This window comes from Gobius niger (genome assembly GCF_951799975.1).
Source record: "Gobius niger genome assembly, chromosome: 12".
Lineage (NCBI taxonomy): Eukaryota > Metazoa > Chordata > Actinopteri > Gobiiformes > Gobiidae > Gobius > Gobius niger.
The window spans coordinates 7825163-7944692 of NC_136863.1; the positions used below are offsets into that span (position 1 = coordinate 7825163).

At 41.6% G+C, this 119530-nt stretch overlaps 3 protein-coding genes and 1 long non-coding RNA gene across 4 annotated transcripts; 1 reads left to right on the forward strand and 3 right to left on the reverse strand.

Moving 5' to 3' along the window:
• Nucleotides 1-2641: 2641 nt before the first annotated feature.
• avpr1aa (arginine vasopressin receptor 1Aa) lies at nucleotides 2642-5723 on the reverse strand. Its single transcript, XM_079567737.1, has 2 exons — nucleotides 4733-5723; nucleotides 2642-3818 (listed from the first exon to the last, which is right to left on the reverse strand). Exons 1-2 carry the CDS (start codon nucleotides 5664-5666, stop codon nucleotides 3535-3537), a joined length of 1218 nt encoding a protein of 405 aa, XP_079423863.1. The 5' UTR covers nucleotides 5667-5723; the 3' UTR covers nucleotides 2642-3534.
• Nucleotides 5724-33222: 27499 nt separating this feature from the next.
• LOC306971768 (toll-like receptor 2) lies at nucleotides 33223-35151 on the reverse strand. Its single transcript, XM_079568144.1, has 3 exons — nucleotides 35023-35151; nucleotides 34422-34769; nucleotides 33223-34352 (listed from the first exon to the last, which is right to left on the reverse strand). Exons 1-3 carry the CDS (start codon nucleotides 35148-35150, stop codon nucleotides 34193-34195), a joined length of 636 nt encoding a protein of 211 aa, XP_079424270.1. The 5' UTR covers nucleotide 35151; the 3' UTR covers nucleotides 33223-34192.
• A 4972-nt stretch (nucleotides 35152-40123) lies between these two features.
• Nucleotides 40124-43673, reverse strand: LOC306971160 (uncharacterized protein). The gene is made up of 4 exons (XM_079567333.1): nucleotides 43624-43673; nucleotides 42171-42301; nucleotides 41029-41376; nucleotides 40124-40959 (listed from the first exon to the last, which is right to left on the reverse strand). Exons 2-4 carry the CDS (start codon nucleotides 42299-42301, stop codon nucleotides 40167-40169), a joined length of 1272 nt encoding a protein of 423 aa, XP_079423459.1. The 5' UTR covers nucleotides 43624-43673; the 3' UTR covers nucleotides 40124-40166.
• Nucleotides 43674-109422: 65749 nt separating this feature from the next.
• LOC306971039 lies at nucleotides 109423-110170 on the forward strand. Its single transcript, XR_013793428.1, has 2 exons — nucleotides 109423-109749; nucleotides 109998-110170. It is a non-coding gene; the product is annotated as an uncharacterized lncRNA (long non-coding RNA).
• Nucleotides 110171-119530: the final 9360 nt, after the last annotated feature.

Genomic DNA, 119530 nt, shown 5'->3' on the forward strand with positions numbered 1-119530 from the left:
AAAAACACACACACACACACATTTCACAAAGGCTTTTCCAGCTCACGTGGGAATCAGTAAACAACGCAGAGAGGGTTGTTTTGCTTTTTTTGTGCGCTAATGGGAGTAACGTCAAAGGAAACACTATTCATTAAAATGGTCAATGATCAAAAGCTGCGGGTAATTGAATCTACACATGCTCCTCCGGCAGCATTGTGAAAACATGGGGGCCTCGTGACTTGAATTATGAAAAGCAGCAAGCTCTTAAATATGTACTGACGTTTTCTGAGAAGCCTCTTTCGCCGTTTGTGAAATTAGCTGGCAGACTGGAAAGGCCGTCACCACTCTGCCGCTGTGACTCCTTAACTCAATTATATGCATTCTTTTTAATTCATTATTTAGGTTTGATCATGTGCATGGTTTATTCAGGCTTTTACAACCGCTTTACACCTCTTTGCCTGTATTTGTGTGGCACAGATTGAAATAATGCATGTGCCCCACAAACACCTCTAGGTTTGACGATGTTATAAAACGCAGGTTCACAAAACGCCAGCAGAGGGCAGACTTCCTTCTTTCGTTCAGGGCAGCAGTGTAAAAAAAATGCATATGTACTGTTTACAAGATCAGAGTCTGGACTGCAGGGATTTGTCCGTGTGACGTGTATCAGAGCGTGGGCTGGCGTTTTGAATGCCACACACTCTGATACACAGAAGGAAAATATCAAACACTTAAAGATACAGAAAAATCTACATTATTACTGAAACATTCACAAATCAAACACAGCCCCACTTCTGTGTTGACGATACAACATCATAGCATTGTTAAAAGAAGGGAACACTTTATTTTACACTACCCTTGATACATTGTACCTGCCACATTTAGCACAATGCAGTGTTCTATCTATTACACACACAATGGAACAATTATGTATTAGTTGTTTGGAGGTACATAATGTATTAACATATAAGACCCTACCCCTAAGAGTCTTATTACATTATGTACCGCCAAAGTACATATGCAACACATAGGTACATGTTATTACTCATTGTAACAGAGCAGATTACATTGTGCTAAATTAAGGTTTGGCGCAATGTATCAGGGTACTGTAAAATAAAGTGTTGCCGCTCATAAAAGCACATTTGCCTCATAGAAGCTAAAATATTACAACAGTTTTTAGGCATAAGCAATGTAATCGTTTCTCTCTCTTATTATTATCCCTTTTTCTTGTAATGAAAAATCCCTGTAAAAATGTGCTTTTCCTGAAACTATTTGATGAATCAACCTTGTTTGAAGTAGGAAATTGTGTAAACCAGACTCAGTTTAAGCAGAAATTGGAGTTCAACAGTCCACCTCCGATCTAAGGCTGGTTCAGGAAGTGAAAAAAATCCAATTAAAAATCCCCATAGAGCTTTAGGAAAATCCTATTATCAGGAATTTAAATGCACGGCAAAGTCTTATCACTATCGAGGGGAGATGTACAAGAAAGAAAAGATCAAATACTTAAAGATACAGAAAAGTGCTTTTATAACTTTTGGGTTTGCAAAGTTTCGGATGAATCTTATGAGTCTTGATGTTCAGTTGTAAACACATAGCTTTACTCCTGGCGGGACGTTAGAGCTCATTACATGACGACCCTTGACTCCCCCTGCTGACCGCGAAGTGTCATAACAAGCCACCTCTGACGACTTCATCAAGCAAAATGCATTTGAGCTAAATATACATCCAAGCTTTGATTTCAGATCCATATTTCCACGATTGTAAACCGTGACCCAGATGCCCGAGAGCATTTCCAAAGGCCAGTATCGACAGCTCCACAAAGCAAACCCATGATATCTCTGGCACCGCGTCAAAACTGCCATTAGCCAGGTTCGCGCTTCCATTACGAGCTGTGGGGATTGTTTACAAGGACATTTTACATAGAGGCCCTTTAATGTTCGCCGCAATTGTTTTCATCTGGCGCGCACATGAGCTCGAACGCAACCAAACCCCCCACCCACCACCACCACCACCACGGTCCAGGATGTCAGGAATATTTAGGAAGTGTGTTGACGTCGCGAGGGAGGAATGCGCTAGCCACTTCAGGACGGGATAAAGGCCGAGCGGGCGAGGGGAGGGGGGTGGCGGGTGGTGGTGCTCCTCTCACCAAATGTGGTCAATCTCCCTTCATCACAAATCTCTGCTCGCTTGGACGCATATAAAGGCAAGGTGAAATCAAAACCATTCCGATGGCAACCACATGAATCCTCTCAGAATATTTGTCTTGTCAGTAGAGTGAAGCAATTCCTTGAACAAATGATTACAGTAAAAAGACGTGGAAAGGCCGAGGTATTAGAATAACCCAGAGCTATTACTTGTGTTTTTTCTCCATGTAATGTCAAAGTCAAAACCCAAATGTTGAGAAATACAGTACTGTGGAAAAGTCAAGCGGGATGTGGCCATAACAAATATTTACGTAATCGAAAATAATATGTCATATTGTGCAACAAAGGGTAAAAGTCTGATTTGAAGGAAATTGGAGAGAAATGACCTCTGCGAAGGCACTGACCCAGCTCCCAATAGTAATAATATAGCGCCAAAATCTAAAATGAAAATTTTAACAATTGATGTCCTTTCTATTAAATGACAGTTCATTCTAGTGCCAAAAACAGGGAACAAAACGTTTGCACGTTTTAAGTTACCATATGTGTTTTTTTAAGGCTGCATTGGTCAAAAGTGTAAATCCCAGTCAGATGGAGGACCTCAGTGATAGTGTGATATATCTTGGCTTCTTGTAATATGGATATTGCGTAACCTTATACTGACATAACAATAATTTGGCAATATTTTGTGCAGCCCTTGTCAGGACTTCAACTGGATATGGATTGGTGTTGGAGTCCTCTATCACTGAGCCACAAGGCAGGGAGGTTCAGAACTTCCAACCGAGCCACAAACCCCTTTCACTCGACTACTACAACTTCTACTGCTGCTAAAACTACCCATTTCTTCCTTTATTGAGTAAAGTGGAAACACATTTGAGTGCTCCATTATGTAAACATTGATCTAATCCACTCCAAAAAAGATTATTACATGCCTTTGGCCCATAACTTAACATTTTCTTAACCAAGAATACATGTTTACCAAAGCAATCATGGCCACATTGACAGATCCTTCAAACCTTTGCACAGTACTGTTTTTCTATACCCAAAAAGGCAGAGAGAGAGAGAGCGTCTGCTTGTGCTACTTGGGGACGTCTTGTCCATGGTCTGGAAGAGTAATTTTGAGCGCTGCACACCTTCTGGCAGCTATGTAAGTTTTATCTTTGTAAACAGTGTGAAAGGATGTGGTGTTCAGTGGCACTGCAAGGGAAGAAAACAGTCAGTCGGGGGCAAGGGTTATTCCTGGGAAAGCTCTTTCACATAATCAAAAGTACTTAGCAATCCCCGGAGGCTCCAAAATAGCTATACATGTGGTTTGGAATGAGACATATCAACATCGAAAAACAGCTTTAAGACACAGAATTGCTGAAATCTATCATAAGTCCCTTTTCTTATTCGATGAGTACCTTTGTAAACACTTTCAGTCTGCTTGAACAGACACTTTAGGTGAATTGTCCAGCTCTCGCCAGTTTGAGGAGCTGACAGTGGGGCTCCTATTGGTCATTTTGGTCAGCAGCGTGGTCCGTCGAAAGCTGCTGTCCGAGTCCTCTTTCTTGAGGTCCGTGCGGAACCGGTGGCAGCAGGAAAAACAGTGCAAAAAGTCCTGGAGGAGGTGCCCGCTGAAGATCATGTAAATCCACGGGTTGCAGCAGCTGTTGAGGCTGGCCAGCAGAGCGGACAGAGTGACTGCCGGGTTCTCGGAATCTGATTGAGACGCAAAGAAAACAGGAAAACAGTCGTTAGACAACCATGTTTCTACACTATTCATCGTTTTTGCGCTATACCACACCTCACAAAATGTTTAGCTTTACACTGACCGAACAATACTGAGTATGTGTGAGTCTAAACTGGGTCAGGACATGGGACAATTATTATCATGGTCAGCTACATGATCAGCTCTTGAATCAACACAACGGTAATTTTCATTCTTAACTTTTGTTATGTTAACAACGGCATTTGGTTATGGGTCGCCATGTAATGTTAAATTACACCAAAGAGAGCTGAGTATTTCCAGAATAAGTATATGCTTTCAAAATGTTACAAGTACCCACTGTAAAGGTGAAGTACATCAGGCCTAAATCTGTGCATTTTAAGGCACACGCAGGTCCCTTTGACTACAATAAACCCTGCACCACAAGATGAGCCCCAGGGACCAAAGGCCCTGCAGCACTGTTCCAAACATGTACTGTATCAATAAAAAGTGGCAGGCTACAGAATAGGTTAAATAAAGTACTATGTGATTATATATGTGAGGTCATCCTGTGTGTGGGGCATGTCAGCTCAGCAGGAGACACTGACATTCCCATAAAGAAAAGCAACAGGAGCCGCTGTAACTTCATCTTCCAGCCAGGCTCCTTTTTGACATAAGAAAACATAATAAACCTGCCCCCACATTACGTTGATTAAAAAGTTTCAGGCAAATGTCAAACTATGTCCCTTTTCATCTACTTTGTTTTGGTAATGTGTATGCACTGCAATTACGCACGCCGCTCCTGTGCTTTGTTCGAAACACTCATGCGTAAAGATGTGCGCACTTGGATCGTTACGCATGGCGCTTTCCCTTATTGTGCAATTGAAAAGCTAATGATTATGTTCAGAAGAATCATGAATAAACTCACCATCCCATTGGAAATTCTTGTCCCACACGGACCACATCTGCACGGTGAAAAAAGGCGCCCAGCAGATGATATAAGCCAGTACAATCACAAATGTCATCTTCACGGTGCGCAGCTTGGCTCTGGAGATAGTCGTGACGCTACTCACGGAGTTTTTCCCAATGAGCCCCTTCTTGGCGGCGGCTCCAGATGAGCCTTTGCGCTTCTTGTACTTGATGTTGTTCCAGATGCTGTGGCAGATGAAGCCGTAGCAGATCATGAGGATGGCCACTGGCACGAGGAAAATGCCCACGGTGATCCACGTGATGTAAGCCTTGGCTCCCCATGGCTGAATGAAGTGCGCCCAGCAGTCGTTCACCTGCGTGCCGTTCTGGATCTCACTCAAAGAGAAAATAAAGTACTGTGGCGTGCTGAGCACAAAACTGCACACCCACGTGGACACAATCATGATGTATGCGCGCTGAGTGGGCTGCTGCAGCGTCTTGAGTGGGTGGCAGATGGCGATGTACCGGTCCAGAGTCATCATGACCATCATATAAGTGGAGGCGAACATGCCCATGACCTGCAGGTGCTTCACGATGCGGCACAGCGCGTCCGGACCAGAGAAGCGGTATGTGACCTCCCAGCACAGCTGCGGCAGCACCTGGAAGACGGCCACCACGAGATCCGCGAGGCTCAGGTGGCGGATGAACAGGTGCATGCGCGACATCTTCTTCTTGGTGTGGCGCATGGCAAAGAGCACGCTCAGATTCCCAGCCACTGCCACCACAAACGTGACGCTCAAGACAAGGATCTCAATCTTGGCCACCTCCTCATTACGCGCGAACGGGTCCGAGCCGTTGGTGCTCGCGCTGCTGTTGTCCATGATCAGGTCTGGAGTGAGCGCGTGAGAGGTGTTCCCCGCTGCCAGCAGCAGCGCGCGCTCCGCTGCGTGCATGGCACAGCCTGTGCGCGCGGGATTGTGAGTGGTCAAGACTTGGAGCTCGTGCAGACAGTGTCGTTATGCTCCGCGCGACCACAGTCAGAGCCTTTTAAAGCAGAGTCAGATTTCACGCGCCCCTGCGTAAAACAACGCACTGCAAAAACCCACCCACCGCAAGAGACAGAGGAGAGCAAACTCTTAGACCTTTAAGTCATCTCAATTATTAAGATAGCCTGTACTTTCAGGCCATAGACTTTTTCTGATTTTTTTTTCCTAAACTGAATTAAATTAATGCTCCTCTGCGCTCAGCCACACCAGTCAAGGCAAACATGACTCCAGTCTCATGATCAACTGAACCAAATCACGGTGCGCGGCCCCAATAAAATGTACTTTCAACAGACAACATGCGCTTATATATAGTGCTCTTTTAGGAATAAACACGCCTCTATTTGCTTTAAATAATAATGACATCAAGCGTGAGGAGGTATTTTTTGCAGTGCTTAGTCCTGCCCCGTGGATCCAGCACTATCCCTGACCTGTGTCCAGACTGATAGTTTCTGTATCTTATGCTTCAACCACATCGCACTCTCGTATTGTAATGTTGAAGTTTGTAAGTAAACTTAAGTGACCAAATCTAATTTATAGTTGGATTGATTGATTGATTTTTTTCGTTTTACAATTTAACAAGTTGACATAAAACACATAACCGATGATGTTATGTGTTTTATTTCAAGTATGGGCTGCGCTGTTTTGTTTTTGCCGCCTATATGGGTCTCAAAACGCGCACAACCCCAATTCCTCAAACCTGGCAGAAGTCAACATGTTTGCGAGCTCAGTTTAAATCTGTACAATGTTTTGCTTCATATTCCCCCTTTCCACTTTACTTATACAACGATCTCGCATCACCTGCGCGCGCCGAACTGTGTTTATCCATATTTGATGATTGCCTCGTTACAGATCTCTTCTCCGTCCTGCCTGTTCCTCCGTGAGCCATAACAAAACGCGCCGTTGCTTATTGACTTTCCATTGCGCACCACGCGAGCGCGGCGCCCGGCCGGGACACACTGAGCTCCGTCCGCGATCCATGTGTCGATAAACGGAGAGCGCGATCCTTATCTTTATTGTGCCGCTCTCAATTTGCGCGTCTGCTCCCTTTCATTTCCGACATGTGCTCTGCGTGGAGACTGGAGCGCTGCGCCGGAGCTGATCCCGGTCCCGTCCACGACCGGCGCTTCAACCTTAACATTTCCTGTTGCCTTCTTGAACTGGTTTTGTAATTACTCCCGTGTATAAGCCTGTGCGTCAATCTCTACATCGGACCTCCACTAAAGGGAAGTCAGCAGTGATGTAGCCTAAATATTGTCAAATCAACTAACAGCTCACCACCTCCTAAAACACTTGACCTTCCAAATACCACCTCGTAAAATATTTGGCATTTGTAGGACTATTGGGCGTAGATCAAGATCCAGTCAGGACTTAATGGGGTCTAAAGGGTTGAAGGTGAGACACTACAGGTGAATAAGGAAACGTTTTAATTTAGAGACTTCAAAGAGGTGAGAAACTTTTTGAGAGGAAAAAAAATGTGTTGCAAGTCATTTTATGTTTTCATATAAATTTGAGCCTTTTATGCCTAAAACGGCCTCAAATTTCAAATCTGAATAATGGATCGAGCCTGGTTTAAGTGTATGGTTGTATTTTATTGACATATTAGTTACAAATACTTTTTCAGAGGGGATTTTGGTGAAGCAAAAAGGATAAGGATTAGAAATGAAAAAATCCCTCTAAAAAAAACCTTCAAAATATGGTGGAAAATGTAAAGTCTGTGGGTGCTGCGTACCTGGAGATATTGCCACCAAATTGGAAGAAAAATGCATTTGGAGAAAATGTTCTTGAAATTATATAAATATACATCTATGGAGAAACATTTAATCAGTGCAACAATTAAATGTTATCGTGAGGATTTTGTTTGTTTCCAGGTGACAGTTTAATAGGAAAAATTGGCCCAAAACCTGAAAAAAGAGACGAGTTGCTGCGTACCTGTCTGGTCTTTGTACTTGCGCTAAGTCATGCACAACAACCAAAGGTGTTGTTAGCATTTGGCCTCTCCCAGTATATTCCTATAGCTCCAAACGGGGGTGAAGTTGGAAGCGACCAAGCTCCTCCACGGGCACGTATAAGACCAGACAGGTACGTATCAACTCGTCTAAGCTCAGGTATAAGAGCATGTCTCAGTATGGAAAAACGGTGGCCTGTTCCTTTAAAATAGACCTAAGTAGGTGTACAACCAAGTCTAAATGAGAAAAACACCCAAATTAAAGGGAGAAAGAAAGAAAGAAAGAAAGAAAGACAGAAAGAAAGAAAGAAAGAAAGAAAGAAAGAAAGAAAGAAAGAAAGAAAGAAAGAAAGAAAGAAAGAAAGAAAGAAAGAAAGAAAGAAAGAAAGAAAGAAAGAAAGAAAGGTAACATGTTATGTAACCGAGGTGCAGATGTTCAAAGTTCAAAAAAGTTCAAAAAAACATTTCGGTGGAGCCTTCCTCAGATCATTTTTTCTTTTCACTGAACAGTGCACTCACTGTGAACTTCTCATATTTATATAAAAAAAAAAGCAACAGCATTTTCCGTGATTTTATATGGTGAACTAAACCAAAATGTTTGATTTTTCACAACCAACATTTTCCGTATCAGTACGTGGTAATTGACAATAAAGCCATATTATTGTCAATAACCACGTACATGCAGGAGATGGAAAACGTGCTGGTGCACCTGTTGGATCCTTTGTCAAATCATGAGGCATGTCAGAAGCACTGACAAAAGGGGAAGACTCATTCTCTTATCGCCTGTGCAGAGCTGAGAATAAGCATCTGAAACCAATGCACACTAAGCGCTCCAATGCATAGCTCAGACGTTTTGTAAAGCTCACTGTCCAGATGTCCATTTCATGCCATGTAATAAGATCTTTGTCCATCTACTGGATTATTTTTTCCTTCAAGATCTGGCATTGATGATGGAAGAATTGACAATGGTCCCCCTCTATCCATCCAGTTTTTGATAATGCATTGGATTGGTCTCAACTCAAGTTTGTAATAGTTTCTCCAATGTAATCTCCATGAAATTTTCAAATGTTTTTCTTTTCTGCTTGATACCAATGATTTGACCCTTTTCAAGCAGACGTAACATTTCCACAACCATAGGACTTTGCCCCCAACTTTTCCTCTTGCCTTCTTGCTTTAGCCGGACAACATGCTTTCTCTGTGCTTATCTCTGCATCGGACCTCCACAATGGGGAAGTAAATGGCTACCATGGGCTTGACCCGACCCAGCCTCTTCCCATGGGTGCTCTTTTATGAATTATGTCCCCCTCCCCACCCTTAATGTCCCGTTCGCTACTGTCCCGCGGGGGTCAAGGATGGCTTTAAGAAGAGGATGTGTTCTTTTTCCAGAGACAATATTTTTAACCTCATCTCCTGTTTTTTTTTTTTGAAGATGTTCCCTCAACGAAACACTATTATTGTTAGCGTTACCGCCCTGGGCACCTATTGTTGTAATGGGAGTTTCCAGCAGCTTCAGAGCGGCTTGTAAACCAGCCGTGGGGGGAATAGCGACCGGCATCGTATCCGGGACGTTGTGGTTTTACTCACTTAAAGTTAATAGATGAGGGAAGTCCTGATACTTTAAAGTGATTAAATACATTGTACAAGACCAGACTAGATCAGAGACAGGCAGTTCATGCAGTGAATTGTGTTTTTGTGCGTCATAACATAAATACTTTAGAAGAAAGGAATAGTTCACAGTTTTTCCATACTGAGATGTTCTGACCTGAGCTTAGACGAGTTGATACGTACCTGTCTGGTGCCCGTGGAAGAGCTTGGTCGCTTCCAACGTCAACCCGTTTGGAGCTATAGGAATACAGTGGGAGAGGCCAATGCTAAAAACATCTTTGGTCTTTTTGTGTGACTGAGGGCATGCACAATGACCAGACAGGTACACACCAACTCGTATAAGATCAGGCAAGAACATATCTCAGAATGGAAAAAGGTTAAGGTTCTAACCATTTGTTTGGGGATCAAAGGGACACTAGTTTTATAGACTGCCCGCCCCCCCCAAAAAGAATAAAAAAGTCACACGCTCTAAAACGTTTTTGGACCCTCTTTAGCTTTGATTACAATGCACATTTGCTGTAGTATTGTTTCAAGATGTTTCTTCAATGTCAGTTTTTCACCAAGGTCTTATATTGAAGTCCTCCAAATCCATACGACACAAGTGGTCGTTTGTTTTATCCCTCAATTATGACCATATAAGATGTTTGCTAAAACAGCGCCGCCAAGCTCCCATTGAGGGTATGTACATTATATTCAACCCAATTCAGAAACTACTTTATTGTACGTAGTGTGACTGACCAACTGCGATGACGATTCCAAAACTCAAACTCAAACCCAAAATTTGCCCCACATGCAACATGGAGGACTAAAAGCAGTCCCAGATCTTCAGCCCTGCCACACCTGTGGAGGAACTGAAAAGACTAGCTGTGCCAAAGGCTCTCCAAGCGCGCTCTGCGCGATTACGCAGCAGCGGGCACAATTCACCACTCTCATGTTATATTATATGTGTAGGCTAGGCTATCGCCATTTTACTCACAACAACAGCGACACCAAAGCATTACTTACCATTGATGTATTCGTGAGTCCTTCTACTCCGCCTGCTCCTTAGCTCTCCTGTCCGCTTCCATCACTGTCCTCAATCATCCTAGTGTTGTCTGACTCCGTGTCACCTGTACGTCCGGTCGTCCGGTGACCACTGCGAGCCTCGGAACCCAGCACCGGGTTCCAGTGCATCTGGTAGGGGGAAACATCTCTCGTCATCCCCGCTGCTGTTCTCCACAAAGTCCTGCATCTCTTTCAGAGTTCCTCTGGAGAACGTGGTGCCAAATGTTTGTGATGAAACTGATGTGGTTAATTTCTTCGCAGTTTCGTCATTTAAGGGTAAAAAATATATAAAACATTACAGCTGTGTTTAGCTTGCGGGTTTTTGAACGAGATTTGACGGAAACTCGCTCCATCCAATGAAAACACGTGAATCAGACAGAGGGCGTTGGGCCAGTTGAGCCTGCGCCCCTGATTGGCTAAAGGGTCTGCTACATCACACTGCGTGTCATAGTCAGTAGTATTAATCACAGTCATCAGAAGAAATACTTTACAGCAGTTTATTTCAGATTATTTATAATATAATGATGACATTTTTTAAAGAGAGACCACTGGATATGACAAGTATTATGACGTCGTTGACCCTTCATTTTTTACCCTTAAATGACGAAACTGCGAAAAAATTAACCACATCAGTTTCATCACGAACATTTGGCACCACGTTCTCCAGAGGAACTCTGAAAGAGATGCAGGACTGTGTGGAGAACAGCAGCGGGGATGACGAGAGAAGTTTCCCCGCATCAGACGCCCTGGAAGCCGGCGCGGGATCCGAGGCTCGCAGTGGTCACCGGACAGGAGAGCTTGTCCTGTCCGCTTGGTAATGACGCGTATGGAGGAGAAGAAGGACCCACGAAGGCATGAAGGGTGAGTTGTGCTTTGGTGTCGCTGTTGTTGTGAGTAAAATTTTGACAACCTGGCCTACCCATATAATATAACATGAGAGTGGTGAATTGTGATCGTAGCTGTGGTTGGGTGGTGTGATGCGTAATGGAACAGAGTGTGCGCTTGGAGAGCCTTTCACAGCTGGTGTGTCAGGGCTGAAGATCTGGAACTGCTTTTGTCCTCATATATTGCATGTGGGGCTAATTTTGCAAGTTTGTGATTGATTTCTTTGACTTTTGGATCGCAGTTAGTCAGATACAGTACACTACGTACAATAAAGTAGTTTCTGAATTGGGTTAAATATAATGTACATACCCTCAATGGGTGCATGGGGGCGCTGTTTTAGTAGACGTCTTATATGGTCGTAATTCAGGGATAAAACAAAACGTCCACTTGAGTCGTTTTCTCTATATTGACGATGGAAGAATGTGACCCTGGCATTGTCATCTTGGAATATGCCAGTGCCATCAGGAAAGAAGAAGTCAGGAAGTCGGCTGAACTCATTCTTAAGGGAACGTAGTGTTGCTAAACTTTGACTTGACCAACTACAGCAACTCCAGATCCTTATAGTTTATAATCACTGTAAAGAAATCAAATTAAAATGTTGTCGATGTTATGGCCATACCATCCCTGAGGCACCGTATGCTGTGACTTGCTTATCAGTATGACGTACAATCAAAGTTACTTATCCTTCTTCACGTGAAAGCCTCGCCAGACTTGAATGGTCAGACAGACGGGCACAATGTCTCACTACTGATGGTAATAAACTTCTTCATCTACATCTACAGGCCAAATAAATCTCCTTAAACTACTTCCTCCTCAACATTTATTAAGATCAATACCTTGTTTTACCCCATAGAAACCCCCTTTTCTACCTGACACAGGGAGAACATAAAACGTAGGGGAAGGGAATTAGATTTTTCTTGCTCTTTTACTGGACAGAAATCACCCAAAGCGTTTCACCAGAGACAATTATTCATTCACTCCACACTCGGTGGCTCGCTAAGTATGTAGCCGGTGTGGCCGCAGGGGGTAGACTAATGGAAGCACCACAAACCACTCACTCACTCACACCACTCACCAGCACTGGTTTTAAATTAACAATACCTGAACAGCAGTGCCACCATTGTTATGAAAGAAAAAGGAGAAAACACAAACACAGGCTGGTTGGACATGAAAAAGGGTCTCCCTCGGGTGTCACTGCCCCGAATGTGCACTTTTTCCAGGTGTCCGTTTATTAATGCACCTCTGCCCATTATGAAACCACAAGGAGGAAGAAGGGGAAGGGAAATGATGATAATAATAATGAACTCACTCCGACTAGAGCCACAAACGGTACAATAAGTTAATTACTGGTACAATCAATGACAAGTAATTCGAAATTATGAACATGTAATATATATGAGTAAACAATATATATAATCTGGTTTAGGGAAATGTATTTGCTTATAGGACAGAAGAGAGACTGTGCGTGTCAAAAGCAGTCAAAAAAGGTATGGAGGGACTCCGGAGTAGCAAAAATTTAAAATCCTTTATTAGTGCATGGAGAAGTAGGTCAACGTGTTTCGACAGCTATGTCTTCATCAGGGCGATCTTTGTGAATGAAATTGCTTACAGGTGTGTTAAAATACCCGAGAGGGCTCACGTGAGGTGTCACGTGACCCAGTGTGACAAAACAATACAACATGAGATCATTGAAACATGGAACAAGCCAAAGAGCTTATTGTTACATATGTTAACAGGACATATTAAAAAACATTCACATGCGGGAGAACACATGTGAAAAATTCAAAAATGACGGAGCTTAGTAAGACCACTCATATAGATACTGACATAAGCACTGGTGAGAGGACGACAGGGAGAATGTCAATGTTTACATAGGACACCATAGTGGATCAGGAGATGGAGACAACGAGAACGAAACCGGAAAACCACACTTCCGAAACCAGAAGTTTTTGCTGTGGAGAAAAATGTCATAGGAAGGGGGAGAAATCTATCTCCTCATTGAGGCCCGGGGGGCTGGTGGCTCGCAGAGCCTCGATCCAAAAATTTTCTCTCTGTAGGAGCCTTTTGAGTCTATCACCCCCCCTCCGGTCATTGGGGACCTCCTCCAGGACCATTACTTTGAGATTGTTGAGACTTGAATGGCCACTATTTTTGAAGTGTTTTGCCATCGGATAGTCCAAATTGTGTGTTCTGATGGCATATTTGTGTTCGGCGAATCTCTCTTTTAGTTTGCGTTTGGTTCGTCCAACATAGAAGCTTCCACATATACAGTCGAGTCTGTAGACAACATAAGTGGAGTTGCAGTTGGCGAATGAGCGACAGTGGTATGTTTTAGAGAGGTCAGAGTTAGTGAAGGTGGTAGTTCTGTTGATGTGTGAACAATGAGTACATGAGCCGCACCTGAAGGTACCTATGGGCTTTTTTAGAAAGGTTGTGGGCTTGTTTGCAGGTGTGTAGTTCCGTACTAGTTTGTCCCTTAAAGTTGGAGGCCGTTAATAAGTGCTTATAATTTGAACACAAGGCTCGCAACATCCTAGGGTGTCCCAACCCGTATACTTAGAGAGACACGGATTTAGCAAATAGAATAAAATGTTCCTTTTTTTTTTTTAAACTGTGGTTATTTATACCTTTCTTGCTGTGAGTTAAAGTAGAGTACGAAGACGGAGCATTCCTCTTTTTATGAAGATTGTATCTTCGTAAGCACTGATATTTTATGAAGACTTTAAAGCTGATTTAGGTCAGAACATTAGAATCCTGTCTCCTGTAGTTATGTACACAAATAGCTTTAGGCATTTCATAAATTTGATAAATAGTTTGATACCAGGGTGCATCACAAGTGTCCTGCCCAAAGGCACAGAAACAGTGCACACCGGGTCAGAGCGGGATTTCAAACAGGGGGGACTTGACGACCTGGACAAATACGTCAGGGGAAGACTTGTTTATTGAATAGATAAACTGTCTTAGACCTCAGAGAGGAGAGACGTCAACAAAGTGGTTCAACCGGAGTGTGATAGACTTGTTTGTGAAATTAACTCCTCTGGGGCTCAGACACTGTTGACGGTGAAGAGGATGAACTTTGTGGACTGAAAAGGAACATGTGCAAATGGAACAAAACATTAAACTCAACATGTGCTTTCGATGAGATTATAACATTAAAAAAAGGTTACGATATCAAAAGTCAAACCCTTTAGTTTTACTGTATTGTCCATGTGACTCATTCTTTAATGCCTCTGGTGAAACCTGTCAGGTGCAGTGGGCGACCTCAGTGCACTGGTCAGCTACCTGGCTGTTTTGACCATTTATGTTTAAGTATCCCCAACATCACCAAGTTCTGTTTGTCTCTAGTTGTTCACCTTTCACAACAGAACAAAACTGAATTTGTCACCTTCATCCACAAATGTATTTTATTGTATACTGCTAACATCACGACAAACGGCCTGTGTTTGGCTGACAGGGAACGTTCAGAAAAGTCTGATTTTGTGTCAGATATTATATATTTTCAAAACATATTTGATTTTTTTCTCTCTTTCAAATCCTCAAAACAGCCTAAAAATAACTCGGCTAAACCAGGTTTTCTCCGTGTTTCCCCGAGTTAAAAAAACATGGTCAGGTTGGTCCACAGTGGCTCAGGACTGACCCGACACCTGAATGTAATTTTGTTGTACAAATGTACAATGACAAATAAAGCACTAAACTTAACTTGCCCTGCCCTAGCCGAGACTGTTTGCTGATTGGTCAGAGCCAACCGTGTGCTGGTGGGATTTATGGCAATTGGTTGGAGCCAAGATCCATTAATTTAAAAAAGACTTAAAAACACCAGCCAGATTGTATTTTCCGAGATCTAATCCCTATGAGGCTTTTTGATTCAAACTGGACAAACTTACAGTGGGACTGATAACATAAAACTACAATAATTAATGAAAAGACATGCTTTCCCAAAGGATGTTTGTTGTGTTATTATGTTTCATGAGTTTGTACCTGGTCAATCTGTGAAATACTTATTATAATCAAATACCTGTAAAAAGCATCGTGCCCCTCTTTAAAGGGGCTAGATGCAAGTTCGTCATTTTATACTCACTACTGCCACTTCAGGTCATATGTGTAGCTGCAGATTCTATATTAAGCTCGTGCATGACAGCACTTCAGACCGATTTAACTACTTTTTGAGTGACAGTGCAGGATTTTAGAGGCAGTTGTGGTGAACAGGTCTGGGCTCATTCTACACATTAGGACGTGGCTGGAACATGTAGGGGGATGAAAATACATCATTTTAACATTGTTAAACTCTGCATAGTCCCTTTAAAGAGCTGGCCAAAAGTGTCAGTACGTCCATGAACGTCACTGTGCATGCTTTAACATTAAGATTAAGGCTTCTGTAAGGAAGTAATGTGCCATGCACCATCAAGAACGGGAACAAAAATGCCATCTACATGGGGTTTGCTTGAACGTGATGATTACCTTTGCCATGTTCTGAGCCAGTGCCTTTGCCATTAGCAGGTTGTATATGAAGGACATCAGCGTCTGGCCTAATCTCTCCATTAGAGCCCGGTCTGAACGCCAGAGCCCACACATGCCTTTGTCTGCCCCTGGTTCCTTTCCATCACACTTACAACGTTCAACTATGTGTTCAGTGCAGCCCCCTTCTCTGTGACATAACACGCTTTCCCCTCTCAGGACTCTGTCATTATTAACAAGGAACACCACAAATGGATAGAGTCAGATCTCGGGAGAAGCCACATCCATATACGCGGCTGTACGTGTAATGATACGGTGGTGCTGTGGCTGAAGCTGAGGTGGAAATTAACGAGAAACTTTAAACTCAAACAATAAACACATTCGGGAGAAACGGCTACTGCAAAATTAGGGTGTTTTTTTGTACTTTTTGACAGAACTGAATGTCCAGAATTCGTGATAGAGGTGCTTGTAGATTTTGGGTTGGGAATTGTGGCTCCTGATCATTATATTCAAAAGAAAAGGTAAAACAGGCACTTTTCTGGCCTGTGGACTTCGCTTCAGATTCCAAACTATAATCCATTAAACATCATTGTAATCTGCAGTGATTCCCATGTGTATCCATGACAACCTCCTCCCCCCTTTCACCTCGATGGATGCCATACATTTTATTTCACCTAGTGATGCCTGTAATCTACAGCAAAAGTTTCAAATTGATATCTATATCAATGTAGGATTTATTCCCCAATTCATCTGCAGTGCCTCACCTTAAAGTGAGAGACATATTTCAGAAGTGAACAGTCAGGCTCCCTCCCCTTCCCCGGTGATTGTGAATCCCAGAATCTGATTTGTTGCTGAAATCATGTCTGTGTCTCCTACAGGTACTCCGGTTTCCCCACTAAAAACATGTACAATAGGTCAATCCTCCAGCCGAATGATTCTGACCATTAGCCTGGCTGGAGATTGCCTGGCCTGCCAAACTACATACAAAGACATGTAGCCTAGTCTGGGAGTGTGCGTGATCTCAGCGATTTTCCCGGTGGGGTGATTGACAGACAGGATCAACCAATTAGGAAACGATTGCAAGCAGCCGCCCGGACGGTTCTTCTTTTCAATGGAAGGGAGGAGCGTCTGGCTGGCCAGGCACATCTGGAGATGCTCCTACTGGTTGCCCCAGCGGCATTGAACAATGGGTTAAAGGGATATTTCAGGATTTTTGACGCAGGGCCTCATTTCCTAGTTATCCAGAGTGTTGTTGATTTCTGGAGATTTTGATTTTTGACATTTTTTTTATTCATGCAGTCCTTCTATTTGAAGAGTTTAGTGGTGCTAGGCTAGCGCATGTCTATGGTAACTAGTAGCCTGTATTAAAAACAAGCACAGTGCACCTGAGGCAAATCACTTCTAACACCAGACTACCGATATAAATATCTGTGTCGACTTTGCATTTAAAATAACCTATATTTGAGCAGCATCAGCTTCATGGTTGGAAGCTACGCAGCGGCGGAGTGATCTGCTGGGTTACCGGATCTAGTTTGTTTACCTGTGGCCGGCATTACTACACGTGGAATTTACAAAGGAGCTATAAATCAGATATGGCAACGTTTGGAGAACTACCCAATGATTTTGAAGAGATTTTTGAATGCAGGCTACTAGTTACCATAGACATGCACTAGCCTAGCACTAGCTTAGCACCACTAAACTCTTCGAATATATGGACTGCATGAATTAAAAAAAAAAGAAAAAATCTCCAAAAATCAGCAACACTGGATAACGAGGCACTGATGTATATCTGAAAAATCCTGAAATATCCCTTTAAATGCAGTGAACAAATTTCTGTACGGGGATCAATAAAGTATACCTTAAACGTATCCTTATTCTATACAATTTGCAAAACATGTCTCACACACTATAACTTTAAGAAGCAAGCTGATCTAAAATCTTTAAAAACATTCCACGCTTGGTGTTAATTATCGTGCAGCAGATAGCAAAACAGCCTTGAAGTTTTTGCTCCCTAAACACCAAAGAGCAAATTATTTGTCAAAACCGTTGGAGGTTATTCAGCTTCTTCGGCCTCTGTTGTGTATGTTTAAGAACAACGGCTGAAACTCTTGATGATAGGATAAAGCAACGCTGCTTTTAAAAGAATGTAAATATACATCATCTAAAAATCAGCAAATCATACCTCAGACGTACAGAAAGGCCACGTCCTGTTGTATATAGGGAGTATGGTTAATTACATGTTTACCCTGAAGAGAGGGGCTGACAGTGAGCAGCAGCCCCCGGCCTCAGCACGGTTATATAAAGCTAATATAGGTCTGTGTGTTCTGCCCTCGCTCTAAACTCACCTCTCACCTTTATAATGGAGCAAATTAGACACTTATGTAACGCGGGTTTGAAATTAAAGTTGCTCAGCCTCCTGTGGTCCTGATGGCCTTAGATAGTGCGCAGTATGGGAAGAAAAGAGGCAAGAAAAGGCCAAGTTGTTTCAGATAAATGACGGTTTAGGAACAATGTGATACTTAGATGTCAAGTTCACTGTGTAGCCAGACTCATCCAAGTAATTAGTCAAGTACAAGTTTTATAAAGTAGTACTGAAAATGAAAAGGTATGAGTTGTGTTGAGCAAAACGAATGTGGAAAACGGTCATCTTTCTAAAGCAGTAAAGACAAAGGTAATGGAAGTAATTTTCAAGATAAAGTACAATAACTACTTTTTTATTTCATATTTTTTGAAAGCAACATAAAGCTTTGGTCACTTGCATATGTGGTCACGATTTTCTCCATTTTGGCATTTAAAAGAGTCAAAACAGTTACAAGAAAGTCGATGAAAATTGTGGTGAAAAAGCAACAAAAGAGAAACAAAAAAGTGATACAAAAGTGACAAAAAAGCATTAAAAAATATGACGACAGAGCAACAAAAAAATAGTCAAAACTCAATCAAAATAGGTGTAAAAAAAAAGTGACAAAAAAACCAAAACAATAAAAATTACGGCTACACGGCCATAGCACAAAGAAAAAAATCCATAAAGCCCAACTGGAGAAAATGCGCTCAGTTAAGGCAGGGGTTAAGAGATTAAGGGCCAGATCTTGTGGCGGCGCACGGGGCGGCGCAGGCTCTTGGCGAAATATTTTCCGAGTGGCGGCGCTATATGTGCCATTCGCCTCCGCCACCTGTGAGGGGGCGTCACAAGAGGAGGTGACTGCACTGATGGAAACACGGCTGACATTCACTTCCTCGTTTACATTGCGCTGTCTTGCGTTCTTTCTTAAGCCTTAGGCTCTCACAGGTCAAACTAAAAACTTTATTTACCCCATCGTGAGCTAAACGATGTTCATGTCTCGAGAGAAAAAGAGCTACAGCGTCCGCTGTGGCGCGGATCGGCCCGCGCTTGGCGTGAACGCGAAGCAAAACAAAAGCACATGTTCACCCCACACAACCACTCAACCACATAACCACTCTCCTGGACACGGAGTCGATCTGGTTGGAGGAAAATGTGTTTGTCTCCACCCACTTAAATATGCTAAGTCTGGAGTGGCAAGATCACAAAGTGCTCCTACTGAGCGCAAAATGTCACGCTATCGTCTCCGTCTTGATGCACAAGATCGGGCCCTAAAGGTCTTATATCATGCAAAATTTGTGAGCCTTTAGCCAGGTTGTTTTGCTATTTCCTTATCAAAAACACCCCCAGAGTGTTTTTTGGCTTCATTCACGCAGTTCTGAGCATTTCTCCTGAATCCTGCTCTCACAGCAGCTGCTCCGCCCTCTCCTGGAAAAAAAATGGTTTGTGATACTCTGACGTCTGTAATGTAATGCCTTAAGGCCTGATTTTAATTTTATCTTTTCATTATTTCTGTTGTAAGATGTCATGTTTGCACCGAAAGCTGTGAAGAAGGAGCTCTTTCTAACCTACTCTGGACACACCTGTTCTTTTTTCTTACCTAACCCTAATGTCATGGCGAAAATGCACGTTTGGGTATGGGAGGACAGGACTTTATTCAACCTTCCTAAAGAAGAGGACATTTCTTTCTGGGATTCGGCGACTAAATAGTGATTTTCTGTGACTGTCTCTTGATGGATGCTTGGTGAACCTTTGCCAGAATCAAAGTGAATTAACTTTTATAACCAGTGATGATGGAGCAGCCAGAGCGGTGGTGGCCATTTACAAAGCTGTGTTGCAAGTGTCAACTCCTTATAACTGCATTGTGAAGTAACTTCCTCTTCTGCATCAACTAGGAGAGAGGGGGCGGACTTTACTGAATCCAAGCGTCTTGTAAAATACCTCCAGAAAACACTTATATTTATCACAAAAAAAGGAGTTTACTTTGGAATGGCTAAAGTAGCATGATACAGATCCTTTAAAGTCTGTGTTTCGACTCGCAAATAACACAAAGCAACAATTCTAAACCCTGCTTGTGTATGTGCCAGTGCAAACTTGGACAAAAGCCCGAAGGAAGCAACAGAGCGTGAACATATATATTAGTGATATACTGTGGCACCTCATGAATGTGCCCTCTATACCTTTTCAACCATTATTCAGACATTTCAGACATTTTTAGAAGTGACCTCGAGTTCCAGATAAGAACAAAGAGGAAACTGAACCTTTCACATCATTGAGATATGGTGAGGACCTATTGACATGAGCGATGGCATTTCCGCGCAGCAGTAGATCACCAGGTTAAGGAGAGATTTATAATGTCTGCAATCTTTTCTGACAGTGTTAGTGACTTGATATCATCATTGGACAAATATCAGTAACAGGAGCGAGTACTTGATGTGAAACTGATCAGAAACCATAATTCATGTGTATCTTTAAGAAGACTCTTGATCCGGATTGGCCTCTCAGAAAGCATGGAGGTCGCAAGAGGCACGTTTTCGCAGAGTACTGATAATCCCATACAAGGATGATGGGGACACTTGACCGGGTTTAGATCAGCGCACTGCAAGTCAAGTGTTTTTTCCACAGATGCATGCAGTTGTATACACAGACGGTCGTCATTGTGGAAGAGATATGCACTAGACATGTATTATGTTCATGGGTTTCAAGCATAAGGGTTTTTAATGCTATGGATGCCATTGTGAGAACCACAATGTTTAGAATGGTTTTCTGTTTGGACATGGTTTACAGTCAGTTTCTATTATATTGAGGCTGTACAGTTAGTGTTTATTTAACTAGTAGTAGCCGTCTTTTCTAATAACCGCTACTGAACAGCTCGAGCGTCTGCAACCAAACCAAGTGAAGCAGCCCTGTCACTCTCCTGCGATGCCCTTTTCATTAGCCCCATCTGGAGAGGGGCCCCATGCAGCGACTCGCGAACATACGAGCATCTAAACCCTGATTTAAAACATACAGTAAATGTCAGAACATGCCCAAAGACAAATGGTATGCCATGTTTACAGCTAACAACAATACAAAGCTTAAACAGTTGAGACCATCTTTGGATCTCAAGCAGAAACTTCTCCATAATGGACGAAGACAAAAGGCCCGATTGCAATTAAAGCGGTATTTAAAAACTCAAATATGACCCCTGGGTTACTCATTTGGTCACAAATACACATATTGAAATATCGCCACCGAAAGGAACATTAATTTGTGTTCTGCGCATGTTCTATCCGCAAGGAATCTTGATCTTTTGAGTACAGGAAGTACTGGTATGCACCTTCTCGTGCGCAGCCTTCCGGTTCTCTCCTTCTATTAAAGCAGTACTAAGTTACTCATGCCCCTAGAGGCCACAAGCGCCACTGCAGGTGTCGTAGCATGTTGCGTTTTTTAGCTCATTAATTGTTCGTGAGAGTAAATACTACGCTGACAGAAAAGATAGAGAGAGAGAGGGACATTGTACATCCAACTACATAATGGAGAACATTTTTTTCACTCAAACTTGGCTGTAAAGTGGCGCTAGCCCGCAGTTAGCTTTGCCCGCTAGCCTGATAGCTTCTTCTTTGTGATTCCATTAATGTATTGGTGACTCCGACCTGGTGGCAGTAAAGTGGCAATTGTGGTTTTCTGGCCAGAGATGAAAGACCCCCAATTTATTTATTATTTATTATTAGGGACAGTGCATATTAATGAACATCTGTAATTACAGTGTAAATAAACCAGGTTATATCAAACATGCTAATTTCCATCTGTAATCATCCCATTAAAACTTGTATTACACCCAGGGGGACTACGAAAAGGATTTATTAAGGTAAACAAGTTACCTAGTACTGCTTTAATAAAGACCACAAGGCACAGTGTCAAATCATGACACTGGAATATTGACCTTAATCCGAATAGTGACTGCATGTAAACGTAGCAACGTAGTCAATGTTTCACTCAATAACAATCATCTGGACGGGTCTATCAAACCAGCTTATTGGTGGCAGAGTGGACGGGGTTATCTCTTCAGTCCTGCCAGTAGAAAGAGTCTCGATCCGTGCCTGATCTAACTGACTGGACAGCTTCATCCACCAGACAGCAGCTCTCCCCTGCTGCCCCCTGCTGTGTACGTGCATAGGTTTTGACTGCACTGTATGTTTTAGCCATTGTTTGTCTTTTTGCACAAAGGGGTTGAGAGTAACACTTACATGTGATAAAACTGACAACCTATTTGAACTTAACTAAATTCTAATAAATCAGAGTTAGTTTTAAATAAATGGCAGTGCCCTCGAGGTAGTGGTGCATCAAAGGCTCAAAGAGTTCAGAACCAATGGCATATAGAGAATGTCACTGGCTGTTATCTCCAGCCGTATCACGTTTAATGGCCCTCGCAGACACTTTTCAACACATACATTCACCAGGCTGCTCCCAGTGGGACTGCAGTTGCTCTTAACGCAGTGATGAGTTGGATCATTTGTGATGCTCAGCTGTGTACAATAGCAACAAGCTTTAAATAGAGACCACGCGATTTAGTACCTCAGACGTTTCCATCTTCATCAGGCCGGCTCATTAAATCATACCACCACAACATGTTACAGAACAAGACTAATGGAAGTTGGCTGCGGTCATAAAGGGCCTTTGAGAACGGATCAGGAGACAGCTAAATATAAAGCAGACCTATAGAGTTAGCGTGAAATTAGTATAAATATGTTGTCCACGAGAGACTGGACAGATAAAAACGAAAAGACACATGGCGTTAAACATACACATTCGACAGGCCTTAAGTGGAGTGGACATAGTTTTGATTTGATAAACGAGCTGACTCGTCACTCTCACATTTATTCTGAAAAGGCAAACTTTTTTTCCAATCCAAGCAAGTCTTTAGATGAAGGAAGACAATATTATTCACACCCCTTACAGCCTGTGGCTTCTCTGTAATAGATGATGTAGTAATGACAGTCTCCACTTCCATTGGCAGAATATTGTTCAGTTTTCAGTTAGTAAAATTGAAAATGGACTAAAATCAATCATAAAAATCACTGTTTCTGTTATGCGCCGCGACATAGTTATGCTGCGTGTGATTAAGTGCTCATTAGACGACTCAAAGAAAGACTCTTTGATCTTTCGGTCTTAACATGGCACTGAGACAGCCAACATCTCTGAGAATAATACGAGGAATGCATGAACTAATCTTCGCTAAATGCATTTAAAATGATTGGATATGCAAGTTTAGCTGGTGTTTGTCCATCAAAGCGACTAAATCAATGCTAATCCACTCTGACTTTACGTATAACACTTTCTGAAGACAGAAATCACAATTCGCGCTGACACAAAGTCGGTCAAATTGATGTGTCATAAGAAAAGAATGTAAAAGTACTGCATGCCACTTCAATTATAAAAGTACTACTACAATATGAACTTCCACACAAGTTTAGTCAAGAAATTGACAGAAGTGCAACAAAAAAGTATCAAAAGAAGTTGGCAACAATGCGAGGAAAGACATCAGTTTTGTGGGTCTTAGCTTTCAAATGAGGCGTTACTCTGGCCTTTAGGCAAAGAGGAGAGAATGCATTCAGTTTAGGCGGCTGGTAAGAGGTTAAAAATGTGCTTCAACCTCCATGCTCTTCCTTTCAGCTTTACATGCTTTAACTTTATTTCGCCTATTTTTCCCATCGCCGCAGCTGCAATGTTCAGAGCGTGGAACCAGCACTCGTGACTTTCAACACATTCTCATTTCCACGCATTGGTGTTTCTGCAGCATAAGTCCTCAGTGTGGAGCGTATCCTTCATACTATGAGCCTTCTCAACACTGCCCAAGTGTGTCAGCGCAGATTCAAAATATATCTTTTACTATTTTACTGTTTTGAGTCTCGCCAAAGCCACTGCAGCCTTTTCCAAAAAACGCTAATGAAAATCTGCAACAAACCGTGCCAGGAGGTAGACTGTTCTTTTGGACCCGACGAAGAGATTTTATGGTTGATCTCAAATGAAAGACGTGATTAGATTTGATGTTTAATGCTTTTTAAATTATAATATGAAACCCAATGTAATTATAGTGGCCTGTTCCTTTTTTCCTGGATTCAAAAGAGTTCGATTAGATGCAAGCCTCTAGTCCCTGAAAGGAAAGTGTGTTGTCATATAGGCTAGTTTGACGAGTGATCATGTCAAATAGCCTATCTTGTATTTTCATGAACCTTATATAATTATTACGACATTACATTTGGTGGTTATATTCTCCCTTGGACGGTCAGTGTTGATGATTCAGAAAGCTTTTCCCATTATGTTTGTGAAGGCTCTCAATCGCTCACTAAGTAATCATTGTAATGAAGCTTAAATCGTCGTCTGGACCGTGTTTGTTTGAATTAAAACCCAATCCAGTGGACGGTTTGAGCTTCACTACGACCTTTTCCCATTAGGTTTAGCTGTGATAGAAAAGGGCATTTGACAGATCCACAAGATGGGGGGTTAGGGGGTTACAGCACTGTTACTCACCGCAGCAGATGCGCCGTAATGCCTGACTCCAGCAAACTTAATTCCTCCATCTGTATTATAGTCACTCATCTTGTTCTTCAGTTTATTCCAGAGACCGGCTGGTGTTTGAGTTTTAGAATGCTAGCTTGTTGATGATATTTGCATGGCAGCTTAAAGAAGGTGCCGCTGTCTTGCTCTCCTTCCTCTTCTTTCTCCTTATTTTCTTTCGTTTTTGCTGCCAGAGGTATAACTTCTCTTCATTTAGCTATGTGTTTACTCCCAACGTGTGGGCTTGTGCAGTCTCTCTCTCCTTCTCCTTTGAGAAGCAGGTGAGGGAGGGGCGAGTTTGGCTCATGGGGCCCTTACAGGGAATCTGCGATTGTGGTTTGTTGCACCTTTTCACTGCAGCTGTGCTGTGACTTTATTCTCTTGGCTGTTTCTGTCAAATCTGTTGGCCCTCTGGGGGCCCCAAGCAGGTCATGCCTTGCCTAATGGCAAGCTACACCTCTGAGTACAGGCACATGACATCGAAAAGTTCTCTATCTGCGTGATCTGTCTTTTTTCATTTAATTCCACAATAATTATTTCTGTTTCATGGATGTTATTTGCTTTCTTGTGATTGTCTTTCTCTAAAACATTCCAATTGCATCAAGTACACATTGCCTGCCTACTGGCTGATTGATACAAAATGGCCGGTGTCATCATTGATTAAGTAAAAATTATAGTTGACTTCAACTTAAAAATTCAGACACTAAAAATAGTATTTACTTCTAACTATACTTCTATAATACTATACTAGTATTATACTTCTAACCCCTTGACGCCTGAATTTCTTTCCAATTATATAAACAAATATATTATCAGTGTTTTGAGGTTTAGGTTTATTAAACATTGACAGAATGAAAAGAAGAAGAAGAAGAAGAAGAAGAAGAAGAAGAAGAAGAAGAAGAAGAAGAAGAAGAAGAAGAAGAAGAAGAAGAAGAAGAAGGAGAAGAAGTGTCCTGTCCTTCAGGATATTCTGGAGGGTCTGCAGTGTGGCCGTGTCCTGCCTCTCACTCAGAGACTGGATGTGTTTTTGCTTTCAAGCTGATACTAAATTCTTGCAGAAAGAGGTATGTCGTGACACACAACGTTAAGGGGTTAAAAACGATCCTATTCATATGCCTTTAGTGTGACTCATTCTTCATAACAAATTAAATTGATTTTGATTTCTTTCTATATGTCTGTGTCTCAGCTCAAGGCTATGGACAGCGATTCTTGTAAATGTCCATAAAGCCTTTCTAAACACTGTGTCAAGTAATTGTACGTAATGGGAGTAGGCAATAAATCTGTCGACAGCCCATACACGAGCGTTTTTACAAGTCTTTAAACCAAAATCCAAATGGAAGGATCGGAATTTTAAAGGGAAGGAGCAGAGAAGGCAAGTGCCAGGACTTATCCGAACGATCTGCAGGATGTTTTGACTGTACATTTGAGTGATAAGCGATAAAAGCGTTCATAAATGTCCACAAAACATCATAATATAGATACGCAGGGAACTCCTGAGGCATTAAGGGATCGAAAGGAAGTATGTGGAATGAACAGAATGCAGGGTCACGAGTATATGTCCTGAGACAAAACGGAGAGGGCTGTGACAGGAAGAAGGTTTGGTTTGGAAATAAATGTATGCACCTTTTCACCCCAAATGCCTCTAGAATCCTGCACTGTCACTCAAAAAGTTGTTAATTCGGGTCCGAAGTGCCGTCATGCACGAGCTTAATATAGAACCTGCAGTTACGCACAAGACCTGAGGTGGCAGTAGTGAGTATAAAATGATCAACTTGCATCGAGCCCCTTTAACTCCAGTTCCAAATGACAAATTCACTTCATGAGGGCAGCACATAAACAGTTCAGGCAAATTAACATGAAAATCTTAAAGGGGCTAGATGCAAGTTGGCCATGTTATGCTCACTACTGCCACCTCAGGTCATACGTGTAACTGCACCTTCTATATTAAGCTTGTGCATGACGGCAACAACTTTTTGAGTGACAGTGCAGGATTTTAGAGGCAGGTGTGGTGTCTGTCTGGGCTCATTCTACACCTTAGGACATGGCTGGAACATGTAGGGAAGGAAAATACAGAATTTTAACATTTTTAAACTCTGTATAGTCCCTTTTAATATGAACAAAAAGTGTCCTTGTGCCACTCCTCCAGGTTCTGGTTTCCCCATGAACCCAAAACATATACAACATAGACAGCAAAGCTCAAGACTTGGAGATGTGTCTGCTCCTGGGGACAAGAAAGTACACATTATACTCGCAACCTTAAATTAGAGAGATAATGTGTATCATGTATGGTTTTCCAGGGTAAAAGCAACATAATAATTAGATTTTAAACGAGCATGAATCCTCGACTAACCTTCTCACTTCCAGGACGCCCTCTTTTATTCAATGAAGATCAAACCTGTATTTTTTAAGATCATTTTCCACTGTCCCCCTAATTGAAATCATGAGCCGGTGGCTATGATCTGGCACGTGTTGATTTGATTAAACCAGGCCTGGTTCTATCGGACAGTAGAGTTGTTGGCATGAGGTAAAAGGCGCCGCTCTGGTTACATTACACATTACAGTGTGTTATAAAAGAAGGATCACTGGGAGGAGTGGGCACACAGGCACTGCCAACCTTCATCTGCAATGCCAGCTGTCCCCCTGGCCAGGACAGAAGCGCAAAAATATCAAGCAAATATAGAAAACGTGTGCTTTTAACCGTATTACACTGCTGGGGAACTGATGCAGTTTTATAGCAAGGGTTTTCAATGATGTGCTTTGGCAGAACTTTATCGTCCTCATTGGGAAACTTGATCCATTCTTCAATGTTGAGGAAATCTGTCAGGAGAACCGTTGCCTTAAGTTGGAAACTGGATACACCCACCAGTTTGAGTGATATTGATCTTAAAATGTATGCCAACACAAATTCTGACCCAATATGTTCTCTCTTCAAAATGATGTCTTGATTAGACTTCATCATGGTGTTACTAATTTGAACCCATTTGGAGAAAAAATGAAGTTAAATATGCTGTAAATGGGGACTGTATAGGTCATTCACAGTGCCTTATGACCGTAAATTCTCTAATACTGGCCTGTATTCCATTAGCGGCCGGGTCTCTAACAGTGGCCGGGTTCGTGGCTGGCGGAGGCAAATAAAAGCCGGTCTCTAAAACAGGCCGGGGCGATTATTAGAAACTATAGCGGTAGAAATATTTCCAATGTTAGGAATTTGTCTCATACTGGTGTAAATGATAACTCATGTGCAGGAAGTAACAAACAGGAAACCCGGGCCGATGGGGACACTGCGGAGGAGCTGATCCAAGCGTAACTTTGACACAGATTTAGCCACTTTTCAAACCTCCTGTGACTATTTGTGGAAACAGGGCAAACAAAAAATGTTGTGTGACCCTCCAGGGTTTAAATAAAGTCACCATTGCGTCTTCAAAGCACGTCCAGCTGCTCCGTGTGCAGGTAAGTCCCACGCCTCAAAATAACAGCGCGAGCGTCTCGTCTTCTCTCGGGTCAGTCTCATGATCGATCACAAACACAAACGCTTCGTCTAAACTCGCCTTTTACACAAGATAACAACAAGTAATCCGGTCCGCGGTAAAAACGAAACAGAAACCTGCAGTGACATTGTTCCGCTACCTGTTGCTTCCTGTTGTCCCTACAAAAAAAAAGGCGTCAATGTTCCAGCTGCTGGGAGAGTGTTTGAAATGTTAATTAATAAATTAAACCAATATTTTAGGTGCAAATGAACACAAATCTCGTTCTTCTTCATTTTCCTGGTCGTCCGTTTTGCTCAAATAGAAATATAGGCCTGTCTGTCTGATTCCAATAAAGGCTTGGTCCTAGATGTCTTGAGTAAATAAAGGCCCCGGCCTATATTAGAGCATTTAGGTATGCTGCATTTGGACAGGATTTTGATTAGGATAAAACCCCTTTGAGATGTTACAAAATGTACCAATGCATTGCTTAATCTCAATTTGATCATGGAAATTCTTTGATTTTGTTATTGTTAAAGAATTCTTTCTTGTATTTACCTAATAGTTTGCCGTCTGTGTTCAACATGTTCAGAACAAAAGAGATGAATTATTTAAAAGCCTTTGTCGAGCTACTGGCTGGAGATCACTGCTGTAAGGATGAATGAATTCACTTTGGAAGGTGCCACAAAATACTCATTGGATGATCATGCCTGATTATGTTCATTATGTGCTTACCTACTCTGAACCAATGTCACTGTGGTTTGTAAATGGTCTCAATTTATCCAGCGCTTTTCCTTAATTTCCCCAAAGCGCTTTACAGCAAAGAACCCATTCATTCACACACTAATGAACGCAAACACTGGAATACTGTGTAATACTGAAACTATTACACCTGTAAATCTACACAGTCCAGCGCAGTCCCGAGCCCCCGTGCCCCCTGTTTCCTGCAGTCCCCCTGTAGCTCACGTCATCGCGTTCACTGATAAGGCCTGTATTTGGGCACATGTTTGGTCAGTCAGCGGGTGTGCTCCGTGTCTGCGCAGTGTCACTGTGATAGATGGGGCTTATTTGACCCTCGGATGTTGATCCAAGCGACACAATGAGCGGCAATTCAGATAATGAAGATTTATGCTTCGACAGAGAAACCTATTGTGGCCCCATTCAGAGGTGGGCAGTGGTTTACTTTTGACAACTTTTCGAGCAACTTCTGGAAGAAATCGGGCTTCTCTGATTATTATAATAACTTGTGTTTCATTAATGTTATTTTAAAGTAACAGTACATAGTTAAACGGTTTGGCTTGTGTGGGTTTCTACCATGGATCTACCTTAGCAACAGTGGCTCAAGTGGTGAAGCGATCGTCTCATGATCGGGAATTTGTCAGTACGTTCCCTGATGTGAGTGATATATATACTGCTGCGTTGTCCTTGTTGGGATTATGGTGCTATGTGGAAGCTGTGCATTGTGGTTTGTGAGTATTTTGTCCATATACACTGAAAAATAGGGGGTCCACTGTTGAAAGAGGCAGCATTTCTCCCACAATCCAGCGACAAGTCTGTTAAGGTCCGCTGCCTGAAAAAAAGTATTTACAAAAAAGTAATGAAATCGTTACTTGATGAAGTGAGCTGTCTTGGGGGAAAAAAAAAATTAGTCAGATAACAGTAGTGGATTACTACTGTCAAAACAACGACAAGTCCGAGAATGCAAATACGAAAGACGATTATGATTAAAAGGGATGAAAAAGCAAAAAGGAGCCACAAAAGAGTAACAAAAACGTGCCAGAAAAGCAACAATATGCAATAAAAAAGCGACAACAACATGTCTAGTGACAAAAGCAAGGAAAAAAGCGATGAAGAAAGCAACACAAACATGACAAAAACATGGCCAATGAACAACGAAGACCAGACCAAAAGAAAGATGAAAACACGACAAAAATGCTTAAAGGAACAGGCCACCGTTTTTCCATATTGAGATAATGTTCTTACCTGAGCTTAGACAAGTTGATGCATACCTGTCTGGTCTTTACGCGTGCGCTCAGTTACCTTGTTAGCATTTAGCCTCTCCCAGAATATTCCTTCAGCTTCAAACTGGGGGTTAAAAGCGACCAAGCAAGGCGTAATAACACCTTAGGAGCACTTCGACTCTACTGTGCGGACGTCGAAGTGCTCCTAAGGTGTTATTATCTTTGGTCTTTTTGCTTAGCTGAGCGCGCGCGCAAAGACCAGACAGTTACGCATCAACTCGTCTAAGCTCAGGTAAGAACATATCGCAACAAAGCAGTCACGATCAGCTTTGTAGGTCTTAGCTTTCAAATGAGACTTTACTCTTATCCTATAGGCTGTAAGCTCCAGTCGAGAAGCTTTTCGACTTAAAAGCCGAAGTGGTGGGGTGTCAGATGATTGTAGCGAGTTATAATAGTGGGTTATTAGTCATTTATGGTGGGTTGAGAGGCCAATGGTGATGATTGTAGTTTTTGTCAGTCAAACAGCAGGAGTGTGCAGGGTGAATAATGACTTTTTAGTCATTTCAGTCAGAGGACCTCCATGGTTCGGCATTAGCAAAGTGCCACTGCTTACATGAGGTGGATTTGACAGGCTTGAGTTGCACTTGATTTACTTTTACTCCCACTTATTATTATTTCACAGTCACAGTAAAAATTCCCTGCACGCGTTTTCCTTCTCTATTGTAATTCAAAACCCTTAAAACCCCAATCTAATAAAAAATTCAGTTTCCCTTTTTCCCTCTGAGTGGACGTTTTGCCCAGTCACAGCAGTGAAGTGTCCAATAAAGATCCCAATCTTCTTACGCAAAGCTTTCTTCTGCTGCTGCCCTCTGTTTGGGCCCGGTGCCTCTTTTGATAGACTTTATTGACATGACGGGAAACAGAACCATGACAGAGCTCTCTTTAAGTCTTAGTAGTTTCTGCACATAACAATAAGTCACAGTCTTTTCAAACATTTTCACTTTTATGATTTAAATGTCATATTATCACATACAGTCCAATAATATGTAGCAAGTGGAATGTACTTCAATGAAAAAGTGACTCAACCACAGAGCTTAGAAGCAGATTAATGAATCAATTTCCTGACATTTCAATCTGTTGATTTCCCGTGGATTTGTTTTGTTATGAATCTTAATTTTCCAATCACTTTAATTAGACTTTAACGACCCATGAACTTGTTCACATTTTTAATCAGAATCTATGTCGTCATCACACAGAAACATAAGAATCAGGCGCGTTTTATTTCACATCTAAGCCACACTGTGTAACACTTCACTCAGCAAATAATTAAACCGTGCGTATTTACTTCGCCGTCATGTCACAATTCCAAAATGATGGTTTGGTTTCTAGAAATTATAGTTTGAGAAAACAATAATATTTTGTGCATTTCTGACATTTGATTTGATGTATTTTTGATTGAAAACAGCATCCATCCATCCATCCATTTTCTTCTGCTTTATCCGGGCCTGGGTCATGGAGGCAGCAGTCTCAGCAGAGATGCCCAGACCTCCAGATCCACGCACACCTCCTTCCAGCTGTTCTGGGGGGATCCCGAGACGACACCATGGCCAGCTCAGAGACATTGTCCCTCGGGGCGTGTCCTGGGTCTTTCACGAGTGAGGGAAGGACGGCGCGTGAGATCGATAGACGGATCGGTGCGGCATCGGCAGTGATGCGGTCGCTGTATCAGACAGTGGTTGATTTACTGATCGATCTACGTTTCTACCCTCACCTTTGGTCATGAGATGTGGGTAATGATACAAAGGACAAGATCTACATATATATATATATATATACAGGCGGTCGAAGTGGGTTTCCTTCGCAGGGTGGCTGGGCGTGCGCACCCTTCGAGATAGCGTGGCTGGTCCTATTGGGAGGAGGTCCAGCATGTTTTAGTGAAATTAAGCCATGTGTCAAAATACAGTATCCAAACTGGCTCCAGATATTAAATGTTTTGCACCTTAAATAAGTTTTTGTGATCGATTATTTATTTTGTTCTTTACACACAAATGTAAAGATTTTTTTTTTTTTTTACAATGAAGAAAAATCAAACCCCTTAAATTATTGTTACATTTTTCAGAAGGGGTCCTAACAAAATTTGTGAACCCGTGCCTTTGACCTATCACTTTGGTGCTTCCTTTATTATATACTTCATGACCACAAGAGCGAAGAAGAAGCTTCTGGAGAACTGAATCAATCCAGTACAGCCGACGACATTCGAGCTTCAGTAAGATAGATATTTCCTGGACGACTGAGAGCCTTCACAAACACATTTACTTTGTGCAGGCGAGACTCTGAGGAACTTCACAAATTAGCTAGGTCTTCTTGGGTTAAGGCTGAGCAAGTAAAACGGAATGGATTTTACACGTCTCTAGATCCAGGTCTGCGCACATTGCCATTTTAAAGGCCCTCTACTTTGGAAAGTCAGGAATGAGTTTGGACCACAACTCAACAATCAGGAATAGTTGTATATTTGGAGTATAACTTAATTTTCAAAAAGTGGATCAGAAGAAAAAGTTGAATGTTTTATTGAACAACACTGACCATGGAAGTGGATTTCCCTTTGTAAACACACAAGGAGAATATTACTGTACATGCAGTATTTGTATTCAACGATTTATTTCCACAGCAGTTTGCAGAGTCCACTTCCTGTGAGTAAAGGCTATATAAGTTTAGGACAGGAGGAAGTGAGCTGGGGGGACCAATGTGGGAAGATGTTTTATTTCTTCTTTAAATGCTTTATTTAGTCATCCATTTTCTTTATCTAGGCTTAGCCATTGTGAATCTAATATATTACCAAAGCTTATCCCCTGCAGCATAACCTTTTCTCACATCAACTAACTTTGTTTCTAAACTTGAAGGGGGAGTTTTAAGCCATGTTATAAGCTTATATCCTCATCCTGCACTGAGTCCATTTTTCTGTGTCAGAGAGAGACAAGCAACCTCTGCTGTTGTTTTGCATAGCTTTAAATCAACTCAAGAGGTTTTTTCTCGACACACATATTTAAAAAAAAAAATCTATACAAGAGATATTGATCATTTCACAAATAACATAAACCTCCAAGAAAGACCTTTTTCCATCTTCACCTGAGGCCAGAGCAGTAATTAAACACATTTAAATTCTAAACATGACGTGGAGCAACAGTACTGGACATCACAAAGCTCATTTATAAAAGCGTGTCATTTATGTGAGAGAATTAAAGCTTGCCGCGATCTGCACGAAGTAGCCGCTTCTGTTACAGAGGAGCACAATCTTTCGACATGCCGTGCACAGCCATGCGGAGGCCGAGTGACGCCAGCGGAGGTGATTGAGTTAAACAAGCGTGAAGACACAGGAAGATTACATTGTGCTCATTATAAATGTCCTAGCACGCTGCTCTGTTGGCCCACTCACATAATAGCGTTATATGAAACACCGTTCAGCCGTAAAGTTGAACTGAGATTTAGCTGGAAGGAGCTGTACCTAGACATTCAGGTCAGCAGCGCTCAGAGGTGCAGCCTAACATCCATCTTTTAGAACCATAATCCTTCACAGGGGCAGCCACTGGTCCTTGTCCAGTTGCTGACAGACATATTGGCAGAAGCACACCAGTCCAGGCAGGTGACCAGCAGAGGGCGATGTGGTGTGGGGGAAGTGTTTTTTAGCAAGACAACAGGTGTAACCAGAGGAGAAGAACAGAAGCGCTCGGTTGAACATGTCCTCGGAGCAGGCAAGCGTCGAAAATGTCTCCTCAAACTCCTGACGGCAACCGTCCAATGAAACATACACCAGGAAGATTTTAGAATTGGACCGACAACCCATCAGGACTTTTTCTTTCGAGAGAAGAATGTTTGCTTGGCCCACAGCTTTCTGCAGCTCGCTCATGATGCGCCTGTCATCTTCCCACTTCCAGAGGCTTAACAAAGTTAAAAACCCAAATGGAACAGAACAAATAAGTGCAGCACTAACAACCACAAGTGCCATAGGTATGTGGGATGAGAGACAAAGGGGCTCAGCAAAAATCATAACTGTTGAAAACATCACAAATGATATGCAGGATAGGAGAAATATAACCCCTGCGATATAGACCAGCACCCGTGTCCACAGGGGACGTAGCCACACTTGTGTTCGGGACACGTTGTTGATGAAGCCTATGGCCTGCCTGTAGGTGTCCTGATCATGGATGATGAGGCGCAGTTGGTATGTCCATGTCACTGAACACCCCACAGTCCCATGAGTACAGGGTCTCCTCGTTGGCCGCAGTGAGCGGCAGCAGGGCTTTACCGTTGTAGACAGAGGGAGGCTGGTACGGCACCACAGAAGACCCACGGAGATCCCTGGTGTGGGAATATTCAGGTCAGTGGAATTGAAAGTCCATTTACTTCATCAGAGTAACATAAACTTGCCTGTTGGGAGTGCAGAGAACATGGAGCAGCTTGTTGATGAAGTCGGGGTGGTCGGCCTCGATGTAGGTGAGGTGGCAGAGGTGCAGCGGCACACAGACGTCAGACTCCAGAAGAACCGGGACTATGGGCTTCTGCTCCAGACAGTCTCTGAACAGAGACATGTTGGCCTCGAGAAGACACCAGCGGCTCCTCACAAACTCCGCACTCAGCACCAGCAGCACCTTCTGACTCTGCTGGATGCACTCGGACATGTTCTCCAGGATAGTGCGTCCTGGGATGAAGTCTCGCTCATGATAACACACCTTCAGCCCAGCGCTCTCCAGCCTGTCCACGAGTGAATGGGTGAATCTAGAAGAAGCATCAGGTTAGATCAGTCCACTTCACTGATAAAGGGACTGTAATGTTATAATACCTCCACCCCAGCTTTATTTAAAAAAATATTTGTATTTCTCTAATGTTTTTCTAATGACTAGTTTTTTATATGGGTTCACACTTGTCCTTGAGCGTAGTTTTACTCTTTAGTTTCCTTCTCATACATGGGAACAATTAACTTTTTAACAATTAACAATATTCATAAACCTTGACGTCCACACATCTCTACCTGCAGTCTGCGCTGCTGTAGCTCAAGAACACATGATAGCATTCATCATCTCTCAGTGTGGGCAGGATAAATGCAGAAGTGAGCTGTGATTGGACATCAGAGACATCAATTGAATTTGGAGATTCCATTATCTGTAAAATAATGCAGAAAATCAATGTATTAACTGAGATACAGAGATTCTTGATAAGTTTTCTCCATGTAGCCAATACCCCGTTCAAAACCAGAATATTGGCATTAACCCGGTCGCGCAAGGCCATGTAAACACTGACAAAACCCCGAATATGCTCATGTTCCAGTTTTTAAAAACCCGAATATGACCCCTGGGTAACTCCTTTTCTAACCCGAATGTTTGGCCATGTAAACGCGTATCGGAATGTCCCCATTGAACAAGGGACATTGATTCGTGCTCTGCAGCTGCGCATGTTCTATCTTCAAGGAATCTTCAATACTTGTAAGGCTGTCTGGCGTGCACCTTCTGAGGAGATGGTGCAGGTTTTATATTTCTGAATATTTAAGCTACGTGTCAGTCGTTTGAGCACCTAAACAGAGCACATGTGTGAAGGGGTGGACTGGGACTGAAAAACAGCCCTGGACTCTGACCAGCCTGGCCCAAATTAGCGTAATTGTGCACTTCCACAAATATATATTTTAACCTCTTACCACCCGACTTAACATTAACGAGTGCATTTTCCCCAGGTCGACTTTTTATTATTATTTTTTGGATTGGTATCATCAGCAAAAAGAACTGGAAAGGTGGTCATAAAAACAGAAGCAAAATCATTAAAATATATAGTAGATAATAATGGTCCCAAAATGGAACCTTGTGGCACACCATACTCCACAGAATTCCTTTTAGATTCATGTTTTTTTATACTGGGCTTTACCCAAATCTAAAAGCTTCTCGACTGGAGATCAACAATGCAACGCCTCATTTGAAAGCTAAGACCTACAAAAGTGACGGAAACTTTTCGTCACATCGCCACATTTTTGTCATATTTTTGTTGTTTTTTTAATCATTTTTTTCTATCATTTTTTGTTGTGTTTTTCTCACGTTATTGTAGGTTTTTTTTTCGTGTTTTTCTCATGTTTTTGTTTGCTTTTTCTCGCTATTTTGATGGCTTTCTTTTTAGCTTTTAGATTTGGGTAAAGCTCGGTTGAGGCGGGACTGGTGGCCCTAGAGCCAGTGGCCCTTCTGTGCTCTTCCAGAATGGACATATGGCCAGTCCGCCCCTGCATGTGTGTCAGAATCACTTACCGCTAAACTGAAGGCTGCAGGTATACTTACATCCTCCAAAAACACTTAAAGGTTTCTCCTGCTGATGACCAGACTGCTGTAAATTATAGATCCAGTGCACTGCGTGTAAGATCCAATCGTGGTCCTAATCTGGCCTAAAAAGCTGTGTTTCCAACAAAGTACAAGCATAAACAGCTCAAAACACGAGCCTCAACTCTGCTCCATGAGTGCTTTAGCTCCATGCTTGGAAAATGAAAGTGAAACTTATCTCACCGGGCTGCATTTTTTTTTTTTTTTTTTTTTTTTCCTTTGGAGCATTGTGTTTGTTATTTTGTTGTGAACTGTGAGGCCAGGGGTCAAAGTTTTATTGTAAGGCGGCTTTGGAAAATCAGAAATCATCAAATTATAAATACTGCCTAATGATGAACATTAGGCTATTTCATTTCAAAACAAACTTACTAGCTATTAAGATTGCACGTAATTAGGCTACATATCTGTTCAATAGATTAAAATAAATAAATACATTTTAAAAGACAGAGCTAGACATAGCATTATATAAACATATGGATGAAACCCAGATCTAGCATCCTGAGACATACACGGTACAGAAAGTGTGCACCTGCCAATAAACTAAAGGAAAAAGCTGTGAAGCAGTCAAAAAAGACACAGCACCACACTTTTAGAGCGAGGAATAAACCCTTTACTAGTGTGGTGAAAGACATGAATATTAACGGTAGAAAGCATTGAGAGCATATTTGCGTCATGATGTTCACCGAGTGTCGCGGTTTGGATCGGAATGTCCCAATTGATTTCAGATGCCATGTAAACAGGAGTAACTCTGTCAGCTCATGCATGTAAATTCCAAGTTATTCCAAGTGGTTCAGAAACATAAATATCGACCTTAACCTGAATTTTGGTGGCATGTAAACGTAGTCAGTGAGGCCCACCACATGTCTTTTAGACCCAATCCCAACCCTGTTTTGAAAAACATTTTATGGATCTTTTAGAGACAAGCTTTTAACCATCATCAATTCCTCTCTTCAGACGGGGGTCTTCCCTGCTGCCTTTAAAGGGGAAGTGGTGAGGCCCCTGCTGAAGAAAAGCAATTTAGATTTTAATGATGTGAACAATTTCAGACCGGTATTCAACTTACCATTTTTAAGCAAAAGTTTAGAAAAACTTGTGTAAACTTGTGTAAACCACAGCACCGAGATTAAAGATTTTAAATGACTTTAGATTAAATTATGACTCACAGAAGGTCACAATGTTGGTTCTTCTGGATCTGAGCGCTGCCTTTGATACAGTCGACCACACTATTCTTTTAACTTGTTTAAAACAAATCGGCCTCTCTGGTGCTGTACACAAATGCTTTACATCCTTCCTCACAGAGAGGACGTTCATGGTGAGTGTGGATGACTGCTCCTCTAAGTTCCATTAAATTACATGTGGTGTGCCCCAGGGTTCGATTTTAGGCCCAGTGCTTTTTAATCTGCATATGCTCCCTCTTGTTGATGTCATCAGGAGACATGGAATCAACTTTCACAGTTATTTTTTACTGCATTTTAGATATCAAATCTTGGATGGCAGAAAACTTTCTCCAGCTTAACCAGGACAAAACTGAACTTTTAGTCATCAGTCCTGAGGCCCAGAGAGAGAAACTTTTACCCAAACTACAGCCACTGTCTATTAAGCCTTCCTGGGCATGATTTTTGACTCTGAGCTGACTTTTATTCCACACATTAAGAATATCACAAAGATTTGTTAAACAATAACACTCCCACAGCAAAACACGTCTTACCTGTTACCAGCATGTCCCACTGAACAGAGAGAGACTAGCTGTTTTGCAAATCAAAACGAGAAAGAGAGCATGTAGTCTTAAAGGGGAAGAGCTTAATTTGTTCCGTATTTACCAGACAAACAGTCCCTTAAAATGTGGTAAAAGGGATTTCTGAGGAAGTTCATTGTTTTTTTCCCCGCCTGCTTCTTCTCTCACTTCCCTTGTTTGGAGCAGATGCAGTGAGAAGGATCTGAACACAGCCGATGGAGGGGGCGTGATCGGGGAGCTTCACACCTCCACAGGAAACAACGTCACCTCCGCAGGACAACGCCGGCTTAAACCAATCCAAACTAAGCCTAAACCTAATCCTAACTTTGAGGATATTGGAGTTTACTAAAAGCATTTTTTTTCTTTTGTTATCTATTTATGTTGTTTTTTCTGTTGTTTTTAATTATAATTTAAACCTATGTCGGAACAGCACTTTGTGATTTGTGTCTGTGAAAAGCGCTGTACAAAAAAAATCTACTTACTTATTTACTATCATGACTTTAGCTTGAAAGCGCAGTTAATCTGGAGCTTTTTTCAAAACAAACCAAAAAAACGAATAACTGGAATATTAAAGCTGGAGAAGGATGAAACAAAATTCATCCTGTACAAGGTCTAATGGTGTGTTCCAAGCATCTGGTATTTTTCCCACTTGAAAACTACGACTTGCGACCTCAGAGCGCAAAGCAAGACGGTTAGCGCTACAACAATTAGCTGATAAGATGCTAACATTATATGAATCTTTCTCCACCAACATAAAATTCAAAACATGCAAAATAACATTATATCAAAGGATATGACCAAGCGTTCACTTCACTGGTGCAGTAGTTTTGGTACAGTTTTATCATTAGCTGCGCTCTTCCATGGGGGGCCTCCATTACTGTCTTCATCTCACATTCAAACTCGGAGCAGTCTGGGGGATCTCAGAGTTTACAAGTAATTACGAGTTCGAGTGGTGTTCCAAGGCATTTTTCCAAGTGGCATGTCGGAAATTTACCAATTACAGTTGCCTGGAACGCACCATAAGCTAAGATAACATTCTAAGATAACTTACTTAGTAGTACCCTAAACAGTTTTTTTTTTTTTTTTTGTTTACTATACACTTAAAGAGGGGGTATTATGCTTTTTTGAATCACACAGCACCAGTCTATAGCACACTACAATGATGACGAAATGCAGTAAATTAAAATAACTGCCTTGTATAAAATTGCTCTCTCAAAATGGCTGTAGCAAATATCTTGAAATAGGCCTCTGTCCCTTTAAGAACCTCTGACCCTTTCCGACATGCCCCCTCCACACGCTGTCTGTGGCATCAGTGGGGAGGGGGTTCTGCTGAGGAGCAGTGGTCGGTTACTCGGCTGGTGACCAAAGCTCGGAGGCGTCTCCAGGAGGTGGGGGCGTTCCTAGGAGGACTCAGGCAAACCTATCCCTAAAAGTTTTTACAGATTACTCACAAACACGTGAATGTGCCAAGGCAACACTTCAGGCATGTTTTTAATGAGGGAATGACATAATAACATGATGTAAAGCTTGAAAAAGTCGATTTTGCATAATAATAAGAGGAGACCAGACCAGATACTGTAGAGATAATTTCTTTGTCACATACAATGTTAAAACAGAGTTAATAACACATAGTGTAATGAAAAGGAATCACATTCAGTCATTAACATATGTCATCAAACTTATATATTCATATAGGCATTGTCTTCATCTAGTGCAGGGTCTCCAAACTGGTCCAGATTCAGACCTCCAGAGTCTTTTATCCGGACCCTAAAGCATTTCCATTCTCTCAATTTTCTTTATAAGACCATTAAATGAGCAATATTTCAATAAATTAAATAAAAATTGCAACAACTATCGATTAATTTGATCAACTCTACAATACAGAAGCAACCCAATGCTAATGTAAATGTAATGACAGCATATGTACAGACCCCGGATTGAGCAATACAATTTTCGACTGAGCAGATTTAGTTGGGAACTCATCATTTAGCCATCTATTTCACTGCAAGGGACTATATTTCAATATTTACTTTATTTATTTATATTCTCTCTGATAGCAATATAAGTATGCAGAACCATAATCCTTCACAGGGGCAGCCACTGGTCCTTGTCCAGTTGCTGACCAACATATTGGCAGAAGCACACCAGTCCAGGCAGGTGACCAGCAGAGGGCGATGTGGTGTGTGGGAAGTGTTTTTTAGCAAGACAACAGGTGTAACCAGAGGAGAAGAACAGAAGCGCTCGGTTGAACATGTCCTCGGAGCAGGCAAGCGTCGAAAATGTCTCCTCAAACTCCTGACGGCAACCGTCCAATGAAACATACACCAGGAAGATTTTAGAATTGGACCGACAACCCATCAGGACTTTGTCTTTCGACAGAAGAACGTTTGCTTGGCCCACAGCTTTCTGCAGCTCGCTCATGATGCGCCTGTCATCTTCCCACTTCCAGAGACAGAGCAGACTGAAAAACCCCAAGGGAACAGCACAAATAAGTACAGCACTAACAATGGCAAATGCCTTAGGTATGTGGGGTGAGTCATGATAGGGCTCAGTAAAAATCATAACTGTTGAATACGTCACTAATGATATGCAGGATAGGAGGAATATAACCCCTGCGATATAGACCAGCACCCGTGTCCACAGGGGACGTAGCCACACTTGTGTTCGGGACACGTTGTTGATGAAGCCTATGGCCTGCCTGTAGGTGTCCTGATCATGGATGATGAGGCGCAGTTGGTCTGGGATGTCCATGTCACTGAACACCCCACAGTCCCATGAGTACAGGGTCTCCTCGTTGGCTGCAGTGAGCGGCAGCAGGGCTTTACCGTTGTAGACAGAGGGAGGCTGGTACGGCACCACAGAAGACCCACGGAGATCCCTGGTGTGGGAATATTCAGGTCAGTGGAATTGAAAGTCCATTTACTTCATCAGAGTAATATAAACTTGCCTGTTGGGAGTGCAGAGAACATGGAGCAGCTTGTTGATGAAGTCGGGGTGGTCGGCCTCGATGTAGGTGAGGTGGCAGAGGTGCAGCGGCACACAGATGTCAGACTCCAGAAGAACCGGGACGATGGGCTTCTGCTCCAGACAGTCTCTGAACAGAGACATGTTGGCCTCGAGAAGACACCAGCGGCTCCTCACAAACTCCGCACTCAGCACCAGCAGCACCTTCTGACTCTGCTGGATGCACTCGGACATGTTCTCCAGGATAGTGCGTCCTGGGATGAAGTCTCGCTCATGATAACACACCTTCAGCCCAGTGCTCTCCAGCCTGTCCACGAGCGAATGGGTGAATCTAGAAGAAGCATCAGGAGGATTAGTCCACTTCACTGAAAAAGGGACTCTATAAAGCTAAATCTTTTTTGTATAAATACTGGTCTCATGTTTTTCTATGTCTAGTCTTAGTTGAAACTGGTTCACACTTGTCCTCGAGTGTAGTTTTACTATTAAGCTTCCTTCTCACACATGGGAACACTAACTTGTATTGTTTGCTGCACAATATTCATAATTATTGTAAATATTGTTTTGTCCTTTAGTATATGGTAAAAGCAGACATTATTCCAAAAACACTGGTTTTAAAGTCTTGTAAACAATCATAAAATGTCAGGCTAGTTGACATTTTTTACAGTGAAGTGACAGTTTTCCTCCCTGAAGGTTGTGAAACCTGGTTTAAACTCAGTCCCTGTGACATTAGGAAAGTTCGAGATGAGTTTGGACCAGAAAAAAGCAATTTGAAATTTGAGTGACCCGTTTCTTTGTACAATCAGGTATAGCTCCTTTAAGCTGAATCCACACAACAGTATTTGACATATGTTCTCTTCAATTTATGTGTATTATTATTGTTATTATTAGGCCCGAGTGGCGTGGCGTCGCAAGGGCCTATTGTAATCGTAATCGCAGCACAGTGCGCGCAGCGCACTGAACCTAAGTGCTCACAGGTCTCATGTTTTTCTATGTCTAGTCTAGTTGAAACTGGTTCACACTAGTCCTTGAGTGTAGTTTTACTATTAAGTTTCCTTCTCACACAATAACTTGTAACATTTTTTTGCTGCACAATATTCATAAACCTTGACATCCACACATCTCTACCTGCAGTCAGCGCTGCTGTAGCTCAAGAACACATGATAGGATTCAGCATCTCTCAGTGTGGGCAGGATAAATGCAGAAGTGAGCTGTGATTGGACATCAGAGACATCAATTGAATTTGGAGATTCCATCATCTGTAAAATAATTCAGAAAATCTATGTATCAATTGCCACAGTATTATCAGTTTCTTTAAATATTTGACCTGACATCTTCTCACTGCCTTGAGCAGAAAGTGCAGATGTTGATTGTACATTTTGCAAATAATCTGGATATTTAGAACTGTGCTTGTTGTTGTGTGGCCTTTCCTGTCTGTAAACATCAACCTGCCCTGGGACCACAGATGAGAATTAGCCATTGTGGCTAACTCTTTTTTTTCTTTCTTTTTTTCATTATAGCAGTTAAGGATAGGATATGGTGCTCTACAGGTAATCATCTACACTGTACCACTCTGGCATATTTACACCTTTAAGGACTTTAAGGACTTGTGTGAATTAATATACACTGTCCCATCTTAATGGCACACCGTGCAACATGTTGGATTATACTGTTGCCAGCAGCACATGCTCCTGATGACCAGCTATTTTTGCAGTTGATAAACAAAGAATGGCTTTGGACGATGGTTCACTGTAAACATCGTCAGCGGCCAATTAAGGAAACATCGCCCAACCCTAGATGAGACCCTATTCAATTCTCATATTTATTTATAATAATAATAATAATGCATTGGTTTTATATAGCGCTTTTCTGGACACTCAAAGACGCTTTACATTGCACTATTCGTTCACTCCATACTCGGTGGTGGTAAGCTACTATTGTAGCCACAGCTGCCCTGGGGTAGACTGACGGAAGCGAGGCAACCAGTCTGCGCCATCGGCCTCTCCGATCACCACCAACCACTCACTCACTCACTACATTCACTAGGCTTCCTGGTGTTACCAAACGGTCTCCCATCCAAGTACCGACCAGGCCCTTCCCTGCTTAGCTTCCAAGGTCTGACGGGATTGGGCAGAGCAAAGGCAGTATGACCACATATATATTTGCCTTTAGTCAACATCTCCATGGAAACGACTTGGAGACGTCCCGTCTCCCAATAAAGTAACAAGTCTGGTCGTAGCTGAAGATGATGAACATATTTGTAGTTAAATTGCAATTCTTGTATTTTATCCTATTCGTTAGGTGAAATGTTACGTGGTGTTAGTCAAAGGTTAGTCTTGAACTAAAATTGAACTAACAATGAACTGATTTTGAGTAAAGTAGCTTAGTTATTATTAGTATTATTATTATTATTATTATTATTATTATTATTATTATTATTATTATTATTATTATTATTATTATTATTATTATTATTATTATGGAGAGGAAAAGACCTGGAAAAAAAAACATGCTTCAAGAACAAGTATGACTATTGCTACAAAGATCAAGCTAAAACACTCGTCTACAAAACACATCTTACCTGGTCCAAGCTCCACCGAAGAGAGAGACTTTTTAACTTGTGCAAGTTAAAATGAGGAAACGTATGTCGTTTTAAAGCAATAGACCTTAATTTGTTCAATATTTATCAGACAAACCGTGCCGTTAAATGTGGTGAAGGTGATTTTTCAAGTTCATTGTTTCTTCGTTGCTTCGTTTCTCACTTCCCTTATTTGGAGCAGCTGCTGTGAGTTCCTGTTGAATATTAAAGGAGCTATCTTAAAAAAAATTGTTTTGTCCTTTAGTATATGGTAAAAGCAGACATTATTCCAAAAAACACTGGTTTTAAAGTCTTGTAAACAATCATAAAATGTCAGGCTAGTTGGCATTTTTTACAGTGAAGTGACAGTTTTCCTCCCTGAAGGTTGTGAAACCTGGTTTAAACTCAGTCCCTGTGACACATTTTGATGTTGTAAATGCATTAGGAAAGTTCGAGATGAGTTTGGACCAGAAAAAAGCAATTTGAAATTTGAGTGACCCGTTTCTTTGTACAATCAGGTATAGCTCCTTTAAGCTGAATCCACACAACAGTATTTGACATATGTTCTCTTCAATTTATGTGTATTATTATTGTTATTTTTAGGCCCGGTCGGCCTGGCGTCGCAAGGGCCTATTGTAATCGCAATCGCAGCACAGTGCGCGCATCCCAGTGCGCCGCGCACTGAACCTAAGTGCTCACTGGTTTCATGTTTTTCTATGTCTAGTCTAATTGAAACTGGTTCACACTAGTCCTTGAGTTTTGGTATTAAGTTTCCTTCTCACACAATAACTTGTAACATTTTTTTGCTGCACAATATTCATAAACCTTGACGTCCACACATCTCTACCTGCAGTCAGCGCTGCTGTAGCTCAAGAACACATGATAGGATTCATCATCTCTCAGTGTGGGCAGGATAAATGCACAAGTGAGCTGTGATTGGACATCAGAGACATCAATTGAATTTGGAGATTCCATCATCTGTAAAATAATTCAGAAAATCAATTCATCAATTGCTTTAAACTAGTGCTGTCCAATGATTCAAATATTTAATTGCTATTAATGGCATAAATGGCATAGTTAACTCACATTTTTATCCAATGAATAGAAAACAAACTTTTAGTCTTTAAAATGCTTTTTAACACTTGAACTTGAAAACATTCACTGTTTCTAAAAATAAAACAGCTTTAAGACTCTTTTGCATTAAAGAAGTTTGAATAATACAAAACAACATCAAGTATTCATATAGGCATAGGTTTTATGTTACTAAAACAGTTTTGGGGGCACGCTGCCTCCGATGTGCGGCTTGGAGTGTCCGTGCCCCTTGTGCATCGCAATGTCCAACATTATTATGATCCATCCAACAATGAACATTGGTAGGTCAGTCTGTGTTTTTACTAATCTTATCTTACAAAGATAAATAATTTTGTTAAGCTATAACACTCCTTCTACAAAACACGTCTTACCTGGTCCAAGCTCCACCGAAGAGAGTGCAAGTCAACCCGGGACAGTGTGTCGTCTCGGAGGGATAGAGCTTTAATTGTTCAATATTTACCAGACAAACTGTGCCTTTAAATGTGGTAAAAGTTACTTCTGAGAAAGTTCATTGTTTTTTTCCCTTCTGCTTCTTCTCTCACTTCCCTTGGTTGGAGCAGGTGCTGTGAAAATGAAACTGCACATAACAGGATTTGAGAAATGTTCTCTACAATACCTGTGATTTTTGTGAATTAAAAACATTACAGCTGTAGAATCAGGATGCTACACTTGGTGTTCCACAACAATAATATCAAGTCACAGCGCCCCCTAGAGTGGCTGTATTAAACGATGCTATGTAAGTATGTAAGTCAGTAAGAGCTTTATTTGTTCAGGTGTTGGATTAGTCCTGAGCTGCTGCGCCATTGCCGAATGTCCCGTTCCAGAGCGTGGTGTCCTGCACTGGTCAGCTCCTCCACCTCCTCCCTCCTCTTCCTCCTGCGCAGCTCCCTCCTCTCCACAACAGTCTTTCACCATCTTCTCCTCGGTTGTCCCTTTTTTGATTCCTGTAGCGCCCCTTGTGACGCCTCCACTGTGCTGCAGGTGTGGGCGGCTCCTGGTGCCTCTTATGTGATGAGCTAAAGACATAAAGTTGTTTACTTAAAAAAAAGCTGGGTCTTTAATGGCTTGTACGGACTCTCTACAATAAAAAAAAAAACCTGAGAACCTCACAAAAACACATATACAAAAGTATCCAGTAAAACAAAGTGGAACACAGACAGTACAAATGCAGTTCACAGAAAAGGGCAAAAACACTGCTGTGCCGAGGGAGATGGAAGTTGCTGCTTGTTTACACGTTGCCATGATGTCGCCTAAACAAGGTCTTAGCCAAGATTACATTTCAAAATGATCAAGCAAGAGTAAAGTTTGCAGTTTGGAATACACTGCTTAAAAAAGATGAAGTAACAGCTTCACACACACATCAAAAACAGCTGAATATGGTGCTTGTGTGGCTCCTGTAACACCTGCGATGTCTTGCCCAAGGACACAGGGAAAGCAAACAGGGGCTTAGTGTGCAAACGCACGTCGGCAGAAGTCGAATACACGGACAGCAGTGTAGCAGTTGTAGTGACCTCTTCTCCCTCAAGGCACTTGTTCACTTATGTCGCCCGTATATAAGAGTGTGCATGGCAGAAATCTCAGCAGCAACAAAGAAAATACAATTTGCTGGAAGAATAACGTGTCTTCCAGCTGCCGGGGGCTTTCATTTAGCTCTGCTCTTCATCCAAAATGTAGAATACAAAGAAGCATGGAAGCACATCGTGATCCCCCTCTGCTCAAAATGTGCCTTTAATGTGAGCGGGAGAAGCCAGGGCTATTTTGATAAATGAGATTCTCCTGTTTTTTCAATCTGAGGCTGATATTAGAATGGCCTCAGGTCGTGGCACAGACAGAAGCCGCGCTGTTACGTTTGATCCAACATGGCGGCACCTCCTCCCCCGCCATCAGCGCGGAGCATCACAGGTGAGGATCACAGTCATTCCCAACTTTCTGAACACATTACTAACATATCATGATTCTTCGCGAGGATGAGCAGACAGACAGACAGACAGACAGACAGACAGACAGACAGACAGACAGACAGACAGACAGACAGACAGACAGACAGACAGACAGACAGACAGACAGAATTGAAGCATTGAACTATTAAAGCTGGGGTACCTGACTTTTTGTTGTAAATTTAATTTTGCAATCACAGTGTTTGTAAACACAGCAAAAAACAGATCTTGTTGCATTGTCTTCACTCAATGTTTTATTGAGTGATGGAAGAAAGAAGTAGAATCTAAATTAGTGAAATTCATTTTGGGGCTGGTCCCTCACTTTGCCACTGCTCAAAGCTGTACACGGGCATGAACCGGGGCCAAAACCTCAGCTTTTAAGCAGTACTAAGTAACTCTTGCCCCTAAAGACCATAAGCACAACTGCAGGTGTCGTAGCATGTTGCGATTTTTTTTTACTTATTAATTGTCCGTGAGAGTAAATACTCTGCTACAGAAAAGGCGAAGGGAGAGAGGGATATTGTGCATCCAATTATACAATGGAAATATTTTTTTTCACACAACCTTGGCTGCATATACTGTTTAAGTGGCGTTAGGACACTGTTAGCTTTGCCTGTTAGCTTCTTCTTCGTGATTCCATTAGTGTGTATTGGTGGCTCTGGGTCAGAGCAGGGAAAGCTGCAAGTGTGGTTTTCTGGCCAGAGACCCCAGGGGGAGATGAAAGACTCAACCAATCATCCCATTAACACTTGTATTACCCCCAGAGGGACTGCGAAAAGGATTTATTAAGGTTACTTAGTATTGCTTTAATGAACACATGGGATTATGTAGGAAACAAAAAAGGTGAAATAACTCAAAATATGTTTTATATCCTTTATTCTTGGCATTTTCTCATTGAGCTTCATAAGGTCATCCCTGAAATGGTTTTCAACAGCCTGAAAACCATTTCTGTGACTATATATCGTGAAGCAGAAGGCAGCTAATTTGAAGAATTGATGTCGACTTTTTTTTGGTTTAAAACATAATTCTATATGTGTACATTCATAAATGAATGCCTGAGAATCTACAATGTAAAGAAATGTAAGAAAAAACAAAAAAAGTGTTTCCAAACTTACTGTCACCCATTGTTCCCCCCTCTCATGCATTGCCGTCACAAATCCAAAACCACCACTGACATGCACTGAGCTGTTCTCACCTCAGCTTTCTGCTTAAAAACTAGCTTTTTAAACCATTTTCCTCTGTAGCTTTTTACTTTAAACTGTGATGAGACTTTTCCAGTGATTGTCTTCTATTGAAATTGCATTTGTTTTATGCCTAGTCTAACAATCTTTTTACTTTTCCCATAAATACTTATTGCTGTGCTTTATTTCTTGATGTGTGTGCTGCACATAGGTCGATGGTATTATGTTTGAAGAGCAACGTAACTAAAGTTGATTTGAACTGAGCATCGGGCCAGGCGGAGGACCTCTCTTCCCATATATGTAACAAATAGAGATCTGGCCTTAACATTATGTTCAAGGGGAGATAACCTGATCAAAAGGATTACCACGCGTGAATGAAAGACTACCCCAGGAGACTTCAGCACACAGTTACAAGCCCATATAAGTTATATAATATCGGTCCTTTAATAAAAAAGTCATATGGGCATGATGTCTGTTTGCTTTAAACGTATATGGCCCTGATGGATGTGCACATTAGTAAGGCTGCAAGTACATTGCTATCTTTCTGGGCTAATCTCTTGTAGATTAATTGCATCTTCATTGTTTGGAGCCAAATCCCAGGGCAAACATGGTTCACAATCACAACCAGCTAATATTTGCCTTTCATATGTCATATGTATATAAGGGAAGGGGATTATGGTCATATGGACGATGCACAAACGTACGAACATTCAATAGCACCAGGGGCAAGTCTAAACATTGTAGGTGTTGCGTAATTGTGAGACTAAGGATGTTTTGTGGTGGGCCGCAGCAATTTGGGGTCCGTAGTAAATAAAACAATGCAGAATTGTTAGCGGAGAGATTAGTGTCACACATGTGCTCACATCAAACAATGACCGAGGGATTGAAATCTGAAAGAACCTTCGCATGAACCTGGGAGATGCCATATGATTTGAAGTTCAAGTTGGTTTAGTGTCCAATGTGCAGCTTTAACAATGAATGAGTAAAATAAAAATGGATAGGAAGGGCACTGTTCTACTACTCTGCTATATGAGGTTCAGATTATGCGCATCTGAAAAGTCTCATCAAGTGAATATCAATGGGGCAAACATACAGCAAATGGGGGAAGAAAAAAAAAGGGCCAAAAATTGGGGGGGAAACGAGAAAAAAAGTCACCTCCTTTAGTCCTGTGCCTGGACCAATAGCACTGAAACTTGGATCTAAAGATACAAGATCTTTTTTTCAGTACCTGCTTTTGATACTTTAATTTTCTTTAAGCTAGCTTTTTTTTTCAATACCATACTGGTATCGTTTAACGGTACCCTGCCCTAAACATAAAAACACAAATGCAAAAATAGAAACAAAGATCCTACCAGGTAGCGTAATGAAGCTTCGACCACATTTTTTAAATTTAAGTCCCGTTACAATAAAGGATTTTTACCAAGTGCCTCAGCTCCCCTCTTCTTCTTTTCTCACATTTTTCATTTGTTTGTTTGTTTATTGTAGCTTTGGGCTAATTTGCATCCGTTGTCCCCCAGGCACACTCTCAAACACACTTTCATTCATCCTGGCCTATTTTGCATGTTTTTAGTGGTAGGGGAAACCGGAGTACCTGGAGGAAACCTATACAGACAAGGGGAGAACATGCAATCTCTACACAGAAAGGCTCCGTCCAGGTAGGAATCGAACCTGAGACCTTCTACCGTGCCACCCTAAATCAGCTAAACTACTCTGACCGGCATCAGCCCTGCTTAACAGTAGGAACACTTTACAGACTGCAAAGGACACGCTTACCAATGAGGCATGGAAGTTACACAACTAGACAACTTCAAACTAGCCGCTAGCCAAGCTCTTTTTAATTATAGTATCCTATTGGCTAAATACAGGGACACTTTACTTCACCTCACTACATATAAAATACTTTTCTTTTTTTTACATTCAGCCTTAATTAATTATTTTTGGCATTAGTCTAATATTTAAAGGTCCTATATCATGCAAAACCGACTTTTTGAAGCTTTTAGCCATGTTGTTGCGCTATTTCCTTATCAAAAACACCCCCGGAGGTTTTTTTGACTTCATTCACGCAATTCTCAGCAATCTCAGCAATTGTGTCGTCTGAGCGGAACGGAAGAGCTCAGTGTCTATAATGTGATGCCTCGTGGCCTGATTTTAATTTGTAAAACAGCTTTTTCATTATTTCTGTCGTAAGAAAGGAAAAAAAGGAAAAAACGGAAGTGCCTGACGCGTCCACGCTGCCCCTGCGGAGAAATCAAATGCACCCCCTGAGCGTCTGAACAGATGTCATGTTTGCACTGAAAGTTGTGACGAAGGGCCTCTTTCTAACCTACTCTGGACACGCCTGTTTTTGGCACAAATAGCACGATGCAGATCCTTTAAGTAAGTTGCAAATTATATGACAATGTCTACAATTATGAGCAACTTCCACTAAAGAACAAACATATTTCTATTCAAAGCGGCATTGCTTCATATTGAAATAACCCATAAACTGCATCAGAAAACGCAGGAGCCGTGGAGTTCTTCTGGAGTGAGACGGCAGGAATTCATGAACAGCCCTGGGAAGTCAGGGCCCCTAGATTAGGTTCATCTGAAGTCGCCGTGGCAGCTCCCGAAAGACAAGCCGAAGCCCAGACACAGATTTATTGAAGGAGAAATCTGGACGTCCACAGTTTGAAAGAGAGAGAGAGAAACGTGTTTGTCATTTAAAGCAGCGTCAGACTTTCCTGGAGCTTAGAAGGAAAGTTTCAAGTTAATTCAGGCACATGTTTCAATCAAAAGAACACAAAGCTAATCTATAATCACAAAAACTGCTCTCGGGTTGAATCAATACCTCTGGATTAAGAAGATATATTACACTCTAAATTGTGGGGAACTTTCCAGCGATTAAAACTCAAGTATGTTGCATAGAGAGAACAGCTACATAATAAGACAGACTTGTACTTACTTCAGTTTTGCAAGGACATCCTCTTAAGTATTTGAGTGTGAACCCTTTCTGAATTCTGTGATGTTTCCATTTGTTAACCAAACAGACACAAACTGTGATTGGAATAAAATTGTCAGGGAAAGACCGCAGGGATGTCCTCTCCTCCGCCCTCCCTGCAGGACATCTTTGAACAGGCCATAATCACACAGGCTCGAGAAATCACAGCCGACTCCTCTCATGTGCTCAGCTCTCAGTGTGAGCGACTGCTGCAGTGTGGGAAGAGGTTTAGGATTCCCCTCTGTAAAAACAACCGCTACACAAACACTCCATCAAGTTAATTAACAGCATAAACTGAATGTGCAGACTGTGTGAAGCCTCAGGACGTTTTCACACTGGCTCTGGTTAGGTCGGCATGAAGGGGCTCCTCGACCCGGCAGCGGAACCTTGTAGTCTGGGTGTGAATCCAGCCGCAGTACTCTGGGCTGAACTGACAAGACTGAAACAGGACTCGGAGCTGCATCAGACGCTCTCCGGAGCAGCTGTGTGGAGGCGGCTGAACCCTTTCATTCCTCTTTTTTTGAGCGAATTTTAATGAACACTCGCTGCATCACAGAACATTTTCACTATACTGCTCTGACAAAGCAAAACGGATCATCTTCGGCGTGGTACATTTCTCCTCTTCTCTTCTGCTCCAATGAAAACATGTTCTTGTCTGTTTTTGTGTTGTGTTTAGTGTCTGTCTCAGGGAGTTTTCACACAGGCTGTAGTGAGGTCGACCTAAAAGAACTTTTGGCCCGATAGCGGCACTTTAGGGTCAGTGTGAATCTAACCGCTGCACTTTAAGCCGGTCTAAACAGCCGCTCCTCTGCGTCGGAGCGAGTGTGGTGTGCATGTGACCGACCTCTGGTGAACTATTCTCGCTTTGATGCCTCTTTTTTGCGTGAAGACAGAATGAATACGCGCTGCATGAGGACCTTTGGATTACTGCTCTGACGAGGCAAAATGGATCAACTTTAAATCAGGTACGCTTCTCTTTCTCCATGTTTCCCTTCCTTCTGCTGCAGTGAAACTTTCTTCTCCATGTGTTGAGTAAAGTACATTTCCTGTGCTTCGCGTATATCCTCACTCTATCCTCACTGGTTGATGCCTATGTCATGGAAATCATTTGTTGAAGAGCTGATCGTTGTTACTGGCTGGTGGAGCGATGTTTGATGCACGGTAGCGCAGTGGTTAGCGCTCTCGCTTCACAGCAAGAAGGTCCAGGGTTCGATTCCCACCTGGAGGGGGCCTTTCTGTGTGGAGTTTGAATGTTCTCCCCATGTCTGCATAGGTTTCCCCTGGGTTCTTCTTCTTCTTCTTCTTCTTCTTCTTCTTCTTCTTCTTCTAAATAACTTCCCCATGTCTGCTTAAGTTTCCTCTGGGTACTCCAGTTTCCCCTACCACTAGCTTTTTCTTCTTCTTCTAAATAACTATGGTTATCGAGGCGACGTACAAAGCGCTCCAACATGTGTGAAAGCGGCCTCAGTGTTGGTGTCGCTCTCAGCACAGAAAGTTTTCCATTCATCCATCCATTTTCTTCCGCTTTATTTGGGGCTGGGTCGCGGAGGCAGCAGAGTCTGAGCAGAGAGGCCCAGACTTCCCAATCCACGCACAGTCACCTCCCCAGCTGTTCTTGGGGGACCCCGAGGCCATACCAGGCCACAGAGACATAGTCCCTCCAGTGTGTCCTGGGTCTTCCACGAGGCCCCCGCCAAATAGCAAATGCCTTGAACACTTCCCGGGGGAAAGGTAGTCATCTGGCCTGTTGTAATTTGGATGTTTCATGTCATCTGGGAGGCTTCTTCAAGTTACAAACCACACTGCAAAAACTAACATCCAGTTAAAATTACTGAAACATAATATCTGACATTAATTTGAGTCATTCTGACTTTTGACATGAGTTGAAAAAGTTGTTCCACTGACCAATTATTTCAAGATAAGATCGACCTGAGGAAGCCTCTGGGATGAGAGGCAAATTCTTAAATTTTAATTATAATTTAAATTTTCCTTGGAGAATGATTCCAGTTGTCAACAGTAAGATTAAGTGCAGGAGCAGTGTCAGTCTGTTGGATATGCTGTCGTTAGATAAATACAGCTGGATGGAGGAACTGTGTAAGGATCAGGTCGAACAGTTTTAAACTTTTCAGAAAATATGTTACGGATTACGGTTTACGGATTCTGAGGAAAAAAGTGGAGAGGAGAGAAACTTCATTAAAAGCAACTAAAAGTCCTTGATTTGAACCAGGGAGTTTAGTGAATTAACGACATACCGGAGCAGCAGCCGGGAGACAGTGACAGCTCAATACTTCAGTCTGAACTTCAGTCAATTACAATCCATTGATGAAAGCGGCGCTGCTGTCCTCCATCTCTCTCTTCTTCTCTAGTCTGTGTTTCTTTTAACTCTAACTTGCTTAAAACCTTGTGCACATTATAGAAATACATGAAGATTACAAAAGACCTGGAAAATAGGTCAGCGCTGTATGGACTTAACATCATGTGATGTTTCCATTAAGAGCTTGACTAGATTGAATCAGGAGTATATTGTTGAGACCCCAGGGTATAGGTGCCGTATATTGTTGATTTCCTTTCATTTGATTTTCTTTTACCATTTGGCCTTGTGCTTATTATCATACACTCAAAAGACCAATAATAGTAGTAAGAGTAGTGACTATAGTTTGCATTTAGTAGAAAAACAAACTCACATGGCTGACAAACAATAAGACAGAATAAATTATGAGCAATAAAATCAAAATAATGAAGAAAAAAAAAACCTCAAACCTAATATCAACACAGGGCAACATCCTTAAAGGGACTGTACAGAGTTTAAAAATATTAAAATTATGTATTTTCCAGCCATTTTTCCAGCCATGTCCTAATGTGTAGAATGAGCCCAGACCTGTTCACCACAACCGCCTCTAAAATCCTGCACTGTCACTCAAAAGGTGTTAATTCGGGTCCGAATTTCCATCATGCATGAGCTTAATATAGAAGGTGCAGTTACACGTATGACCTGAGGTGGCAGTAGTGAGTATAAAATGGCAAGCTTGCATCTAGCCCCTTTGACATAAAAGCAAATTTACGCTTCTCTTTTCATATATTCCATATATTGCCATTTTTGCGTGGATCTAGACAGGGAAGATATTAAGCTGACGACCAGATCATTTCAAGATGTACTTATTTCTATATGCTTCTTATTTCAAAACTGTATATATTTGTGAATTGAGGTCATAACAGCATAAAATACAACACTTGACCATTCGATCACGCCACTGTGTCGTTACCGTGCCTCCCAGTGACAGTGCTAGTAACAAGTCCATTTAAAATCACTTCTTTTTTCAGTAATGAGAAATCTAACTCCTTACTATTTCCAAACCAGTTTTCAGATTAGAATTACTTATCTGGTAACGGGTTTGGAAATAGTGACGTGTTTGTATTTCCCATCACTGCATTGAACAACACATTAGTAGCTCGTTTCTAGCATCACTGCCAAAGAATGAGATCAGCTGACTCCATGTACATCCCTAATGATGGATTTCTTCTTCCCGGATGGCACGGGCATGTTCCAAGATGACAATGCCAGGATTCATCGTGGCATTCAATCACATTGTGAAAGAGTGGTTCAGGGAGACGTCATTTTCACACATGGATCGGCCACCACAGATTCCAGATCTTAACCCCATTGAGAATCTTTGGCATGTGCTGGAGAAGGCTTTGCGCACATCTTTTAAATGTGTGGCTTTCTTAAAAATTAGCCAAAATATAAATCTAAAAAGGGGTTGAGATTCAAGCGTCTTACCTCAAGATGAACTGAAGTTCTGACATGACACATAAAACCACAACTATCACTTCGAGGGAACAATGCTTGAAGCTGTCTGCAACATTTTTCAATAGACAGTTTGAAAAATCACCGTCAAGCCCATTCAACCATCAAAACCTACTTAACCGTGACCTAATGTTAATGGAAAATGTACAACCTTCTTCTCCGTTCCTCTTTCAATATGAGCTGCAGTGTCTTTTATCATGGAGTGTTTCTGCAGACAGTGTTCATTATCCCTCCTGCGCAAAGGTTATCTCTTCCCAGCGCCTTGTCTACAGAGGTGCTCATCTCCGTTTTGATCTGGGGAAAATCCGTGCTATGAGCACATATAAATTATTATCAATCAATTCAATTTAAAGTTAGTTTCTCTTATTTTAAGCAAATTTCATTTTCAAAATTTCATTCATTTGATGACTTTATTTCAGGACACTCTTGTCTTATAGTTCAAGCACAGTTCAAGCCATTTATCTGAACACAGTCACATCCATGTTAATGTGAACTCCTTCGTTCCATCTTCTCTGGCACTTCTCAATAGTGTGTCATTTTCTGGAGCATGCTCTTAACTGTTATGACATGTACAAGTGGATGGAGACCCTGTAGATGTGACACTTTTCTGTTGCTGGGAGTGTGATCTGACAGATGAGCAGCACTGTAGCTCAAGACACATTTGCCTCTCGGGGTTTCATCTTTTCTTGCATTCACACACTGGCAAGAGGGAAGAAGTGTATTTAAAGGGATATTTCAGGATTTTTGACAAATTTCCTAGTTATCCAGAGTGTTGTTGATTTCTGTTTTTTCTATTTTTCATTCATGCAGTCCCTTTTTGAATAGTTTAGTGGTGCTAGGCTAGAGCTAGGCTAGTGCATGTCTATGGTAACTAGTAGCCTGCATTAAAACAGTCTGATCCAAGCACAGTGCACCTGAGGCAAATCACTTATTACACCAGACTACCCATATAAATGTCTGTGTTGACTGAATAATTTTTAAAATATAACCATTTTGCTTTTAAAATAACTTTATATTTGATTAGCATCAGCTTCCTGGTTGTAAGCTACGCAGCGGCGGAGTGATCTGCTCGGTTACCGGATCTGCAGTAGATTGTTTACCCGCGGCCAGCATTACCACACGTGGAATTCACAATGGAGCTTTCTACAAATCAGATATGGCAACGTTTGGAGGACCATGATTTTGAAGAGGTTTTTAATGCAGGCTACTTACCATAGACAATGCGCTAGCCTAGCACTAGCCTAGCACTAGCATCTCTAAACTCTTCAAATAAGGACTGCATGAATGAAAAAAAATAGGAAATGAGGCCCTGTGTGAAAAATCCTGAAATATCCCTTTAATTTGGCAACTGAAATAGCCTTAAGTGAACTGGCGTTTGCAACAGATGCCCTGCCTTACTGAATGTTTCCACAAAAAACAGTACATTTGCCTCAGTGTGATGAGAATAGTCTGTTTAAAAAGTAAAATAATCCGATTTACAGTGGTTAAAAAAAAGCCAAGATACACAAACAAACGGCGCACACACAGGAGACAAATTGACAATATTGGAAACAGGGTGAAGCCACTTGCATCAAATTGTAGATTTACAGCCAGGTTAAAACCGCAGCCTTGAATAAATGAGCAGTCCAGGCCCCGACTGTGATGTAAACGAACTGAACTTATGGCCTCTTGACGTTTGCTTTTGCTCCTTTTGACGTTAATGACCCTCCATAAAACCTATAAATACAGAAGCAAACAATGCGCCTTGTTATCTCAGTGGGTCAGGACACAGCACACAGACGCTCACAGGATAATTGAATTTATTGAAGATGGTCATTTATGGTTCGTTTTTAGGTCACCACACTTTATGTAACGTCAGGTTCTGTGTATTTTTCTGCTGGAGGTGCTGAAATATGTTGTACAATAATATACAATAAAATATTTGTCAATTGAAATAAGAAGGGAAATCGTTTAATATGTTAACCCCACCTGAATGGATCACATGTTCTTCAGTTTGGCATTACGCAAATTCAAGAGCTTCTTGGAGAAAGTGTTGGAAAAAAAGTAAAAAAAAGTACAACGATGCGCTGAAAAAAATCCGTTTAGATGAGGTTTGTTGGTCTTCGCTTTCAAATGAGGCGTTACACTAGCCTATAGACTGTAAACTTCTCCCAGCATATTTCTATTGCTCTAAACGGGGGTGAAGTTGGAAGCTACCAGGCTCCACGGGCACACACAAAGACCAGACAGGTTCGTATCAACTCATCTAAGCTCAGGTAAGAACATATCACAGTATGGAAAAAACGGTGGCCTGTTCCTTTAAGGTTAAGGTGTAGGCTACTTTATTGTCCCCGTAGGTAAATTCATCCTCTGCCAGGCTGATGGTCAGTATCACCTGGCTGGAGGCAGGGCCACCTCCATGTTTGTATAACTTTAAGAAAGCAGAAACATCCATATAGTTTTCTCTCTCAGGTTCATGCTCGCTCATATTATGCCTCTTCTTCCTATAACGCTCGTGCTTTGGGCATGAAGCGCTCCAAAGGGCACCACATTTATGCCAGTGTGATTGAATAACATTGCACACTGTTTGCGCCGCTGTTTTATTCATGCAGTTCACAAAAAACGTCCTTCAATGAGAATGAGGAGTAAAAGAAGCGTGTAACAACGCTGCCAGTGACCCGGGAAAACTTCAGACTCAGACATCACTCCATGTTCATTCGGCAGACCAAACGTAAAACAATCATCAGCAAACATACGAGAAGATTTGCAAAGATATCATCAAATATCAAACAGAAGAATTTTAAGTGACATTATAAGTCAGTTTTTATATTCAAAAGCTAATTGAATACGTTGGGCAACCTCTGAGCACCTCTGTTTTTGCACTGGAAAAAATATACTTAATCTTAACGAAGAAATTACATAAATCTACATTAATTAAAGGAACAGGCCACCATTTTTCCATACTGAGATATGTTCTTACCTGAGCTTCGACAAACTGATAACCTGTGTGGTTTTTGTGCGTGCCTGTGGAAGAGCTTGGTCACTTCTAACTTCACTCTGTTTGGAGCTATAAAAATATGCTGGGAGAGGCCAAATGCTAACAACATCTTTGGTCTTTTTGCGAGACTAAGGGCACACAGTTCTTCCATACTGAGATATGTTCTTACCTGAGCTTAGACGAGTTGATACGTACCTGGTCTGGTCTTTGTGCCCGTGGAGGAGCGTGGTAGCTTCCAACTTCACCCCCATTTGGAGCTATAGGAATACATTGGGAGAGGCCAAACGCTAACAACATCTTTGGTCGTTTTGCGTGACTGAGGGCACACACAAAGACCAGACAGGTACACATCAACTCATCTAAGCTCAGGCAAGAACATATCTCTGTATGGAAAAATGGTGGCCTGTTCCTTTAAGAAGTAGATTTGGTCTAGTTGAAGACAAGATAAAACCTCTTATTGCCAAATGGAACTAATTTTCCTTATATTGGATTATTTTGTATAATTTCAATCTTTTTAAAGGTTCTTTTATCTGGTCTTAGATTAGTTCAATCCGACTAAAGTCCTACGGGGACAATAAAGTAGCCTACACCTTAAGGTTTAAAGGAATAGGCCACCGTTTTTCCATACTGAGATATGTTCTTACATTAGCTGTGACGAGTTCTTTAGGACCTGTCTGGTCTTCACCCGTGCCTTCAGTCACGTAAACACAGCGCAGACGGTGTTAGCATTTAGCCTCTCCCTCTCTCCACTATAGCTCCAAAACTGGTCAAGATAGAAGCTACCAAGCTCTTCCACGTTTTCCCTATTTAAATATGGTTACATGAAGTGTTACACTACAAAGTATAATTACACAAAATTAAACAATGTGGATTTTCTAAGCGGATAAAAGGGGGAACTATATTGTAAGGCGTAGTAATACCAGGAGTAATTCGAAATCCATGCAGTAATCTTCACTTTACTGCGCAGTAATCTTCACTTTACTGTGCGGATGCCAAATCACTCCTGGTATTATTACGCCTTACAATATAGTCCCCCCTTTTATCCGCTTAGAAAATCCACATTGTTTAATTTTGTGTAATAATACTTTGTAGTGGAACACTTCACGTAACCATATTTAAATAGGGAAAACGTGGAAGAGCTTGGTAGCTTCTATCTTGACCTGTTTTGGAGCTATAGAGGAGAGAGGGAGAGGCTAACGCCGTCTGCGCTGTGTTTACGTGACTGAAGGCACGGGGGAAGACCAGACAGGTCCTAAAGAACTCGTCAAAGCTCAGGTAAGAACATATCTCAGTATGGAAAAACGGTGGCCTATTCCTTTAAGGTCATTTTTTCAGTGCGACCACATTTTTTCTTTCAACAATATTATGCGGCAGAAATGATTGAGCAATGTCAATATTTTGCAAGAAGTTTAGATTTCATTATCTTTAAGCCCCTCCACTCAAAAAGAAGAATCAAATGTAAACGATAAAACATGAAAGACAAAAGATCCCTGTTTATGGTTGATATTTTAATAATTATTGGGTTGACCCACATGAAACAGTGTTGGTCGTCTTTATTTTTGTTCCCACAGAGTCTCCAATCTTCACTGATCTTTATCTCCTTTCTGTAGAAAAAGCCAGATATTCAATGTTTGCTGAGGTGCTATAGAAGTACAAGTCTGCTTTTTGTTTTCCCGTCATTTGAAGTGTCAAAACTATGACATCTAAGCTTCACAAATTCAGCACCACGTATAATCACACCTCTACAGTACGACATGTTCAAGTACCGCGCGTAAATTATTGTTGGATGCTGCGCAGAACATTGCAGTGGAATCCCAGATGCCCAAATAATCCAGATTTGTTTAGACTGTGTCGCAAATGCCACAATTCATTACCCAGCGCGGTACAGTTTTTGTTTTGCTTTCGGATTAATTTTGGACGTAACCTGATTCCGTGCTCTGTAGGCTCCTATCTGGGAAAGGGGGTCTGTGTGTAAACACAGGCAAACAGTCAGAGCGGATGGAGAATTTAAATCGAACAAATTGAGGGCTTAGCTGTTCAGTACATGCCAGATATAAATAAACGCAAGGCCAGTTTCAACGGCTAATTGTCCGCAGTGCACAGTTGAGCAGAGCACTATGACGATAAGGAAGTTCTTCAGGTATGTGGAAGTACTAAAGTGTGGGTCTATTTATCTCTATTATACTTTGCACACTTAAGACCCACTTTTTTTATCCAGTATCTTAATTAATTTGATCGTTGTTGTTATTTTGTAAAACTATCATTCTTTCTTTTGTACATCACTTTGGAAACAGTTTTACTTGATGCCTATAAAAACCCACTGCTCCCAGAAAACATGCTCCAATCTTTAATCATATATTTTTAAGTAAGAAAGTGCTTTATTCAGGTGTTGTGACTGAGTGCACCACAACTGTGGGCCAACCTGACCAGCATGTTTTTGCAGATAGGGGCAACCATAGCACCCGGAGGAAACCTGGCTGCCTTCAGTCTCCTCCGATCTTCTAAAACTGTGCAGCGCCTCCTGAGTTTATTCCTGTTTCAGAGCGTGGTGTCCTGCACTGGTCAGCTCCTCCTTCTTTCTCCTCCTCCAGTGCAGTTCCCTCCACTTCACAACAGTCTTTCACCATCCTCTGGGAAGAGCTTAGCAGTTAATCTGTTTAATTCTCCAGTGAACTTCCATTAGTCGGAACAATAGAAGGCATGTGTGGCTTAGCTGTGAGTCTTGCCCAGATACCTCCTTGTTTGTTCCTTCCTTGTTTCCTGTAACTCCTCTTGTGATACCTCAAATATGCTGCAGGTGTGGGGGCTCTTGGTGCCTCTTCAGTGCTTCAGACGAAGAAAATTGTAGGGCTCAAATGTATCTTTAGCTCACAGGCTAACTGTTTGTTTACTTCTTAAAAGCTGCTTCTTCAGAACCATTATATATACACTCTCTGCAGCAAAAAAAAACAACAAAAACAAAGACATACAAAATTATCCAGTAAAAAAAATGTGGAGCACAGAAACCACAAATCTACTTTGCAGATTACACTGTTCCTCATGGCTGACTCCAAAGGCTGTTGTTTGCCAGAGAATCCCACCCGTTTCCTCTTTGCCTGTGTTGGATGGTGAACCCACAGCACGAGTTTGCAGGCAGGTCACCCAAGGAGAGGAGTAACCCTGATTTCTTTAGATTGCATTAAGTTATACTTTATTGATCTCTGTAGGGAAATTTGTCCTCTGAATTTGACCCATCCTTTAATGCAGTAATGGGTAATCAGCAGGAGCACAGGGCAGCCGGCGTTGACAGGCTGTACATGTTTTTAGTGGTTGGGGAAATCGGAGTACCTGGAGAAAACCTTATAGACACGGAGAGAACATGCACACTCCTCACAGAAAGGCCCCGTCAGACCAGGAAGCGAAACCAGGACCTTTGTGCTGCGCTATTACTACCAGTATTACTGCAACTAACTTCACAAACTCCAAACTGCACAGCGTAAATGCGTATGTGACCGTGTGAATGCTTTAGTATGGTTTAGGTTTGTTCTTCCTCTAGTCCCTCAGTGCTTGCTCTCTAGCCTCTTGCACCTCCACTGTTTTGGTCCGCCGAGGATAGCGCTCTATAGGAGCAGGTGAAGACGAGCTATGTTTTATTCATTCTAAATATTTCATCAGTCCTGATCAGAGCTATCCCTAGTCAAGCACATGCCGACAGCAGCGGCAGATTGGATGTGTGGGATCCCGATGGTCCAGTGTTGTTCTGAGCATTTTTAATTCACTAGGTTCTGCTCGGTTCAAGGCTGTAGCATGTCTTGTACCGGGGTGTTTTACAACTGCTAACATGTGCATCATTATATCCGTCTTGGTGAAAATGGGTTATTGGAAGGGTTTCAGTCATCCAAATGGCCTCTGTGGGAATGTATGGACTAAAAATGCAATAGATTTAATTGTGAAATCCTTTTGAATTACAGTCAACCACCTTTGTCCTTATTTTTTGTTGCTAGTGAAAGTAAAAGTCGGACCATTACACATATGTTTTGATAAAATGATTCATGTGCTTCCTTCAAAGAGAATAGTAGTAAATTGTCTGTAAAAAGTCTGTCCACAATATAACAGCCTATCTATCATATGTGTGCTGATTTTTGTAATGTAAAAGAATTGTATAAATGTTCAGGTGCTGACATTTTGGAACATCAGACAGCGCTGCGTTTCATCTCCTCAAACTCGACCTTTTGTAAAATGAGTTTCCTTGATGTGGAGCCAGAAGCAACATTTATCATTTGACGGGGGCTGAACGTGCAACAGCTGAGAACATTTCACAGCATCCTTTCCTTTACATGAGACTGGCTTTAAAGGGTAGGGCGGCACACACCACCATCATCGGCAACTGAAGAGGCCCGGTATTGGCCAACAACACCCGCCTTCCGCGTTTTGACACACAATGCACATAAAATTGTGTATTCTCGGACACTGAGTTTCTTGGTCCCAAAAATCCTTTACAAACATGCATGTTTCGTTGGATTCCAAGCAGCTTTTGCAAGAAGAGCTGCTTATTTGTGCGCAGTGCCAACAGCTTTACTATCCTGGCTAGAAAAAGCGATGGTCTGTGACACAGCTGGTGACGCAAGCACCAAGACCAGTCCTTTAAGTGAACATATAAAAGGTCACACTGTCTTATAATTGGTCGAACCACCTCTAGAAATGTCAACAGATTTAGTGTTTCCATCCAGTGTTGCATTATTTTTTCACCAAGATCCTGTATTGTTGATGGGAGAGTGTGACCACTGTGCAAAGCCTTGTCTAGCACATCCTAAAGATTCTCAATGGATTAAAGATCTGGACTCTGTGGCGGCCAATCATGTGTGAAAGTGATGTCTCCTGCTCCTGAACCACTCTTTCACAATGTGAGCCAAATGAATTTTGCCATTGTCATTTTGGAATATGTGTGAGCCGTCAGGGAAGAAGAAATCCATTGATGGAATAACCTGGTCCTTCAGGATGTTCAGGTTGTCAGCTGAACTCATTCTTTGGGTTCATAGTGTTGCTGAACCAACTGCAGCAACCCCAGAACAGAACTACTCAAATTCCAGTTGGCGACTTTGTTTTTGGTCAGTCTCATTCACATGCGGCGTGACGTCCCAACCAAGTAAAAACCAACAAACTATACCTCAATACTGTAGAATTAAATAATTTCAACATTTATGAATCAGGGTAAATTCAAATTGAAAGAGTTCAGATAAAATACTTTCAGTTGTCACACAGCTAATGAGAACAATGTTCCCATAAAGTTTCAGCCTAGATTTGAATGTCGTCAGAGTGGAGGCCTGTCTCACAACAGAAGACTGTTCCAGATCACCATGTTTTAGTAGGGCTGGGACGAAACGTTTCACGATTCTCCGCGGCCAATCCGATACAGATACAGTATTGTAGAAAGTAATTATCAATCAATCAACGTTTATTGTCATTGTCATTCAAAATTATGTTGGAACATACAACAGTAGTGTACAGTAGTGGTGTGAAGTGCATATATACCGGTGCAGATCAAATACCCACATCAAAAGTATATGGTTGTACATGGCACAAAAACGGTGACATTCTCTCTTGGCAGCCTCAAAAAGGCATTGCAAAAACTTAAAAGGCATCCAAAACAGAGAATATGGTCAGAGTTGGATATGGATGTAATTAATGCAGCAATGCATTGGTTTCCTGTCCATGGGAGGGGGGGAGAGAGGGGTAAGGGGCATCATTAAGAAGCCTCCCTGTGTAAGGGTACAGGCTGTTAGCCAATCTGGCTTTACTGGCACCAATGGACCTGTACCTTCTCCCTGAGGGCAGCAGGTGGAACAGGTGATGGGCTGGGCGATGCCGGTCCTCTCCTCAGACAGCGAGTGTTGTAGATGGTACTGTTCTGTGGGAGAGTGGTCCCAATTATTTTACCTGCTGTTTTTACCACTCTTTGGTCTGATGATGGGCCTTAGTGCAGATGGAGTACCACACTCAAAACCCGCAGAAAGTGTTGAGATACAACGCAATATTTTGTCCAAGCCCTAATGTTTAGTGTGCCACAAATTTCAGAACTCATTCATAAAGGAAGTTTGACGATAAAGCTAAACCAGCCATGTCACTCAGTAAAATTCATAACTAAATATTGAAACAAAAACAAAAATCAAATGGTATTGTCAACAAAAACTCAATACATCTTTTTTCACACACCTCACTAGTGACTCCATGAAGTCCTCAGAACCTGAGATGGTTCATATTTGATACACAAGTATTGGCTCCTATCTCTATCCAGACCCAGAAGAGCCCAATCTGCCGCTGTCGTACAACGAGGTAAAGCTTTTAGAGACTACTTTTGGAAGCGCACTCTCCAACTCTGATAAGATCTCCTTCATTGTCACTCGTAAACACCGTTGTATCAGCCATTCCCAGCATTTCTACCACTGATAAAAATAGACACAGTTTTAATGCATCTTAATAAGGAGTCTTTTGCAGCGGGGTTGTGGAAAGAACAAAAGAAAACAGGGCCGTCCAAGTCGCAATTTCTTGGCATCCGTGGATTATGAGCATTTGGCGAGGACCAGATGTGGCTATGTTATATCCAGCGATTTGTCAAGTGTTGCTTTGGCAGATGTCCCTTTAGAGACACATAAACCAAACAAATGTCAAGTAGTTGCTACCAATGGTCCGCTGATGTGTCATGGAGATGGAGAATTTATATCAAGGCGGGTGGATGGAGTCATCAAATTCAAGTAGACAAAACCCCCATCATCATTTAGTGACAGATTGAAAGAAACAAGGTGGTTAGCATTATTACAACTACAAATACATGTTAAGTTTTCCAAATAAAAGAAAACAGTTGCACAATATGTCACTTGCACATCCCCTCACACGTTCCTTCATCTGGTAGAAGTTCTTGGACTGTGTTTTGCCGAAGAATCCTGGACATTTTTATTTCTGTTACTTCATCTCTTATCGGTCGTAATCTGGATTTCCCGTCATCAGGATGAGCAGAAAATCTCCTATTTTTTAACTTTTTGGACTGTGATGGTGATGGTAGAGCGTGTTCATGACCCCAACCAGAGAATTTACAACAACAGATGACTTTAGGATTTTCAGTGAATGGAACAACTCAGGTGAAAGAGACATTCAGCAATTTGAAGAAACCAAGACTCTTTAATGAAAACTCTGTCGTGAAATGGGTCAGTCAAGGGCCTGTCTCACCAGCCTGGAAACTAGTTGGAGACTGGAGTTGCCACTGTGAAAACTAAAGGTGCGTACACACCAAACGCTTTTCGGGCGTCAAAAACGCGCCTAAAGCCCGTAGTAAGACGCTTGTGCTTACCTGAAGTCAGACGCTTGTCACACTGACGCTCTGGCCGCACGTCAGCGTGTGTTCGTAGCTACAACAGTCATCGTTAGCCTCGAGACTCAAAAAACATTCCCAGCGCAGATTCAGCCACTGAAATAAGTTTCTTGTCGCCGCTTTTAATCCCGGGTGTCTAGGTAAAGAAACACTGAAGTGCGTCGTTGTAAAAGTCCCAGAGCTGCTGTCGCTCCGGTTCACAATGAAGCTAAACCTCCGTGACTTTTTTTTTTTTTTTTTTTTTCTTGGCCGGCATAGAATCTGCCCCGGTGGCTCGGCTACAACGTATGTCACTGTTGGGGAAAGCTCCTGATTGGTCAACGCTCGCAAATTTGTCCAAAAAGTTCAACATTTCCCAACTCTAGTGTGGGCTGTGCTGGACGCCCTGAAGGCGCATCAAAGCTTACCACACGCGGTAAGCTTCAAAACGCGCCGCACAAGAGGCGCGTGACGCGCTGCGGGATATTTTGACGCGTCGTCCATGTATTTTCAATGTAAACCCGACGCTTTGCCGCTTTTGGTGTGAACGCACCTTAACATGTTCGGTTTCAGCTGAGACTGCATGGAGACTTGACAAAGTCTCAGAGAAGTCTCCGCATGGTCTACGCGGCATCAAGCAGTCGTGTCGTGAATATTATATGTTGTTGTTTCTGTGACGTTCCTGCAATGTCTCCGAGACCTGTCGAAAGGAGATCTAAAAGAGACCCCATATGACTCTTTGAGACCTCCTTGGTATCTGACAGGTCTTGGAGACATTACAGTCTCGCAACATTGCCACAGCTGCTTGATACCGTGTAGACCTCACAGAGACCATGCGTAGACCCCGCTGAGATCAAACCTGTTTCTTTTCCCCGAGACTACCTGTAACACGCCTTATTGACAGGGGACGTATCGGGGACATCTCTGTGACTACCTGTCAGTGGCAGATCTAGAGGGGTGGTACAGGCAGCTGCCACCCCTAGTCAAGGTCTTGCCACCCCAGTGTCATGTGATGTCTCACATCTACTCTAGAAGCTATTTGGGGGCTTACACAGGCTCACTCTCAGTTAGTACTTTTTGACAGGACAAAGAATTAAAACAACTTTATAGCTAAATAAGGAGCCAAGTGCCAGCTCCTGTGGCTCCCTTTTCTTTTTGTTATAATGCCCCTACTTTTAATATGGACAATATATTTGTATATCATTTTGGGGGGCTCAGCCTGCATGTAAACGGAAAATTGGCCTTGCGTACACTCGCTATAAACATTTGACATTGTAAAATATGTTGCCACCCCAGCAAATTACCCTGACTCTGCTTGCCACCCCGTGACATTTTTTCTAGATCCGCCCCTGCAAGCAGCGACTCAAATTTCCAACAAGTCTCCAGGCCGGTGAGACAGGCACTGTGCATGCGCACAATCAGTCTGTGTTGCAGAGACGTTGTGGAGACTTTCAGTCACAACCCTCCCTGGTGAGATAGGCCCCTCTCTCACATAAACGTATTGACTCTAGGCATAAGTTATTGCAGCCCTCATAAAAATGGGAAAGAGAGTAAAAGACCTGAACATTTGCAAAACATTTTAACAAGGCAGTGAAATGGGGAAAGGGCATGCTATATATTAAATTACATGTGAAACTGTCATTTGTTCTTTAGAGCCAGAGGTCAGTGGGAACGTTACAGTAAAACTGATGTGATAAACTTCCCAGTGTGACTTATAGCGCTCACGAAACCATCCCGATTATTCATGTGTGAGAATTTACATGCATGTGTTACAGCTTTCAAAAGTTTACCGTCATGGAAACACCGTCACATCCCAGCACATTCTTCACTGCCACAATAAAATAAAAAAAAGATCTGGCAGCATTGTTCCCTCAAAAGTTACATTACACTTGACAATAACTAGGGGAAAAAACATTCTCTTTAGTTTTTTGACCAAGCAAGGTTTATTTATCAATATCCAAATGTGACTCTAGCCATTTCAACTCATCCTTTAGCCATTGTCCTTTAGTCATTGGGTAACATGTGCCACGACAATAGAGAACTCCAACCAGACACTTTTTTGCAGTGAAAGGAACAAGATTATCTCAGGGGGTGAAGGGCTTTATTGAAGGTTGGCAAGTTTGCGTTACCAGTTTTCTTCATAGCCAAAACACCAAACTTCACAAGCCCACATAAAGCACCTTTTTCTAGTTTTATAGTACTTTATCACGTATTTGGTCTCTGATTTGTGTAATAATATTTCCTACCCCTGCTTTACTATCTTGTATATGTAAATCAGGGGGCCAAATCACACCACTTTTTGGTGGCCCTTGACATCGCCAGAGATGGTCCTTTTTATTTGAAAAATGTAATAATTCTACACAATTGTAACCTAACAACTAATATTTTTTTGGGCATGAAGGTTTTAAGCATAAATAAAGGTGTGGGGCACGATTTAAACCTCTGCTATTTGAAGGTTTCGTGACACTCACTGATCTATGGCCCTTCACCTCATGTAAGCTTCAGTATGCGGCCCCCCATGAAAACTGTTTGGACACCCCTAATGTAAGTGTATGCTCTGCATTTGACTCATCCTGCGTGCCTCTGGGGTAACCCGTAAGGAGAAGTGGATGACTGATATACATATCATGGGCCCATCCCAGACCTAGAGCCAGGCTGAGGGTCTGAATCACCTGGCTGGAGCAGTTAGATATGATTTTTGATGGAGGAAACCTATGCAGACACAGGCAGGACATGCAAGTTCCACACAGAAAGGCCCTGTCCGGTCTGGGATAGAACACAGGACCACTTCTTGCTGTGAGAGCGCTGACCATTGCGCCACCAAGATACCACACCCATCTTACGGCCTCCTTTATTCCTGCCATCATGAGCAAGAACACTGCACAGGCTCAATCCAATCTGTCAGGTGGTCAGGAAATGTAAACCTCCACTTCTCTTCCTTTGCTGCCCCCTGGTTTAGTATTGTTTCTCTCCAAGGGTGACCCCATTTCGATTACCTCAATGTGCTCTGTGCATGTGTGAATTGACAATGAAACTGACCGAGCTGAACTGAGAAAGGATTTGGGAGTAAAGCTCATGAGCAGAGAAGGCCGACCTCTTTATCGCAGAGCCACTGACCCCTGCTTAAAAGCTACATGCAGGAATTTCCATAATAAAGGATTCAACAAAAGGCCTTGTTTTAGCGTTTCTTGGCATCACAATGATCTCTCTTTCCCTCATTAAAAGTGGACAAAAATATCTTGGGTCATCCAATACATGAGGAGGTCATACTGACACAGACACAGCAGGTCATAAAACCATTCCCCGTTTCATGGTTGCATCATTTTGTGTTGACAGGAGAGGAGCTCGACGGGGGCTGGATCAGAGGGGTTTATGGGTAAGACCGATGGTATATCTCGACAGGTCGGTGATCTGGTCTTTGTGACGTGTGTTTTTACTCAAGCCTTTTTATCTCACAACAAAAACAGCTCCATTGATCATCCGTACGTCGCACTGCCAGGCACAAGGAGAGGCCAACTGGTGTGTGGAAACAGAGGTAAAGTTACCATCACTGTCATCATAGCATCATATTCATACCTCTCATTTGTATAGCGCTATTCAAGACACTTAAAGGAACAGGCCACTGTTTTTCCATACGGAGATATGTTCTTACCTTAGCTTAGCTTGTTAGCATTTAGCCTCTCCCAGCAGATTCCACTTCAACATCCGCACAGAGAATTCTATAGGAGTGAAGATATTATGACGTCCAAGTGCTCCTTGGTGTTATTACGCCTTACAATATACAATATAGAAAGTCGACATGTTTAATTTTGTGTGACTATACTTGGATCGTGTAACTACTCACGTAACCGTATTTAAATAGGGAAAACGTGGAAGAGCTAGGTCGCTTCTAACTTCACCCCTGTGCGGGTCCATGAGGAGAGGAGGAGAGGCTAAATGCTAACAACATGTTCGGTGTTTTGCGTGACTGAGCGCACGCTTAAAGGGACTATATGGAGTTCAAAAATGTTAAAATTAAGCATTTTCCTCCCCCTCCTTCACGTCGAAAGGAGCCAGCTGAGGTGGCTGGGGCATCTGTTCCGGATGCCTCCTGGTCGCCTGCCGCGGGAGGTGTTCCAGGCATGTCCTAGTGGGACAAGGCCTTGTCGAAGGCCCAAGACACGCTGGTGGGACTATGTCTCCGAGCTGGCCTGGTGTCGCCAGAACAGCTGGAGGAGGTGTGTGTGGATCGGGAAGTTTGTCATCTCTGTTGAGACTGCTCCCTTGGACAAGCTTAATATAGAACCTGCAGTTACGCATAAGACCTGAGGTGGCAGTAGTGAGTATAAAAATGACCAACTTGCATCGAGTCCCTTTAAAGACCAGATGGGGACACATGAACTTGTCTAAGCTCAGGTAAGAACATATCTCAGTATGGAAAAACAGTGGCCTATTCCTTTAATGATGCTTCCCATAAAGTACAATCAGTGAAACATGACAGGTGAAAAAGAGGAGATTAAACATTAAAAGCCATTCTAAACATATGTTCCTCTATCTTAAGGAGAGATAGTGCAGGTGAATAAGAGAAAATATTGAATCTAGCTCAATAAACCAGTCACAAAATACTGTTAAGTACAAGACTGGAAGATTTGAGTCTGTAGGTGTATTAAAGAGGAGATATTGTTGAGTGTCAAGAAAATGGCTGCTAAAGTTTAGCCACATCTGTACATGCGTCTATTTTTCTCCTTCCTTTTTCTCCCCCCTTGTAACCCAGCCATCTCGGTTGATTCCTGACATGTCAATATTTGTAAATGAAAGCTTGTGTGAAAGACCAGTGAGCGCCACACTGTTGGAGTTACTTCCTTGTCTTAACATTGACCACTGCATAAAAATATTAAAGGGGGCCTATTATGCAAAATCGACTTTTTCAAGCTTTACATCATGTTATTAAGTCATTCCCTCATTAAAACCATGCCTGAAGTGTTGCCTTGGCACATTCACGTATTTTCGAGTAATCTGTAGAAACTCTGATGGCAGCCATTTTAGGGATAAAACGCCTGATTCCTTCAGGAAACGCCCTCGACCTCCAGGATACGCCTCCGACCTTTCGTCACCAGCCGAGTAACCAACCACTGCTCCTCAGCAGAACCCCCTCCCCGCAGTGTCTAGCCCTAAGATGTAAACAGAGTCATCATGGATGATTAGCTTCATGTGTTGTGAACCGGAGCCACAGCAGACTTTTACAAAGACACACATCAGTGTTTCTGTTACCGAAACACCCAGGATTAAAACCGGTGACAAGAACACTTATTTCAGTGTCTGGTTCTGCGCTGGGCCTTGATGATGCACAGAGCCTCCGGAGAAAGCTAATGCTAAGCTAAACCTCGAGTCATCACGTGAAAACGAGAAATATGCACAAATAAAGTCAATAAAACCACCACACACATAAAGAACCGTTTAACAATGATCACACACGGAGCCAGGCTTGTTGATTTGGAAGTTTATTGCTCACATTTCATCTACAATGGGTCATAGCCGAGTGGTTTTCTCCCGGAGCTAACAAGCTAGCCGCGACAAGCTAACGGGAAAATTCACTGAATACAAGCATATTATGCATTGAAAACGTCACTAAAACAGGCAACTGCTTGAAGCAGCCTTTATGATGATCACACACGGAGCCTGGCTTGTTGATTGTGTAGTTTATTGCTCACATTTCATCTACAGTGAGTCGTAGCCGAGTGGTTTCTCTCGGAGCTAAGGCACTATTAGCCGCGACAAGCTAACAACCTTCACCTTCACAACATTCATTGAAAACAGGCAGCATATTATGCACAAATAACGTCAATAAAGCAGCAACTACTCGAAGCAGCCTTTACGATGATCACACAATGAGCCTGGCTTTACACATTTGTGGTTTATTACAGACTTTTCATCAACAATGAGCTGTAGTCGATTATAACAAGCTAACGGGTAACCTCGAAAAACCATTGTCCACTTGCACAGATAATGTCCGTCTTTGAATCGTATGGGCTCCTGCAGATCCTGGTGTCGTCCATGGGGGTATATTTAGAGATCCATAGGGCATGGCAGATGCAAAGAGATAGCCTCCAAACAGCAGTTATTTTTCAGGCAAGAGCCCCTTCCAAGCGTCCGGTGTGGAAGGTTTGTTTCCAAATAATATCCTGTGTGGCCATTGTTCACAAAGTGATAAACAGTAGGTCCTTTCCAACAATAAAAATTAAAATGCACCGATCGTAGTTTCAATACTTGAGACAACGAGCGGAGTGTTGTTGTGATGCCACAGACAGCGTGTGGAGGGGGCGTGTCGGAAAGGGTCAGAGGTTCTTAAAGAGACAGGGGCCTATTTCAAGTCATTTGCTAACGCCATTTTGAGAGAGCAATTTTATACAAGGCAGTTATTCTAATTTACTGCATTGACAGACCAACAGAAGGTTTCGTCATCATTGTAGTGTCCTATAGACTGGTGCTATGTGGCTGAAAAAAGCATAATACCCCCTCTTTAAATGTTTTCACCTTGTCCCATGTCTCACCTTCTAACTGTATTGCTGGGTTGCAGGTTGTAGAATGTGATGATGTCACAGGACCCAGTGGGGGCAAGAGTCAGTTTTTCCTATTAACAGCATTACACTTTCACAAGTTGTATCTAAAAAGAAAATTTACGAATTACAAATATCACTCGCTGGGTTCATGATCTCTATGTACGACACCACAAATTTCCTCAAGAACAAAATAATTTGACCTCTATATAATATTATAGGCCTTTAGAACGCTGTGATGTCACCTGCAACACAGCAATTGTCATCAATAACCTACTAAAGTAACGTCATGACATTTCTTTCATCCATTACATCGAGTCCACCGAGTGATCTTGGATTCAAAGCAGTGCAGGATGTTTAGGCACCAGAGGGCTTTGGTGAACGGTTGGTTGAGGTCGGAAGGTCAAATGTTGTAGAATCACAGCTGCTCTTCAGCCAGATGTGGCAACATATTTACCACCACTGAGTATGGTGGACTGTTACTTTGTCCTGTCAGAGTACTGTATTCTGAATACTTTCATGTTGATTTGTATTGTATTAATATAGAAATGCGGCATCTGATTAAAAACATGTTGACTAGTTTGTTGAAACTTCTATTTTGAACTTATCAGGAATGAAAAAAGTGCTTTGCAAATGCACCAGGAGCAGCACATCAAAGCACATCACATGACACATGGTGCACATAAACTGTGACATAAGGAGTTTTGTAATATTGATTTGTATTTTGGAGGAGAGACAGACCATGGAAAGTGATTCATTGCAAAGCTAAACATTTCCCTGATCGTTTTGATCTTTTCTTTATTATCTATGTTGTGCAGTATGCAGCTGAAATATGATGATGATGAGTACCGCAATGTATTCCTTTGATTTTAGGACTGTACTCTAAATACCCTCAAATAAAAGAGTACCTGTACTTGAATACTGTTACTCAAAATGAGTATTCTAAATATGTATTCTGAATATAAGTATTCAGTTATTACCCAGCACTGTGCATAAGTGACTTATGTTTTAGGTGAGTACAATGACACAAATACAATTCCCTTCCCTCCATCCTCTTGTAACTAGTTCTGTCTGCATCTTTTCCTCTCCTGTCCACTAAAATCACGGATAGTTTTATTTCTTCCTCAAGAGACCGGCCTGGGACAAATAAAGAGATTAAAGGAGCTAACTGTTACCAAATCTGGACATGAATGTTTCAGAAAAGCTTGTAAACCGCCAAAACAATTCAATATAGGCGCCATTTTCCAACGAGTTTCCAATAATACCTACTGTAAAGAGACCAAGTGTCAAACCTGACGTGATAATGATATTTGTTTTAGTTACAGTGGACTTCATCACAGTAAAGGTTCATAATCATTTGTCCCGTCCCTCTGACCACAGCCACTCACTCACTGACCATATAAGCCAAATGCCTATCTCGTGTCGTCCGTTGCATTATGGGTTTGGGGGATTTCTTTTGGCTACCAAACAATATTGATTGGTAGCGTAAAGCAATGTTGCCATGGAGCTTGTTACAATATCAGCATAAAGTCTATTTTTACAACCAGGGCTGCGTACGGAGACAGAAACGGAAAAAACTGAACGGCCATTTATGCAAAGAGATGCTTCAAAAGTGACGACCAGTTCACATGGTCGGAAAAACTGTGAGAAAAACATTTCTGACCAGGGTCTGAAATGTGTCCTCATGTCGCCGACATTCATTACATTTAAACTGGAATGAGAAATAAAAACAAAGATTTTTTTTTGTCAATAATGAGGTGGATAGGAAACGAAATCTTTCTTTTAATTGTGACCAGAGAGATTCACATACACATATAGGTTGTGCCATCTAAATTGTTTTTTTTGGTTTTTATAAGTGATCTGATTGTGTACAACATAGCTAATTTATCGCTAATTTGATTCCAAGACGAATTTAAATGATTTAAAAAGTGTCGGTGTCAGTGTCGGGCTGATCCTGATCCCACAAGAAAAAAGATCAGTTTAAGTGAGTTTTGTAGGTTGTAGCTTTCAACTGAGCTATTACACTGGCCTATAGGCTGTAAGCTTTTAGATTTGGGTGAAGTTGAACAGGAGAAAATGCACTTGGCTAAGGCGGGGGTTAAGAAGTTAGCTAATTGTTCATGATGAATTAAGTGTTAACGGATCATTTATAAAGGCTAAATAAGGTATATCCTCTGTTTATTCTTGTTCTTCTGACTGTTTCCTGTTGCTCAATATCTGGTCCTGCTCTGTGGTCGCCCACTCTTCCTGACAGGTTGCCCCAGCTGCATTGAAGCACGTAAAGGACAAATTTCACTGCAGGGACAATAAACCTCTTCTCCCATTGTCCAAAAGCTTGTAGAAGAGTGAACTATAAGCTTTATTACCTTTACATATTACCTCAAACTAACAAGATGGATCAGGATGTCGACCTAAAGCTTATAAAGGTCACCAGATGCTTTGCAAACTCTCAGATTCCCCCTTTGCCATTTCTTTTTTTACCTCCAGAATATGCTCGTTATTATGATGAAGAGAATGAGTCTTGGCCTGGACGTTTCAAATCTGTTCCTAATGAAGGCGACTATCTATCAGGGCCGCGCTCTGCTGAGGACTCACTAAACCTGTCCCCTGCATGAATTACGAGCGTATTATGGTATGTACCGCCAGCTGCGGCAGAATCTCGGTAACGCTTTGGAAATGCTTTATGTCAAAACCAGCCCGATATTGAACTTTTGACAATCGCCATCTTTCACCGAGCGGCTTTGTGCTGAGGAAGGCGGTCGCGGTAAATCGTCCCAAACAAGGACACAGGGAAGGATCCAGGAGAGGGAGGAATACTGCCAGCTCTGATACGTACGGGGAGACAGGCCTCGGCTCAGACGATGCTCTATTCCAAGCCGAAAACGGTTGCGGGTAAATCAAAACTAGGAACTTGTCATTTCCCCTCATGTGACTTGTTCATGTGCAAATACACAAGCGAGTAGTGACGTAAAGTTCATGATCAGAAAGGCTCTTTTGCACAGCAGAGAAGGCAACACCAAGCATTTGATACATATTTTTTGGGGGTTCATTTGAATCAAAAGTTGCACCACCGTGCGATGAGTTCTATTCATGCGAGTATATACATTTACAGGCTGATTATTTATCACAAGTTTGCGGACGACATCACCCTCATCTCGGACGTTGGTGAGTCCGCCTACAGGAGGGAGGTGGACCGGCTGGCATCCTGGTGCAGCCCCAACAACCTGGAGCTGAAAGCCCAGAAGACAGTGGCACAGCCCCACCATCTCCCCTCACCCTGACAGACCCTCCCATCCACATCTCCATCCTGGACTCCTTCCCTTTCCTGGGCATCACCATCCATCCATCCATCCATCCATCCATCCATCCATTTCCTTCCGCTTCCTTCCGCTTTATCCGGGGCCGGGTCACGGGGTCAGCAGCTTTAGCAGAGATGCCCAGACTTCCTGATCCACACACACCTCCTCCAGCTGTTCTGGGGGACCCCGGATGTGACACCAGGCCAGCTCGGAGACATAGTCCCACCAGTGTGCCCTCGGCCTTCCACGAGGTCTTGTCCCAAAAGGACATGCCTGGAACACCTCCTGTGGGAGGCGACCAGGAGGCATCCGGAACAGATTCCCTAGAAACCTCAGCTGGCTCCTTTCGACATGAAGGAGCAGCGACTCTACTCCGAGCTCCTCCCGGGTAACTGAGCGCCTCACCTGATCTCGAAGGGTGCGCCCAGCCCCCCTGTGAAGGAAGCTGCTTGTATCCGCGATCTTGTCCTTTATCACCATCACCCAGGACCTCAAATGGGAGCCAACCATCAGCTCCCTCATCAAGAAGGCCCAGCAGAAGATGTTCTTCCTGTGGCAGCTGAGGAAGCCTGAGCTGCCGACCAAGATGCTGGTGCAGTTCTACAGATCCGTCATCGAGTCCATCCTCACCTCTTCCATCACCGTGTGGCACCACTGCAGACCGGGCCTGCAGCGCATTGTGTGTGCTGCTGAGAAGGTATTTGGCTGTGAGCTCCAATCTCCAGGACACGGAGGTGTGTGGGGCGGATCACAGCTGACCCTTCTCACCCTGGACACAGACTATTCACCCCTCTCCCCTCAGGCATCATGAACGATAACAAGACCCATTAACTCGACCATCATAACCTGTTCCAGCCATCTGCACAGCTCTATTGCACTATGTGGAATGTCCACACTCATATCTGCTGCTAACACATCTGTGAATACATCCACGCTGTTGTTCTCTGTCAAATTATTGTTGTCTTTATCATATTTTACTTTTATGTAAAGTTTTGTTTATAGTATATCTACCAAGCTTACATTATTTGTTTTATGTTTCATGTTGCACAATTGACCTGAAGTTTTTGAAACTGTTCACTAACAATGGCAATAAAAACAATTCTGCTTGAATTCTGCTTGTGTTGGTCATTAGCTTCAAGGCAAAACCATCTGATGAACTCTGAATACCCTCGAAAGAAGTCTTGACGTGATGTTTTTAACAAGATGTTGTCCACCGCCTGCCAAGACACAGCTACTAACTCACAGAGAACTCATTCTGAAGTCACAATTGCTTGCATGCATATACTGTAGCCTATTGGATAATATAACATCTCGCTGGCATCTTAAAATCCAAACCAAAAAAATCTATATTTATATATAGACACCGTTTTCAAATAAACAGATTCATGAGATTCAGCCATAAATCCCATCACGACCACCGAGTCCTGGCCAGGAGGTGTTTTATGGTGGTCTTGTCAGAGAAGCTTCTCATTGAGCTGGGATTTATCGTCTTTACTGGGAGCCAAGTCTACTGTTCATTTCAGAGATATCACTTTTTTAAAATGATGCCAGCCAGAGAACTCATAAAATCTAAGAACTGATCACAAACACGCACATTGTTTTGATTAAAATCTTCCAGTTACAATGGGACTGATTTTTCAATAAAGCACAGACAAGTTTCAGGCTACAATATTTTCTTTAACTTGTGTTGCCTGCTCTTTTGTTGAGCTGATTCTCAAGTTCGTTCAGGGTAAATTTGACTGAAAACAAAGATCAGTGGGGTTGAAGTGTCATGCTCAGGCGGGAATATAATCAACAATCTTCAGATTCAGTGGCAAAGGCTGAACCCGCTACACCACAGCAGCTGCAAAACTACTTTCCCAGGGAGATTTTGTTTTGTATCTTTCCATCAGTGAAAATAATGCAAAAATGTTGAATTGGTCAATATCAGTGACATGTGAAGTGAGAGGTGAGCTGCCAGATTCTTCCGTGGGGGTCCGAAAATATTTCTACATTCTGTGTTGAAAACTGAACCAATCTGAAGCCAAGAAACACTAGCAGCTACAGTATCTGATCTTCTTATATGAGATCTCCTGAACGCAGAGGGGTGCAGAGATATGGAAAGTATGAGCAAAACACTCTCTTTCTGAACCGCAATTCAATCACAAAGTCAGTGTTTCCGTTTCAATGTGGAACAGGTCAATAAACAGAGGCCGTATTCACTGAAGCATTTCCAGGTTTAGCAGAAAGTCCAAAAGAGTGCGATGTTGTGGATCCTATTGTGTTACGGCGGGATGTTTTTGTTTATGTTTCAGCTGAAAGAGGCGGCATAACTTTGTAAACCGTATAGCAACATCCTTCTTTCTACTGTAAAAATATAATTCTATAGTCGCCCTTTACATGTCTTTGTGCTCATTTCTGTTGAGGCAGACGACATTCCTTAATAATTAAAGGCCCTGTATCGGACTTTTTCTTTGATTTACAAACATAAACTAATCGTGATCAAAACTCATTCTTCACTTTCCTAACACATCCCAGTTGTTCACAGGGATGAGTTTTAGAGCATGTTTCACAACTTTCAGGGAGCTACACTGTCACGGTACGGCAAACAACTGCTATAAAAAGGTATATAACAGGGATAGGCAAGTTTGCATTGTGGACGGTCGATTTCTATCATCGCCAAAACACCAAGGGCCAAACCTCACCATTGTAGCCCAAAGTAAAGAACCATTTCCTGCAAATGCCTTATAAATAACATTAAATATGACCAAGTGGGATGTTCAGACAATACACTACAAAAATTTGTTGGCTACAAGCATTGGCTGAAATTACTTAAATTGAGGAAATGTATCCTGTTTGTTACTCAGTTTTTTCGAACCAACTTTACTTTGCTAATTTGAGGCTAGCTAATTTCAGAGTAGTTCTAAGGTAAATCTCACTTGAAATAAGAAAGTACAACTGCCAATGGGATAAGACCAATGTTCTTACCCCGTTGGCAAATACAATTACTTGAAATAAAAACTAAATGTATTGAAATGAGTCAGAAACATACCAGAACAAGTATATCAATAATTTCAATGATTTAGGGCAAAAGTCTAACCACATCTTAACTCGCCAAAACAAGTCAAATTTGGATGATGATGCTTAAATTGAGAATTTTAAAATAATCTAGTTAATTACTTTCTTGCAGTGGACTGACGGTATTACACTCATACTTTAACAGTAGGGCTCGGCGATAAATCGAATTAATGCAGTTAAGTCATGCTTTTAGATGCAGAGGATTTGGAAAATGGCTAAATCGTAAGATTGATTCCACCCCTCCATGTCCCCCCGTGCGGCCAATTTGGCAGAGTTTTAGACGCTCTGTAGTAAAATGACACCAGCGGAGAAGCCAGAGATTTTCTGACGATCTGCTGCTTCACGAAGGCCGCGTGTCGTGTTTTAAGAGGACGTGGTGGAGTTTTCTTCCGCTAAAACAGAGTTTCCCACTTTCCTCCGGTCTGCTCCTGTGCCTTTCTCTCACTCTGCTCTGACCGGACCATTTAACCCCCGCCCCTTTCCCTCGAGTCTCCATGGAGACGGTTGTCAATCACAGCAGAGGCATGAAGACGATAAAACTCTAACACTTTTGAAAACTCCATGGTTTATTAAGAGGTTTTACTTTTGAGCAGACCAGGAATATCTAAAACAGAAATAACCATTTTTAAATAAAGGGTTATGTTTTCTTACTGGGCCTAATTGTTGCTACATTATGAATATTGAGCAGGACTCTGAGCAGTTTCTTCAAAGATCAGGAGACTTTTCAAACCTTATTTCAAATAAAATCAATTAAAATTGTAATCGTCCAACTTAATTTTTTGGCCACGTCTTCTAGCCCTATTTAACAGGTATTTGATCTCTATTTTGCATAAATATAACATTTCTCAAAATCATCTTGAGGCCGGTGGTTTTGTGCAAGAGGGCCAGATTTAGCCCCAGGGCCTGACGTTGCCTACCCCTGGTGTATAGTATAGTAAGATGCACAGAGAACAAAGGTCTTTTTACTATACTGAAAGAGCACAGAGGTTTTTTTTTAAGGTTTTTCAACTTCTGGGGGGGGTGATGTGATTTAAAAAATGCCCTTTTAATATAATGTTGATGTAAAAAGTCTATGCTGTACAGTATACACATTTTAGAGGACTCTTCATATCTCTGCATTTCACATCTCACACCCTGACTGTGTTGATAAAGTTTTGGTCCAGAAATATATTTGCTTCCGTCAAAAAAGAAACTGTTTTTTGTCCTTGTAAATCAACCAAAACAGCTTCTTAATAGATCCCAGGCGTCTGGTCCGGACAATGTGACCTGCTCATATGATTTATATTTACATTACGCTACATTTCTGTTCTGGCTGGTGTTTCAGTGTTGTATGCTGGTGTCACGCGAGAGGGAAGTGTGGCCCTCCTATAGAGGTCATGGACACGTTAAATAGAGTTAGATTTGATCATAAATGGATGCAGATACAGAAACAGAGACGTGCAGAGAGAGATATGAGCCCGTGTTTGTATTAATGTTTCATCTCAGTCGGAGCACCTACAGAGCGCAGACAAGAATGTGCGCCTTTAAATTATGCTCCAACCTGGCAAGAGACAGATTGATATTACAGCGTGAATAACATTAGCGCAGTAATATCAATCTGTAATGACTCCCTTTGAAACTGTATGGGAAGCGGACAGACCTTTCAGCGGGGTATGATTGGATTCAGCTTTTCCTTTTTAGCCAATCACAACTAAGTTTCACAATGTAACTAAACAGCTAAGCGCTACAATAGCAATATTAGCACTACGTTGTTGATGAATAGGCTATAATTCAAAATGCAACCGGGGGGACACTAAAACTATTGAGGCCAAAGCACCAGTGCGATAGGAAATCAAAAAATATCCCACAGTCGTGTTGTCTAGTCATGCTCTTGCACTACCAGGTAAATTCTCTTCTTATGTTAGTCCAGTATAGATACAGACGGCATCTTGTCATAGAAGGACCGTGGCTTCACCGAGGGGGAAATAGAATCTTTAGAGAAACACAATTTTCCACTCTTTTTAGCCATTTTCTGGTGGAATATGAACTTATTTATCACACATAAATAAATTCAAGTGTAAATCGGGTCCATATGGATATTTTCTCCCAGCAGATTGTTCAGTAGAAGCGATAAAATGGCAGTTGTAGCTAGCGCTAGCTAACCATTAGCAATAGCCCGATGCTAACATGAAACATCAAGTTAGCATTCTCCGTTATGTATGTATTTATGGGCTGCTGAACCACTTTGCTCCTCTCCATGTCTTTGTATCTTTATTTAGTAGAAAACTATATTAACATTTCAGCGTTTGTTAAAATAGTTTTTTGAATAATTAAAGAAAGTTTTGATTCTTCTCCAAATTGTTTGGAGAAACTGTTTTCAAACATGACCATATGGGCGATTCCAGAGATGCTATCTTATCTATTGATTAAAATATGGGCAGTCTGCCAATCTACAGCCCCTGCTCCTGTGTGCAGAAGAGACAGGCTGCAGTGGCTTTGTCTCCCCCGCGTCTGTGCTTCTTAATCAGCCAAGCTACATATTAGTCATGATTCTCCATAGCCACAATGTCCCTGTGCTCCCAGCGCTGGCAAAACATCAAAGCTCATGAGTCTTACCTTGGCTTACAAGTTAACAGGCAATATTTTCAGCTTTATTTTCAGCTCTGAAAGGGGAAAAACATGCAGCGCTCCACTAGTTTCTGTGGCAGGGGATCCGGAGAATGTCTGGTAGGGATTGGACAATGACCAAGGGCGCACAGTGGCGCAGCGGTTAGCGCTTGTGCTTCACAGCAAGAAGGTCTGGATTTCAATTCCGACCTGGACCGGGCCGAGATGTGTGGAATTTGCATGTCCTCTCCATGTAGCAGGTGTCCTCCGGGTACATGGTTTCTCCTACCACATGTACAATAGGAGAAATGCAGAGGACAAATTTCCCTACAAGGACAATATAATACTCTACCTTACTTACCTTACCATTTTGGGGCGGGGTTTTGCGACCAATTGCACCGGGACGGACTGGGACTGAAAAATGACCCTGGACTCTGACCAGCCGGGCCCAAATTAGCCTAAATGCGACACTTCCACAAAGACATATTTCAACCTCATACCACCCGCCTTAACCGAGTGCATTTTCTCCAGTTCCGCTTTTACCCAAATCTAAAAGCTTCTCAACCAGAGAGCAGTGAACAGTGTAACAGTATAACCCCCTTATTTGAAAGCTTAGACCTACAAAAGTGATTGTAACTATTTGTCATGTCATCGTCAAATTTTCATCACATTTTCGTCATGTTTTTTGTTGCTTTTTCATTATTTTGTTGTTGTTTTTTTGGCATATTTTCGTCACATATGTGGTCAGTTTTTATCGCTATTTACTGCTTTTTATTTTTTTCCGTTGCTTCATTTTTGGGGCTTTTCTGGCCCATTTTTGTAACGTTTTCATCCTTGTTTTCGTCGCTATTTTGATGCTTTTTGTATTTTGTATTTTTTTTATATTTATTTATTTAATAGGGACAGTGCATATTAATGTGAATATGACAGATTATAGCAAACAGGCTAATTTCCATCTGCAGTCCCTAGGCAGGTGACACAGAAACAATTAAAACCTACATTTACACTTACATTTTTCTTTTAAGCTTTTAGATTTGGGTAAAGCTCGATTATGGCGGGGGAAAGAGGTTAAGGAGAAAATGGAGAGGCCAGACTCGTGGCCCCAGAGCCAGTGGCCCTTCTGTGCTCTTCCAAAATGGACATATGGCCAGTCCGCCATACGTATTGCACACAGAAATTGTGTATTGACCTTATCTGACAATGGCAATAAACCAATTCTGATCCCTGCCAGAAACACATCTTGTTGTTAACAAATATCGACAAACCTGCTTATTGTCGGCCCATTCCACCAGTTGGAAAGGGCAACAGGGTATAGTTTTCATGCTGGTGAGCACATTATCCTGGACCTAGACATAAAAGTACTCAAAATGCCACTTAAAATAAAAAAAAATATACATTCTGTCCTCTTCAGAAACATATTCTCACTGTTGCACAATTACAGAGATATGCGGCTGAGGCTACAAACACGGTGCTTGTCTAAATAAATCTTGATAAATTATCTGATGTACGCCGTTGCAACAGAGCTGGCCAAAAACGGCCATGGCATCCATCGACTTCCCATAATATTTACCTCAACATATATAGCAACCGATAACATCTTTGTCAATAATAAATCTCCGCTATATGACCCTAAGACCATCTGGTACTGCTCTGTGAATCTGACCGCATTTCTCACTGTTTTCTATGAATAGCAGAATGAATGGATTAGGCAAACATTTGAGACATTTACAACTCGGCAGATGTTTTGCACAGCTGTGGGTTTGCTAGAGAAACTTTGTAAATGAAATCCTTGGAGAGTCCTCTTTTTCTTTAAAATGTGAAAGTCAACTCTCAATGGATGCCAGCGCCGCGTTTAGAGGTCAGAGGAATATTGAGCGCGGCATTGACTTGAATAGGTTGCACGCACAGAGCAGTCCAGGGTCCAGTTAGCACCGAGCTTGGAGAATGGAGTAAAGGAAGAAGGAAAAATTATTCTGCCCAAGTGTAGAAACGAACCAACATTGGCTTGATGAAAAGTCTCTCAATGTTGTCATGGACTTTTATTACACATGATATAATGGAAGGCTTAAACGCACACATTTTCTGTCAGGAGACGATAATTTGAATTGAGAGAAAGTAAGTCCATGATAACAGTCTGAAAGGAGTGATTCTGCCATTATTGCTACAATCGTAAATTGATATGATCTCGTGCTTTAGTTCAGTCAAATTGAAGAAACCCGGTGGTATTTTTATAGGCCGAATGGAAGGTTTTAAGGAAAAGGAAAGAAAGAAAAGTAGCTGTGAGCATGATTAAGTAATGTCATAGGCCGTGTGGTTACCTTGAAACATTATATTATCATATTTTTTTCTTGTCGACATGGTATGATCTGGGTTAGCAATTTTCTATGTTAATGATTTACACAGCCTGACTGAAAAAATCTGGGGTTACTGTAGTTGGTCGGGTCTAGGTTCAGCGACACTATGTGCCTGAAGAATGACCAGCTGACCTGAACATCCTGAATGACCAGGTTATTCCATCAATATCAAAATATTCCCTGATGGCACAGTCTTATTCCAAGATGACAATGCCACGATTAAGGATTGGCCACCACTGAGAATCACTGAGATGTGCTGAAGGAGGTTTTGCACCGTGGTCACACTCATCATCAACTGTGATGTAGCAAAGGTGCCCTGGGGCCCTGAGCAAAAGTTCACAGGGTCCTATATTATATTTTCTTAAGGCTTTTAGACTAAAGTGTGTCCACCCCTCAATTTAAATTAATATTACGGAGCCATAACTCACTAAAGCATATCTGCAGGAGGTGTTTAAAAATAGCAAATGTGGTGAGATGGTGTAACTGCAGCACCATTGTCATCAGGATAACTGATGTAATTAATTCTAAGACTGTGAATAATGAGCCAGCTCGCAGGTGGCCTTGACAGTTGGGTTGGCCCCAAGCAGTTGCCTGCCTTGCCTAATGGCAAGCTATGCCTCTGATCTTCAATAAAAGATTGTGGTGAAAAATTAATGGATCACTTGACATTGCAGGAGCAGGTGTGCTTTAATCAGAGCTAAAGGCGAACGTTTGACTTTTTTTTGGTGCCAATTTCTTTGGGCAGTATTTGATCATTTATTTAACCAGGAAAGTCCTTCTTCGATTCTTAATCTCTCCTTTACCACGGAAGGTCTGGCCCCAGAGAGGACCCTAATGTGCATGTTTTTAGTGGTAGAGGAAACCAGAGCAGCAGGAGGAGCTCCTCACAGGGAGAACACGCAAACTCCATTCTGTGTTTCTCAAAGGCAAAGCCGTTTAGCCACTTCTACCACATCTGCAGGGAAAATAACTTAAGTGAATAGTAAATAGTAAGAACTTTATTTGTCATTGTACAACTAGATTGCGTAGATCAGATGTTGGATTAGACCTGAGACGCTGAGTGTTTTTAGAGGTGAAACCCTTGTACTGCTTTCAGTGCTCCTCTGTGTTCAACAAACGGCAGGTGTTAAAAGTAATCCATTGTCCACAACCGGCAGAAATCCTTCAAACATTAATAAACTGCATAAGGGAGACATTGTGCTGTAGGTAATTGCACTGCAGTTACAACAATAAATTGATGTTTTCCTATGTTTAGAACAGAAGATGTGTCGAACGCTCGCCGCACACATGGAGAAACAGAATTCATTCTATCTACTGATATTTACGTGCGAGCAGCGCCAGGCTTACACTCCCAATCCATGTTTTTGCTGTGATAAAGCAAAAACGTACTGGTAGTATGGGTGTAGCAGCGGCAGAAGTTTTGATCGATAAAAAGCAGACAACCACAGCACACATTTGCATATCTGCATTTCCTCTTTTTGTTATCTTAAATACAACTGACCACTAGTGCGCTAATAGTGAAGAGAGCGTCGGGATCTGAGCCAGTGTCATCATTCATAGGCTTTATTTGGCTGGAGTTTGAGGGAATACAAACAAAGTGAGTGAACTTGTTTCCAAATATAACTCACGCACAGGCTTTACAAAGGGAACACTCAAATGATCACAAGTGCGAGTGCAGCTCTTGGTCAAATCATTAACAACTCTGTATGTTTTGGTTTTACTCCAGTGCTCGAGACCAGAGGGCCGCTTGAGACTACAGTGAAGTACTGAACATTCGGTGTGGGTAGGTTAAATACTCTGAGCACATTATTAAAAGTCCCATCCCAGAAGCTGTGGACGATAGACACAACCAAGACTTTATAGACAAACATATATAGACTAACCTGGCAAAAGCTCGACCAAAACAGATTGAGATAAAAACATTAACAGGTGCAGAACATTGGATTCTCATTTGCACTTCCTAAGGATTATATTACACTGTAACTCTACACTGTCTGTTGGAAACTGGGTTAATTTCATTCATATAGATCATGTTATGTCACAGCTGAAGTTTATCCAATGTATTTTCGTTTAAGGTGTGTCTGTCTTGAGGTAATGCGCTCCTATTTTAAGCAACACCACAACCTAAATCAGGACAAAACACTATTATGGTCAAAATACGCCATGTTTGTTGCAGACATAGAAGGATTGTCTATTTGTCGAAACAATATATACAAACAATATAAGTAGAGTAAATTTGAATGAGGGTGAACTCTTGAAATTGGATTCTCTGTTGTTTTAACTTTACAAATACTTTATTGGCTCCTCTCAAACGTTGGATTTGTTAATGGAGACTTGCCAAACCAGAAGAAAAGTATTTAAAAATGCATTACCATTTTCAGAACTTCTCGGACATTTGACACCACTAAACTTTCCATTTGCAGCTGGTTTGCAGCAAGATGAAATTTCTACTTGTGGTCACTCTGCAGATGGTTTGAGATGAGTGACCTTTCGCAAAATCCATCCCCAAAAACGATCACTGTCCACTTGTTACCCATCATTCTCCAGGTGTCCTGCCGTGGAAAAGTGTGGAGTTCCCATTTTCAAAGCAGAAGCAGCACCTGCTAACGTGTAAGTCAAGGTAAAACCCGTTTACCATCCTTTTAGTCATTTTCTAAGAGTTTCATTGCCAGAAATTGTCAGAAAAGTTGTTTCTGCTGCTGGGCTATCTGGCACGTTATCTTGACATTTAAGCAGTGGGTGGTTTTGCTTTGCCATTGCACTGATGGAACATCACAGCAGGAGAATCATGACTAATGTGTTTCCTCGCTGAATAAGAACAACAGCTGTGGGGGAGACAGAGCCACCGCAGTCAGTAGCAGGGGTCTGTGAGCCGCTTTGCTCCTGTAGGTTCAGCAAACCAGCTAACTTAAATAATCATACGCTCAATTTTTTTCAAACTAAGCCTAGGCGTTAACCTGAGAAACCAATTTCAGCATCACCTACCTCCAGCCAGTGAACGCTTCCGAGAGGGCCACACCTTCACCTCAGCCCATCAGTGTAAGAGCCGCACCTCCGTGGCAGCCATTCATCTACCTCGGTCCCGCTTTTAAGCCTCTAGCAATCATGGTTCGTTCGCTTCCCAGCTGCACTGCGACCCGCCTCCACCCCATCTCCCCTCCTCTTCACTCCATGGCTTCTACCTGCTGCATCTTCACAGGTCTTCCACACCACCACCAGTGTCCAGGCTCCGGGGAAGACATCCTAACTCCAATCTGTCTGACTATACTGACTTCAGTTCATACATCAATGTCTACTGCTGGGGTCTGATCGTCCTGAAACTAATTTGTCTGTTTGAGTCTATCCAGGTTGAATACTAGATTAACATAAGAAGAAACCCGATAGTGCAAGAGCATGACTAGTCCACGAAAGGTCAATTTAACGGCAGTGTTGTTATGTGGTTAGATTTTACATTTGCTGAAAAAAACACAAGGTACACATTTACATTAAACTATTGTACCAGTTTTATCTACACTGCGTTCCAAATGATTATGCAAATGATGTTTCATTGTCATAAAGGTAAAAAAAAAATGGATGGGCTCTTTGAATCATCAATCTCAGACGCCTGGGATGATTAGTTGTCAGGTTTAGCCCATTTAAGGGAAAAACGACTGAAAAAGGACTTTCCACATTTGGCAGGCCACCATTTTCAAGCAATATGGGAAAGAAAAAGGATCTCTCTGCTGATGAAAAGCGTGGAATAGTTCAATGCCCTGGATTCGATATTTGGATTTGATATTTCATGAAAGATTAAGCATAATCATCATACTGTTAAGAGATTTGATTCAGAGCACACACTGGTTTGTGCAGATAGAGGCACAATGAGGACGGTTTCTGCCAGACAAATACTGTATGTGTAAGTCCTTCTCTATGATTGATCAAACTGTAAACCCACTTAGCAGCACATGCTCCACTAAAAGTCCATTCTCTCCACTTTCAGCGGGAGCCATTACAGATCGACACCACCCTGCTGAAGTCAGTTTGGCTTTTGTCATGACACAAACCATCTTGGCCACGTCTCGCCTTGTTCCTCCAGTCAGTGCCTCCGTCATTAAGCCTTCACATGTGTGACCGCGCATTATCACACATGTGTTTTTGTTGCCCCCGGTGCTCTCTGAGTGTTAGAGATTATACAAGCAGATTCCGGCCCATAATAATCGCATTAGTGCTGTGAACACAAGAGTTTAAAGTTCATGAGTGGCTGTAGAATACCACGGACTCACTCAAACTCTGCGTAATCCACAAAGACACAACGCTATGTCCCGGATCACAATGTTGACTTTTAAATATACCGTCCTGAGCTTTCCATTGTGCTAAAGGATTTCCTACTTCAAAGTACTTCTTATGTTTGTGGTGCAACTAAACCAACATTTTGCCACTTCTTCTAATACAGTTTTTCCTTTTTCTCATTACAGCATTTAAGAGCTTTCAATATGCTGAGTTTTCTGCAATTTATATGCATGAAAAAGGCTCTGTAAACAAACAGGCTGAGTGATTGATCCTACTGATGCTGCCAAAGGTTTCCTGTGATCAAAAGGGAACAGTGCTAAACAATTGCTCTTGTCCCACAGGCAGTTTTACTTTCAAACAAAGTATTCTAAGTCTAAATGAGCGAAAACCACTCAAAACAAGATTAATATTCTCAAATCAAGTACTTTAAACCCATGCCTGATATTGTCCTATGTTTTTGTGGTGTAAAAGTGTCTCATTACAGTAAAATAGGTCGGTTTCCTCCTCAAAAGCTCCGGTCTGATCTCCTGAAGGAGCCTTATCAGATTGCCCCTGACTCCTGGTTCGTGTTCCAGGTGATAAGTAGCCGTTTGGGGCCCCACGGCAGGAGCCGATCTGGGGTCAGTCTCGGGGCACGTTCACAGGTTAACGTCAAAGATTAGACCGACCACTGACAGCACAAATAAGGCGTCTTTCTATATGAGCGGCACAGGCCAGGACCACAACCTTTTCCACAACCTAAACTGAACCGCACTCAAAGGAGGGGTTTTCGTGAGTGACGGCATGGCTCTTTAACAGCTCTTTGATGTGAACGGTTTGAAACAGATCACATTTTTGATAGGAGCCTTTTTATGTAGTCTTTTTTAGACTTAAGAACGGAATAACCTGTTCCAGCCATTTGCACTTCTCTATTGCACTATGTGGTATGTTCACACTTAGATCCGCTGCTATTACTTATTACTCACCTGCACATTTGGGAATACAATCCCGCTGTTATTCTTTGGCAAAATCATTTTCGTCTTTCTTTATGCATGCCCTTATTGCCATATAGTGTATAAGTTTAAGTCTTTATAGCTTATTTTTTTTATCTGAATTCTTATGTTGTATGTTTTATGTTGCATGATTGTACTGACAAAAAATCCTAGTTTGTGAACCTGTTCTCAAGCAATGGCAATAAAAACAATTCTGATTCTAATTTTGACCAATATAACAAAGCAAGAGAACTGCGTAGGAGAAGAGCAAAAACCATGAGTGAAAGTTTTTCTCAAATAAAAGGGAAAAGAAGTGCCACAAAGTTTTATTTACATGACACACATTTCAAAGTTTTTTATGCTTCCAGATGTAATCATGAGTCATTTTAATTGTGCTTACCCCTGAGCAAATGAGGCCTCAGACTGGTTATCCACCTGACTTAAAGGGGCTAGATGCAAGTTAGCTATCGTATACTCACTACTGCCACCTCAGGTCATACATGTAACTGCACCTTCTATATTAAAGGGTCTGGATGCAAGTTAGCCATTCTGTACTCACTACTGCCACCTCAGGTCATACATGTAACTGCGCCTTCTATATTAAGCTCGTGCATGCCTTTTTGAGTGACAGTGCAGGATTTTAGAGGCAGTTGTGGTGAACAAGTCTGGGCTCATTCCACACCGTAGGACATCGTTGGAACATGTAGGGGGAGGAAAATACATAATTTCAACATTTTTAAACTCTGTATAGTCCCTTTAAAATATCATTATAAAAATAAATCAGTCTTTTAAATGAACAAATCTCAAAAAATTGTCACAAATCCCATTACTGTTGCTCGTGGGGTCTTGAGCAATTTTCCTGGAACTGGTTTGATAAAGGAGGAGCTACGCGTTGATTGGATGAGGGAGAATGCACACTTGAGCAAATACAATAAGCTTAAATAAATAACGGGAGGCAACATTCTTTGCCCCATTCTGAAGGGTGTTGCATATTTAGTCAACATGCTACGTGCGTATATGCGCAAGGCAATGAGACCACTGACCTTCAGGACCATGGTTAGCGGCCATAGTCCCAGCAACACAAGTTCTCTCACTTCCTCCCATTGAAAGACTGCTATTTTCTATTTTTAGCCTTGATCCATTCATGACACTTTGAAGGAAAGCATGTTCATAACACAGGAATAATTGAACACCTGTCTCTACACCTCAGTCATGTGTAAAAAAAACAACACACTTCAAACAGTCTATAGTAAACGCTGATCCCCGTGACTAATGTAACAATACCGTTTACTCAAACGTGAAGGCTCAGTCTACGCTTCGGGACAGAGGATCCCCCTTCCCCTCTGCTTATCTGCGGCTTACCACCTGCTAAAACAAAGAAAGACCATGAGAAAATATGGAAACGGCACACAGTGACGCAAAGAGATGTGGCAAGACCAGATATTTGGTTTGGACAGCGAGAAAGATTTTGGTGCTTTATGAACCACCAGAGACTAAACCGATTAAGAAAGATAAATGTGAACAAATAAACAGACAACTGTGCCAATTTCCCACAATTGCATTCTCTTCCCAAAGAACTCAATGTTAGGCCCTGTTTTTTGTGTAAACAGGGTAAATCTACATGTAGCAAACTTCCCGAAAAACAAGCGTAAACAGTGCTTAGTAACTTGTTTACCGTAATAAATCATTTTCCTAGTCCCTCTGGGGGAATACAACTGTTAATGAGATGATTGAGGGGTCTTTCATCTTCCCCTGGTGTCTCTTTCCAGAAAACCGCACTTGTTTTCCCACTAATGGAATCACGAAGAAGAAGCTAACAGGCAAAGCTAACAGCGGGCTAGCACCACTTAAAAAGTATTGACAGCCAAGTTTGAGTGAAAAAAATTATCTCCATTGTGTAATTGTATGTACAATATCCCTCTCTCCCTTTGACTTTTCGGTCAGCGTAGTATGTACTCACACGGACAATTAATGAGTAAAAAACCGTAACATTCTACGACACCTGCAGTGCCGCTTATGGCCTCTAGGGGCATGAGTTACTTTGTTCTGCTTTAAGGAAGAAATTACATATTTACTTAAATTAAGAGATTAAATCTAAAAATTGTGTAGCTTTGGTCTAGTCTTCGAAATAAAACCTCTCATTGCCAATGGAACAAGCGCATTTTTCTCAATTCAGATGATTTTGTATCATGCATTTGAATGTAAAAGTGAATTTGTCTGATTTAAGATGGTCCTTTCCAGTGTTTGCAAAATGCTGCCATTGTGTATTTACTCTAAGCTTCTCAAATACTGTATTGTCTGCATATGAAGGCATCGTGTACTTGTTTTTTTTCTATTTTGCAGATTCATAGGATCTTTTTAAGGGGAATCCAGCCCCCTCCTGGAACCACCACCTTAACGTGGTGGAGGGGTTTGAGCGCCCGAATGATCCTGGGGGCTCTGTTGACGGGGGCTTCGTGCCCCTGGTAGGGTCTCCCATGGCAAACAGGTGACAAGCCAGACAAAGAGCAGTTCAGAAGCCACTTAGCAGGTTAGAAATCTAGGAGTGATCATGGACTCAGACCTGAACCTAAACAGCCACATCAAAGCAATAACATCAGCAGCTTTTTACCATCTGAAAAACATTGCTAAGATCAGAGGAATAGTGTCAAAACCAGACTTAGAGAGACTTATCCATGCATTTGTCTCCAGCAGGTTAGACTACTGTAACGGCCTACTCACTGGCCTCTCTAAACGAGCTATCAGAGCTACAGTACATCCAGAACGCTGCTGCTCGAGTCCTGACAAGAACCAGGAAATACGACCATATTAGTCCAGTGCTCCGGTCTCTGCACTGGCTTCCTGTCACTCAGAGAATAGACTTTAAAACAGCTCTGCTTGTCTACAAGTCTTTTCATGGTTTAGCTCCAAAGTACATCTCTGACATGTTAGAGCCGTATGAACCATCTCGGGCCCTGAGAACTTCAGGGAGGGGTCTCCTGGTGGTTCCCAGAGTCAATAATAAACACGGTGAGGCTGCGTTTCAGTTTCATGCAGCTAAAATCTGGAACAGTCTTCACGAGGATGTGAGACAAGCCTCAACTCTGACAATGTTCAAATCCAGGCTGAAAACAGTTCTTTTTACCAATGCATATGACTGAAAGTATTTTATCTGCACTCTCGCCTTTTACTGTAATTGATTAATTTTATGTTGATGTTTTTATTGATTCTATTTGTTTTCAACTGTGAAGCACTTTGAATTGCTTTGTGTATGAATTGTGCTCTACAAATAAACTTGCCTTGCCTTATGAGAAACCAACAGGCCCGGTTAGAACCATGAGGCTGTCCGCCCGTGGACCCACCACCTGCAGGAGAAGCTATATGGGGCTGGTGCAATGTGATTTGGGCAGCTCCAACAGCTGCCCCACGACCTGGCAATGGACAAGTGGAAGAAAATGGATGGATGGGAATCCAGGCCATAGGAAACACTATTGTACAGGTTTAATAATCTAGAATCTGTTTTTTACACTTCAATTAAGACAAAACATTTACGACAATCTTTCTTTAAGAGAATTAATACAAGACCTTGTCACCTAACTTGGTTCAGATTCATAATATATGTTTGTAGTAATAGTACTACATTTTACCTTGACTTTAACTACTATTAAAGCAGCACAACACCCATTATAGAGTTCACTTTTTGACCCCTCCTGAAGCACATGTCTCTCCTCATGTGTTGAACACATTTAAGAAAACAACTCTGTCGTTTCTAACTCTTTACTTTACATCCAACTGTCACCGTCTCCGCTGGAAACCGTGTATTAAACTGTGTTGATTTACACTAAGGCCACACTGAACCACCACCAGCTTTCTGTACATCCTGTAATAATAAGGTACACGTCTAACCACAAGTAACACATTAAGTCTTATGTAATCTGAAGGTAATGTTGCTCACAGGTTTCATCCTATGCGCTATCCTTGTCGGCAGCGAAGACTAAAGCATTTGAATGGATTGTTCTGATTAATTTATGGTGCAGAAGATTAATGAGCGCCCCGGTGTCTTTCCAGCAATAAATCTACAAAGTTTTCCACAGACTTACCCACAATGTTCCATGTTATTTAAAACAAAAACCTTAAGCCATTTATTTGTTCGAGTGCTTCCTTGACATCTGCGTTCACACTTCACAGGCTTCACACGCCGTTATAAACTTTCCACACTCCCTCAGAACACGGGGCTAAGTCAGGTCTTAACCAGCGAAAAAAAATGTTTCAAATTTTTCACCAATTTTTCACCAAATAAATACAGGCTTTCATTTTTTAATGGTGCATTCATCTGTTTGGTTCTGACTCATGAGTTTGTTGGGAGCAGGACATAACCGTATCATCCTTGTGGAGATGTCGCTGCTTTCATTTGTTTACAGGTAATGGGGTTTAAATTGCTCTGGGAAGACCCTTTCCTTTAATTTGACGATGGGGCTGTATAGTGGCAAAGCAAACCACGAAGGAAAAAAGTGAGAAACTGTTGCTAATATAGTTCCTGACCCTGCATCATCCTGCGCAGGATTTGAAACAGCAAATTATGTTTATGAATGACACAGCAGCGCTCTTCTGAACTCTGAAAATGCCACATCATGTGGCTCTTATTTAAATGTTTAGAATTTTTATTTGCCCAAGTACATTTAATTAAGGTGACTTTTTACTCCCACATTTATAAAGTAGATCTAAAAATCACCTTTGTGGAGCTTTTAACCATGTTGTTATGCTATTTCCACCCTCTCCTGGAAAACGACTGACTTGTGACACTCTGACGTTTTTTACGTGTCAAACAGGAAGTGCCATTTTATGCCTTACGGCCTGATTTTAATTTATTAAACAGCCTTTTCTGTTGTAGGAAAGAAAGAAGGAAAGAAAGAAAGAGAGACAGTAAAAAAAAAGGCGTCCGCGCTGCCCCTGCAGAGAAAACAAACGCATCCCTGAGCGTCTGAACAGATGTCATGTTTGCACTGAAAGTTGTAAAGAAGGAGCTCTTTCTAACCTACTCTGGACACACCTGTTCTTTTTTCTTACCTAACAATAATGTCACAGAGAAAATGCGCATTTGAGAGGTGCAGGACTTTATTGAACCTTCCTAAAGATGAGTTTCTCTCTGGGATTCGGCGACTATCAGCCACAATAGTGTTTGTCTGTGACTGTCTCTTGATTGATTTTTGGTGAACCTTCCCCAGAATCAAAGTGGATTAACTCTTATAACCAACGCGAGTCCCATAATGTAAACAGCCGATGAAGGCTAGAGCGTGAGTCAATCAAAATACGTGTTAGCTTGTGTGTTAGCCATTAATGAAGCTGTGTTGCAGATGTCAGGAACTTTACTTTTTGCTGTGTATTTATATTTATTTTACTGCTAATGTTGCATGAGCGGAGAGAAGGGCGGAGTTAACGGAATCGAAACGTCTTGTGTTCCGGGTTGGAAAAATCCCCCCAGAAAATACTTATGTTTCTCACAAAAATGAGTACTCCATAGTGGTGGGATACAGTATATCATTTCATGCCAATAGTTTACTTTCGAATGGCTAAAATAGCATGATACAGATCCTTTAATCGGATGAATGCTTTAATTGTGTGATCGGAGTTTTAAGTGCTGTATATTTTGTATGGCAGGGAGACCGTCTGGTAAGGGAGAAACTGTGAGACTCAAGACTATAGCATCCCGGTTGCTACGTTTAAATGGAGATAATCAGGTAAAATGTCCCCACTAATTTCCACCTTGTGAGATGTTTATCTGTCCAAGTTCCACCAGTCCTGGACCACAGATTGATCTGCACCAATCTTGTCTAATAAGGACGAGCACTGCGCACATAAAACTGTATCTAATTCAAATCAAGCTGCGGAGGATAAGTAGAATCACACATCCACCGAAGGACACGTATGCACAATCTGAAACCACAAATCTGAAACATCATTTTTGCACATTTATTCCCATTTCCAGGCAAATCTTCGGTATTTCGCGGCATTCATCGATTGTTTACATATGTCCACTCGAACAGGGAATAAAAGAAATGAGTCATGACACTCAAGTCCCAGCGGAAAAGGAAGTGTCGTGACAATTCTGATGTTTAAAAGGCCATTAATGCACCGCCAGCAAATAATGTTTTAATGGAAAACATGGCTTTTCTTTATTACCATGGTGTTCACATTTCGCTTCAGCCACACAGCTTTTACTCATCTCGATGAGTCATTTTTCTTCTACTGCTGAAATGCTCTGACCTGTACATGGCTATTATTGCGTTCTGTGTTTTTCTTTTTAGCCAACAAGCCAAAATGTATTAATCACGGTGCCATGAACTAGGCAGAAGAATAATACTTTTTATTTGTTTGCCGCCTTTCTCAGCACTCGAGAAACACACTGAAAGTACTGCACAGGTAAAGACATATTTAAAAACAGACACCGTGCAGTTGTGGTGACAGTGAGAAAGCCTTTGTAAACAGATGAGTTTTGAGTTTGGATTTGAAGTGTGGGGGTGAGTCGGTGTTGGGGGGAGTCAGGGGGGAGGGAGGAGGAAGAGCGGAGAGAGCGAACAGGTGTGGAGATATGAAAGAGGTCAGTCGGTATGGAGGGGCGAGGTTATGGAGGGCTTTGAATCTGAGGAGCAGGATTTCAGTCAGTGTGATGGGGAACCAGTGGAGCTTGTTTGTTTTCACTGTCATTCACGCTGCTGCCTGCAGAGGGAGCTTCTGGTTAAATCCTGGCCTCTGTGTCATTCATTAATGTCTTTTCTTTACGTAAATATTATTTAAAATTTACATAAAGTGTGAATGCTAAGGTACCCAGCGGCATGTTTGTAAACCTCAACTAGAGATAATACACCTTAAAAAAAGTCACAGACTATTTGGTTGGACCACCTTAAGCTTTGATTACAGTACGCAGAGATCTTGTGTTGATGATGGGAGAGTGTGACCACAGCGCAAAGCCTTCTCCAGCACATTCCAAAGATTCTCAAAGGTGTCACGAGCCAAACCATCTTGCTTCTCAGCTAAAAGGTCCCGGGTTTGATCCCTGGGGGAGCAGTCGTGTGGCCCTTTGCATGTTCTCCCCCTGTCTGTGCAGGTTTCATCCGGGTACTCCCATTTCCCCAATCATAAAAAACATGTACAATAGGTGAATCCTCCAAGTAATTCTGACCATCAGCCTGGCTCCACATCTGGAGATGGGTCCTCGGGTCGCCCACCGCTCCTTATAGGTTTCTCCAGTGGCATTGAATGATGGGGCAAATGCAGAGGACACATTTTCCTACGGGGATCAATAAAGTACACCTCAACCTTAACCCTGGCATTGTCATCTTGGAATATGCCCGTGCCATCAAGGAAGAAGAAATCCATTAATGGAACAATAAGATGTTCAGGTCATCAGCTGATCTCATTCTTTGCTCACATAGCGTTGCTGAACCTACACCTGACCAACGGCAACAACCCCAGATCAGAACAGCTAAATTAGTTAGTTAAATCCAGGTGGCGACTCTGGCAGTGTGTAGTTTGTCCACTTAAAATTCAAAGCATGTATCTGGGGACGGCTCAAGACTTTTTTGTGAATTGCAACACTAGGCCTTCTTCCAACACGTTCTCTTTGTGGCGCCTCTCGGCCAGATCAGGTTCCAGGCACCTCCAGATACTCTTGTTGTCTTTCCAAATGTGAACACTCCATCGCACGCACTGACCACCAGGGGCACTCTGTAACAAATGTGAGGGTAAACAGCTCTGGCTCCTAATCCGCAAGTAAAACAATGAACTCCCGAGAGGCAGGTGAACAGGTGGGGCCCTTCAGAACTCATACGCTCAGTGTACGTCCTGCCATGTGTTTTGGTTTCACTGGAGTTATTATACTTACACATTCATTTCCAGGAACCATTATTTCATATGTGGTTCGGCCGGTGCAATTATTCCAGATGTATATTTCTGCACAAAAAGCATAATAAACAACGGATTAGGGTCATTCTTCGATTTGCGAGTCAAGCTTACCCATACATTTTGATTAGCTTTAAGCTCATCTGTGACTAAGTAGGAAGCTAATAGACAAAGTTGGAGGGAACAGAGCAGAGGATGTGGAAATGACTTTGGGAGTGGAGATAGTGATTGGATTAGGAACAAGTCATGTGTATAAGGAGGAAATGGATTAGTCTTATGAAGCATATTTCTAGACTCTGAAAGACACTTTACTGTTTTTTACATCCTTCATTTGATTTTTTATGGTCTTTTGTCTGTATTTGGAGTTGTAGAAGATTTGCTATGTTTGGTGTTACTGTGAGGCACATTGAGTTGTCATGTACATATAAATAAACTTGCCTTGCCTTGCCTAGAATATCCAAGGATTTGGGATAATTTGCAAGTTTGGACAACAACCATGTATTTGATTTCACTCATTATACGCTGTTTGCTTGAAATGTACCGAGAAAAAGACTGTGCGTGGAACATCACAAACTGTCATGAACTGGAACCCTGCTGTTATGACAATGTTAAAGGTTTTATGTGGAGACTCTTTATTGCAGGGGGTCGGCATAATTGTGTGGGAGCTACAAAAGGCCGAGCCGGGCATCACAGCCGCTATGAGTCTGCCAGAGCTGCTGACACCGCTGTGAACCAGTGATCAAAACGGTGAAACGCATCAACCATCAGTGAGGATCGTGAACTAGGACTGAGCCAAGCTGTCCATTTGTTTGTATCATCACTGTTAATGCCGAGTTTTGACACAACAAGTTGTGCTGTAAGCGCTATAAGGTCCCAAATTATTTTGAACCAACAGGCAGTTATTAGAAAAGTCACAGATGCAAAGTTATTTGGACTCACGTGATTCTAAATTCTTTAGCTTTTAACTAGGGCTGTCAAAATGAATCGCGATTAATCACATTAATCGAAACAAAATGTATCGCAATTAAGAGTGTGGCAACATATCGATTTTCCGCTATATAGGCTATCGCAATATTTTGTGGGAAGATACTATACCGACTTTTTATTCCAATATCGGCTACTTTTGATGACGTCATGCATAATAATGAGCTAAGGCAGCAGTGCTCCACTGTTTTCACAGTCAATAGAGGCCAATAATGATTAAGAATTCTGTCAGACCAGCAGGGGGCAGCACTACAGTTTTAAGCACTTGAACTAAAAACACTGTCACACGAATAAATTACTTGTAAGACATTCAGAAAGAAGATTTGGGATTGATGTATTCCTTTTGAAATAGGACTGTGATCTCTTGTTTGTTTAAATGTTAATGACAGATCTAACAGTTAGGGATCATTTATAGACACAGAAAGGGAAGATAAATGTAAATGATGAATTAATATGTACTATGTTAAAATAAAGGTTAAAAGTAGCATTTTTATTTTTTTTTATCGGGCTGTATCGTAGGTTATTTTTGCGCAATATATCGATAATCGCAGTATGGGCGTATCTAGAGACGATCGTTATCGTATATATAAGTATCGTATATATAAGTATCGCATATCATATCGAATCGTGAGGTACCCAGAGGTTCCCACGCCTAATCGCAATTGATCGCATCAAATGTTTTGACCAAACAAACTTCTGTATCTGAGCCACGCATGACCTGAAAGACAAAGCTTGTATCAACTACATATTGCAAACCAGGAGTCTCCAATCTTTTCACACGATGAGGTACTTTTATGAAACAAAAGCTACACCGCATCAAAAAGGCTTGTCTAATTATCCTATTTCAACAAAAATGATTTAAGTTGTGTCCTTGTACTCAACTTTATGAACCTAAAAGTTTGCAGATTCTGTCCAAAATGTTCAGCACCAAAGAAAATGTCTCTAAAATGTGACTTATCAAGCCTTGGGCGAGCGACCAAGAAAGGGCTGAAGAGATCCCGGTTATAAACTGTTGGGCTTTTCCCATAATTATGAAACTGTGAATATTTGGTTCATGAAATGTGTAATCAATAATACAATGCTTTAAATTTAAGTGTTCTATGTTGGAGAAATTCTTCAAACCCCCCCAGTCCTACAGTTTACCAGATAACTACAATTCCCATCCCAGACTTTTAATATATTTGCTCACCAAAGTTGTTTATGTTCCAGTGCGTGTTAATGTCTGCTACTGGGAGACCGAAAGCGATTCTCATTGGATCATTTACCGCAGCCGTCCCTCTGAGTGAGCTGGGGAGTCTGTGATGGTGCGATCCGGCGCGTTCCTGACCGAGCTCCAGTTTTTCCCAGACGCGACGACGATGAGAAACAGCACAAATCCCTTCCAGATGTTTCGGAGCAGCAGCGACTCATTTACAAAAAAACGGAGCCGTCCAAAACAACAGGGGTAGAAAAGGTCGTGTTGATCAGCTCACGCATGTTTGTAAAGCTGAAGATTTACTTTACCAATGTTTTAGGCCGACGCATGATGTTTTCTTTCTTAGAAAACTAATGAGGTGAAGAATATTATTATGCATTATGAGTCATAACGATGGTGTGACTCAGTTGCAGGATGAATGCAGACAATATTAAAGTAGCCAAGAGCAGCTCTCAGGAAGCCACTTTTGAGACAATCTTGCTCAAGAGTAACTATGGAAGATCGGGGTTATTTGTCACGCGGGGTAATGTGTCACATTGCTTTTAATAGCCACACTAGAGGGCGCTGTATGCTGGTATTGATATGTATGTGTATTGGTATTTCTCTTCCAATAATAATTGTCTCATTTTGGCTTTAACATAAGGACAGGACACATTTGGAACGTTTTTAATGCTTTTTCCCAAACTGCAATGTTGTGTTATTTCTATAGTGAGAGCTTTCCTTTTGTTTGTGCCATAAACAAAAGACGCTGATCTGAATGTCAGAAATGTTAGCTTTGGTTTAAGCTAGCATGCTAAAGCTGTTTGTTTGCTAGCTTACACTGTTCGTAAAGTGGACACTCGAGGCTATTTGTCACAAAAACTGAGGGGTCATTTGTCACATGGAGTATAAATGGTGGGACATTTTTGTCTTTTGTGTCTTATATGTTTTCATAATAACTTTATTTTAACATGAGCTGTTATAGAGACCGTGGGTTTGGGTCATTTTAGTGAATCTGTACATTTTACACCACATAGAGCAATTTGAAACGAAGCAAATTTTGAAACGTATTTTGTCCTTTTAGCTCAAAAAGCGAAAAAGATACGAAGGTTTATCATATTTCAAGTTAGCATAAAAAACTCCATTAAAAACAATAGTGACAATAAACCCCACGCCTTGTGACAACTTGCCCTGTACATGGGGCACAGTCGATTTTGTTGTGTTTGACGGTTAATAACTATTTATCGCAATATGAGGAGAGCGAGGTCTACTTCAAGTCAAGGGTTCAAGCTTTCATTCAATACAGGTCTGACCGTTTTTTCTATAGTTTTTCTATTAATGAGCAGCAAACTCCAGGATAAAAGTGTGACAAATAGCCCCGTTCCGTCTCCCCTACTGAATTTGGAGGATCAGTGTTTTGCTTCTGTAGGTTGATGGAGAAGCTGTTGTGGAGTGGTTAGCGCTCTAACCTCACTATAAGAAGCCTGCTGGGGCTTTTCTCTAGGAAGCTTTGCCATGTTCTCCCTATATGTCTGGGAGGGCGACTGTGGCTCAAGAAAGATGTCATTGTTTTAGTAAAAGTTGCGGAGACGACGTAACAGTGGCGCCAGGTAAACGGCGTTTTGAGTTCTTTCCACTCTGGGACCTAGTTTGGAAAATGTTCGTTTACAGACACCCAAAACGACGGGCTCGTATGGACGATGCACTGGATTGAATAAATATCTTTGCGTTTGGTCCTCAATACAGTGGCCTTAGTATTGTCAAGTCTTGTTATGCTTCATTTTAGGAGTAGTGTCCGATGGATGATTTTCTTCACCGTCAAAAGACCAGGGGCAGGACCCTCCCCTTTTGTAGTCCGAAGTAAAGCATCACTTACTTCAAAAGCCAGTGTTGAACATCATGTATGGTGGAAATGGGTACTTTGCCAAGCATTTGATCTATAATTTTTGTACAATATCTTGAGGGTCAGAGGTTCTAAGCTGGAGGACCGCTTTTGACCCCTGGGCTTGACATTACCAACCCCTGTTTTTTCCTTTCAGGCAAATCATTAAGAACAAAATCATATGAACAATGTTTGGCCTGAAAGGTGCACTTACAGGGGCCAGTCTCCTTCTCTGCACCTTTCCGGTCACGTCTCAAATGGAAATCCCATTTCCGTAACATGTGCCACTCACAGACAGTGTTTATCAGAGAGAAGGTATGAAAAACAGTGACGGGCCTGGGCTTGACCAGTGTGAATGAAAGGCATATTACGCTCGAACTCCGCTGGGAGCATTACCGTACGCTGTAGAAAAACAAACTCCACTTTACAGGGCTGGCTTTTGGATTGAGACATTTTCGAGGTTCAGAAAAGTACCTTTTCCCCTGTTAAGCAAAGTGCAGCCGAGACGAAAGATGAACATATTTATTGGTGTGACAAAATTATAAGTCTACCACATGTCATGATTAAAATGTATGTAGTTTCCCCTCAATCTGTAGCCTGTAATAACACTGAGTGACAATTGATTAGGTTTCATATTATTAGGCTAAGCTACGGCACACAATGCACCTCTGTTCAAGCTTGTCCACATTAACTGAAGGGAGTATTGACAGGAAGAGTTCATATGGGTCACACAGGTGTAAATCTAGTCTAAAATTGATATGTTTGTGTCAAATGGCTGATCCTGCCGGTAAAAGTTAAGGAATAGTACCTGGAGATTTAACCCAAGTGTTCTGCCATACAAAATAGTCAGAGGTTTGGGAAAATGTGCTGACAGATGGAATATACATACATGCACACTGCACTGGAAATTAATTGGAAATATGACTTTATTCACACTATTTTACAAACGCAGAGCAGCCACCATCAACGAGAGGTGGTTTTGTAAGTTAAACTCCTCTAACTTTTTCACAAGAAGAACCATCTTGTTGAGTATTTTCTTTCAAAATGCCTCCAGGACAAATCCAAACTGAATCAGGAGTATGAAAGTGAGCCACAACGGGATAAAGAGGGATAACAACACATTAGTGCTAAAACAAGTAACACATTTTATCATTCAGCACTGGCACTCAGTTGTCTTCTGTTGCCATGCTGTTGCTATGCAGTGACATCATGGCCTAAGGAATAGAAGTAATAGGCTAACCAACTGAACCTGCCAACTATTTTTTTAGTTTCTAGGAAGACATGACATAAAGTTACTTGAATTAAGTGATCCGAGCAGGTTTGGTCTAGTCTAAGATAAGATGAAGCATCTTATTGCCAATGGAGCAAGCACAATGTTTCTTAATCTTTTAAGTTTTATTATTTTTGTCACTGAGCTTGAATCTTGGCGTTTGGTCACATTTGAGCCCAACCCACTCTGAGTCACTGTGATTTTTAATTGGCTGTAGGTCAGACACTGTAGGTCAGACACCGTGAGTGACAGTAACAAGATGCTAAATAGTGAGCCCTTTATTTTCTGTAAAAAGGCTGAGGCCTCATTGCTCTTCAGTCACAGACTGAGAAGTGAAGAAGGAAGTCATGGAGATTCTGCTATAGAACAGGTATTCCTTCGTAATGAGTATAAAAAATCCTGTATATAATTAAAATATTAGTCAATTATTAATCTGAGACTTGGTGCAGCAGGATTGATGATGTTACAGAAGCTCATGAGGTTCATTTCTTCAACACAGTTACTATAGTAACTATTTTCTCCAAAGTAAAAGTAGATCTACCACAGTCCTGTCCACATCTGTCATGGTCCACTATGGTCCACCACGACTTAGAGGAACTGGGACACACATGACTCTACATCAGATAACATATATAAATATTTCTTCAACCACCATGTGTTTTTTTTGTATTTTGTAATTGTAATAATATTAATTACACCTATATTTCTTATTTTCACTACATTCTACAATCATTCTTATATCCAGCAGAAGTTTGTCTAAAGTGGAATCTCCATGACTTCCTTCTTCACCTGTCGCTCTTTGACTGAAGAACAGTGAAGCCTCAGTCTTTTTATGGGAAACAAAGAGCACATTGTATTTAGCGTCATGTTACTGTTAGTCATGGTGTCTGACCTAAAGTCGAACTCTGAAGAAAGTCAATTCACATTTACACTGAGAAAGTTGGAATGGCGCCCCCTTGTGTCCAGTGTCGTCCAGAGCCTTACTGGTTAGGGCTGATTATTTTGCATAATTTCAAGTGTGAAATGTGAAAATTACTTTGTCTGATTTCAAGTGGGATTTTTGCTTGTTCCATTGGCACTAGCATTTTTACCTTATCTTAGATTATTTTAAACCAACTCAAATTCACCATAAACTTAAATGTAAGCCATTTTAGGTCATTTGTCTCATTTAATATAGTTGAGATCGGGAGCCAAGCACACGCCGACCAAATATGCCAAAAGCAAACACAGACAAACGAAGCTGATAGCGTTTTCCCACCTAGACTCTCAAAGGGCTTTTACCTCAAGGAACCACTTACCCATTCACACTCTCATTCACACATCAATGTATGCAGACACCGGAGGAAAGGCGGGTGAAATATCTCACCCAGCGACGGCGTGCACCTGCTGGAGCTTGAGAAATACCCTGATTCACAAGAAAAAAGACACACATTATGGAATAGAGAAGCCTCTGTAGCAGACAGTGGCACAGCAGTCAGCGCTCTTGCCTCAGTGCAAGATGGTCCTTGTTTCGATTTTGGCGCCAATTGGGGCCTTTCTGTCTGTGTGGGGCTTACATGTTCTCCTCATGTCTGCATAGGTTTACTCCTTGTCCTCTGGGGCCAGGAATCGAGAACCATTGCAAAGAGTGTAAGTAAGTAAAGGTTTTAAAATCACTTTTCTTCTAGACGAGTTTGTTCCTTTGACATATGGTCCACTCAGATATTGCCGGGAACTGGCCTCTGTCCTCATTAAACACATTCTTTATTTCTTGTCTCTTCCTTTGTTTACACTAAGGAACATTATTCCAAGTGACTCTCAGGCAAAGAGTCCAAGGAGGAGAAGCCAGACTAAAATAGCACCAGGGGAAATTGCTGTTTTGACCCCGATAATTTGTAATGCGCTCAGCCTTCATCACACAGCACAGAACAATATCAGAGCACGCTTAAAGGAAGGTATGTATTATTTCAAAACGCGAACAACGCATTCTTGGAAGGAACAATCATCGGACACAACTGAATGAATAGCGCATAATTGAGGTGAAAATGCACAGTGCTGTGTGACCTTGTCCAAACTCAACAAACAAGTGACAGCTTAACTACAATCACTGGACATTCAAATGGAGGGAACATGATGATCGTCCACACATTTAGACCTTTTCCTCTCCTAATAATAATAATAATAATCAAGATTTAAGCAGTGAGATTACTTTTGGGGCCATTTTAAGCATTTTACCAATGCAACCACATTCGCTGTGGCTTTGTTTCAATAAGCTCCAGCAATGTCAAAAGATCCAGTGTTAATTTTCCATAAAGATTTTGTATTGATGATGGGCCGGATGAATCCTGGCCTTGTCATCTTGGAATATGCCGGTGCCATCAGGGAAGAAGAAATCCATTGTCGCTGAACCTATAGACCTGAGCAACTGCAGCAGCCCCAGATTTCACACCGCACACGTTTTCTCAAGAGAATATAAGCGAAGCTCTCTGTGGAACTTTCAGTTCATGTCCTGTTTAGCAGATACTTTTGCTTTGACACTGCAAACAGAGACGACCGCCTCGAGCCGCTGCCGTTTCCACTCCTAAACTCAAAAACGGTGAAGCGAATTTCAGAAATATTTCAAAATATATAGAAAATATTCATTTATTGAGGCATAACAACGTGTGCATTGCCACTACATGTTCCTCACACATGTTATAAACATTAGAAGGAACTGTGGCAGGTTTTGAGTAAGGGTTAGAGAATTTGATTTTGATTTTTTTGCAAAAGACTCACGTTTGAACAAATCAGTAAAACCAGAAGGGAAGTCATACCTACTCTGTCAACTTTTTGCTTCTTTAGATCAGTTCTGGGGGCAAATGCTCCCCTTCAGGAGGCAAAAAACGGTATCAAAAGTATCATTTAATTTCACTATATCAATGTGCAAAGTCTTAGTAAAAACTTTAAAATCAATAGAAGACAAACAGGAAATAAACCTGCAGTCCCTGTCACGTGACAATCAGAGATCAGTCCAAAACTATTCTCTTATGGGGGTGAAACAAAAGAAGCAAGTCATAATTAGCATTGATAATCAAATGTGTCCTGAGTTGGTGCTGACATATTGCTGTTATGGCTGCTCATCACTGAAGACTGTCCATTCCTCCTGAGCCTCAGTCACATCACCTGCACTATCTCTATAGCAGGAGTAGGCAAGTTTGCTTGGTAGAGGGCCCATTTTCTTCATTGTATAAAGACCAAGGGCTGAACCTGACAATTTTAGCCAAAAGTAAAGCACCATTTTCTACAAATGCCAGTGCTGTGTATAGTGACCTAATGTGGTGTTCTGTTTGGACAGTTTTAAGTATCTAACAGTGTTTCTCACATTTTTACAGTACTTAACCCCCGCCTTAACCAAATACATTTTCTCCAGTTTATTTATTTATTGGTTTATTTGGTCGGGACAGTGCATGTACATGGGTCTCATGCATGTAAACAAGCCACACCGGATTGTAGCCTTGGGCTAATTTCCATCCGTCGTCCCCCATACGCACTCACAAACACACTCACATTCATCCTGGCCTATTGTACATGTTTATAGTGGTACCGGAGTACCTAGAGCAAACCTGCAAACTCTGGACAGAAAAGCCCCATCCCTGGTGGGAATCGAACCCGGACCTTCTAGCGGTGAAGCACGAGCACAAACCGCTGTGCTACCGTGCCACCCTTACCCAAATCTAAAAAGCTTCTTTAGAAAAAGCATCAAAAGAGTGACAAAAACGACAAATAAAAAAAAAAGACAAAAATGTGTTTCAGTGTGTCAGTTTTGTTGGTCTTAACTTTTAAATGAGGCGTTACACCTATTGACTGTAAGCTCCAGTCGAGAAGCTTTTAGATTTGGGTAAAGCTGAACTGGAGAAACCTTGACCAAGCACTGGTTAAGGATAAACTCTAAAACGATTTAAGTACCTCTGATTTGTATACTGTAATAACATTTCTCTAAGTCATCTTGCGGGCCAAAGGTTCTATGCAGGAGGGCCGGATTTGACCGTGCTCTATAGCATGGCACCTTTTGATTTGATAAGATGCTGTTAGAAAAAAACAATGTCTTTGTTGTTGTTTTTTATTCAGAATTCCTGCTGCTACCAGCACAGGTATTCCAAGCAGAGTCTATAAAGCTGTTTTCAATGCGACGCAAATCCAAGATTGTATGGCATTATTATGATTTGTCCACTGCTACAAAATGTACACAACCAGATGTAAATATGGCCCCACTGACAGTTATATACTCAGAATAGCCTATGGTATCACCTCATTCACAGCATATTCCTTGTAATGAGACTCCTGTCCTCGCCAGCTGTTACCACTCACCCCACATACTGTACGCCGTTTTCCCGTGACCATCTCATCCAGGGCACTAGTTTCTCCTAATCATTCCCAGCAACGCTACATATTCTACACTGACATATTCAGGTCCTGTATAGAGAGTCTCATGCTCTTTCCCTATCTCGCATTTGTGATCCATCCTTTCCACACCGCCATTCGCTGCCAGTAAATTTGACGTACGGCTCGCGATACGCACGGCATGCAGCAGGTGGCGAGTACAGTATGTTTAAATATCCGCATAATGCTTGGGAATTTGACTGATTGCACGAATGTTTCCACTTACATGAAGACAAAAATAACAATTCCTAGAAAATAAAGGGAACTTAGGGTCAGAATATTCCACTGGGGATTTTGGAAGAGCGAGATTTACTGTATAGCGGCCAAATGTATCTTCGAATGCACATCACCCCTGTGGAGTTATGCTACTGCTGCGTCTTATCAAAGCTCCGGACAGTCCCTGATGTGGCAGAAGCGAAGAAAACATCTGGTAAACGTCACGGGAATTTAGCACGCATGAATATAAGAAGTGCAGCCAAATGTTTGCAACCACTTTACACTTCCATGGTCCAAAAAAAGTATGTTAGAGATAAAAAGATGGAAGTTGAGAGAAAATAATTCAAAATCTATTATTTTGAGCTTATGTGGTATTTTCACTTCATTCATGCAGCTTTGGGGATCCTGTTTACTTTGGCTGTTTCTTCTTCTGCTACTGAAACAGATCTGGAGTTTGTGTGTGTCATAAGGAGAGCACAGTGATGTCCTTTTAAAGCCTGAAATCCAACACTCAACCTGTTTTGTGCCCAACACTTGAAAAATGACCCTCTTAAATGAGTTAAAGGACTTAGTTCATCTCATTGCTTGAGATAAAGGTTTGTTATGTTGAATTTGAGTCGGTTTGAACTCATCTAAAAAGAAAAAATAAGAACAGGCATAAATCATAAAACAACTTCACTTTTACTTTTAAAAAGATGTATTATTCACTTAAAATTATACTAATGCATGTGCATTTTAGGGTTGTGTTTTAAAGGGACTATACAGAGTTAAAAATGTGAAAGTATTTTCATCCCCCTACATGTTCCAGCCATGTCCTAATGTGTAGAATGAGCCCAGATAATCACCACAACTGCCTCTAAAATCCTTTACTGTCACTGAAAAAGGTGTTAATTTGGGTCCAAAGTGCCGTCATACACGAGCTTAATATAGAGATTGCAGTTACACGTATGACCTGAGGTGGCAGTAGTGAGTATAAAATTGCATCTAGTCTCTTTCAGATCATCTTTTTTTGTCAAGATCATTGTAGATTCTGGGCCAGATCTTGTGGCGGCGCACGGGGCGGCGCAGGCTCTTGGCGAATTATTTTCCGAGTGGTGGAGCTATATGTGCCCTTCGCCTCCGCCACCTGTGAGGGGGCGTCACAAGAGGAGGTGACTGCACTGATGGAAACACGGCTGACATTCACTTCCTCGTTTACATTGCGCTGTCTTGCGTTCTTTCTTAAGCCTTAGGCTCTCACAGGTCAAACCAAAAACTTTATTTACCCCATCGTGAGCTAAACGATGTTCACGTCGAGAGAAAAAGAGCTACAGCGTCCGCTGTTGCGCGGATCGGCCGCGCTCGGCGTGAACGCGAAGCAAAACAAAAGCACATGTTCACCCCACACAACCACTCAACCACATAACCACTCTCCAGGACGCGGAGTCGATCTGGTTGGAGGAAAATGTGTGCGTCTCCACCCACATAAATGCGCTAAGTCTGGAGTGGCAAGATCACAAAGTGCGCTCCGACTGAGCGCAAAATGTCACGCTATCGTCTCCGTTTTGATGCACAAGATCGGGCCCTATGACTGAAGACATTAAAAGTTAACGTTTTTTTGGACAATTTCCCAATGGGCTTTATGATATAGAAACCAGAAATGTATTTCACTTCAAAGACTGTTGAAAACCATTTCAGGAGACTGCCTTTTGAAGCTCATTGAGAAAGATTAAAGGAACAGGCCACCGTTTTTCCATACTGAGATATGTTCTTACCTGAGCTTAGACGAGTTGAAATGTACCTTTCCGGTCTTTGTGCGTGTGCTCAGTCACGCAAAAAGACCAAAGATGTTGTTAGCATTTGGCCTCTCCCAGTATATTCCTATAGCTATAAGTTGGAAGCTACCATGCTCTTCCACGGGCACAAAGACCAGACATGTACGTATCAACTCGTCTAAGCAGGTAAGAACATACCTCAGTATAGAAAAACGGTGGCCTGTTCCTTTTAAAGGGAAGCAAATTTGAAGAATTAATCATCTCTCGTTGCAAAACTGCATGATGCTTTGTGCCAACTCTTTTCACACACATCAAGCATTTAACTTTTTTTGTAAATAGAAATATTTAATCTATAGCAAATGGCCTTCTTCATGGCAAACTCATTCCTTGGCCAAACAATACAACACAATACAAAATGTTTTCTTTCATTGCGTCTTTGGTAAATGATGCATAGCAAGCAAACCCATTTTGGTTTTGTTCTGGAGCCTCTACGCTGCCTTCATGCATAATGGAACGATATTGTTCAGGTAGAAGGCATTCAACACATCGATCTATCATGGACAAGAGAGAACGGGAGGGACTATTACAGTTTGTCCTCTATTATGAAGCTTTAGGTAGGAAATGGAAGCTGTTGCTGAGCAAATGTGGCGGCCGTCCTGTGATTGTCAGGCCAACCAAATTCTAATTTAAAGTAATGTTTAAAGAAGGTCATAAATCCTATACACCATTAAAATAAAAATTAAAAATCTGTCATGGTCAGAACATTATTATACAGAAATATGAATATGAATATTAAACCCATTCAATACAGACCTTGGGTGTTCATTTAACAAGGTGCGAAATAGCATAGAGCTCTTTGTGGCACGTTGCACCAAAGTCATTCTTTGAAATGTCACAATGTTTGGACAAATTCATCAATTATCAACAGTTTTACTTTACACCGATGACTGAAAATGCTGTCTTTCATTTTCACATTTGTATGGTCCAACATGAAAGTTAGATAACGCACAGTGATGCGTTATCAGTCAAATACAGTCAAATACAGTCAAATGTAAAATGAAGCTGCACCCAGAGGTCACTGTGACTGTGAGTCAAAGCAGCGCAATTTTCCATTTCACACTCGGCTATTTAGAGCTACATTTCTGATGCGACTGTGGCTCTGTGGTTAAAGCATTTGTCCCCAGATCCAAAAGTCGGATGTTCAGATAAAAAATGTATCTGACTGGTGTTTGCTATTGTTGCGTCATTGGGCAAGACACTTTAACCACTTTACATATGTGAATAAAGGGTGCTACTTTAAAGGGATTTTAAGCCTCTGGGAAAGTGCTGTTAGCTAAAGTGTTCTTATTTAGTACCTTTTAAAGGAACAGGCCACCTTTTTTCCATACTGAGATATGTTCTTACCTGAGCTTAGACGAGTTGCTACGTGCCTGTCTGATCTTTGTGCGTGCCCTCAGTCACGCACAACGACCAAAGATGTTGTTAGTATTTGGCCTCTCCCAATGTATTCCTATGGCTCCAAACGGGGGTGAAGTTAGAAGCGACCACGCTCTTCCACATTTTCCCAATTTAAATGCGGTTACGTGAGTACTTACACAATTAAGTATCGTCACACAAAATTAAACATGTCGATTTTCTAAGTGGATAAAAAGGGGTACTATATTGTAACGGCGTAAAAGCACCTTAGGAGCAGTTCGACATCCGCGCTGTAATAATAATAATAATAGTAATAATAATAATATATTTAATTTATAATGCACTTTTCATTCGAAGGAATCTCAAAGTGCTACATTTCAAAACACTATAAAACGACACAAGATTACCACTCAAAAAATGCTTTAAATGAGTGGATCTTTGGAGAGGGATGAGTTCTTGTATGATGGACCATGGCCGATGATGCATTTATGGGAGAGGAGAGTTTTGTATTGAATCCGGAAAGGGACTGGGAGCCAGTGGAGGGAGTATAGAATTGGAGTGATGTGCTCATACTTGCGTATTCTTGCGGCGCTGTTCTGTATGTACTGCAGTATTTGAATGACTATGGAGGTGATTCCAGTAAAAAGTCCATTACAGTAATCCTGCCTTGAAGAGACAAAGGCATGGACTAGTTTTTCAGCGTCGGAGAGGGTGAGGAGTGAACGGATCTTGGAGATATTTCGAAGGTGATAGATCGAGGTGTTGGAGAGGTTTTTTACGGTGGCGCAGATGGTAGAGCGGGTCGTCTCATGATCGGAAGGTCAGGGGTTCGATTCCCACCTCCTGAAAGTGTACACTGTCGTTGTGTCCTTGGGCAAGACACTTCACCCACATTGCCCCCAGTGTCTGCGTACATTGGTGTATGAATGAGAGTATGAATGGGTGAGTGGATCCTTGCTGTAAAGCGCTTTGAGTGCCTAATGTAGGTGGAAAAGCGCTATATAAGTTGAGACCATTTACCATTTATGTGGTCGTAAAAGGTGAGTTGTTGATCAAACTTGACGCCAAGGTTGGTTATGGAGGAGGAGAGAGCAATGGCCTGACCATCGAAGGAGAGCTGGGATATGGAGGAGTTGGTGATCTGGTGAGGGGCGCCAACAAGTAGTGCCTCAGTTTTACCACTGTTGAGCTGGAAAAAGTTGTTGCTCATCCATGTCTTTATCTCCTCAAGAAATGGATGGAAGAGCTTGGTCGCTTATAACTTCACCCCACCATAGAGGGGGACAACATCTTTGGTCTTTTTCCGTGACTGAGTGCACGCACAACGACCATACAGGTACGCATCAACTCGTCTAAGCTCTGGTAAGAACATATATAAAAAACGGTGGCCTGTTCCTTTAAATATTAACTGTAAGATATATTATTGTTGTTGCTGTTTGCAGAAACTAGTTTGGATTAGTTTTTTTCCTCATAGAAAAGATGAGCAACAAGTCAAGTGCCAAGTGGCTCCTGATCTCAAACATGTGCTCCTCCAATGGACAAAAATAAAAGGATAACAAATAATGAGAGCTGATGTGTCCCACAAGACTAGCTTGGCTGAGAACACATTTGAGTGACAAACTTCGAGATTGCATCATGATGGACTTATCTAAAGTTTTGAAACCACTTTCTCTTTTTGGCAGGAGTACGTTTTCTGTTCGTGCACTGACACAGAGATAAAAACTCTGCAGAGATAAGACCAAAAAAGTTCAATATGTGGAGTTTATTCTGAGTGGGATTATTTATTTATTTATTGCAAGCGAGGGAGAAACCAATATTTGTCTTGGAATGCTGCAAGATTATACAAGGCAGAGTATAGGAGAGATTTTCAAATATCATCGACTGGACTGGGTTTTTGATTGATGATCTGTATTCCATTCTCAAAAGCGTCTTGTCTTCAGATGTAAGACTGCCCAAGCTGGAGGCCGATTTGAGCTACAGCACCTCCTAGACCGTTTAATTCTTAAACTCTTTGAAATTTAAATTTGGGGTGGCCTCTTGAATACAATATTGACCAATGCAGAGCCGGAACATCACACTTGAGCCGCACTTCGAGATGTTCACTGATCAATTCATCTTGAACAATTCCACCAAATCCTTAATTTTCATAGACTATGGATTCATATCCATGGTCTGTTGTTCAGTGCAAGACACTTAAAGCAGAACTAAGTAACTCATGCCCCGAGAGGCCATAAGCGCCACTGCAGGTGTCGTAGCAAGTTACGTTTTTTTACTCATTAATTGTCCGTGAGAGTAAATACTATGCTGACAGAAAAGACAAAAGGACTGAGGGATATTGTGCATCCAATTACACAATGGAGATCATTTTTTTCACTCAAACTTGGCTGCAAACACTATTTAAGTGGTGCTAGCCCGCAGGTAGCTTTGCCCGTTAGCCAGTTAGCTTCTTCTTCGTGAATCCATTAGTGTGTATTGTGCCTCCAAGTCGGTGCAGGCAAAGTTGCAATGGCGGTTTTCTGGCCAGAGGCACCAGGGGAGATGAAGGAACCCCCCGATCATGCCATTAACACTTGTGTTACCCACAGAGGGACGGAAAGGATTTATTAAGGTTACTTAGTTCTTCTTTAAAGCAGGCATTTCAGGCAAAATTGACTTTTTCGAGCTTTAAACCACATTATAACGTTGCTCTCTCTTCAAAAATATACCCTACTTTTCAGTAATCCTGTTTAATGTAGCTGTTTCTTCTTCTCCTTGTCAGCACTTCGTTCTGTACTTGCTATATATAATCTTAAAACCCGAAACTCTAGATTATTAAAGCCCATTCGCCAACATTATAGTGGTTCGGAGCCGTTCTGCCGCCCAAACTCATCAGGCCTGTAAAGTGCAATACAAATCCGAGTCTGTTCGTGCAAGCTCTCAGTAATCCAGGAGTTTTTCCACTGTGGAGGTTTTCAAACATTGTCAACAACAACAACAACCCGGTTCAGTCGATGATATTTGTCATCAAACATCGACTGCAAAATCCTGGCCATTGTTAAGATCTTTGACCATTAGAATAGCTGCATTTTCCTGTTTTTGTAAGTCATAAACTTGTAAATACTTCCAAAGGATTATTGCAGATCAGACAAACTGAAATAGGACATCAAAAGAACTATATGTTTTAGCGCTTTAAGATTTGTTTGAACAAGCATCTTTTTGAAATATCTCTCCTGCAAAGCGAGGACCCTTTTCCACTTCATTTAAATGTCAGAGGCTTTCAACTAAAGCACAGGCTTCTTCCTTTAAACAGCCGACATCTGAGGACGCTTCTGCAGGGTGCAAAATGCATGTATTTTCTTCCAGACGCAAGCCTTTGAAGAACTGCTTTGAACTTATAGTTTAAAAGTGCATGTAAATTCAGTAAGCCAGTATTAACCTGTGGTGTCTGCAGTTATTGTTTTCAGAGCAAAATCTGGTGCCGCAGCCCCGGATCTCCAATGACTTTGAGAAATATTCCACACAGCAGAGATCAAAAACCTGTTGAAGACGTACTCTCTATAAACGCTGACACCAACCAACCCCTGGTCTTTTGACAAACCAGCAAATTGCAAAAAGTGCAGCTTATGTTGTGTCTCTATGTGGGTTTACATGAAACTTGCATATTCCCCCTCAAGTTAGACATCTACAGACATTTGAAATGCAAATGAGTCTTTTATAGTTTCACTTTTCATATTACAATATTCTCTAAAATCATTCATCATCGTCATCGTCAATTACATTCTTTTTGGTAACCCTTTATAATGGGGTTAGCCCTATGTTCCCTGGTATGTTCCCCCGTCAATAGAAGCAGGACAACATATGTATTAAGATTAGGCACCAGCCCCACTCTCCTTAAGGTTAGAGACGAGGGCAGTGTCAGGGTTAAGCTGATTGATATAAGTATGACGTTTCACTCTCATGACTTGTGATTGGTTGATCTACCAACTCACCTACGGAAAAAAAAATGCACCTGGGGAACACAGGTACGCATCCATAACTACACCGTGTTTAGCCTTCATAATGATTAATTCACTCTTAATTCATCATGAACAATTCATGAGTGAAGCGCGACTAACAAAAGGAACAGGCCACCATTTTTCCATACTGAGATATGTTCTTACCTGAGCGTAGACGAGTTGATACGTACCTGTCTGGTCTTGGTGTGTGCCCTCAGTCACGCAAAAAGAGCAAAGATGTTGTAAGCTTTTAGGCCTCTCCCAATGTATTCCTATAGGTCCAAACGGGTGAAGTTAGAAGCGACCAAGCTCTTCCACAGACACGCACACAGACCAGACAGGTACATTTCAACTCGTCTAAGCTCAGGTAAGAACATATCTCAGTATGGAAAAACAGTGAACTATTCCTTTAATAACTATAACAGTTAATGCCTCACTCATAATGAACAATTATTCATTGTTAAGTAATTATTAAGTGTTGGTCACACTTTATTAATGTTTAAATTGTTCATGATGTATTAAGTGTCAACTCATCATTTATTAATAAGATGTGATTATAATGACATGTTACCATTTTTATAAGTTTGACCCTGTTGTAATAGATATTTTTTTTCAAGTTTGTATTTCGCAGAAGCCCGTCAGACATGGAGCAGTTTGATTTGTTTGGCAAAGAGGAGCACGCGATGGGATTTACCTTGAGGTGTGTTTGATATTTTTTGAAATGTTGATGCTTTTTAACTTTGCCTGTGCAGGCAGACAGAGTCCCCTGACACCTTATTTCAACACTCAAGTTTAAGAACTAATTATATTTGATGTGAGCTTGTTTTTTTGTTTTTTTTTGTGAACAACTTGAGTCATATTTGCTGAAGGTTTTCTGTGCAATGTGAAAAATGTGTTACTTTGTGGAAAGACGTGATACATTATAATTGCCAAACACCGGAAAGAAATAACACAAAGGAGTTTAAACTGAACCTCGTAGAATAGAAATGAAGCCGGTTTAATGAAATGCCTTTTTTGGTGTAGCTCTTTGATTTGTTTAGAAAATGTTCTGGGAACATCGAGCAGGATTGGCCTTGAGATGTGCTTGACATTTCTTGACATTTTGAAGCCTTTTAACTTTTCAAGGCTGAGCGTCTGTGCAGGCAGATGAAGTCCCCTGACACCTGCTCATTTCAACACTCAAACATACTTTATATAATATTGTGTCTTTGTGAACGACATCAATCACTATATTTGCTATATGACTAAACTTATTTCTATGCACTGCGGAAAATCTGTTTGACTTTTCTCTTGCTACTTTTAGTTTTTGGAGATATTTGCCAATCCTTAAACTTGTTTGGTTAAGATAAAGAGGAGAGAAATAACACAAAGGACTAAACTAAAACTACACCTCCAAGGAAAGAACTAAAGCAGGTCTAAAGAAACACCTAGTCGGTTGTAGCTCTTTGATTTGTTTAGAGAAATGTTCCAGGAACTTGTGGGATTTACCTTGAGATGTGTTTGACATTTTTTGACATTTGAGGGCTGAGAGTCTGTGCAGGCAGATAAAGTCCCCTGACACATGCTTATTTCACCTCTCAAATATAGCTTCAGAATTCCTTAGAAGTAAAGTTACAGCCACTCGGGGAAAAAAAAGGCTCTTTACCTGATTGTGCTGTTTATTAACAATTAAAGAGGGAGCGCTGAGATTGAACTTTTCTAAATATCCCAATTCTTTACCAGTTTTCAAGTTAATAAGCACATTTCACAACTTTCACAGTGAAATTCTGTCATGTCATGATGATGTTAAAACAACAACAGACTATAGCCTATCATTAGAGCATCGCCATCCATTAAAGGTCTTTATTAGAGCCTCAGCACAAAAAGGTCATTTTCCACAGCTTTTACAATGATGTGCACTACCTCCCGCTACATTACAGGGGTGTCAAACTCAAATACACAGTGGGCCAAAATGTAAAACTTGAACAAAGTCGCGGGTCACCATTGAACAAATGAACCTTTTAATAGTACAGCACTAACCGCTGTGCTACTGTTAGTGCTTATGCTTCACAGCTAGAAGGTCCGGGTTCGATTCCCACCAAGGACGGGGCCTTTCTGTGTGGAGTTTGCATGTTCTCCCCGTGTCTGTGTAGGTTTCCCCTACCACTAAAAACATGTACAATAGGCCAGGATGTATGAGAGCGTGTTTGAGAGTGTGCATGGGGGACGACGGATGAAAATTAGCCTAATTCATTAACTTGCACTGTCCCTACCAAATAAACCATAAATAAATAAAATCAATATGGACCCAAACAAGATTTGCTTTAACATTGAATATGGAACAAGCAACACTTATTACTATACAATATATAACTTAATAGTCCAGATATGCAAATTCTGAAAAAATGTATAAATGTATAATACCGGTGGGCCAGCTCGAGTAGTCATTTGGTATAGCCTTGCGGGCCAAATATAATTACATTGCGGGCCAAATTTGACCCGTGGGCCAGAGTTTGACACCTATGCGCTACAAGAACCTACTATAAAGACTACTTTTGTTGTGCAGTACTTTTAGTTTTATTCGAGAAATATTAAAACAGTACTAGGTGACTTGTTTACCATAATAAATCCTTTCCGTAGTCCCTCTGGGGGTAATACAAGGGATGATTGGGGGGTCTTTTATCTCCCCCTGATGTCTCTGGCCAGAAAACCACAATTGCAACTTTGCCTGCACCGGGTCGGAGCCACCAATACACACTAATGGAATCATGACGAAGACGCTAACAGGCTAACGGGCAAAGCTAGCGATGGGCTAGCACCACTTAAACAGTATTAATAGCCAGGTTTGAGTGAAAAAAATGATCTCCATTGTGTAATTGGATGTACAATATCCCTCTGTCCCTTTGTCTTTTCTGTCAGAGTAGTATTTACTCTCATGGACAATTGATGAGTAAACAAACGGAACTTGCTACGACACCTGCAGTAGCACTTAAGGCCTCTAGGGGCATGAGTTACTTAGTTCTGCTTTAATTTGAAGTACGGTATCAACACTCTTTGTTCAGTAAAATGTATTTCTTTTCTGCTTGACAATAGTAGTTTTTATTTTTGAAAAGTGTGTATTCAGCCTTATGCTATGTTTCTTTGATCCATTTTGCTGTTTAACAAAAAGAAAACTAACGCAGATTACGTCACTGTATGTACATCAAGTAAAGTAAAGTGGTTGGATGACAAATTTTTACTTGGATTAAATTACTCCGAAGAATATTTTATTTTACTTTAGAGATATTTTGGCTCCAACATCATTACATTTGGGAACTATGCAGCTGTCTTACATCTATTCCTTCAACTACGAGCCTTTGCAATGGCCGGTTCACAGGGCTATCTGTGTAATATATTAGCATATACTTAGCATATCTTATCAGAGGACAGTGGAAGTGAGAAGATACAGTGCATTACAAGGAAGACAAACCTGGACAAATTAAACCTGATCTAAACCAAGACTACCAGCAGAAACCGTTGAAGTTCCAGTTTTAGACCCACAGCTTTACATTTTGTCCCATCCAGAGCTAGACCCTGTTGAGTTTTCTTAAACAGGAAGTCAGTGATGTCCCATATTTGGGGCAGCTGGTGTTTTTCAACACATAAATGTCGTCATTCGAGACATACTTTGAGGCAAAGTTCATTAAAACAAGCAAGTAAAGACCACAGCGTATTTTTAGTTCAAGATAAGATGGGTTTTCTAGGAAGTGGATGTAGAAATATCCCTTTCCTCTTATTGTCTTGTATTGCGTTCCCCTTGACCCCAAAATGCATGGAAGGATATACACATAAAACACCAGCCAATGGGGTAATAGCAGTGGCGTGCGGAGGGGCTTCAGTAGCAGCCTGGCTTCAATCAAATGCGTATAACAACAACACATTTGAATAAAAACACTTTTTCACATGGCCTTTGTACGCGACAGGATAATAACACAAACATGGCGAAAGATCAAAAAAAAAAAATTATACTAGATGTACAGTTTGGTGCTATGTGGGATGCCTTTTAGCCCAAGTTGTCTCATACCTGTTCATTTCCCAGGGCAGCTGACTCGGGGAAACAAGAGGGCAAACCCTTTTCCAAGCATCGCTGCTTTTCCATCAAAGCTCTTCATTAGGAAAATCTGACATTAATAAATGTTCTTTATTTTGCCTTGTTTCAGACATTTCACAAGGGAAATAAAGTTTAGCTATTCTTAGTTCCGTGGCGAATCTGAAAGATTTGCGGGAAGGAACAGCTGCTTCCACACAGCAGAGGACGCTCTGTCATTGTTCGCCACACTTTGAATGGTGATAATTCTGTCAGTCATGCCAGCTCTCACTCTTGCATGTGGCCTCACAGCAGAGGGGTACCTTGATCAAAGGAGGAGCAGTTCACCAGGGATGTTTGACGCATAGTCACTGTCAGTGTTGGGCAAGTTACTTAAAAATTGTAATATATTCTATCTTAGTGATTACTGCTTTAAAAATGTTTTTTTGTTTGTATTACATAGTACTGTTTCAGAAATGTAGCTGGCTGAGTTACACTACTTTGAGAAAATTGAAAATTTAAAGTGAATATAGTAATAAGGCCATCAAAAGTGCAGTCAGAGATTTCCTTTTCCTTCACTTTCCCCCATTCTCTTGTGTTTTGTGGACATTAACTAAACACAACTGCGGATCTTATACTCCAGTGTCCAACTTGATTTGATACCGCATTTTATTTGGGGGAAGTTTGGCATTTTTTTGTTCATACATTTAAATGCTTGTGTAACTCGAGTTACTTGAAATATAATGACTAATATATTCCCATATTTTGTGTAAGTAATATGTTATATTCCTTACTGAAAAACGTAATACATTTTTGTAATGCATTACTTTTTTAATACATTAGCCCAACACTGGTCACCACTATATAATATGTCACCATTATATTTATTAATATAATATTGTCATTGACCTATTTTACTTGTATAAATGATACTATTTTGTGTTGTACTCATCAGATGGATGAATGTGTGTCTGGGAAGTCTATCCATCCATCCATCCATCCATCCATCCATCCATCCATGCATCCATCCTCCTCCAGCTGTTCTGGGGGGACCCCGAGGCGACACCAGGCCAGCTCGGAGACATAGTCCCACCAGCGTGTCCTGGGTCTTCCACGAGGCTTTGTCCCACTAGGACATGCCTGGAATACCTCCCACGGGAGGTATCTGGGATGTTATAAATGAATGTCTCCTTGGAAATAAATAAAGTTTTCTAAATCTAAATGTAAAAACATTGCGATAGGCTAATTCAATCTCTATATTTATTGATGTTACAATTTTTTGTCTTCATATCGCATTAAACCCAAATTTTTAAACCACATTTTTTCTTTTGCTTTTGTTGGATTTTCGTTACTTTTTTGCCACATTTTCATTGCTTTTTGTCACATTTTTCTTGCTCTTCTGTGCCTTTTTTTGTCACTTTTTCATCACTTCTGTTGCTCTTTTTTGCCCTTTTTGTTGCGTTTTTGTCACACATTTTTGTCACTTTTTCATCGCTTTTTCGTCACATTTCTGTCGCTCTTTTGCTGCATTTTCATCCCTGTTTTCATGTCATTTTGGTGCTATTTTTTACCAAGAAGCTTTCAGGAAAAACTTGCTTTGTTCAGGTGAGGGCTATAGAGATGAATCTGCCTCCGGGTCATTTCAGTCCAAATGATGTTTGAGAATGGCTCTGGACTCCATGGGAATACTGGCTTCTCTCTAAGACCTGCCCAACACTGTAATGTCACTTAATTAAACTTTTATATCATCATGAATCACGCACGTCCACCCACCACATCCAAAAATAATCAACATCGGACATGAGAATCTGTGAAGGCTTCTAAAAATACCTCTTTGTGGATAGTTTTGGGCAGACGATTTTGCTCTCTGGGGCAAACAGCGCTGGAAATCACGACAGACACAGATTAGAAGAAGGGGTCACACAATAATAAGTGCAGGCGGCCATGTTTAAAGCTATTTTGGTGTAAATATACTGCTTGGGACAATGAGAGGACATGAGCGTTCTCATTGTGCAAGTCCCAACTTCAGAGAAATGTAAAGGCAGATGAATATGCTAAGCGGGGTCAGTTTAATCTAAATGCAAAATATAGTGTTGGGGGAAAATACATCAGTCAAACAGCACTATAGACTTTTTAAATAAAGATCAGTTTATCCGTTGTGCAAGGGTAGATGGACACAGTGACATGATGGATGGGAAAAACAAACCCACTCCTGTACATTTCAACAGGACAGGCATAAAAAGGTATGATGAAAGGTTTGCAGGCATTTAAGCACTAATCCACTCAGGACGTCAGTGCAGCATAAAGACAGACACTTTGAATTGGAGCGATGTGGAATAGCAAGTAGCATATGATAAAGAGCTTGCACTTGTGCTCATTCACTCAGAGTGTTTGTAGTGTTTTTCACAACTAGATTTATTTGCATATGACTGACTGTTAACTCCACACAACTTCAGCAGCGTAAAAGTCCTTGGATTGGTTCATGCAGGACAAGTGCATCTCTGAAAAGGGATGGCAAGACAAGGGTGTTGAAAAGTGTGCCATTAAGTTCGCT

Excerpts from the sequence above, each read along its gene's own strand:
- avpr1aa (XM_079567737.1), bottom strand. The coding sequence starts at position 5,666 with ATGCACGCAGCGGAGCGCGCGCTGCTGCTGGCAGCGGGGAACACCTCT. Across the intron at positions 3,819-4,732 it reads CAAGAATTTCCAATGGGATG|ATTCCGAGAACCCGGCAGTC; the intron begins GTGAGTTTATTC and ends CGTCTCAATCAG.
- LOC306971160 (XM_079567333.1), bottom strand. The coding sequence starts at position 42,301 with ATGATGGAATCTCCAAATTCAATTGATGTCTCTGATGTCCAATCACAG. Across the intron at positions 41,377-42,170 it reads TACAGCAGCGCTGACTGCAG|ATTCACCCATTCGCTCGTGG; the intron begins GTAGAGATGTGT and ends TGCTTCTTCTAG. Across the intron at positions 40,960-41,028 it reads GTTCTCTGCACTCCCAACAG|GGATCTCCGTGGGTCTTCTG; the intron begins GCAAGTTTATAT and ends TTCCCACACCAG.
- LOC306971768 (XM_079568144.1), bottom strand. The coding sequence starts at position 35,150 with ATGGAATCTCCAAATTCAATTGATGTCTCTGATGTCCAATCACAGCTC. Across the intron at positions 34,770-35,022 it reads TACAGCAGCGCAGACTGCAG|ATTCACCCATTCACTCGTGG; the intron begins GTAGAGATGTGT and ends TGCTTCTTCTAG. Across the intron at positions 34,353-34,421 it reads GTTCTCTGCACTCCCAACAG|GGATCTCCGTGGGTCTTCTG; the intron begins GCAAGTTTATGT and ends TTCCCACACCAG.